This window comes from Mus caroli, unplaced genomic scaffold (assembly GCF_978045245.1).
Source record: "Mus caroli unplaced genomic scaffold, Mus_caroli_1 scaffold_2, whole genome shotgun sequence".
Lineage (NCBI taxonomy): Eukaryota > Metazoa > Chordata > Mammalia > Rodentia > Muridae > Mus > Mus caroli.
In genome coordinates, this window is record NW_028227257.1 from 141,121,414 (window position 1) to 141,265,592 (window position 144,179).

General features: G+C 37.2%; 1 long non-coding RNA gene and 1 pseudogene across 1 annotated transcript; both read right to left on the reverse strand.

Annotated features, from left to right (window-relative positions):
* Positions 1 to 8,041: 8,041 nt before the first annotated feature.
* LOC110310105 (uncharacterized) lies at positions 8,042 to 85,253 on the reverse strand. The gene is made up of 3 exons (XR_002379800.3): positions 85,189 to 85,253; positions 27,172 to 27,226; positions 8,042 to 8,154 (listed from the first exon to the last, which is right to left on the reverse strand). It is a non-coding gene; the product is annotated as an uncharacterized LOC110310105 (long non-coding RNA).
* Positions 85,254 to 86,040: 787 nt separating this feature from the next.
* Positions 86,041 to 86,107, reverse strand: LOC115030451 (U7 small nuclear RNA; annotated as a pseudogene).
* Between the last annotated feature and the right edge of the window lie 58,072 nt (positions 86,108 to 144,179).

Sequence of the window (144,179 nt, forward strand, 5' to 3'; positions counted from 1 at the left end):
CTTCGGTAGCATGAATATTTTGCTTCACCTTTGTTGTGTGGGTGTTTACATCTTTATATGTTCTTCCAGGTTTTGAAGTTGTCAACCAGAAGAATACTTGCTTTTCAGTCAGGAGGTTACTCTGAGTTTTGCAAGTTCAGACTCCATATGGTCACAGAAAGGCAAGCTGGAAAGTGGAATGCTACTAGAGGTCTTTAATTGGTCTTCTGGGTCAGTTTCCATATAATCTGCAACCCAACAGTGGATGTGGTAGCTGTCAATTCAGAGGATAGATTAATTGACTCTGGGATGGCTGACAGGGTGGTAGGAACTGGGACTGGGAGTCCATCTTAGAGGTTCAGTTCAGATTCTGGGATTAGGCTCCAAACTGTCTTGGATGAGCATGGTGGGTGGGCTGGCAGCTAAGAGAGTACCCTGTAGGGCATGGACTCCAGTTCAAAATTTTATATTCTGCTTTATGCTACTTTAATACACACAGTTTTGGCTTTTGGTGAATTGTTCAACTCTCACTCATTTAATTTTCCATTAGGATAAGCTATCTGTTTCTGCTACACATTGGACTAACTAATCACTTCATAAAAGAACCTTGACTGTACTGATATTCCATAAGATCTTCTATTTTAAGCTGCTTATCAGGTAAGTACTTAAATCTAGACAAAAGAACTATCAACCTGCTTTCCAAAATTAATACAACTACAGAATAGTTTTGTTGGTTCCACAAAGGGTAATTAAGATTTAATATCATATTATAGTTTGAACTTCTATTGACTTTCTCTGAGCAGATATTTCTTCATAGTATGAAAATATTCTGCTTCTACTAACATTTTTTTCAACTTGGACATGCATTTTGTTCTTACAGATAATGTGTCAATAATACTTATACTATTCAAATTGTTTTAATTTTATTAAGTAAATCTGTACTCTGTCACACTTTTTGCACCAAACATGAAACAGGATTTTTTCCTTTGCTTTGAATATCCTGGCAACCTTATGCTTATTTATGCAGTATTGACAGATTTCATTTCTGCTCTAAGCCATGGACATCTATAAATTATAGCAAGCATAGTTATGCTGAGAGAGGAGATCTTTAATAGAAAATTGAAAAGATTTTACTCTGAAAATCAGGCCCATCATTTATATTTCAAAAGGTAATAAACACTTTCCTAAAGCCAAAAAGGGATGAAGCTACATTTTCTCTTAAATTTTCACTCTAATGCTTTATTGTCTTAAATCAGATACTCAGAAACAAAATATGAAGACAAAAATCTATATTAAATTCTATTTTCTTTTGCTTTAAGAAGTTTCTTGTATGTGGTCAAAAAAGATCATAAATCTGCAGTGTAATTTTATAATCTTCACATCTCATAATTTATTTTCTGTGTAAGTTAAGTGAATAGCATATTCATGACAACATATATAACAGATTCTAATCCATTATAAATTCATCTCTGTTTTGTTTTGACATCAATTTTTAGGTTCCTCTTTATTATTTATTATTTTTTATTAAATAATTCTTTTTACTTACATTTCAAATGTTATCCCCTTTTCTGGTTTCCCCTCTGAGAACCCACTATCCCCTCCCCCTGCTCAACAACCCACCCACTTTTACTTCCTGGCCCTGGCATTCCCCTACACTGGGCATTGAGAATTCACAAGGCCAAGGGCCTCTTCTCCCATTGATGACTGACAAGGCCATCCTCTGCTACATATGCAACTGAAGCCTTGAGTCTCTCCACGTGTACTCTTTTGTTGGTGGTTTTCTCCCTAGGAGCTTAGGGGGTATTGGTTAGTTCATATTGTTGTTCCTCCTATGGGGCTGCAAACCCCTTCAGCTCCTTGGGTCCTTTCTCTAGCTCCTCCACTGGGATCCTGTACTCAGTCCAAAGGTTAGCTGAGAGCATCCATCTCTATATTTGTCAGACACTGGTAGAGCCTCTCCAGGAGGAGAGAGCTATATCAGACTCCTGTCAGTAAGCATTTGTTGGCATCCACAATAGTGTCTGAGTTTAGTGACTGTGTATGGAATGGATCCCCAAGTGACAATATTTGTTATGTTGAGTCCATTTTAAGTGGTGACTTTATGGTAGACAAGAAATACATAGGTAATGAGTAAGTATAAACATAAATAAATAAGTAAATAAATAAATAAATAGATCAAGGAATTTCACATAAAACCAGAGACACTGAAACTTATAGAGAGAAAGTGGGGAAAAGCCTTGAAGATATGGGCACAGGGGAAAAATTCTTGAATAGAACAGCAATGGCTTGTGCTGTAAGATCAAGAATTGACAAGTGGGACCTCATGAAACTGCAAAGCTTCTGCAAGGCAAAAGACACCATCAATAAGACAAAAAAAAACACCAACAGATTGGGAAAGGATCTTTACCTATCCTAAATCAGATAAGGGACTAATATCCAATATATATAAAGAACTCAAGAAGGTGGACTCCACAAAATCAAATAACCCCATTAAAAATGGGGCTCAGAACTGAACAAAGAATTCTCACCTGAGGAATACCGAATGGCACAGAAGCACCTGAAAAAATGTTCAACATCCTTAATCATCAGGGAAATGCAAATCAAAACAACCCTGAGATTCCACCTCACACCAGTCAGAATGGCTAAGATCAAAAATTCAGGTGACAGCAGATGCTGGCGAGGATGTGGACAAAGAGGAACACTCCTCCATTGTTGGTGGGATTGCAAACTTGTACAACCACTCTGGAAATCATTCTGGCGGTTCCTCAGAAAAGTGGACATAGTACTACCGGAGGATGCAGCAATACCTCTCCTGGGCATATATCCAGAAGATGTCCCAACCGGTAAGAAGGACACATGCTCCACTATGTTCATAGCAGCCTTATTTATAATAGCCAGAAGCTGGAAAGAACCCAGATGCCCCTCAACAGAGGAATGGATACAGAAAATATGGTACATTTACACAATGGAGTACTACTCAGCTATTCAAAAGAATGAATTTATGAAATTCCTAGCCAAATGGATGGACCTGGAGGGCATCATCTTGAGTGAGGTAACACAATCACAAAGGAACTCACACAATATGTATTCACTGATAAGTGGATATTAGCCCAAAACTTAGGATACCCAAGATATAAGATACAATTTGCTAAACGCATGAAACTCAAGAAGAATGAAGACCAAAGTGTGGACATTGTTCCCCTTCTTAGAATTGGGAACAAAACACCCATGGAAGGAGTTACAGAGACAAAGTTTGGAGCTGTGATGAAAGGATGGACCATCTAGAGACTGCCATATCCAGGGATCCATCCCATAATCAGCTTCCAAACGCTGACACCATTGCATACACCAGCAAGATTTTGCTGAAAGGACCCAGATATAGCTGTCTCTTGTGAGACTATGCTGGGTCCTAGCAAACACAGAAGTGGATGCTCACAATGAGCTATTGGATGGATCAAAGGGCTCCCAATGGAGAAGCTAGAGAAAGTACTCAAGGAGTTAAAGGGATATGCAACCCTATAGGGGGAACAACATGATGAACTAACCAGTACCCTGGAGCTCTTGTCTCTAGCTGCATATGTATCGAAAGATGGCCTAGTCGGCCATCACTGGAAAGAGAGGCCCATTGGACTTGCAAACTTTATATGCCCCAATATAGGGGAATGCCAGTGCCAAAAGAATGGGAATGGGTGGGTAGGGAAGTGGGGGAGGGAGTATGGGGTACTTTTGGGATAGCATTGGAAATGTAATTGAGGAAAATACATAATAAAAAAAATTGTGAAAAAAAATACTTAATCCTAAAGATGCCAAATACAAGCAAGCTGGACATTGTGGAATGCTTATAAGAAAATAGCTTCATTATTATAATTAGTTTTATGGTGTTAATGTTAAAATCCTTCCTATTTATTTAGACAAAAAGGAGGGATATAGGAAGAAATAAATAAATAAATAAATAAATAAATAAATAAATAAATAGTAAGATTCTAAAAGTCAATAAACCTCATACACAAAAAGTCAAAATAAAGTTTGAAAATGTTTGGAGATAGTAGCATAAATCAACCTACAAGTAGCTATTAAAAGCATCTTTATAATACAAGTAGTGTAATTTCTAAATATAAATGAAGACCATAATATACACAACCAGTGACTCTTAATTTCAAATTGTTAACAGTATAAATAAGCATTAATAATACTGTTCTGGAATTGGACAACTCAGACCATTCTTATGTGGTTACTATGAAACCATATTCATCTTACTTAAGGCCATGGATTTCACTGCACAGAAATATTCATGACTATAATAATATGCAATTAAATATATCTAAAGTTTAAAACAAGTTCAGTTTTGTAGTAATGAGAATACAGATTGCTTTTTGCTTTAAAACAACTAATATATTTGAATGAATAATGACTAATGTATTTGAACTAATTAAATGTGATTTTAGATTAATAATTCACTAGATTTACTATATTAATACTTAATTGCTACTTACTTGCTTCAGAGATTTCCATCTATCAGTAGTGTCCCTGATCAGTGCTTTCTCCAATCTTAAACCTTATTTTGCTACTGTAATATGACAGCCACCAGTGTAAAATTCTCCTTCCAAAATAAATTATGTCCAGAAATGAATCCCCATCTATGTATCAAATTATTGCAGCTTTTCTGCCTCTACTATTTTTGCCCTACTAATCTTGGAGAAATCTTTTATAATATAAATTGTTTTTACATAGTCGAATTCTTAAGTTTGAGGAGTGACTCAGACTTTAATATCATACATCAGTTTACTCAAATAATGGCAGATTCTGTACTGTGTTAAATAAAGTTGGGGTATTCAAGTGCAAATGATACAATGTCAACACTCATGAAAAAACACTTTTCTGAAAATGTGAGTTATATATTATTATATATTTATCCTTTACATTAATTTTCTAAATGCAATTTAAAAGTAATTTGTATTAAACAAATAATATTCATTATTATTAAAGAGTAAAATAAAAATATAATGTTCATATTTCAAGAAATTGAAACCTAAAAATGTAATTTCATAAGCATAAAAAAGATTGTATACAACAGTGATCAATGCCCTGTGATTATTAGTGTTGATGTTCAGCTTGACAAGACCTGAAATCACCGTCCTCAAGGAACATCTGTGAATAATTACATAGATTTGGTTAGTTTCCAGGCATGCCTATGATATGTTGTCCTAATCAAGTTAATTGAGGCAGGAAGATCCACTCTAGAACTGGACAGCATCATCTCCTGGTCTAAAGTCTTGGATTACATAAAAGGAGAAATCTATTTAAGTAGTATTCACTGCTCACTGCTTCTCAACTGCAGAGGCAATGAAACTGCTTGTTTCAATCTTCTATTGCCTTGACTTCACAACCATAGTGGCCTGTAACCTCTTAATGAGAGCCAAGGATACACCTTTTCTTCCTTGAGTTAGTTTTTTCAAGAATATCTTATCAAAGCAACAGGAAAAATATCTAAGACATGGTCATTACATGTAATAGTAAGAGACTGAAATTATACTAATTGAGAATATTGTTGGTAAGTCCAGAGAAAAGAACCTTCTGATTGCATGTGTATAATGAGAACATTAATAGAATGCTTTATAGAATAGTGCATCCTGAAGGGGCTGTTTGACAAAGTTCTGGTGCTTGGACAATCTGGACTGACCCTTCACTCCCCTTGATGGATAGTCACAGCACACCTTTTCAATATAATAAATAATTATTTTCTGTAACAATGAATGGAAACATTGATACATAATTTGTGACCCACAGTTCAAAGTATAGTATGTGAGAAGAGATACTTGGAAAAGATTCATTATGTTATCTTCCATGATGGGAATCACAGGTTTATTTCTTCATTTCCCTGTTCTGCACATCCTATGAAGAAGTAGCCTGTGAAAAAGGAAATTAGACTATATTTCAAATGGATTTAGGACTAACCTATGTGATCTGACTCTTCTGGCAATGCCAAAATTGGAGATTAACAAAAGGATTTCAGGTGGAATTTTTCTTACTGAAATATATGCAGTATTTTATAGTTTTCTTTTTGTACTTCAATCATTGTTAGAATTGTACCACATTATTGCTATATTTTTATACAATCACTGCCAAAAATAGATATTACATTTTGATTTATAATCAGATAATCTGACTCAAATTGAATTACTGGCCCAAGACCAAAGAGTTGGTGAATATTAGGCAATATTAATATTAATTCATGTTCGATTTTTGCTCACATTGTCTCATATTATATGAGAAATCTCTGGCTTCTTATGTATTTTGGAAAAAGGTGTATGTCTAAAGAAAATCTTTTAAAAGCTACTCTGAACAAAGTTTTTATCTAGCTATATTTCTTCTTTTATGAAAAAGTAAAATATCTTGGATACTGTATTAAAATAATAAAGGGAAGAAACTACCAATTGGTTGTTTAATACCAAATGCTCAGCCCTAAAAATATGTAGATAATAAAATTATAAAAAATGAGCAGGTTATATTTATGAATGTATATGTATACATACACAAACAGAGAGAGAGAGAGAGAGAGAAAGCAGTGGTGATGCCAAGCATCCTGAAGGTACTGTTTGACAATGTTCTGGTACTTGGACAATCTGGACTGACTCTTCACTCCCCTTATTGGATGTTCACAGCACACCTTTTGCTACACTTCTGTTTCTTACTGTTAAAGACCTCTATCCAAAAGGTAGAACTGGGATAACAAAAAGCTAATACAAACAAGAATGAAATTAATGAAATTTCCCTGGTAAAAACAGTTATACAGAAAATTGACTCTTTCCCTAGAAGTTATTACCTAAATAAACATTTCGATCATTAATGAGTATTGTTAGTAAGAGTGAGATAGAAGATTTTAGAAGAACTAGTTTTTCCTTTTTTCTAATTCTTTTTTAATTTAATTTTACTTGTAATTCATTTTTATACTCCATATTCCATTACTCGCCCCTCCCACCCACCCTCTGACTGCTCCACATCCCACACCTCCTTCCCACCCCAACTCATCTCCACGTGGATGCCCCACACCCACCCAACCTGACCTCAAAACTCCCTGGGGCCTCAAGTCTCTTGAGGATTAGGTGCTTCATCTCTGAATGAACACAGACCTGGAAGTCCTCTACTGTATGTGTGTTAGAGGCCCCTAACACACATACAACTGAAAAGAATTATTAAAGAAGAAAATTTAGGGAAATTCTAGAGGCTGACAAGCTGTAATTGAATTGCTAGGTTTTTAATGTTTAACTTTAGAAACAAGAAACTTGTAGGAATAGGAAGAGATTTCCATCATGCAAGTTTATGACAAGCCTTGGTAGTTTCCTGAAGGCCAAAGCAAGCAGTTTTAGGAATCCTGATGTTCTTCTATTCTTTAGAGAATTGTAATAAAGATAGGAATCATATTGAAACAAGGGTACAAGACATAGACATCAGGAAGGCATCCTAGCTCATGCCTACCTTCCTGAACAGACTTGTCAGACCCAGAACTTTACTGATTGACTGCCCTTCCTTAAACAAAGAAGCTGGACAACATTTTTGAATCAAAGGAAAGGAACAGTGGTCTTACACCAAATATGAAAGACATATAGAGGAAGGAAAGGAAGAATTAAATAAAGATTAGGGATTGAACTTTTATAAAAAGCAAAGTTTGATATAATAGGTTAGTGGGAAATAACTTTTGATCTATTAATCTTATGCCAAACTGAAACAAAATCAAATTCAAATAGAGTCATCCTGTCTAGCATTTCTGTAGCCATAAGGCTTTCCAACACCAATTTTAAGCAAGAAGATATTGAGTTTAAAGAAAATTGATTTTATCATAATGTTAAGTTTTAGTTCTCATAACATTGCTGTTTGCTCTCTTTGTTCTTCTTTCAATATTCTTATGTAGTCAGGGAAAGCTTTAGAAGAAAATGTATTTAGAAAAGCTGTGTAATCAATGAATAAAATTTCCGAGGAAATGATTCTATGTATAAATAAAGCTTGAAAGGAATAAAAGTTGTCAGAGTAGGAAAAGCCTTACTGAGCTGTGCTTCCTCTCATGAAGCAAATCACATCCAGTATCTTATCCTTGTATCCCTTCACTGCTCTGGCATGCATCCTTCTCCAGACCCTGCCCTCAGCTGAAGCTGGTGCCTGGCAAAGAAGGCCATGAATCTGAAAGAGAGCAAAGAGGGGTATTATGGGAGTCTTCATAAAAAAGGGGGAAATTATATAATTATATTACAATCTCAAAAATAATAAAATAATAAAAATACACCAAATATTCAAATGAACAAAACTATTTCTGAGGTGTTTAAAGGTCTTAAATGCTTTCTATCTTCTCCTCCATTTGCAGGCTACAATTCTTTTCTCTGTTACCCTAGGATAATAACATAAATATGAGAAAGGACCTGAGACATATAATGTAAAGGTCAAGAGTGCTGCCATAACTGATATTAAAATTCAATTTTATAGAAAACATATAGAAACTACACAATCCTTCTTTTAATTCCTAAGAGTATAATTTACCAGAATATTTATAAAACTATTCACTTTTGAGACTTTCTAATTACTTCTTCATCTGCATGTCCTATGTGAAGCCTGTTAACTAATTTAAATCATATATATATATATATAATATTTATTTATTTGTTTATTTATTTATTTGATGGGTACCCAAATAAGGCTAATTACCTGACTAATTTTTGGAACTTTATCTCTAATAATTATTATCAATTATTTCAGACAAAAGACCAACATATTACACATAGAAACAAAAATCACAGTCATTAATTGCTTTTTAAAACTTTATTGGAGTAGCAATCATTCAGGGTACAAATGGAAGGCATCATACAGAAAGCTAGTTAGAATCTCTGCATGCTTGTAGATTTTATCCAGGGTGTACCTTCTGACCCATCCTGCCATTCATTTGACTGTGATCAACACATTTTCTATTATCTTCTTACAAATCCTCTTCTACTTGCTCACTCCTTACAATCAAAGGAGGGCAGTGTTCAGGTGTCATGTTTCACAAATACAAAGTTGTTCTCCAAGCCACATTTGTGACTATATTTTTCTCTTTTTGAGTTATTTCATTATTTTCTGAAGAACACTGCTCTTGTTACTAAATGGTAATCTAACCTTTTCTTTATTGATACCTGTATTAGTCAGTTATTTAGAGTCACAGAACTTATGAAATATCTCTTCATATAAAGGGGATTTATTGTAATGATTTACAGTCTGTAGTCCAACAAACCAAAATTAGGCAGCTGTGAATGAGAAGTCCAGTAGTTGTACAGTCCCATGCGGCTAGTTGTTTCACGTTGTCTTCTGTATAAGCTGGAATCCTGAAGAAATGGGTTGCAACAGATGTGCTGGCAAGTAAATCCAAGTAGGCAAAAAGTGATTCTTCTACTTCAAATATCCTGTAGGCCTCTAACAGAAATTTACTTTGCCCTGGATGCCCTTGAACTCAAAGATCTGTTTGTCTCAGTCTCCTGGGATTAAAGGCATGTATTACCTTGCCTGGACCAAAGCTTTTCATGGTCACTGTGCCTCAAGATCTCCATGTCAAGATCCAGTCAGCAGCCTGTGTTTCTAGTCTCAAGATCGAAATCACAAGCATGCCTGCCATTTCTGAATTGTAGTTCATTCCACATGTAGTCAAGTTGATAACCAAGAATATTCATCAAAATACCTGACTCTACATCTTAGGGTCTTAGGAATCCTTTTAAATAATCTTCCTCTACCACTTCTCTCTCCTTCATTAGTGAACTTGTGAACAGCCTTATAAAAGTATCTTTACCTAGGAGGGCTCAGTTAACCATGGGCAACACCATACCTGCACAAGACATCCCAAATTGTATAAATCAGGATGAGCAAGACTTGAGGAGAAAGCCAGTAAGCAGTACTCCTCCAAAGCTTCTATATCAGTTCCTGCCTCAAGTTCCCCTGACTTCCTCGCTGATGGAATATGATCTGAGAGTTGCAAAAACAAAATAAATCTTTTCTTCTCCAAGTTGCTTTAGACCAACTATCTGTTTCATTAGAACAATAGAAACCCTAACTAAGACAGAAATTGATATCAGGTCATGGAGTATTGCTACTAGATAACAGAAACTCCTCAAGCCTTCTCTGCCATGTATCTCTGCCATTATATTCTGAATTACTATAGGCTCAAAGCAGTACTTTCAAGTGATTATGTGTTGAAATCATGAGCCATCATAAAACTTTTTGGTAACATATTTGACTAAGCACATTGTTTTTAAAAGGTGGAAAGAAACTCACTGAATTTTGTTTTCTGCTGTTTTGATAGACTATCTTAACAAAAGTACCTTAAGTGAGAGGATTTATTTGGGTTGCAGTTCACTGATGAGAGGCCCTCAAGGTAGCAAATTCTTAAAGCATCTGTCACACATGGAAGCTTGTACTAGCTTAACTTCTCCATTCTTATTCAGAAATTTCTAGGGAACAATGCCAATGGAATTAATGTAATCACAATAATCCCCCATAGACATGCTCACATGCCAAACTAATCTAGATAATTCCTCATTGATTTCCTTTTGTGGTGATTTTATATTTGTATCAATTTGACATTTAAAACTATCTCAAGCATATACTGTAAAAAGCAAAACTGGCAAAAAGACACTTCTGGAAAATGTTAACAAAACTTTTAAATATATTAAGTGATGCTCACAATTAGGAAGTGAATTAAAACCAGAACTTCAAAAATGAGGAAATTTACAACATCTTTTTTAGTCTATGAAATGACTATATATTGTAGGCACTAGACTGATTCAAATTTATACAAGATCTTTTGAAATATTTTAGTAATATCAAGGTAAACTTACCCTAGGCAAAATTAGTTCTAGTTTTCAGTCTTATAATTATATTCCTGACAGAAATATTAGCATATCTTCACAAAAGAAATATAAAATGGTGTTTGGAAAAGCACTGGTTATAAAATCAGTCTATTGCCAGCCTAACGCAGATCTAGTTTGTAAATTGTGCAGAATTCTTACAGTATATTGCTACATATCTATAGGAACAAAATAGTTGCCAAAGATAATAATGACAGGGAAACAAAGTAGTTGTTTAAAAAAAAGATATGGAGTCTGCAGAGGTGAGAGTGAGGACCACAGAGGCAGACAGCTTCTGGGACAGGCGGGAGCCACAGAGCCACTGAGGCCAAGTAACTTATAAAGGCAAGCCTATCAGAATTACACCAGATTTTTCACCAGAGACTATGAAAGCCAGAAGATCCTGGACGGATGTTATACAGACACTAAAAGAACACAAATTCCAGCCCAGGCTACTATACCCAGCCAAACTCTCAATTAACATAGATGGAGAAACAAAAGTATTCCACGACAAAACCAAATTCACACATTATCTCTCCATGAATCCAGCCCTTCAAAGGATAATAACAGGAAAAAACCAATACAAGGACGGGAACCACGCCCTAGAAACAACAAGAAGGTAATCCCTCAACAAACCTAAAAGAAGACAGCCACAAGAACAGAATGCTAACTTTAACAACAAAAATAACAGGAAACAACAATTACTTTTCCTTAATATCTCTTAATATCAATGGACTCAACTCCCCGATAAAAAGACATAGACTAACAAACTGGCTACACAAACAAGACCCAACATTTTGCTGCTTACAGGAAACTCATCTCAGAGAAAAAGATAGACACTACCTCAGAATGAAAGGCTGGAAAACAATTTTCCAAGCAAATGGCATGAAGAAACAAGCTGGAGTAGCCATTCTAATATCTGATAAGATTGACTTCCAACACAAAGTCATTAAAAAAGACAGGGAGGGACACTTCATACTCATCAAAGGTAAAATCCTCCAAGAGGAACTATCAATCCTGAATATCTATGCTCCAAATACAAAGGCAGCCACATTCATTAAAGAAACTTTAGTAAATCTCAAAGCACACATTGCACCTCATACAATAATAGTGGGAGACTTCAACACACCACTTTCAACAATGGACAGATCATGGAAACAGAAACTAAACAGGGACACAGTGAAACTAACAGAAGTTATGGATCAAATGGATCTGGCAGATATCTACAGAACATTTTACCCTAAAACAAAAGGATATACCTTCTTCTCAGCACCTCATGGTACCTTCTCCAAAATTGACCACGTAATTGGTCACAAAACAGGCCTCAACAGATACAAAAATATTGAAATTGTCCCATGCATCCTATCAGATCACCATGGACTAAGGCTGATCTTCAATAACAAAATAAATAATAGAAAGCCAACCTTCACGTGGAAACTGAACAACATGCTTCTAAATGATACCTTGGTCAAGGAAGGAATAAAGAAAGAAATTAAGGACTTTTCAGAGTTCAATGAAAATGAAGCCACAACATACCCAAACTTATGGGACGCAATGAAAGCATTTCTAAGAGGAAAACTCATAGCTCTGAGTGCCTCGAAAAAGAAACTAGAGAGAGCACACATTAGCAGCTTGACAACACACCTAAAAGCACTAGAACAAAAGGAAGCAAATTCACCCAAGAGGAGTAGACGGCAGGAAATAATCAAACTCAGGGGCGAAATCAATCAAGTGGAAACAAGAACTATTCAAAGAATCAACCAATCAAGGAGCTGGTTCTTTGAGAAAATCAACAAGATAGATAAACCCTTAGCCAGACTCACTAGAGGGCACAGGAAAAGCATTCTAATTAACAAAATCAGAAATGAAAAAGGAGACATAACAACAGATCCTGAAGACATCCAAAACACCATCAGATCCTTCTACCAAAGGCTATACTCAACAAAACTGGAGAACCTGGATGAAATGGAGAAGTTCCTAGACAGATGCCAGGTACCAAAGTTGAACCAAGATCAGGTTAATGATCTAAACAGCCCTATATCCCCCAAAGAAATAGAAGCAGTCATTAATAGTCTCCCAACCAAAAAAAGCCCAGGACCAGATGGGTTTAGTGCAGAGTTCTATCAGACCTTCAAAGAAGATCTAATCCCAGTTCTTCACAAACTATTCCACAAAATAGAAACAGAAGGTACTCTACCCAACTCATTCTATGAAGCCACAATTACTCTGATACCTAAACCACAAAAAGACCCAACAAAGATAGAAAACTTCAGGCCAATATCCCTTATGAATATTGATGCAAAAATCCTCAATAAAGTTCTTGCTAACCGAATCCAAGAACACATCAAAACAATCATCCATCCTGACCAAGTAGGTTTCATCCCAGGGATGCAGGGATGGTTCAATATACAGAAATCCATCAACGTAATCCAGTATATAAACAAACTCAAAGACAAAAACCACATGGTCATCTCGTTAGATGCGGAAAAAGCATTTGACAAGATCCAACACCCATTCATGATAAAAGTCTTGGAAAGATCAGGAATTCAAGGCCCATACCTAAACATGATAAAAGCAATATACAGCAAACCAGTAGCCAACATCAAAGTAAATGGTGAGAAGCTTGAAGCAATCCCTCTAAAATCAGGGACTAGACAAGGCTGTCCACTTTCTCCATACCTATTCAACATAGTACTTGAAGTCCTAGCCAGAGCAATTCGACAACAAAAGGAGATCAAAGGGATACAAATTGGAAAAGATGAAGTCAAAATATCACTTTTTGCAGATGATATGATAGTATATATAAGTGACCCTAAAAATTCCACCAGAGAACTCCTAAGCCTGATAAACAGCTTCGGTGAAATAGCTGGATATAAAATTAACTCAAACAAATCAATGACCTTTCTCTACACAAAGAATAAACAGGCTGAGAAAGAAATTAGGGAAACAACACCCTTCTCAATAGTCACAAATAATATAAAATATCTTGGCGTGACTCTAACTAAAGAAGTGAAAGATCTGTATAATAAAAACTTCAAGTCTCTGAAGAAAGAAATTCTAGAAGATCTCAGAAGATGGAAAGATCTCCCATGCTCATGGATTGGCAGGATCAACATTTTAAAAATGGCTATCTTGCCAAAAGCAATCTACAGATTCAATGCAATCCCCATCAAAATTCCAACTCAATTCTTCAACGAATTAGAAAGTGCAATCTGCAAATTCATCTGGAATAACAAAAAACCTAGGATAGCAAAAACTCTTCTCAAGGATAAAAGAACCTCTGGTGGAATCACCATGCTGGACCTAAAGCTTTACTACAGAGCAATTGTGATAAAAACGGCGTGGTACAGGTATAGTGACGGACAAATAGACCCATGGAATATAATTGAAGACCCAGATATGAACCCACACACCTACGGTCACTTGATCTTCGACAAGGGAGCTAAAACCATCCAGTGGAAGAAAGACAGCATTTTCAACAAATGGTGCTGGCACAACTGGTTGTTTTCATGTAGAAGAATGCGAATCGATCCATTCCTATCTCCTTGTACTAAGGTCAAGTCTAAGTTTATCAAGGAACTTCACATAAAACCAGAGACACTGAAACTTATAGAGGAGAAAGTGGGGAAAAGCCTTGAAGATATGGGCACAGGGGAAAAATTCTTGAATAGAACAGCAATGGCTTGTGCTGTAAGATCGAGAATTGACAAGTGGGACCTCATGAAACTGCAAAGCTTCTGCAAGGCAAAAGACACCATCAATAAGACAAAAAAACCACCAACAGATTGGGAAAGGATCTTCACCTATCCTAAATCAGATAAGGGTCTAATATCCAATATATATAAGGAACTCAAGAAGGTGGACTCCAGAAAGTCAAATAACCCCATTAAAAAATGGGGCTCAGAACTGAACAAAGAATTCTCACCTGAAGAATACCAAATGGCAGAGAAGCACCTGAAAAAATGTTCAACATCCTTAATCATCAGGGAAATGCAAATCAAAACAACCCTGAGATTCCACCTCACACCAGTCAGAATGGCTAAGATAAAAAATTCAGGTGACAGCAGATGCTGGTGAGAATGTGGAGAAAGAGGAACACTCCTCCATTGTTGGTGGGATTGCAAGCTTGTACAACCACTCTGGAAATCAGTCTGGTGGTTCCTCAGAAAATTGGACATAGTACTACCGGAGGATCCAGCAATACCTCTCCTGGGCATATATCCAGAAGATGTCCCAACCGGTAAGAAGGACACATGCTCCACTATGTTCATAGCAGCCCTATTTATAATAGCCAGAAGCTGGAAAGAACCCAGATGTCCCTCAACAGAGGAATGGATACAGAAATTATGGTACATTTACACAATGGAGTACTACTCAGCTATTAAAAAGAATGAATTTATGAAATTCCTAGCCAAATGGATGGACCTGGAGGGCATCATCTTGAGTGAAGTAACACAATCACAAAAGAACTCACACAATATGTATTCACTGATAAGTGGATATTAGCCCAAAACTTAGGATACCCAAGATATAAGATACAATTTGCTAAACGCATGAAACTCAAGAAGAATGAAGACCAAAATGTGGACACTGTGCCCCTTCTTAGAATTGGGAATAAAACACCCATGGAAGGAGTTACAGAGAGAAAGCTTGGAGCTGTTATGAAAGGATGGACCATCTAGAGACTGCCGTATCCAGGGATCCATCCCATAATCAGCTTCTAAACGCGGACACCATTGCATACACTAGCAAGATTTTGCTGAAAGGACCCAAAGATAGCTGTCTCTTGTGAGACTATGCAGTGGCCTAGCAAACACAGGAGTGGATGCTCACAGTCAGCTATTGGATGTATCACAGGGCTCCCAATCGAGAAGCTAGAGAAAGTACCCAAGGAGCTAAAGGGATCTGCAACCCTATAGTTGGAACAACATTATGAACTAACCAGTACCCCGGAGCTCTTGTCTCTAGCTGCATATGTATCGAAAGATGGCCTATTCGGCCATCACTGGAAAGAGAGGCCCATTGGACTTGCAAACTTTATATGCCCCAATATAGGGGAATGCCAGGACCAAAAGAATGGGAATGGGTGGGTAGGGAAGTGGGGGGCGCTATGGGGGACTTTTGGGATAGCATTGGAAATGTAATTGAGGAAAATATGTAATAAAAAATATTAAAAATTAAAAAAATAAAATAAAATAAAATAAAATATCCAAACAAAAAAAGATATGTTATAATTATGTATATTTAGCAGGCAAATCTAATCTATTGTGCTAAAGTTCAGACTAATGACTTTCTTTAAGGAGGTTATATGATAGAAAAGGGATATGGGAGTGTTCTAGAAGGCAAAAACATGTACTCAGTCTTGACCTAGGTTATATTTTGGTGATCTTGTGCAAATCTATCTTCTAGTATGATATTTTGATATGTTGTAAATTAAAATGGAAAAGATGCACCCCCTCTCTCTTTCTCCTTACCATTATTTATAATGTAAGTATGGATGTGATAGTTGCTATATAAAGCTATTTGGAGCTAACAGTGATGAAATAAAGTTCTTAGGTCGACAAAATATAGAAGACTGTTGGATACAGAAGACATGACTGTCAGTTTATGGCTTTTTTTTTTAGAAAAAAAAAAAAAACAATAGATTTCATTTTATTCCATGCCATGTAAGAAATATTTGGTGTTTTCTAAGATGAGAAGAATATGACAAAATCAGAGTTTATCCTAGAAATTTTAATTGAGTATATCAGATTATTTTTTCTGATAGCAATAACCAAAGTACAAAATTTAATGAGATTGAATATGAACTCTTGACCAACATCACTATTACCACAAGAGATGGTCTCCATGAGAAACTACAGAAAAAATGGAGATTTAATAATATTCAGATTTACATTACCAATGCTATTTTTTCTCAGAGATATTATCTAATAAAAAAATCTTGTATGTTCATGAATCCTGATGCATCCAAGATCTCAGATAGAAACTATTTCATAATTAATTATACAGGTTACCTGCATGCTTTCAGGATTATAGCCTCACTGTTCATAAGTAAAGCAAAATTTAGTTAAGAATAGAAAGCAAAAAAATTAAGTATGCTCAATATACAAGGATTATAATTATAGTTTAGTTTTCTAATGAGTTGTGAACGGTCAGTTTATTTAAACCACCTAACATTTAGTAATAAAGCCTCTGAATATATTTGATATAATTCCATACAATTCCAAACCTTTGCTAACTCTGGCAGATATATGAGTGACTTGCATATACTATAGTGATGATATTAGTATGCTTAAAATGTTTTTTGTCAGATATACTTCACATTGAAAGGTCATTGTCCTTATTACAAGATGGAACATCTTCAGGGTATATACCCAGGAGAGGTATTGCTGGATCTTCTAGTAGTACTATGTCCAATTTTCTGAGGAACCACCAGACTAATAACAAAGTCGTTATACAAGCTTGCAATCCCACCAACAATGGATGATTGTCCCTCTTTCTTCACATCCTCACCAGCATCTGCTGTCACCTGAATTTTTGATCTTGGCCATTCTGACTGGTGTGAGGTGGAATCTCAGGGTTGTTTTGATTTGCATTCCCCTGATGATTAAGGATGTTGAACATTTTTTCAGGTGCTTCTCAGTCATTCAGTATTCCTCAGGTGAGACTTCTTTGTTTAGCTCTGTACCCCATTTTTTAATAGTGTTATTTGATTTTCTAGAGTCCATCTTCTTGAGTTCTTTATATATATTGGATATTAGTCCCCTATCTGATTTAGGATTGATAAAAATCCTTTCCCAATTTGTTGGTGGCCTTTTTGTCTTATTGACAATATCGTTTGCCTTACTGAAGCTTCACAATATTATGAGGCCCCATTTGTCAATTCTCTATCTTACAGCACAAGCCATTGCTGTTCTGTTCAGGAATTTTTCCCCTGTGCCCATATTTTCGAGGATTTTCTCCCTTTCTACTCTATAAGATTCAGTGTCTCTGGTTTTATGTGAAGTTCCTTGATCCACTTAGACTTGGCCTCAGTTCAAGAAGATAAGAATGGATCAATTCGTATGCTTTTACATGCTAACTGCCAGTTGTGCCAGCACCATTTGTTGAAAATGCTGTCTTTTTTCCATGCGTGTTTTAGCACCCTTGTCAAAGATCAAGTGACCATGGGTGTGTGGGTTCATTTCTGGGACTTCATTTCTATTCCATTGACCTACCTGTCTGTCGCTGTACCAGTACCATGCAGTTTTTATCACAATTGCTTTGTAGTACAGCTTGAGGTCAGGCATGGTGATTCCAACAGAGGTTCTTTTATCCTTGAGAATAGTTTTTGCTATCCTATGTTTTTTGTTATTCCAGATGAATTTGCAAATTGCCCTTTCTACTTCAGTGAAGAATTGAGTTGGAATTTTGATGGGAATGTATAGATTGCTTACGGCGAGATAACCATTTTGACTATATTGATCCTGCAAATCCAAGAGCATGGGAGATCTTTCCATTTTCTGAGATCTTCTTTGATTTCTTTCTTCAGCGACTTGAAGTTCTTATCATACAGAAAGATGTTCCAAATTGTAATAAGGACACATACTTCACTATGTTCATAGCAGGCTTATTTATAAAGCCAGAAGCTGGAAAGAACCCAGATGTCTCTAAACAGAGGAATGGATTCAGAAAATGTGGTACATGTATACAATGGACTACTACTCAGCTATTAAAAACAATGAATTTATGAAATTCTTAGGCAAATAGATGGATCTGGAAGATATCATGCTGAGTGAGGTAACCTAATCACAAAAGAACACACATGATATGCACTCACTGATAAGTGGATATTAGCCCAGAAACTTAGAATACCCAAGATACAATTTGCAAATCACATGAAACTCAAGAAGAAGGAAGACCAAAGTGTGTATACTTTGCTCCTTCTTAGAATGGGAAACAAAATACCCATGGAAGGAGTTACAGAGACAAAGTTTGGATCTGAGATGGAAGGAAAGATCATCCATAGACTGCCCCACCCGGGGATCCTTCCCATTTACAACCACCAAACCCAGACACTATTGCAAATGCCAGAAAGATTTTGCTTACAGAACCCTGACATAGCTCTCTCTTGTGAGTCTATGCCAATGCCTGACAAATACAGAAGTGGATGTTCAAAGTCATCTATTGAATGGAACACAGGACTCCTAAGGAAGGAGCTAGAGAAAGTACCCAAGGAGCTAAAGGGGTCTGCAACCCTATAGGAGGAACAACAATATGAACTAACCTGTACCCCCCAGAGCTGTGTCTATAATTGCATATGTAGCAGAAGATGACCTAGTAGGCCATCAATGGGAGGAGAAGCCCTTGGTATTGCAAAGATCAAATGCCCCAGTACAGGGAATGTTAGGGCCAGGCAGCAGGAGTGGGTGGGTTGCAGAGAAGGGGGCTTTGGGGATAGCATTTGAAATGTAAATGAAGAAGATATCTAATTTAAAAAAAGAAAAAAAAAACAGAAAGGTCATTGTCTGGAAAAATCTATCCTTATGCCTGTTCCAATTTCTCTTTCAAATAAAAGTCTTTGAACAAAAGCTTTATTTCTATGTGAATTTTATTCATGTTTTGATCATATTGTTCCATCCAACTCTTCCCAAATCTAGCCTCCTTCCTTACCAACTCAACTCTCTTCTACTCTATCTATCTATCTATCTATCTATCTATCTATCTATCTATCTATCTATCTATCTCTATCTCTATCTCTCTCTCTCTCTCTCCTCTTTCTTTTTTTTCTGTCAAGACCAATTTGGGTTAGCAGCTATTAGTTTTGAATAGCTATTCTGCTGCAGGTTAGAATTCATGTCCAGTTCCTCTTTCTATGCTGGAATTTGGCTTGTGTTTGGACTGATCTTCAGCAAGAGCTTTGAGTTCCTATGGGCAACTGTCATAATATGCCTAGATATATACTGTTTCTTTGTAATCATCAACCACCTCTGGCATAGATTCTTTTTGACTCCTCTACTACAATGAGCACTGAGAAGTAGAAGCATTCTCTATATTTTTCATTTTCTAGTAAACATTCTGTATTCTCTTATTCTACATCCCTTAAACAAATGTGAACCTCTGTGTTAACCACCATCTACTTCAAAGAGAAGTTTCACTGTTGAGGATTGATAGGTGCATTTATCTACAGATATAATGGTAAATCACAAGGAGTTAGTTTTATACTATATCAATCTAGCAAATAATAGTGGTAAGTCCTTCCCTAAGGTCTATTTCCTGCCTAACTTCAGGTTCTTGGCCCATTATGGTGACAGATATGGGTTTTATCTTGTGGATTAGGACTTAAATATAATCAGAATATGGTTGCTTGTACCTATAATGTCCATTCCACTAATTCTTCCATTACCAGGCATGTCTTCCCAGAACAGACATCATAGTAGCTCACAGGGTTCACAGATGGGGACAGCAGATGACAGTTTTACTCCCCTGTTAGCTTTCATTTTACCTTCCATCTTTATGAATTTTAAACTAAATCCTTGAATGAAATGTATATATTTAAAATATATTGGGTGTGTACAAAACTGGCATTTGAATTACAATATGACATATATCTCTGTCACCATGGAAACTAACCTCATCACAATATTGTATACTTTCCTTATTAATAAACACAATTGGCAGTTTTCAACTTCAAAAGTATTTAACAATATGAATATTCTTTTGGTAGAATATTATTTATATGCTAGCCTCACACTCTTATTTATTTATTTATTTATTTATTTATTTATTTATTTATTTCCCTTTAAATCCTGCTCACTGTCCCTCCCAGTCACCTCTCCTATGATCCTTCCTCCTTCCCTCTCTTTTTCTCTTCTGATTGGGTGGGAACCCCCTGGGTATTCCCTCACCCTGACACATCAAGTGTCTGAGCCTCACACTATTTTAATAGACTGTCTTTCCTCAATGTTATATTGGATAATCCTTACTTGATCTGAAATTCCTGTTTTTCAAAGTTTTGTACTTAATATTTTAGTGGTGTCATTCTGTGACTACCCCTGGAAATAGTCATCCATAGTCATTGCTTCAACTATTTTCATGCCACTTATAAAATTAAGCTTTCTGTCTTGGTATCTCTTATGTTTCTATAAAAGACCACAAATTTTATAATTTATAGGGAAAAGGCCCACACTTTACATCGTTTGAGTCTGATGAGTTTAATATCAAAGATTCACTATTTGGTAATGGGATTCTTGTTTTTTCTGACATGGTAGTAAGAATCATAGAGCCAGAAAATGTACTTCCTGGTATTCCTTATGTTATCATTCTTTCATATATAATCCCTGAACATAAATTTTATGTCTCATTAATAAGTGTGTTTAACATGCTTTTTCTATCTTTGTCCATGTTCCCCTTGGCCTTAATTATTGCTCAACTCTACCATATAGTCCAACCAAATATGCACTGATACTGAATGAACACCCATTCATACCAATTAAACACTTAATGTATACTTTAGATAAGATTTTTTTCTTCCTTTAGCCTTCACTCTACCAGAAACATATTCCAAATTTGGTTTACCATAATTTTAAATGCTGCCTTTATAGTCAAAGGTTCAAAGGTTCCTGTGGGGCAGCAATGGATACACATATCTTACTGTTTAAAAAGTAGCTTGATGAGGATTCTGGCGCAAATGACTACACTTAAAACTGATGTTTTACCAACATAAAATTTAAAATAGCTTTCTACTATCTGCTAAATCTCCCCTTTCTCTCCCTTCCCCCTCTCCCTCTCCCTCTCCCTTTCCTCCTCCCCCTGCCCCTCACCCTCTCCCTCTCTTTCTCCTCCCTATTCCTCTCTCTCTCTCTTCTCCCTCTCCCCCTCTCCCCCCTCCCTTTCCCCCTCTCCCTCTCCCCCACCCCCCTCTCTGTCCCTCTCTCTGTCTCCCTCTCTCTCTGGGTGTCAGGTTGTATGTGTATGCATGTGTGTGTAAAACCACCCCAAGTTTCTTGAATTTCTAAGGTGTAACATACTTCTTAATACAAAATTGAAGAAATTTAAGGGTTTAATTCAGCTAAAATATAAATGAAATATTCTCAATTTTTTTTGTAAAACTCTTGACAAAATCATAGCATCCCATGCTCCATGTACATAGTTCATGGAGTTTTAAGTAGTATCAAGAATAATTTTTTAACAATTTATAATGGATTTGTTAAAAGCATATAACTGCTATAAAGACGTTCATATAAAAATGATAAAAGCCCACCATTAAACTCTTTAAAAATTGTAGATCACATGTAAATATAGTATTCCAAAATTTATAACTTAATTGGAGCCATTCTTAGGCAAAATTAATCAGACTTGTTCTGACAGCTGTCAGTTGGTGGAGGAGTCTTGTGGATATCATTTTCATTGCTGGGATGGTCTCTCTGATTGATAGCTCTAAATGTCAATGAGATTTATGACTTCATCACAGGAAATAGTGCACATGTCAAAATAAACATTTCCATTTTTCTTATTTTACTCCTAACCAAGAAAACTGTACAAAAGACTAAATGTTGTCTATACATGTGTTTCTGATTTGGTTGTGTATGTGTGTGTATGTGTGTGTGTGTGTGTGTGTGTGTGTGTGTGTGATTTAATTTTGACCTTACTTCTTGAGAATTAATGTTCTGTAGTCTATTGACATTCTGAGAAAGCAGAGAGGTAGGTAAGCTGAATAACACTCTGAAACTAAGGTGTTCAGCATGATCTTTCAGTAATCTTTCATTATGATCATATTACAGGGTCCCTTTATAATGTAAGATACTGAGCTTTCTTTGGACAATAAAAATGAAAGCATTTTTCTTTTAAAATATATCTAGAATCTACTTGCTTATCTTCTGTTTCTAATGTTATTCATTTGACCAATTTAATTTCCTTCTTCCATAACTGCTGAGGCTCATAAACTCCTCTTATTCTCTCACATTCATTAGACAGCAATTATTTTGTCACATTTACAGCTATCATCATTCATTTTCCCTGTTTTTTATTTAATTTTTATTTTTTTGGAGAATTTTTATATCATCTCTGCTCTTCTATCTGTAGAAACACCCTCCAACTTCTACATATCTTTCTCAATTTCATGCATTTTCTTCTTTCAGCTATTTTCAAAACACCCATACATACTTCTTACTGAGTTCATTTAGTGTTGTTCATAAGTACTGTGTTTAAGGCTGAATACGTGGGACTGGATAACCTAGTAGTACTGTCCCTAAAATGCTTTTGTATAGCAAAGTAAATAATCCAGTGAAGAAGAAATCCAAAGAGTGGGAGAATTTTGGCACCTATATATTTAACAGAGCATTAATATTTAAAAATGAAAAGAACTAAAAATAGCAATGAATTAAAAAAAAACAAGTCACATAATGGATTATTGATCTAACCAATGAGTTTTCAAAAGAAAAAGGGAAATGGCTAAGAAATTTTCTAAAAGGTATTCAACAAACATTACCAATTAGAGAAATGAAAATTAAAACTACTTTGAGATTTCATCTTGTCAATCAAAATAGATAAGTTCAAGAAAACAGCTGACAAATGCTGGTGAGGATGTGAGGAAAGAAGAATCCCCATTTGTGGTTGTTGTGATTGACAATTGGTACAATCTCTAAGGAAGTGAGAGTGAAGACTTCACAGAGAGCTTAAGATAGACCTACAACCAGTCCTTGATATATGACTAAAGGACTTGACACCTTGATCAACAAACACCTGTAGAAGCTTGTTCATTGCTGCTCTGTTCACATTAACCAAAAAATAGAAAAAACAAAAATTATTCAGTTGGTGAATAAGTGGTGAAAAGATGATAAAGCACACATTGGGATGCTATCAAATGTCAGATGCCTGCTCCAGCTGGGAAACAAACTGAGTTGCAACACAGTCAGGCAAAGGTTAAATACTAATGATCCTTGGGCTTATAATCGTAATATTTGTGCTTTAATAACATCTAGTTTCTTTCTCTGTAACTCTTTTACTATTTGTGCTTTAATAAGCACTGGTTTCTTTTCTCTCTTGCTTAAGAACATCATGCTGGCCAGGTGAGAGGCTAGGAACTCATTAACTCATTGTAAAACAGAGAGAAAAGAAAGAAAAAGAATTAAAATCTTCTACACAGGCAATATGCACAGGCATGCACACATTCTGGTTAGGACCAACTACCGACCACCTATCTTGTCAATTCCACAAGTGATCATGAATGCTTACATACACATACCTATATTTGGTAAGTAAAGAAAAAAAAAACATAAGCAAGTTCCATTGAACAAGCACGTATGCAGAAAGAATGCATTTATCCTGGATGAGCAGCCTTTATTGCTCTGAGAAAGAAAAAAATCATACATTTTTATTGCTTAAAGTAATAAAAGCCCCTAAGTAAGAAAAAAAGTCCTGTCTCTCTATTGGTGAAAGAAAGAAAGAAAAAAGTCTGTCCCTTATTCTTAGTTTTTATACATTCTCGGGATGAATGATCACACAGTTTTTGAAGCATCATTATGTTCCAACAGCTCATAGGAAGCTTAAAACATTAACTCAAGTCATAAGTAAATAAGGAGTTATAGCAGAAATATTTACAGGTTTTTCCATTAAGACTAGTACCTAACTTGACATTCATTATCCATCTTATTCATCCAGGAGTTCATTAAAAGTTCAAAACAATAATTTTTATGTCATAAGTTAGCATGATTTTGTCAGGAGGCAAATCATCTGCCTTATTTTTCATTAGTTTTGAACTTTTGTATAGATAAATCCAGTCAATATTTTATGTTCTGTCCATTCCCAGTTTATGACTTTTAGTTATCATATAATTGTTTCACAGCTAGCCTAGCAGGACAGTTTTCCCTGATTGTTAATTTGTTCCAAGCTTGCTCTTATTCTAGTGTAAATAGTCCTTGATACATGAAGGCTTCCAGAGCTCTAATTACATCTTTCCTACTATGGAGCACTCCAAATTATTTGTACACATTTCAGAATTCTATAGAATCATTATTAGGAACTATGAAATTATCAATTTGTCTACATAGGATTACTACAAGAGCTATAGAAAAATCACCCAGTAGGGTGGGCTAATGCTCAGGGATCATTATAATATATAATAATGACAGAAAAGGAATGTCAATAACAAGAATCAATCCTGAGATGAGATCTTTGAAATCCCTGCAATTCAGAGTTTACCCATGTTGGCCCTGCAAAACTATGAGTCATCCCCAGAAAAGTCACCTGCATGCCTTTAGCCTCTCTAAGATGGCTTCTGAAATACAGCTGTAAGAAAAAAAATTAATCATTACATTTTTTAGGTAAATGTACAAACTAGAAAGCATAAGTGCGGTAAGTCAGACCCCAAAAGACAAAGGCTACACATTCTCTTTCATTTGCAGATTTTATTGATGAATTTTTATATTTGAGTATATAACCTGAAATAACTGAAGGATTCAGAATCGTAGAAAATGACCATAGAGTGTGACTTTTCTAGAGAGGAGAGTAATACTACACATATACTAGACACTATAAAGTAGCAAACAGAAAGAATGAGTGATGACTCTAGCTATGGACAGGTAAGGAGAGAAATATAGATGGATTATTAAAAAAAGGAGAGATAAATAATATTAATGATATTTGAATAAAAACCACATAGAAACATCATTGTACAAGCTTACTAGATAGATAGATAGATAGATAGATAGATAGATAGATAGATAGATAGATAGATAGATAGAGATAGAGATATATGATATGTACAATATATGATATATATGCATATATATGTCATATATATGACCTATATGTCAGATAACATTTATTTTTATTATTGATAGCATATATAAATACATACTATTAATTTTAAATTGTTTAAAACTAAATATTTTTTATTACGTATTTTCCTCAATTACATTTCCAATGCTATCCCAAAAGTCCCCCATACCCTCCCCCCCACTTCCCTACCCACCCATCCCCATTTTTTGGACCTGGCGTTCCCCTGTACTGGGGCATATAAAGTTCGCAAGTCCAATGGGCCTCTCTTTCCAGTGATGGCCGACTAGGTCATCTTTTGATACATATGCAGCTAGAGTCAAGAGCTCCGGGGTACTGGTTAGTTCATAATGTTGTTGCACCTACAGGGTTGCAGATCTCTTTAGCTCCTTGGATACTAAAGAAGGGGGAACAAAATACCCATGGGAAGAGATACAGAGACAAAATGCAAAGCAGAGACTGAAGGAAAGGCCATCAGAGACTGCCCTACCTGGTAATCCATCCCATATACACTCACCAAACCCAGACACTATTGTGGATGCCAACAAGTGCTTGCTGACAGGAACCTAATACAGCTGTCTCCTGAGAGACTCTGCCAGTGCCTGACAAATACAGAAGTGGATGCCTGCACTAAACCATGGACTGAGCACAGAGTCCCCAATGGAGGAGCTAGAGAAAGGACCCAAGGAGCTGAAGGGGTTTGCAGCCCCATAGCAGGAACAACAATATGAACCAACCAGTATCCCCAGAACTCCCAGGAACTAAACCACCAACCAAAGAGTACACATGTAGCAGAGGATGGCCTTTTTGGACATCAATGGGAGGAGAAACCTTTGGTCCTGAGAAGGCTCGATGCCCCAGTGTAGTGGAATGCCCCAGGACAGGGAAGTGGGAGTGGATGGGTTAGTGATCAGGGGAATGGGGATAGGATAGGGAGTTTTTGGAGGAGAAATCAGGAAAGGTGATAACATTTGGAATACAAATAAAAAATATCTAATAAAAATTTTAAAAATTCCTTTATATACAACCCCCCCCAAAAAAAAACTAATATAAATGTCATTTCCAAGCATGGGAAACCTCCATTTGAGTTGCTGATTAAGGGATCCTAAGAGAATCCTAAAGCAACATAGACTTACCTCCAAGAACTTGAAAGAAACACTCTATTGTAACAAAATCACTCAGACAGACAATCAGACAGACAATTCATGAGAATTGAGCTGGAACTGACCTGGAATCCTGCTCCCTAGAACTAGCTGTTGGTGTTGGAAGATGCTGTGTAAGCTACCAGTGGAAAAAAAATCAAGTAATAGTCCACTACAACTGTATAAGTCCAGGAAAATACCCCCATTGATGCAGTACTGGCTTTTATTTTAGTAGCAATCAACAGTTGTTTAATTCTACATAAGAGCTACCCAATCACAGAGAATTCATGCCTGGTATTATAAATATAACCAACTATACCTGGCTATAGAGGTCATAGACCGCAGAGGAGACCTTAGTACTGCCATTTTCCCAAGAGAGTGTATCTATCTTATACATATTTATCCTTATGTTAACAGATAAGTGTAGTACTCACCCTCTGCCAAAGTGTTTCTTTTTACATCAGTGGAGGATATTGCACACATCTTCTTCTAGTCAAAACACAGAGAAAATGTGATGTAGGTTACCCAATGAAAAATGATGCTTCTACAATGTGGTTCCTATACCCAAGGCTCAAGAACTTTGTGGAAAGTGGGACAAAAAGAAGGTAAAAGCAAGAGGAACAGGACACCATGTGCTAGATAGTCTCTTCTAGACAAGGCAGGGAGCTACATCCATGAAATCTCAAGAATAACATTTGCTTAAGGAAGACATGAATAGTGAAACACTAATCAATATGTCTTTGTGGACGGTGGAAATTTCACAAGGACCCACCCTTACATTAAGTGCTATAGACAATCAATAGAGTAGATACTAACCTCATTCTTAAATGTTTTCAAGCCTAAGTTTTAGTCTCTGGTGGATTCAGCTATGCTTCCTTCTCTAGCCTCAATCTGATACCTCGTTCTCCCTTCTGAAGAAGCTCTGCCTTTTTGGTCCTGACTCAATTCTTATACTTTTCATGCCCTTGCCTAAATCAGACTTATCCCCTTTTTACAAACTTCTTCATACATTTCTTTGACTCAGCCAGTTTCTTCTTTTTAATACTTTCATTTGTGACCATGTATTGGAGAATCTTTTTTTCTTCCAGTAGATTATTTGCTTTAATATTATATTTGATAGCAATTAAAAGGTAAGAAACTACAATTAAGCAAGTTGAGAAGGTTCAATGAATTTAACTATTACTATGAAAACCCTTAATATAAAAGTCTTTTTTAAAATTATCTGCCTGCAGAAATTATTCTTTTAATACAGTCAAAGCTTTTTTAATTTCCTGAAACATACTGATTTTCATATTTTGGGCTGCAATATTTTCTGATACAAATTATAGCTCTGTGTCGTTAAAAATAGAACATTCAGAAAATAATAGGTTCTACTATGATGAACATAAAATAGGATGTATCATAAAAATTGCTACTGTATCTCTGTAATTTATGGCCTTCCCTGAGAAGGTCTTAAAGTATTGAGAGAGAAACTAAAGACATGGAAGAAAATCTCAAAATGTCAATCTAATCCAAATGTAATGATACACTTTTATGAAAATATTTCTCAACTCATAAAAGACTCTTCTTTTAATAGACTTCACAGAATAGTTAATAATAATCCTTAAGATCATTTAAGACCATGCACTTACATGCCATTCTACTGTGTTCTCAGCCCATTTTAAGTTTAATCTGCTGTGAAGAAAAGAAAGTAACCAACTTTACTCTGTCTTGGATTTCCCATATATTTAACTTTTACAACCCAAGCTTTATGGCAACCTAATTTTAATCATAAATTAAGTACTATTCCATGTCTCTGACCCAAAATAATATTTGTGTGCATTGTGGTAATTATTTGCTGAAAAGCAGTCAACAGTTTGGAACAAACTTTATACAACAAATACCTGTCACAAATCTTGGAAGTAACCTGTGGATATAGTTTGATAGTATAGGTTTACAGTACTGAGTAATTTTTAGGTCATCTGGAGGAACAATAAAGTTACTTTTAAACAGTAAAAATCTGTAAAAGATTTCTGTAAATAGCCCCAATCTCTTTGTGATTTACTAAATAAAGAAGAAAGCCCGTTGTTAGAGTCAGACACAGACAAAAGACGCACAGACAAACACAAACACACACACACACACACACACACACACACAGAGGGGGTATGACAGACAGGATATAACCACAAACACTGGAAGAGAACATGAGAACTCAAATTAGTCTGTCTCTTGGTCAAATTGCTTCATGGGGAAGAGCTTTGTTTTTGTTTCTTAATCCAACGTTGACACATTTTGCTGCCTCTGAGTTTATCTTCATTCTATGAAACCATGCATCTAATGGCAGAGAATGTTCTCCTTCCCAGTATGTACAGACTTCACTTGGGTAAATAAACTGCTTCTGTGATGACCTTTTCTTTTTGTTAAGAGAAGCTTTCATTCAGAAATATATTGGATGGAGAAACCACTGTCTGAGAAAAAACAAAAACAAAAACAAAAAAACCCTGAAGAGCTAATGCTAACCTGAGAATCTCAAGGAGGAAAAACCAAATCCTCTATTGTAGTTAAAGAAAGCTGCTATTTGGAGTACATATGTACCTGGCCAGCTTACTGCATCACCCTAAATGGGGATTTGTGATAGGAGCCCCTGCCTGCCTATTGAAGTCCCTTTGATTGGAGAGATCAAGGAAGGTGTTCACAGGGGAAAGAGAGCACTTCTAGGGGACAACACTTTTATCACTCTCATTTTAAGGAAGAAATTAAAGTTCAGAAATCTGAAAATAAATAAATAAATGTTTATTTTTCAATTATGATAAACTAATAAAATCTAACAAGATAGGCTCCTGTGTTTTGTCAACTGGAATTTTTATACATCTCCAGAAAGATACAATGAAAGGGAAGAAACAAGGTGAATGATACAAGTCATGTCAATGGGGTTGCAAGCAGTTTACATGAGATCTAAGAAACAAACTTATTCTTAATTACCAATAGGAATTTAACTTACAAGGACTTAACATATAACAAATAGGAAGTTATCTTAGCTGTGTTAACAAAACCCTTAACATGAAAGGTGTATTTTTCTGGTTTTGGTTTCCCATTAACTTGCAAGGCATATTGCTTTTCCTTTAGTCTCACACAAATTATATTTTCTGGATTTCCTAATAAATAACTGGAGAGTGTGGAAAGTGTTTTTTCACATGTCAATATAGCTTGGCCTTCTCAGGAAACATTTTAATAACAATCTAAGAGGATATGTAACTCTGTATAAACTTGAAGATAATGGCATACTTCCTTGGAAATATTTCCCTTTCTGGATACCTTTTCTCCCATTCAGGTGTTCTGTGTCAATCTTACTTTTTCATTCTCAGTCTCACTCCCAGATTCCTGTTTATATTAACCTCTTTTGACTCCTAGGATGAGTATCTTCGTAGCCACAAAACAAAACAAAACCCCAGATCCCAATGACAAGATTCATCCAGAGAGCTGTTAAACATTTTATAAAGAGGTAATACTTGGCCTTCATAATTCTGAGGTACAGGAAATTAAAGCAAAATATATTATGTAAAGGAACCTGTAATCGGTCAGGTGCTCCCTCCCAAAACACAATTATTCGCAAACTGCATCCAAACACCTATTTTCACATAGAGATCCTTTACTAAGCATTAAAGAAAAGCAAACAGGATGATTTTTTTTTTATTCAGGTGGAAAACTACAGATCTTGCAGGAGTGATTTTTAAGAGGAAAAAGGAGGAGGTCTATATTAGAATGGGCTATGATATAATAGTATGGTTTGATTAGGTATATTAATTATAATAGCCAAAGGGGGATTTTGATTTCTAGACATTAGTACTTTAATAGTTGGAACTAGATAATCAGTCTTAGGAATGAATCTAGCATAGGAAAATGTCCAAATTAAAAAAAAAAAAAAAACAGACCTTGATAGCTAGCTTTAGGGATGTAATCTCTGATTTACAAAGAAGGACTAGGAAAGGTCAAAGCCTGCTAGCACCATGTTTGCCATGCTCAGGCCTGCTAGAGCTCTTCACTTATAGCTGTTCCTTTTACTTATAAAAATGATTTCCACTGTCCAGAGGTTTTATATCCTTTTGTCTAAGTTTTGGTCTTAACAATAAATTTTTTCAATGCATAAATGTTGGAGAGAACACACACACACACACACACACAAGAATATCTTCTTGAATTGGAAATTAGAATCTGAGTAAACAAGTCTCTGTTTTGCTTTGTGTTGTTAAACAATAATGTTAATGATGAAACATACAACACAAACTGAAGAGAAATGATATTACTCAATCTTAATTAAGGTTCCATTGCTATGAAGAGACACCATTACCAAGACAACTCTTAAAAAGGCAAACATTTAATTGGGACTGGCTTACAGTCTCAGAGGTTTAGTCCATTATCATCATAGCAGGAAGCATGGCAGCATGCTGGCAGACAAAATGCTAGGGAGTTCTGAGCTCTGAGTTCTGAATCTTTTTTTTTTCTTTTCTCTTTATTGGATATTTTATGTACCTACATTTCAAATGTTATCCCCTTTCCCAGTTTCCCCTCCAGAATATCCCTCTGCCAACCCCCGTTCCCCTGCTTCTATGAGGATGTACCCCCTCTTACCCACCCACTCCCACCTGATTGCCCTTGCATCCTCCTACACTGAGGAATTGAGCTTTCACAGGACTAAGGGCTTCTCCTCCTATTGATGCCAGACAATGCCATCCACTGCTACATATGTGGCTGGAAACAAAGGTCCCTCCATGTGTACTCTTTGGTTCGTGGTTTAGTCCCTGGGAGCTCTGAGGGTTCTGGTTTGTTGATATTGTAGTTCTTCCTAAGGGGTTGCAAACCCCTTCAGAATCTTCAGTCCTTTCCCTAGCTCCTCCACTGTGGTCCCCATGCTCAGTACAATGGTTGGCTGTGAGCATCTTCATCTGTATTTGTCAGTCTCTGCCAGAGGCTATCTGGAGACAGCTATATCAGTCTCTTGTCTGATGCTTCTTGGCATCAGCAATAGTGTCTGGGTTTTGTGTCTGTATATGGGATGGATCCCCAGGTGGGGCAGTCTCTAGATGGTCTTACCTTCAGTCTCTGTCTCATAGTTTGTTCCTGTATTTCCTATAGACAGGAGCCCTTTGGAGTGAAGAATTTGGAGATGAGTAAGTAGCCCCATACCCCAAGTGGGGGCCTTGCCTAGCCTCTGGATCTGATCTCTACAGGTTCTGCCTCCCCTTTCTTGGACATAATCTCATCCCCGTTCGTCCTGGGAACCTCTTGATTTCCTGGCGTCTTAGACTTGCTGGCAGCTACACCCAGTTCTTTATCTTGATTCTGTGGCAACTAGGAAGATGCTCTCTTCCAGGAAGCTAGGAAGAGGATCTCAAAGCCTACCCCCACCCCCACAGTAACACAATGCCTACAACCAGACCTCACTTACTCCAAAAGGGCGATACATTTTAATAGGGCCACTCCCTGAGCCAAGCATATTCAAAATCCCATACCCACCTTTCCATTAAGTATTCAGCATGAGCACTTACAATTTTGCTGCTGTATTCCACTTACCCAGTAACACATCCATGGGACAAGTAATTTTATCACTCTTATTTTAGATTTAAAAAAAATTAAAGTTTAGAAAATCTAAAAAGAATAAAATAAAACTTTAGGGCACCAGCACCAGGTCACCTTGGGCACAGAGTTGGCAGACATCCCCAAGGTCCCCTAGAGGACTCTCCACACAATCTTAGGGCTACCAGTGAGTGGAACACAACTTCTGTTCCAATCCAATCACACAGGACCTGAGACAGCACTAGGGAAGCAGAAAACACAGGCTGACCAGGGTCCAAATCCCTTCTGGTCAGCACCAGCACCAGATAACCTTGAATGCTGAGTCAGCAGACACCCCCAAGGTCCCCTAGAGGACTCTCCACACAATCTTAGGGCCACTGGTGAGTGGAACACAACTTCTGTTCCAATCCAATCATACAGGACCCTCTGAGACAGCATTAAGGAAGCAGAAAGCCCAGCCTGACCAGGGTCACAAGTTCCTTCCAGTCAGCACCACCACCAGGTCACCTGGGCACAGAGTCTTCAGACACCCCTAAGGTCCATAGAGGATAGCTTCTGAGACAGACCCCATTTTGGGCTCAAGACATCTGGGCACCTTCCCTGCCAGAGGAAAGGTGTGTGCCCTGCCCATGTGGGCTTTTTCAGAACACCTTGGGGAGCCATCTTGGTTCCTGTATCCCTCTGAGACTGGTCTGCACAGGTGAGAGTGTGGATTACAGAAGCTAACAGCTTCTATGAAAGGCCAAAGTGACACAGCGTCTGGGACAGGTCCTGTTTCAGGCTTTCATCTTCCACCAGGAGGCAGGTCCAAATACCAAGTATCTGTGTACCTTCCCTGTAAGAGGAGAGCTTGCTTGCAGAGAGTGCTCTAGCCACTGAAATGAAGAGGAGAGAGCTAGTCTCCCAGGTCTGCTGATTTAGGCTAACAGAATCACAAGAGGAACAATCTCTAACCAAAGACAACTATAATAACTAACTCCAGAGATTACCAGATGGCAAAAGGCAAACGTAAGAATCTTACTAATAGAAACCATCATCATCAGAACCCAGCACTCCAACCTCACCCAGGACTGGGCACCCCAACACACCCAAAAAGATAGACCAGGATTTAAAAGCATATCTCATGATGATGGTAGAGGACATCAAGAAGGACTTTAATAACTCACTTAAAGAAATACAGGAGAACACTGCTAAAGAGTTACAAGTCCTTAAAGAAAAACAGGAAAACACAACCAAAGAGGTAGAAGTCCTTAAAGAAAAACAGGAAAACACATCCAAACAGGTGATGGAAATGAACAAAACAATACTAGACCTAAAAAGGGAAGTAGACACAATAAAGAAAACCCAAAGTGAGGCAACACTGGAGATAGAAAGCCTAGGAAAGAAATCTGGAACCATAGATGTAAGCATCAGAATACAAGAGATGGAAGAGAGAATCTCAGGTGCAGAAGATTTCGCAGAGAACTTCGGCAAAACAAGCAAAGAAAATGCAAAATGCAAAAAGGTCCTAACTCAAAACATCCAGGAAATCCAGGACACAATGAGAAGACCAAACCTACAGATAATAGGAGTAGCTGAGAATGAAGAATTTCAACTTAAAAGGCCAGTAAATATCTGAAACAAAATTATAGAAGAAAACTTCCGAAACCTAAAGAAAGAGATGCCATGAACATACAAGAAGCCTACAGAACTCCAAATAGACTGGACCAGAAAAGAAATTCCTACGGACACATAATAATCAGAACAAAAAATGCAATAAGTAAAAATAGAATATTAAAATCAGTAAGGGAAAAGGGTCAAGTAACATATAAAGGCAGGCCTATCAAAATTACACCAGACTTTTCACCAGAAACTATGAAAGCCAGAAGTCCTGGACAGATGTTTTACAGACATTAAGAGAACACAAATGCCAGCCCAGGCTACTTTACCCAGCCAAACTTTCAATTACCATACATGGAGAAACCAAAGTATTCTACAACAAAACAAAATTCAAACATTATCTTTCCACGAATCCAGACCTTTAAAGAAAATAACGGAAAAAAATAAAAATAAAAAACAATACAAGGATGGAAACCATGCCCTGGAAAAAGCAAAAAAGTAATCCTTCAACAAACCTAAAAGAAGACAGCCACAAGAACAGAATGACAACTCTAAGGACAAAAATAATAGAAAGCAACAATTACTTTTCCTTAATAGCTCTTAATATCAATGGACTCAATTACCCAATAAAAAGACATAGACTAATAGACTGGCTATAAAATATAAAAACAGCAACATTTTGCTGCTTACAGGAAACCCATCTCAGGGAAAAAGAGAGACACTACCTCAGAGTGAAAGGCTGCAAAACAATTTTCTAAGCAAATGGTCTGAAGAAACAAGCTGGAGTAGCCATTCTAATATCTAATAAAATCAAATTCCAACTCAAAGTTATCAAAAAAGACAAGGAGGGACATTTCATACTCATCAAAGGTAAAATTTTCCAAGAGAAACTCTCAATTCTGAATATCTATGCTCCAAATGCAAGGGCAGGCACATTCATTAAAGACACTTTAGTAAAGCTCAAAGCACACATTGCACCTCACACAATAATAGTGGGAGACTTCAACACACCACATTTGTCAACGGACAAATCGTGGAAGCAGAAACTAAACAGGGACACAGCGAAACTAACAGAATTTATGAAACAAGTGGATTTAACAGATATCTCCAGAACATTTTATCCTAAAACAAAAGGATATAACTTCTTCTCAGCACCTCCTGGTAGCTTCTCAAAAATTGACCATATCATTGGTCACAAAACAGGCTTCAACAGATACAAAAATATTGAAATTGTCCCATGCATCCTATCAGATCACCATAGACTAAGGCTGATCTTCAATAACAACATAAATAATACAAAACCAACATTCATGTGGAAACTGAACAAAACTCTTCTCAATGATACCTTGGTCAAGGAAGGACTAAAGAAAGAAATTAAGGACGTTTTAGAGTTTAATGAAAATGAAGCCACAAAATACCCAAATTTATGGTACACAATGAAAGCATTTCTAAGAGGAACTCTCATACCTCTGAGTGCCTCCAAAAAGAAACTAGAGAGAACACAAACTAGCAGCTTGACAACACACCTAAAAGCTCTAAAACAAAAGGAAGCAAATTCACCCAAGAGGAGTAGACGGCAGGAAATAATCAAACTCAGGGGTGAAATCAACCAAGTGGAAACAAGAAGAACTATTCAAAGAATCAACCAAATGAGTAGCTGGTACTTGGAGAAAATCAACAAGATAGATAAACACTTAGCCAGACTCACTAGAGGCCACAGGGACAGCATCCTAATTAACAAAATCAGAAATGAAAAGGGATACATAACAACAGATCCTGAAGAAATCCAATACACCATCAGATCCTTCTACAAAAGGCTATACTCAATAAAACTGGAAAACCTGGATGAAATGGACAAATTTCTAGACAGATACCAGGTTAATACCATAGTTAAACCAGGATCAGGTTAATGACCTAAACAATCCTATATCCCCTAAAGAAATAGAAGCCGTCATTAGTAGTCTCCCAACCAAAAAAAAAAAAAAAACAAACCCAGGACCAGATGGGTTTAGTGCAGAGTTCTATCAGACCTTCAAAGATCTAATTCCAGTTCTTCACAATCTATTCCACAAAATAGAAGCAGAAGGTATTCTACCCAATTCACTCAATGAAACTACAATTACTCTGATCCCTAAACCACAGAAAGACCCAACAAAGATAGAGAACTTCAGATCAATTTCCCTTATGAATATCGATGCAAACATCCTCAATAAAATTCTCACTAACTGAATCCAAGAACACATCAAAACAATCATCCATCCTGACCAAGTAGGTTTCATCCCAGGGATGCAGGGATGGTTTAATATATGGAAATCCATCAACGTAATCCACTATATAAACAAACTCAAAGACAAAAACCACATGATCATCTCCTTAGATGCTAAGAAAGCATTTGACAAAATCGAACACCCATTCATGATAAAGTCTTGGAAAGATCAGGAATTCACGGCCCATACCTAAACAAGATAAAAGCAATCTACAGCAAACTAGTTGCCAACATCAAAGTAAATGGTGAGAAGCTGGAAGCAATCCCACTAAAATCAGGGACTAGAGAAGACTACCCACTTTTTCCATACCTATTCAACATAGTATTTGAAGTCCTATCCAGAGCAATTCGACAACAAAAGGAGATCAAGGGGATACAAATTTGAAAGGAAGAAATCAAAATATCCCTTTTTGCAGATGATATGATAGTATATATAAGTGAGCCTAAAAATTCCATCAGAGATCTCCTAAACCTGATAAACAGCCTCAGTGAAGTATCTGGATATAAAATTAACTCAACCAAGCCAGTAGTGGCCTTTCTCTAGACAAAGGATAAACAGGCTGTGAAAGAATTTAGGGAAAGAACACTCTTCACAATAGTCACAAATAATATACAATGCCTTGGCGTGATTCTAACTAAGGAGGTGAAAGATCTATATGATGAGAACTTCCAGTCTCTGAAGAAAGAAATTAAAGAAGATCTCAGAAAATAGAAAGATTCCCCCATGCTCATGGATTTGCAGGATCAATGTAGTAAAAATGGCTATCTTACCAAAAGCAATTTACAGATTCAATGCAATCCCCATCAAAATTCCAACTCAATTCTTCAACGAATTAGAAAGGGCAATCTGCAAATTCATGTGGAATAACAATAAACCTAGGATAGCAAAAATTCTTCTCAAGGATAAAAGAACCTCTGGTGGAATCACCATGCCTGACCTAAAGCTGTACTACAGAGCAATTGTGATAAAAACCGCATGGTACTGGTATAGCGACTGACAAGTAGACCAATGGAATAGAATTGAAGACCCAGAAATGAACCCACAAACCTATGGTCACTTGATCTTCGACACGGGAGCTAAAACCATCCAGTGGAAAAAAAGACAGCATTTTCAACAAATGGTGCTGGCACAACTGGCAGTTATCATGTAGAAGAATGTGAACTGATCCATTCCTATCTCCTTGTACTAAGGTCAAATCTAAGTGGATCAAAGAACTCCTCATAAAGCCAGAGACAGTGAAACATATGGAGGAGAAAGTGGGGAAAAGCCTCGACGATATGGGCACAGGGAGAAAATTCCTGAATAGAACAGCAATGGCTTGTACTGTAAGATTGAGAATAGACAAATGGGACCTCATAAAATTGCAAAGCTTCTGTATGGCAAAAGACACTGTCAATAAGACAAAAAGGCCACCAACAGATTGGGAAAGGATCTTTACCTATCCTAAATCAGATAGGGGACTAATATCCAATATATATAAAGAACTCAAGAAGGTGGACTCCAGAAAATCAAATAACCCCATTAAAAAATGGGGCTCAGAGCTAAACAAAGAATTCTCACCTGAGGAATACTGAATGACTGAGAAGCACCTGAAAAAATGTTCAGCATCCTTAATCATCAGGGTAATGCAAATCAAAGCAACCCAGAGATTCCACCTCACACCAGTCAGAATGGCTAAGATCAAAAATTCAGATGACAGCAGATGCTGGAGAGGATGTGGAGAAAGAGGAACACTCCTCCATTGTTGGTGGAATGTTCAGTCTGGCGGTTCCTCAGAAAATTGGACATAGTACTACCAGAAGATCCAGCAATGCCTCTCCTGGGCATATATCTGGAAGATGTTCCACCTGGTAAGAAGGACACATGCTCCACTATGTTCATAGCAGCCTTATTTATAATAGCCAGAAGCTGGAAAGAACCCAGATGCCCCTCGACAGAGGAATGGATACAGATAATGTGGTACATTTACACAATGGAGTACTACTCAGCTATTCAAAAGAATGAATTTATGAAATTCCTAGGCAAATGGATGGACGTGGAGGCCATCATCCTGAGTGGAGTAACCCAACCACAAAAGAACTCACATGATATGTACTCACTGATGAGTGGATAATAGCTCAGCAACTTAGAATAACCAAGATACAAGATACAATCTGCAAAACATTTGAAACCCAAGAAGAACAAAGTCCAAACTGTGGACACTTTGCTCCTTCTTAGAATTGGGTACAAAACACCCATGGAAGGAGTTACAGAGACAAAGATTGGAGCTGAGATGAAAGGATGGACCATCTAGAGACTTCCATACCTGGGGATCCATCCCATAATCAGCCTCCAAATGCTGACACCATTGCATACACAAGCAAGATTTTGATGAAAGGACCCAGATATAGCTGTCTCTTGTGAGGCTATGCTGGGACCTAGCAAACACATAAGTGGATGCTCACAGTCAGCTATTGGTTGGATTATAGTGACCCCAATGGAGGAGCTAGAGAAAGTTCCCAAATAGCTAAAGGGGTCTGCAACCCTATAGGTGGAACAACAATATGAACTAACCAGTACCCTCCTCCCCACCCCACACCCCCTAGAGCTTGTGTTTCAAGCTACATATGTATCAGATGATGGCCTAGTTGTCCATCATTGGAAAGAGAGGCCCTTCGGTCTTGCAAACTTTATATGCCTCAGTACAGGGGAACTCCAGAGCCAAAAAGTGGGAGTGGGTAGGTAGGGGAGTTGAGGGAGGGTATGGGGGACTTTTGGGATAGCATTGGAAATGTAAATGAAGAAAATACCTAATTAAAAAAATGGAGGAAACAAAAGCAAATAAAAAAAAAAAAACTTTAATTCCCAGAGATCAGTTTGTTCCTGTGTTTTGTCAACTTGACATAATCTGGAGTCATTTGAGAAGAGGAAATTTTACTTAAAAAAAAATGTCCCTGTCCAATTATCCTGTAGGTAAGTCTGTGAATAAGATTCTTGGTTGGTGATGAATATGGGAGGACCCAGCCCATTATGGGTACTAGCATCCCCAGGTGGAGGTTTCTTCAAGATACATGAAACTGAGTTGAGAAATTCAGGAGAATTAAGCAGTAATTGCACTTAATCATGCTCTCTCCTTTAGTTCCTGCCTGAAGGTACCTATTTTGAGATTCTGCCCTGAGTTGTCCTCAGGATGAACAATGATCAGGATGTAAAAGCCTATCATATCATACACAGCATATAATATCATATATGATATATATTATATATGTATATATTTTTTACATATATACTTATATATGCATAAAATCAACTGATATATAGTGGTAGTGATATATATTAGGTATATATATGTATGATATATATGTATATATATATGCATGTATATATAGGTGGTTATAGATAGATGATAGATACATAGATAGTGACATATATACTGGATATATTTGTATGCTTTGGCAAGTTGGTATTTTAAACCTGTCAGCAATCAATTTGACACCAAAAAATCACTTTTACCTATGAATTTTTACATCTTCTTTGTCTAATCCCAAACTGATATATTGTAATATAACTACACTTTGATCATATTCACTATTGCTACCTTCTAATGCCCTCTGGTTTTACCGCCCTACTTCCTCTATGTTCTCATTTTTGTTATTATAAACTGCTCAGTTCCGTTAGTGCTGTTCACATGGACACAATGTGTTTGTGGCTATCTACTGAAGCAGAAACAACCTACTAATAACCATGTCTGCAAAGGAAATTAACTTAGTTCAGCAGCCATCAATTTCTGTAGGTCCCCTAATAAAGGTTAAGTCTTAGCAGGAACACCCAGCCCCATCCATATTGGAATTTTGACTGACCTGATCTTATACAGGTCTTGCTCATGTAACTCTTATTGCTATGAGTTGAGACATGCAACAGAGAAGCAATGTCATATCCAGAAGTAGGCATTTCACAGCTCTCTTGCCATCTGCTAAGTTAGAAAATACTTCATAAGAGAGAGGGCAGAAAAATGAAAATCTATGAAGATATTATGATGCTTGCCTGTTATGAATAGCTTTTCTTTCATTTTCTACTATATTCTTGGGTACTCATGGGATTATTTCTTTAAAATAGCCCAATTCTTTTAAAGTTGAAAATAAATTTTTTCATACAATATATTCTGATCACACTTTTCCCGCCTTTATCACCCCTCAGGTACTCCCCAATTCCCAGTTCTTCCAACTGAAGCTCTCATTCTCCCTTGAGAAAATAAGTAAAAACATTTTTTTAAAAAGACTAAAAACAAAGAAAAAATACAGAAATACACACACACACACACACAGGAGCAAAACTCATAAAAACACAAAAATCTGAAATGAGCGTACACAAGGAAGAGACAAGTACCTCTCTCCCTGCTGAGCCAACCTGTTGATATAACTCACAGGAGTTTTAGTTTTTAGTTTGAGTTTTGACATTGCTGAGATAAGGCTCATGACAAAATATTCTGTACTACAAGTTTCAATGACTTGGCTTGTTTGTACTTTATGTACAGAAGTTTCAGGGATCATGTTGTGTGAAATTCTCCAATGTCTAAAAAGTATACTTGCTGAATGTAAGGAATGGTTGACATAGTTGGTTCTTTTATTAACTCTTTTATCATTTTTTTCTATTCCTCAGCAAATTTTGATTCTCTTATCTAGCACCAAACAAGTTGAAGGGCTTTGTTACATTTCAATTAACCAGAATTTTTCATTCTTTATCCATTTCTTCTCTTTCATTATACATTAGTTGTGATATGAAATTAACTTCAGAGAGTCAAATAGATGGGCAGATGTTGTACCCAGTCTTGAAGTAACATTTGTTTCTAGTTCGGATCTGTGTCATTTTAGGAAAGATATTAGTTTGATTTGTATATAAAGATTACTCCAGATTGGCATAAGGCTGTTGGATGCCAGAGTATTCATTATAGTGAACTCAGTATATCCTACAATACATAATGACAGTAATAGAACCTAGAAATTGGTTGTATAGAAGAAATTGATATAAAATAAATTTACAAATGGTTTATGAAGGAGAGTTTTTTCTAAGCAGCAACAAAGCAAGATTCTTGCTTAAGCATATATGTCTTAGAACAAAAAAAATTCCACTTTCCATTTTCTCTTTTTTCTTATATAATTTTCTCTGTCTCAGATAGAAATATTTTAGAGACAGTTCCTTATAATGCTAAAAAGAATGTGCATTCTGAAAGAATGTTTAGAAAATACCTTGCAAGTCCATTTGATTTATGATGTAATTAACTTCAATTTTTCTCACTTTTTAAAAAGAGTATCTGTATATTTCTGAGGGTACAGTATAAGAATTGCCTATTTTTATTTTTTGCTAGAATTAAGTTTATGCCCAGTGGTTTTGGTTTTCTGACATTAGGTGATTCTTATGGCATATCACATCTTGAAGAATATAGTTTATTGTGGTATTCATATCCACTGGCAGGAATCAAAAACTTAGGCTCACTTCAAATTTAGATATAATGAATTTATTCTTATTGCTAGAATAAGGATGAAATACCTAAAGTGAAATACAATGCCACATGGAAGGGGGTTAATGTGGTATTTTAAAGCACATATCACAAAGGTGGCTATCACAACTATCCACTGAATCCACATCTGGGGAGGAAATTTGTTTTACTTCCCTCAGTTGTTTCTTAGTTTTCTGCTATTTAGTAATAAAGAGATCATTTCACCACTTCCTGTGGTGGTAAGTAGGTTTTGCAGAAGCAAACTCAGCTGCTAATATCTCACAGTCCATTATCCTATTCTTTATTTTTATTAGATATTTTATTTACATTTCAACTGTTATTCCCTTTCTGATTTCCCCTCTGAAAATTCCTATCCCCTTCCCCCTTCCCCTGCTCACCAAACCACCCATTCCTACTTCCTGGCCCTGGTATTCTCCTACACTGGGGAAAAAAGCCTTCATAGGACCAAGGGCTTCTCTTCCTATTGATGAGCCCATATTGATTCCTCAGCTTCATATACAGTTGGAGCCATGAGTCCCTCCATGTGTACTCTTTGGTTGGTGGTTTAGTCCTTAGGAGCTCTAGGGGTACTGGTTGGTTCATACTGTTGTTCTATCCATGGGGTGGCAAACACCTTCAGCTCCTTGGGTTCTTTCTCTAGCTCCTCCATTGGGAACCGTGTGCTCAGTACAATGGTTGGCTGAGAGCATCCACCTCTGTGTTTGTCAGGCACTGGTAGAGCCTCTCAGGAGACAGCTATATCAGGTTTCTGTCAGCAAGCAGTTGTTGGCATCCACAATAGTACCTGGGTTTGGTGCCTGTACATGGAATGGATTCCCCAGGTGGGGCAGTCTTTGGATAGCCTTTCCTTCAGTCTCTGCTCTACACATTGTCTCTGTTACTCCTCCCACAGGTATTTTGTTCCCCCCATCTAACGAGAACCAAAGTATCCACACTTTGGTTTTCCTTCTTCTTGAGCTTTGTGTGGTCTGTGAATTGTATCTTGGATATTCTGAGCTTCTGGGCTAATATCCACTTATCAGTGAGTGCATACCATGTATGTTTTTTTGTTATTGGGTTACTTCACTCAAGATGATATTTTCTAGTTCCATCCATTTGCCTAAGAATTTCATGAATTCATTGTTTTTAATAGCTGAGTAGTACTCCATTGTGTAAATGTACCACATTTTCTGTATCCATTCTTCTGTTGAGGGACATATCCAATATATACAAAGAACTCAAGAAGTTAGATTCCAAAGAACCAATAACCCTATTAAAAATGAGGTACAGAACTAAACAAAGCATTCTCAACTGAGGAATACCAAATGACTGAGAAACACCTAAAGAAATATTCAACATCCTTAGTCATCAGGGAAATATAAATCAAAACAATCCTGAGATTCCACCTCACACCAGTCAGAAAGGCTAAGATCAAAAACTCTGGTGACAGCAGATGCTAGCTAGGATATGGAGAAAGAGGAACACTCCTCCATTGCTGGTGGGATTGCAAGCTGGTACAACCACTCTGGAAATCAGTTTGGCGGTTCCTCAGAAAATTGGACATAGTACTACCTGAGGACCCAGATATACCACTCCTGGGCTTATACCGAAAAGATGCTCCAACATGTAATAAAGACGAATGTTCCTCTATCTTCATAGCAGCCTTATTTGTAATAGCCATTATCCTATTCTCATCCCACCTGCAGGCCACTAGGATGTCCTAGGCATTTCAGAGCAAAAGGTCAGTGGCTCTTAAGGGATGCTTGGCTCCATATTAAGTTTCTTTAGTCATGACAGTGGACCTGTGTAAATTATTACTCAGATATGGAATAGAGTTGTTCATTTTGTGGCAGGCAAAGACAGAATGCTATAAGGTTAGGGATGCTATCAAGTCACCACACATTTTTCCATGCGATTTCCTTGATTAATAAGAAGTGGTCCTTGTTATCCCTTCTCACTAATTTTGTTTGAAATACATATTACCAAATATGAGAAGAGTGACTCCTGGCTGCTTCTAGTTATATTTTCATGAAAGGCCATTGTGTAGCTGTTTGTATTACAAATGCTAATTATGTCTCCTAAAACGTTTTTACATGAGAGTGTCTGCACATAGCTTCTGGGAACCTGCCCCCAGTTGGTTCTGATTGGTAAATAAAGATGGCTATAGCTGAGGAGCACAGACAGTGGCAGGACTTTAGGATTTTCTGGGCTTGGTACACAGACAGGAAGGAGAAGATTGGCCATTCCTGAGATGAGTGCAGGAGAGAGAGGCAAAGTTGCAATGTGAAGGGAGAGCACAGCCCACAGGGCTACTCAATTGGATCAGGAGTGGCCAAGATGGAACATATAATTAGTAAGTAGTACCTGAATTATTGGCAAGATGGAGATTCTAACAACATGGAGGCTAGGCAGCTGCTTAGCTATTGTACTGCATAGCGGATATTAAAATATAAAAGCTACGTGCATGTCTTTCATTTCAGGAACATAAACCACTGAGGCAGATAACAGGCCCATTCTAGGATTTATTAATGAATAATTATTTCAACAAATGACATCTAATATAGGGCAAGAACTCACTTTTTAAAATTAAATGGCGATTTCCCAAGGAAAACACATACCTTTCCTTTAAAATTAGGAGGCAAGAAGAACTGGTTTCTTAGCTGAGAGCTTAAGCCATGGATGCTAACAGCTACTGCTGGGAGAAGGCAGGCTGCAGAGAGCAGGTTTGAATAAGATGGGAATGGAAAATTTGATAGAAATCTAAGAAGTCAATGCTTCACAAGCAACTTAAGTCTTTGAATGCTTGGGAACTCTGGGATAGTTTAGCATGCCATTCATCCATAAGTCTGCCTTAAAACAAACTCATACAGAAAATAGAAGTGAATTTAATTGAAGTTTAAATACATAGATAAGGATTGTGATCAAAGTTATAAAAAAAGAAAGAGGTTGTAATTATATATCCGCATGGGAGAAGGGAGGAATGAAGGAAAATTGCATTGATTTTAAGGGAAAATGGGAGAAATAGTGATAATTGCTTTACATGCTTTTAAATGTATATGGAAAAATAAAGAAATCCAGACCTTTGATATCAAATATAAGAAACAAAGCTACAGAGATAGAGAGAAACCCTATTTCAACAGATAATAATAATTGCTTTAAATTATTTTCATTGCTTTGAGTTTTCTTTAATCATCAAAATGAAGGTAGTTATAAGTTTGGAGGTATTGGTGTTATTACTAATTCTCTGGGAGAGAGGTCAGAGTAGAACAGGTCCTAAGGAAAGAGAGGTTGCTAAACTGAACCTATCTATTTCGGGTTGCCAGACCAAAGACATGCTATTTTCAGAAAGAGGCTCTGTATTTTTGTTCACAGGAGAGGAAAAAATGGCCTTGGACCCATTCCAAAGTAATATAGATCAGATATGGTAGGAGAACAACCCCAGAAAATCTTGGTTACAGACCGGAAAGAAACTTTAAGACCACCAAACAGGACAGGTAACATGAATCACTGATTCCTACACATGGGAACAGCCCTGAAACTGGATTAGACATAAAAATCTCTAGCCAGACCTTCAGATAAAATTAACCAGTAAGTCTTGCTTATGGAATCTTTAAAATTCATCATGATATCCTTTACATGGTATGAATGAAGATTTATTACAATTGGTTGTTGATCAAATCAACTCATAAAAGGACAGTTCTTTTTCATCTTCCCAAACAAGAAGTAGTAGTTCATCCTTATCTGATCTGTGCACCTTGCAAATTCATGCAAATATCTTTATAGAACTGAAAATTTGGTTTAAAGGTTCATATATTACAGAACGGAGCACCAAGATACAGCTCTGACAAGATTCAACCTCACCAATGTTGAGATAACCTCCCTACCTGAATCTGATGCTGTTTCCAGAGACTTGCTTCCAGAACTGCTTAAGGGAGTTAAAAGGGGGCTAAAGGGGGGTTAAAACTCTTTTAAAAATAGAAGACTTAGACCCAGTCCTTCTAATTCCTGCTGTTACAAACTGTTTAGGATGATTAAGTATTACAAGTTAAGGTTCAGGCAGTAACTTAATAGTTATATTAGCTTCTGATTTAATTACAATAAATTATTTTCAAAATTATTCAAATAGTAAAAACCTAAGGGTAATCAATGTTCAACAACTCAGTTACACTGCATATAGAGAGTTGGTCTTTAAAAGCATGTGAAATCCAAAGAATATGGCATTTAAAATCATTTCACTATGAATAGATCTTTTGACTAGGAGATGTGTCAGCTCTTGACAGTATTCCTATCCCACTTGAAAGAAGATATTGAGCATCACTACCTCCAACTGGAGTCACTTCAATTGTTGCAAGCTAGCCACTTGGTAAGAAGTACCCAAATTTCATCTACAGACAAAGTACTGTCCAAAAGAGAACAAACAGATACAGGATAAACAATTGCTAACCTCTGCCAATACAGAGTAAACTAGTCCTTCTTAATTCCTGCTTCATTTAAGGTCTGTCAGATGTTTCTGGGCCAGACGGCTGAAGACAGATGCTCCAATGTTGTAAGTAATAATGAGGACTGCCCAAGAATTCACCTGTCTCTACAAATTGTGTAAAATTTGGAAGCTATGTGTTTGTGCTTTCTATGTATTCAGGTAATATTTATTTCCTTCTCAGATCTCTGATGGGAATGAAGATGAGTTATAATCCCATAATCAAACTTAAGTTGCTAAGAATTAAAGAAGATGATCTAGATTGAAAGGGTGGTTTTCAGATAGTAATGCAAGTTGAAATCAAACATAATTGAGGTGCAGAATTATAAACTCTTTAAGTTAGGATAGATGATAGAATCTCTTTATCTTAACTGTCAAATATGATGGACTGGATTTTGTACATGTATATCATACCTTTCATAATTGTTATAATTATTTTCCATGTATATCTGAGAGGAAAAAATCCTTTTTAATTGGACAGAAAGGGGGAGCTGTTGCTGCTAGTATTACTAATGCTAATTATGTTCCCCCAAAAACCTGTTTACAAAAAAGGATCTGCACAAAGCTTCTGGGAACCTCCCCCAAGTTGGTCCTGATTGGTAAATAAAGATGCCAACAGCCAATAATTGGGGAGGACAGACAGTGGTAGGATTTTTGGATGTCCTAGGCTAGAGACCTGTCGAGGAAGGAGGAGATTGTCCATGCCTGAGAAGAGTGCAGAAGAGAGAGGCAGAGTTGCCATGTAAAGGGGCCAGGATAGCACAGCCCACAGGGCTGATCAATTGGGTCAGGAGTAGCCAAGATGGAACATATAAACCAGTAAGTAGTAACTCTGAATTACTGACAGGAGGTAGATTCTAACAACATGGAGCCTAGGCAGCTACCCGGCTATTGTGCTGCATAAAGCATATTAAAATATAAAGACTCTGTGTTTGTGTCGTTCATCCAAGAACATAAACCACTGAGGCAGATGACTTCACACAGGAATGTAGTATGCTAAAATTGTCTTTGATACAAAGGTACATTTCCTCTAACAAATTCTGTCATCTAATCTAATCTGCTAGTCTGTCCCTTGTAATGAGGAAGGGGATAAGTCCAAACTCTCATTGAAAGGTACATGTTAGTCTTATGATTTTGCCGATATTTACAGTGCTTAGTGAACTATCATTCCTGCTTCTTAACTACTCTTCTCGCTCCAGAGGGCTTGATTGTTCTCTTCCTGAGTCTATCGGATTTATCTTTCTATTTCATTAAAACGATTCTTTCAAATATTTTATTTATTATTACTTTAATAGTGGTAACTTCTTCTGCTTTATTTTAATTTCATGCCATTCTTACTCTTCAGGTATTAGGATAGTTACTTAAAATAGTAACCTTTGTGGGTAGTTATTGTTTCTCAGCACTTAAAATACAACTGTATCAGTCACTGTTCTATTGATATGACAAAAATACCATAACAAAGTCAGCTGTCATGAAAGAAAGCATTTCGTTAAGCACCTGCTTACAATTTCAGAGGTTTAGCCCACTATCAACAAGGCAGGGAACAGGATGGCAAGTAGGCAGATACTGAAGCAGTACCTGAGAACTATATCCTCATCCTTAAACAGAGAAAGACTCTGGGCTTGGCGTGATCTTCTGAAACCTCAGAGCTGATTACCAGTGTTATACTTCCTCTAATAAGGTCATTCCTCCTAATCCTTCTAATTATTTTTCAAATAGGGCTACCCGACAACTGAGCATTCAAATATATGAATTTATGTGGAGCATTCCTACCATGCCACAATATTCCATTCCCCATAGCTTATAGCCTTATAAAAGGCAAAATGCATTTAGTCCAACTTCAAAATCCCCATAGTCTACCAAAGCCTCAAAACTTTTAAAACTCCAAACTTTAAAGTCTCTGAGACTCATAGTAATATCTTATCTGCAAATCCCCGTAAAATCAAAATAAAGAAGCTGATAACATACTTCCAACATGCAACTCCACTGAATATACATTATAATTCCAAAGGGAAGGACAGGGAGCATAGTGAGAAAATGCTGGACAAAAGCAAGACCGAAACCCAGCAGGGACATTTTACATCTTCATATCCAAAGTCAAAAATTCTTTCCCAGTGTGCTGTTCCTATAACCAGCTCTTTCTAGCTTTGATGACTACACACACTTTTCTTTCTTGATCTGGCTGTATACCCCGTGTCCAGTTTTCCTTGGCAGGCATCCCATGACTCTGGCACCTTCAACATTCACAGATTTATGCAATCATTTCTCTGAGCCTCCATGCGAGGACATCCCTGACACACACATGGTCCTAGAAACTTTCTTTAGCTTTGAAGGGAGATTCTACAACCTCTCTCTGATCCATGACTCTAAAGCCAAAACCATCACAGTGGCCTAAACTGCCGAATCTGCAGCTTGTTGAGGCTCAAACCTAGCCCTCTCTTTCAATTACATTTGCATAAGCTATTTCTTGTTGATGGTTAACCTCTCACTACTTAACCTTTCTTTAGCTATTTTTCGCAATTTAGAAGCTAAACTGGGTGGGGTCTGGTCCCAAGGTCTCCACTCCCTTTATTCCATTTACCATCAGGCTTTTCTTAAAACTATTTTCTTGAGCACTGGATTTGGTTCAAGTAATACATGTCCTAGTGTTCATTTTCTCCTCAAACTTAATGTTTTATATTTTTCCTTACCTAGCTTGTTCCTTTTTATGTATAGAATATATAAAAATGATGAGTGAAAAATCATACAATACAGTCAGTACAATGACCTTTCTAGGCCTCCCTGCAGGGACACCCCTGACACATGCCTAGCCTAAGTGGTTTTCATTACTTAAGGAGGAATTTTCTGTAACCTCATTCTTCTATCCTTGACTTTAAATCTAAAACCACATGGTTAAAGGTGTCAAGTTCTGCTGCTTGTTGAGGCTAGAACATGGCCCTTTGTTGAATTACATCCTCATTAACTTTCTGTTTTCATGGGATTCCTTCACTGTCTATGCTTACCAGTTCTGGACCCTGCAGACCAGGATGACCTTAAACTCAGAGATCTGTCTGCCTCCAGAGTGCTGAGATTAAAGTTGTACACCACCATACCTGTCTCTGAGCTTTTCTTTAATTCTTTTTCACAAGTTGAAAGCTTAGCTGGGTGTGGTCTTATGCTGAAATCATCACTCCCTTTATTCCATTTAGCATCAGAATTTTCTTTAACCTGTTTATGTCCATGAACACAGGATTTAGCTCTAGTCTACTTCCTGGTGCCAGTTTTCTCCTCAAACTTTGCATTTTATACTTTCTCTTGCTCAGATACTTCCTTTTCATTATAGATCTCCATGCAAATGAATACTATTACACAAATGAAAGATTCATTACCAGGCTATTTTGAAATTTCCTTTGCCAACATGTCTAAATCTGAACTCCAATTTAGCCTCTGGCACATTTTTAGACAAGTGCAGAAAGCAGCCACATTCTTTCCCAAAAACCACACAGGAACAGTCTCCAGTCCACATATTAATATTCTTCTCTGAAAGCTCTTGAGTTGGGTACCCATAGTTCAAATCATCCTAAACACCACTGTCTTCGAATCCCTACTTGGATGACCCTTTAAGTGCTGCTTAAACTATTGAACTCCATTTCTAACCCAAAACCTCAAAGTTCACATTCCTCCATACAAAAGTATGGTCAGGATTATCACAGCACCATTGCACTCCTTGTACCAGCTTCTTTCTTAGTTAGTATTTCTATTGCTGTGAAGAGACCATGACTGTGGCAACTCTTATAAAGGAAAACATTTAACTAGAGATGGCTTACAATTCAGTTTAATGCATTGTTTTCAATGGAGGGAAGCCTGGTGGCATTGGACAGACATGGTGCTAGAAAAGGATCTGTGAGTTCTATGTCTTACTCCACAGGCAGAAGGGTAAATATTGTGTGTCACTGAGACTGGGTTTCAGCTTCTAAGACCTAACAGACTATGACCTTAGTGACATACTACCTCCAACAGGGCTTGCTATGCATACTCCAACAAAGCCAAACCTTCCAATAGTTCCACTCCCTATGTGCCAAACATTCAAACACATGAGTCTATGGTGGTTATTCCTGTTGAAATCACTACATAACTTCTGTCATAGTGAGGGTTTTATTGTTGTGAAGAGACGCCATGACCATGGGAATTCTTATAAAGAAAACCATTTAATTAGGGCTGACTTATATTTCAAAAGCTTAGTCCATTCTTGTCAGGACAGTAAGCTTTGTGCCATGCAGACTGACAGGTAGATTTTAGGATAAGGGTAAAAAGCAGCAAAATTCATTCCAAAAATATCACAGGAATGGTCTCTAGGCCACTTACTAATATTCTTTTCCTCTGAAATTTCTTGATCTGGGACCCCACAGTTCAAGTCATCCTTAGTGTTGTCTTTGAAATTCCTACAAGGATACCCATTAATCCCCCAAATGGAGTACTACTCAGCTATTAAAAGGAATGAATTTATGAAATTCCTAGGCAAATGGTGGGTCCTGGAGGGCATCATCCTGAGTGAGGTAACACAATCACAAAAGAACTCAAATGATATGTACTCACTGATAAGTGGATATTAGCCCAGAAACTTAGTATACCTGAGATATAAGATACAATTTGCAAAACACACGAAACTGAAGAAGAATGAAGACCAAAGTGTGGACACTTTGGCCCTTCTTAGAATTGGAAACAATCACCCATGGAAGGAGTTACAGAGACAAAGTTTGGAGCTGAGACAAAAGGATGGACCATCTAGAGACTGCCATATCCAGGGATCCATCCCATAATTAGCCTCCAAACAATGACACCATTGCATACACTAGCAAGCGTTTGCTGAAAGGACCCTGATATAGCTGTCTCTTGTGAGACTAGGCCGGGGCCTAGCAAACACAGAAGTGGATGCTCACAGTCAGCTATTGGATGGATCACAGGGCCCCCAATGGAGGAGCTAGAGAAAGTACCCAAAGAGCTAAAGAGATCTGCAACCCTGTAGGTGCAACATTATGAACTAACCAGTATCCCAGAGCTCTTGACTCTAGCTGCATATGTATCAAAAGATGGCCTAGTTGGCCATCACTGGAAAGAGAGGCCCATTGGACTTGCAAACTTTATATGCCCCAGTACAGAGGAACGCCAGGGCCAAAAAGTGGGATATAGGCTGATAGTGGGTAGGGGAGTGGGGGGGTATGGGGGACTTTGGGGATAGCATTGGAAATGTAATTGAGGAAAATATGTAATAAAAAATATTTTAAAAAAATAAATAAATAAAATATCTAAACTACCAAATCTCAGACAAATGCAAAATCAATCAAACAAAACAAATAAACAAAAACAAGTTACATCAGGACTATTAGAGAAGTACTTCAGTCCCCAGTACCAACCTCTGTCTTCATCATTGTTCTATGGCTATGAAGAAATGCCATAACCAAATCACCTCTTATAAAAGACATCAATTAGTTGGAGGCTTGCTGCAGTTTCAGAGGTTTAGTCCATTGCCATCATGGCAGGACTCAGAGTGGTATATAGGCTGATAGTGATGCATTAACTGAGAACTGCATCCTGGTTCATAGGAAGAGAGACTCACTCTGAGCGTGACATGTGCTTTTGAAACCTCAACACCCAGTCCCAGTGATATCCCAGTCCAATAAGGCCATGAATCCTAATCCTTTAACTCCTTTCAAATAGTCCCACTACCTGGTAACTAAGCATTCAAACATATGGGCCTCTGGAGCCATTTTCTTTCAAACCTCCATGTTAAACTACCATAGGCTTGTAGTCATATAATAACCAATACTGAATTCAGTCCAACTTTAAAAGTCACTATAGTCTTTCATAGTCTCACACTTGTTTAAAAGTTCAAAGTCTCTTTGGAGATCCATGCAATCTCTTAATAATAATCTCCTCTAAAATCAAAACAAAAAGCAGATCCTGTATGTTTGACATATAATGGAAGAAGATATACAGTGCCATTCAAAAATTGAAGAAAGGGAGCTTTTTTTACTGCAACACATTTTTTTCTCTTAAACTCATTCCACTCCCTTTTAGCAGCTGTCCTTAGCAGATATCCCACAGTCCTATTACCTAGAACGTTTATGGTATAGTTTTATTCCCACTACTGTAATAAAAGACTGACAAAAAAGCAACTGTTGAATATGTTTTGTTTTGTTTATTTGGTTTTTTTTGTTTGGTTGGTTTTTGTTCTTGTTGTTCTTGTTGTTCTTGTTAACAATTCCAGGATCGACCTCAAAATTGAATAGAAATGCAGACAGAAACTTGGAGTGCTTAGTCACATTATATCAACAGATAGGAAACAGAGAAGTAAACTGATACATGTTGAGTTCTTTCTTTGCTTTCTCTACTTTTATACAGTCCAGGCTCCTAGCTTTCAGGATGTATCTTCCCATGTCATTTAACAAGATGAGTTTTCACAGATACGGCCATAGGCCAACCTGATCTGGACAACCTCTGATTGAAAATACATTCTGACATAATTGTACGATTTACAAAGTTAACAATTAAAACTAATAACCACAGTTTTCTATTATATTCAACTGCTATATATGTCTCTTTTTTTTTTACAATTATCTTGCTGATTTTTGACTTTAACTGCCTCAAATTAAGCAAGACAATGCTGATTGTGTTATTCTCTTTGGTTAAAATTATTTTTGTTACCTAGATTCTTTTGTGTTTCCGTATTAATTTTAGTGTTGCCTTTTCTATCTCTGTGAAAAATAATACCAAGACTTCATTGAATTAGTAAATTGCTTTTGGAAATATGTTCACTTTTATGTTAATTTGGAAAGTTCAATTCATGAACGTGGAAGTCATTTCTGTTTTTTAGTAACATCTGTTATTTCATTCTTTATAATTGTAAATTTCTTTTTAGAGATTTTTTTTCAACCCCTTGGTGTGTTTTCTCTGAGGCAGTTTTGATTGTTTTTATTTAGAAGCAAATTGTGAATAGTGATTTTCTTTCTTTCCTTTTTAGTATGTTTGTCTTCAATGTGTAAAAAAGGCTACTGAATTTTGCATGCTAATGTTGTGTTCTGCCACTTGGTTGAATGTGTTAATTAGTTCTAGGAGCTTTTTGATAGAGTTTTATGACTTTTCATAAACAGTTTTATATATTTGGTAAACAGGGTAACCTTTATTTCCTTCTTTGTCTAGTTCTTATTTGTGTGGACTTTGTAAAGACACTGATAGTCCTATCTTAATCTTGATTTTAATAGAAAGGTTTCAACATTCTTTGTCCATTTAGGATAACACTGATTGATTTTGTGAGTCCTTTGCTGCGTCTATTCTCCGTACTGATATTTTGTGGCTATCAATTGTCTGAGGCTATCTTATCACAAAATGTTCTTTTCTTCTTCTTTTTTTTTTCTTTTTTTGTGGTTTATACATTTTAAAATTTTATTTAATTTTTAATTTATTTTTTACACTCCATATTCCACCCTTCAACTGCTCCCATACCTCTTTCCCACCCTACCCAGTCTCCATGTGAATACCCCCATCCCCACACCACCTGACCTCTAAATTCTCTGGAGTCTCCAGTCTCTTGAGGATTAGGTGCATCATCTCTGAATAAACACATACCCAGAAGTCCTTTACTGTATTGTGTTGGGGACCTCATATCAGCTAATGTATGCTGTCTGTTTGGTGTTCCAGTGTTTGAGAGATCTCGGGGGTCCAGATTAATTCACACTGCTGGTCCTCCTATAGGATTGCCCTTCTCCTCAGCTTCTTTCAGTCTTCCCTAACTCAACAACAGGGGTCAGCTGCTTCGATCCATTGTTTGAGTGCAAATATCTGCATCTGACTCTTTCAGCTGCTTGTTGGGTCTTTCAGAGAGCAATCATGATAGATCCCTTTTTGTGAATGCTCTATAGCCTAAGTAATAGTGTCAGGCCTTGGGATGTCTCTTTGAACTGGATCTCACTTTTTTTTCCTTTTTTCAACTTTGATGGATAATTTGAATGTTAAAGTAGTCTGGTTTTTCAAACAATGTTGTTCTAATCACATCTGGCTATTGAAGTCTCCAAGCATAAATTAATTTTTATTCTGATGATTTGTACCTTCTCACAGTATTTTACTACCCAATACACTTTCTTTAGTCTAGAAAAATCTAAAAGAAATGGATTAATTTCTAGATACACATTACCTATCAATATTAAGTCAAGATTAAGTAAATAATTTTAGTAGATTCATAATGCCAAATGACATAGAAGAAGTGATTAAAAATAAATGCTCAAAGACTCCAGGACTAGATATACTCAGCACTGCATTCTACCAGATCTTCAAAGAGGAATTAAAAACAACATTCGTAAAATTATTTTATATAATCAGAATGGCAGAAACATTTTAGAATAATACTTTTTATGAAGCCAGTATTACCCTGATAACAAAATTAGACAATAGGCCATAAAATAAAGATAAAATTATGGAACAATATCTCTGATAAACATAAATACAAAAATATGTGATTCAATAAATGTAATCTACTATATAAATAGACTCAAAGGCTAAACCACATGATCATCTCATTCAATACAGAAAATGCCTTTTACAAAAATCTAACATACTTTCATGATAAAAGTCCCAGAGAGTCTAGCCACAAAGAACATATCTCACCATAATAAAAGCAAAATAAGCAACTCCAAAATCAATATCATACTAAACAGACGAAAGATAAAATGTTTCCAATGAAACCAAGAACAAGGCAATGATGTCATTCTCTTTTCTCTCATTCAATATAGTGCTTGAAGTCGTAGCCAGAGCAATAAGACAAGTGAAATAGATAAAGGGGATAAAATAATAGAGGAAGAAGTTATTTCCAAACAATATTACTGTATTAATCAGGGTTCTCCAGAGTCACAGAACTTATGGAATGTCTCTGTATATTAAGGGAATTTATTGTAATGGCTTACAGTCTGTAGTCCAACTAATTCAACAATGGGCAACTGTGTATGGGAATTCCAAGAATATAGTAGTGCTCAATTCCACAAGGCTAGTTGTTTAAGCTGGTTTTCTATAGAAGGCTCCAACATATCTGCTGGCAAGTTCAAGCAGTCAAAAAAGAAAAAGAGTGGATCTTCCTTCTTCCAGTGTCCTACCATGATATAACTACTCATCACCACACAATCACAAATGCGTTTGTGTATTTAGAAGAGGTCAATGTCCCTTGGGAACATTTTTTTTTAGTATCTCAACTTAAATACAGATTGATGTTAAAGAAATTTGAAGAAAGCGCAAATATCTATCCAAATATGTTTACAAAATAAAACAGAAGCATTCATACTATTTTATAAGGCAAATTCATAGGTATCTACTCCAGTAAGAACAAAATATTATCCTTTCCACGGAGGAAGAGTCCAATGTAGTCAACCTGCCACAAGGTTGCTGGCTAGTTACCTTGAGAAATGGTACCACATTTGGGGCTCAGTGTTAGTCTCTGGTGTTGCCAGGTCTGTGTTAGTCTCTGCTGTTGCCAGATTCAGCAGCAGCTGTAGCCAGGTCATCCTTGGTGAATGGAAGTCCATGTTGTTGAGCCCAAGCATAATGCCCATCTTGGCCACCATGGCCACTTTGTTCTTGGGCCTATTGAGCAATGATAGGGATGACTGCGGAAAGGGACTGACTGTCCACACAATGGATCATTTTACTCACTTGATTATTGAACTCCTCTTCAACTGAAGTCACCTTTTGGTGAGAATTTACATGGGACACAAATATCTTCACATCTTTTGTCCATTTGGAGAGATCTATTCACATACTTCTCCAGATGTCTTTCTCACCAATTTTCCAATTATGATCTTTCCAAGTTCCTTGCCATCCAACCAACCCACTGGCTACAGCCCATTATGAGTGAACAATCATACATCTTGCCATTTCTTCTTCCAAATAAACTGTAATACCATGTGTGCACCCGAAGTTCTAACCACTGTGAAAATTTTCCTTCACCTGTATCTTCTAGGGCTGTCCTAGAAAGGGGTTGTAATGCTACAGTACTCCACTTCTGGGTAGTACATGCATAACGTGCAGAACCATCATTAAATCAGGTTCTAATCTTCTCTTCTTCAATGAGCCTATCATAGGGAACATCCTGTGAGGCTATAGGTGCATGTTTGGCAGGAGATGGCATTGTAGCAGGAGTAGAAACCATAGGCATTTGAGTAACTTCTTCATGTAATTTGCTTGTGCCTTCAGGACCTGCTCAGCCTAATTGTATATATACCACTTCCATTTGATAATAGACTGCTGCTGTGCATATCCTACTTTATGACTTGGAAAGTCTGATAACACTCAGATCATCCTGGGCAGTTCATTTTGCATGGTAACTTGGTGTCCTATTGTCAGATGTTCAGTTTCTGCCTAGGCCCAATAGTAGGCCAAGAGCAGTTTTTCAAAGGGAAAATAGTTGCCTGCAGATGATGGTTGAGGTTTGCTCCAAAATCCTGAAGGACTCTTTTGTGACTCACCTATGTGAGCCTTCCACAGGCTCCAAATAGCATCTCTATCTGCAGATTTTATCTGGTAGGGACTCTGACTCAGAACTCCACAATCTCCCTACCCAGCTTGCTAGGTTCCTACTGGTGGGTGGGTAACTACCATTCCAGCCCTGTGCTTCAAATCCTCCACAGCCTTTGTGGTGCAAACTCACACTTTGTGGCTGTACCTTTCTCTCTTGAACCCAGATGAGCCACTATGTTAGGGAAAATGCAACACAAACTTAGTTCAGAAGCAATAATAACTCAGTCTCTGGGTGCAACAACTAAAACCTAATCTTGTAAGCCTTATTAAAATATGATCCCTCCAATGGCAAATCCTTAAGGATCCACCATGATACCTCGAAACTCTGACAGCTACATCTTACCCATATGCTGTCCCCATTCCAAAAGGACCTAACTCTCCTGCTTCCTCTCTTCCTCTGTCCAACCAGGAAGTCCTGCCTACGAGCCCAGTGATTGGCTCCATTATTCACTAGGGGATTAGTTTACAAGAAGCCATGTGCGTACATGACTCATTCCTCATTCCAGACAACCCCTCCTAGGAGAACAGAATTAACATAAAAATACAAGCAGCACAGAGTTATCCACAACACTGGTGTCCCTCTTAACAGTTTGCATCTTATAGGATTTGTGAAGAGCATATCTTCTGGGCCTTCTGAATGAGGAGGACTAGGTTTTACAGGACATATCCACTCTAGCATTGCAATTCCTCTGAGCTTTAAAATATCCTCATCAACACTAAGCCAAGGGATATCAGCGATCTCCAATTCTTTTTCAGTAGGTCATCTTTTGATAAACACTTCAACCATTCAACAAACTTCTAACACCTTTTTTTTAACTGTGTGAGCTTCCATATTAAACCTAGAATCTCTGCTCACAGAGCCCATGTCAATAAACTTAGCCTGATCTAGTTTTATGTTCCTTCCACCATTAATTATCCCACTCCCTTAAAATCTATTCCCATACATATTCCCCAGAGTTCTGTGCGGATAAATTAGCAAACTCAATAAGTTCCTTAGTAGTGCAGTGCATTTCCTCATTGACTACACTTTTCACCTCCCCTCTAAGGGCCTGCTTTGCCTTGAGTCTGGTTATAGGTTAAAAAACAAAAACAAAAACAAAAAACATTGGTGGACCTTGAGGGACATCAGTATTGTCTTGCCTGCCATTTTCTTCAGAGAAACTCACTGCTAATTTATCAGACTCTGAAGGATTAATTTCCTTATGTGAAAGAGGCATTATTATTTTTTTTTTCGAGACAGGGTTTCTCTGTATAGCCCTGGCTGTCCTGGAACTCACTTTGTAGACCAGGCTAGCCTCAAACTCAGAAATCTGCCTGCCTCTGCCTCCCGAGTGCAGGGATTAAAGGCGTGTGCCACCACAACCTGCTGAAAAGAGGCATTATTTCAAGGGGGTGGGACTGAGAGTACTACTTCCTCAGGTTAGGTAAACCCTTGAGAATCTGAGGATTTAAAGTTCTCAGATACAATATGGTCCTACCACACATCCCCATAGCAAGTTATAGGACCCTGTTTTTGCCAATTAATGCCCTTATTTTAACTGTTGATGACACCCTCTAAAGCTTAGACTTGAATTTTTGCTGTAATTCACCTAACCTTATAATGTAGACTTCAGTCTGGTTTTCTGCAAATTGAGCTCTATGGCTGCTGAAGAAAAGATTCTCTTCAAGGGTACACTTAGAAACCTTTAGATTGTTTATTTGCATCTGGAGCCTTTCAATTTTATCATACAGCTCATTCTTTTTCTTCATCAGTTTGTCCAGAGATACTAAGAGCAACAATCAAGCAAAAACATTTTTCTCGTAGTAAATTTTGTATACCAGGTCACCTAATTCATAGCCAGTTACAATTGATGGATCAAGATAATCAAAGGCATTAGTTTCTTTAAGTTTGAAATATAGTTTTCACCTTGGACCTTCAATATTCTCCAAGCTCCCAGGAAAGAGTATCTGGAGAGGTTCCAGTAGTTGAAGGTACTGGTGAATTAGAAGATGCTGGCAAATTATTAAGTCAATTCCAGATTATTAAGAGTCATCCTTATACTTCTGTTCCTCTAGAAACATTCTTGGTACCAACTTCTGTCTTAGTTAGGATTTTACTACTGTGAACAGACACCATGACCAAGGCAAGTCTTATAAGGACAACAATTAATTGGGGCTGGCTTACAGGTTCAAGGGATCAGACCATTATCATCAAGGCAGCAGTATAGCAGCATCCAGGCAGGCATGATACAAGACATGCTGAGAGTTCTACATCTTCATCTGCAGGCCACTAGGAGACAACTGACTTCCAGCCAGCTAGGACAAGGGTATTAAGGCCTACACCCACAACAACATACCTACCCCAACAAGGTTATACCTCCTAATAGTGCCAATCCCTGGGCCAATCTTATACACACAATCACAATAACTCTATACATAAAATTCCCAATGACCCCATCAAAAACCTCCTACAATTAACAAACACATTCAACAAATGTAGCTGGATACAAAATTAAATAAATGAATCAAAAAATACAGTCTTCAGTGACAGACATTTCAGGAAAGAGATCAGGGACACAGTTCTATTAATAACAGCTTTAAAGGAATCTTGAAATAAGTTCTAACAAGAAAGTTAACAATGAAAACTTTAGAACACCAAACCAAAAAAATAGATGCCAAAACAAAAGAAGACACTATCAGATAGAAATTCTTAGGCTCATGGATTTTGAGAATGGTTTTGTACATGACATATTCAGATGTTGATGTTTATGCCTAGATATCTAATTGCAATCTGGACAATGGAATGGTCAAGCATCTCTAGCCTCTTATGTTATGTAAAAATTGTGTCTATTACCTCTGGTTGGTTAATAAAAAAACTGGTCAATTATCTGGGTAGAGATAATAGGGTAGCACTTCTGATCCAGTTAGGGGGTCTGAGGGAGGGGGAGGAGGAGGGGGAGGGGAGAGGGAGAGGGAGAGGGAGAGGGAGAGGGAGAGGGAGAGGGAGAGGGAGAGGGAGAGGGAGAGGGAGAGGGAGAGGGAGAGGGAGAGGGAGAGGGAGAGGGAGAGGGAGAGGGAGAGGGAGAGGGAGAGGGAGAGGGAGAGGGAGAGGGAGAGGGAGAGGGAGGGAGAGACTGAAGAAGGACCACAAGCGGGAGAAAGTATGGAGAATCCATGTGGAGAAAGCAGAAGGATCTGCCCTGAGGTTGGGATGAGAAACTAGGCATAAGAACACACATGGACCAGAACCAAGGCAAGTCTCAGATTTACCTGAGGATCATTTCACTATGTAGGAGCTGCTGAGACAGGTTAGAGTAAACCAGAATCTGCCCAATTATTATTGCATGGAGCTTTTTTATAAAAATACCAAATTTCTGTGGAAATTATTTAGGAACTAAAATTGGGCAAGAGCTGGTAGAGAAATGCCCTGTCATTATTTGGGAGCAAATGGGGTGCAGAAATTTACATTTACAGAATACATTTACACATGGACTCATAAGATTAGTACTGTGAAAATAGCAATCCTACTAAAATCAGTCTACAGATTCAATGCAGTATGCATCAAAATTTCAATACAATTTTATTTACAGAAATTGAAAAAAAACAGTGTTAAAAATCATATTAAAGCACAAAAAAAGAAAAGGGAAAGGCAAAACAATCATGAACAATGAAGAAAGAAGATCTTAACTGATTTTGTTGTTTCCTTGGTAATTCATTTGTACCTTAAAAATGTGGTATTTAAAATTCTGACAGTGATTTGTCTGATAGTGATCAGTTCTCTACCATACAAGATAAATCAGTAATGACCGATACCTGTATATCTCTGAGAGTGTGAGATTTGGATTTTGTTTTGTTTCATTTTGTTTTGATTTTTAGGGTTTTAGGTCAGGGATGATGATTCTCCCAGATATTCCATATTCTTTTATTATTAAAATTGTTTTCACTATTCTGGTTTTTTTTTGTTGTTGTTGTTATTCCAGGTGAATTTGAGAATTACTCTTCCTAACTCTATGAAGAATTGAGTTGAAATTTTTATGGGGATTGCATTGAATCTCTAGATTCAATGCCTTTGGTGGAATGGCCATTTATACTATATTAATTCTGCCAATCCATAAGCATGTGAGATCTCTCCATTTTCTGAGATCTTTGATTTCTTTCTTGACAGACTTGAAGTTATTGTTGTATGGATTTTTTCACTTGTTTGGTTAGAGTTACCCCAAGATATTTTATGTTATTTATGGCTTCTGTGAAGGGAGTTACTTCCCTAATTTCTTTCTCAGCCTGTTTATCATTTATGTAAAGGAAGGCTACAGATTTGAGTTAATTTTAGATCCAGTCACTTTCCTGAAGTTGTTTATCAGCTGGAAAAGTTCTCTGGCAGAATTTTTGAGGTTGTTTATGTATACTATCATATCAACTGCAAATAGTAATATCTTTATTTCTTGCCAATTTTTATTCCCTTCATCTCTTTTTGTTATCTTAGCAAGCACTTTGAGTACTATATTCAATAGGTATGGGGAGAGTGGCCGTCCTTGTCCCCGATTTTAGTTGGATTGCTTCAAGTATCTCTCCATTTAATTTGATATTGGCCTCTTGTTTACAGCAAATTGCTTTTATTATGTTTAGATATTGGCTTTGAATCCCTGATCTCTCCATTATTTGTAACATTAAGTGGTGTTGTATTTTGTCAAATGCTTTTTCAGCATCTAAGGAAATGATATGTGTTTTTTTTTCCTTTGAGTTTTTTTTCCATTGAGTTCTAGTAGAGAACATCAATGGATTTTTGTATATTGAACTAACCCTACATCCCTCAGATGAAGCCTACTTGCGAGTGATAAATGATAGTTTTGATGTGTTCTTGGATTCAGTTTTCATGAATTTTATTGAGTATTTTTGCATCGATATTCATAAGCAAAATTGGTCTGAAGTTCTGGGTGTGTATGTATGTGTTTGTGTGTGTGTGTGTGTGTGTGTGTGTGTGTGTGTGTGTGTGCCTTTGTATGGTTTAGGTATCAGAGTAATTGAGGCTTCATAGAATCAGTTAGGTAGTGTTCTTTCTGTTTCTATTTTTTGGAATAGTTTGAGGAATATTGGTATTAGGTCTTCCTTGAAGGTCAAATAGAATTCTGCACTAAAGTCATCTGGACCTGGGCTTTTTTTGGTTGGGAGGTTTTTAATGACTTCATCTATTTCCTTAGGGGATATGGGCCTGTTTAGAAAGTTTACCTGCTCTTGATTAACTTTGGTATGTGGTATCTGTCTAGAGAAACCATCCATTTCATCTAGATTTTCCAGTTTTGATGAGTATAAGCTTTTATTGTAGGATCTGATGATTTTTTTAATATTTTCTCCATTTCTGCTATTATATCTCCCTTTTCATTTCTGATTTTGTTAATTGGGATACTGTCTCTTTACCCTTTAGTTAGTTTGGCTAGGGATTTATCTATCTTGTTGATTCTCTCAAAGAACCAGATTTTGGTTTTGTTTATTCTTTGTATGGTTCTCTTTGTTTCTATTTAGATAATTTCAGCCCTGAGTTTGACTACTTCCTGCCTTCTACTCCTCTTGGGTGTGTTTGCTTCTTTTTGTTCTAGAGCTCTCTGGTGTGATGTTAAGTTGCTAGGGTAGGATCTCTCCAACTTCTTCACCAGGGCACTTAGTGCTATGAACTTTCCTCTTAGCACTGCTTTCATAGTGTTCCATAAGTTTGGGTATGATGTGTCAAGATTTTCATTAAGTTTCAGGAAGTCTTTAATTTTTTCTTTATTTCTTCCCTGATAAAGTTATCACTGAATAGAGAGTTATTCAGTTTCCATGTGTATAAGGGTTTTCTAGTGTTTATTCTATCCATTGGTAAGAGTACAGTGTTGAAGTCTCCCACTATTGTTGTGTGAGATGCTTCTTTCTTGGAAGCATTTAATTGAAAAGCGTTTTTCCTGCCTTTTACTCTGAGGTAGTATCTGTCTTTGTCATTGAGGTGTGTTACTTAAATGCAGCAAAATGCTGGGTCCTGCTTGAGTATCTAGTCTGTTAACTTATATCTTTTTACTGGGGAATTGAATCCTTTGATGTTGAGAGATGTTAAAAGATATGATCATTACTTCCTGTTATGTGTGTTGTTGGAAATGGAACTATCTGTGTGTGTGATTCTCTCCATTTCATTTTGTTGTGTGAATAACAATTTCTTCTTTTTTTCTTTGGTGTAAATACTCTCCTTGTACTGGAGTTTTCTTTCTAGAATCCTTTGTGGGGCTGGATTAGTAGATACATATTGTTTAAATTTGGTTTTGTCATGGAATATTTTGGTTTCTCCATATTTGATGATTGATAGTTATGCTGGGTATAGTAGTATAGGCTGGCATTTGTGTTCTCTTATCATCTGCATGATCTCTGACCAGGCCCTGGCTTTTAGTGTCTATGTTGAGAAGTCTAGTGTAATTCTGATAGATCTACATTTGTATGCTACTGGGCACTTTTGCCTTGCAGTTTTTAATATTCTTTCTTTGTTCTGTTCATTTAGTGTTTTGATTATATGTGATGAGAGGATTTTCTTTCTGGTACAATCTTTTTGGTGTTTGGTAGGCTTCTTGTACATTTATGGCCTTCTCTTTCTTTAGGTTAAGGTAGTTTCCTTCTATAATTCAGTTGAAGATGTTTTCTGACCCTTTGAGCTGGGAATTTTATCTCTCTTATATTCCTATTATTCTTAGGTTTAGTCTATTCATTGTCTCCTGGATTTCCTGGATGTTTTGGGTCAGGTGTTTTTTGAGCTTTGTATTTTCTTTGACAGTATCTTCTATGCCTGAGATTGTCTCTTGTATCTCTTCTATTCTGTTGGTAATGCTTGCATCTGTAGCTACTGACATCATTTCTAGGTTTTCCATTTCCAGGGTTGCCTCTATTCATGATTTCTTCATCGTTTTTACTACAATTTTTATGTCATGGCCCTGTTTGTTCAATTCTGTCACCTGTTTGATTGTTTTCTTATATTTCATTGAAGAATTTATTTGTTCCTTTTTTAAGGGTTTCTGCCTATTTAACTGTCTTTTTCTATATTTCTTGAAATAAGCTATTTACATTCTTCTTAAAGTCCTCCCTCATAATCATGAGATGTGATTTTAGATTACAATCTTGTTTTTCAAGTATGTTGGGGTATATGGGGCTTACTGTGGTGGGAGAACTAGGTTCTAATAATAGCAAGTAGCATTGCTTTCTATTGCTTATGGTCTTGCACTTGCCTTACACCATCTGATTATCTCTGTATTAGCTGTCCTGAGTGACTCTGTGTGGAGCCTACCTTGGGTGTCCCTGGGATGCCATAGATATCCTGGGAAATTTGTGTCTCTAGCTATAGCAAATCTCCTAAAAGAATTGCATACTATTGCATTGACTGCAGCTGATCTCCTGGGAGCCCTGAAAACAGGTGCCCTCACTGCAGCAATCTCCTGGAAGCCCTGCAGACTGTTGCCCTGGTTGCAGCAGATCTCCTGGGTTCTGTGGGGACTGTGCAGTGTTGAGAAAAAGACAGAGACAGATAACTAAGAATATATTTCACACAGAGAAAAATCGAGGTGAGGAAGATGGTAGAAGATCTATATGGATCACAGAATTAATATTGAGAAAATGGCCATTATACAAAAGCAGTCTGAGACGTAATTCAATCCCCATTAAAATTCAAATGAACTTCTCCATAGTACTTGAAAAAACAATCTTAAATTTAATATGGGAATATAAAATACCCAAGAACAACAGAACAATTCTGAAGTATAAATGAAATCATGGAGATATCACTCTTTCAGATTTCAAGTTATACTACAGAACTATAAAAACAAGATGGTGCTGATATAAAAACACCCTTGAATAGAATTGAGGTCCTATATATAAGCCCATATTTCTACCTTCACCTGATGTTTGAGAAAGTGGCCAAGAATATACTCTGAAAAAAAGGACAGCATCATCAACAAATGGTGTAGTTCAAACTGGATAGTCATTCATTTTTATTATCATCCCATGTAGTGGTGCTTCAACTGTAAAGCAATGGTTATAATTAGCAATAGAAAAACCTGTTCTAACCTGTTCAGAATTATCAATAGACCCCATCAACAGAGGTTGTTTAATAGTACTTGCTAAGAATTTCTGAACTCTGAAATGTTTATCCATTTATTCATTTGATAGAGAAACTTTGCAAGAAGTACAAAATTTAATTAAGAATTACTTATTTAATATGTCAAAACATACCACTGTAAAATGAAACAAAAATACTCTGTTCTTGATGTTACACATAATGCTATTCAGTGTTTATAGCAGAAAGATCATAAAAGAGAGCTTTAAAAGATTTTTTTATAAAAACTGTTTATATATAGTAGCACTCACATCTTAGAGGTAATCATCTGATGAATAACTTGACTCAATGACTATTATACATGAGAGAAATTATTCCTGGTACTGGGAAATAAGCCAACTACCCAAGGGCTAGTAAAGTTATGGATCTTAGGGAAGCAACTACTACCATTTTTCTAAACAAGTAGAATTTCTGAGCACATTCTAAATATTTACCTTTATGCCTATAGATAAATGTATCTTCTAGCCGTCATCAAAGAAAACGCTCTTTACCATCAAAGAGACTTACAGAGATCATAACTGGTCAAAATACACAGAGTAGTTTATCATGGAGTGCCCAATACCAAGCCCCAGTGCTTACATCTTCTATACTACTCTTGTGCCTCAGGATCAGGAGACATTGTGAAAGGATGGACAGAAAGGTTGAAAGAGGAAGATGAAGATGAAGATGAAAGATTGTATGGGAAAGGGAATCAGAGAGGTTGTAAGAACTAAAGGACTAGGAAATCTGTGAGATTATGTGTCCTTGAAATTACAGAGAAGCTTCACTTATGATAACTCAACAACAGGAGTGCCTAAACAAGACTGTATGAAGTACCACACCAATAATCATACTAACATAAAAGGATAAAAATCCCACCTCAAGTCCTAGAGAAATAAGTACAAACTACAAAGAGATTCTGAGAACAAGAGAAATAGGAGTCCCATTACTGATTATCCAAACCAATCAACTATCCCTGAAATCATGTACCTGCAACACTGAATCATCAGATTATGGTTATTTACTTATTTATACAGACAAACACATACATAAACACACATAAACACACACACACACACCACATATCAGTAACAATTAATGAAAAGAACTGGAGTTTAAGAGGAAAGGCGAGGGTTGTACTAAAGGAGAAACAGGGAATGGAGGGAATAATTTAATATTTTAATTAAAATATTTATTAAAACTGATTGTATATGTCTAGATAGGTAACTATTTAGTTAAAGAAACTTTGTAGTCAATTTTACATTATTCTTCACATCATGGGGAAAAATTTATATTCTGCAATATTGAATAAGCAAATGTGATGGTTTGCAAATGTGTCACCCAGGAAATGGCACTATTAGAATGTGTGGTATTGTTGGAGTAGGTGTGTGAGTGTGGGAATGGGTTTAATACACTATTCCTAACTGCATGGAAGTAAGTATTCTTCTAACAGACTTCAGAAGATGTAGAATTCTCAGCTTCTGCATCTGGATAATGCCATGTTCCTGCCTTGAGGATAATGGACTGAACCTCTGAACTTGTAAGCTAGCCCCAATTAAATGTTGTCCTTATAAGCATTGCCTTGGTCATGGTGTCTCTTCACAATAGTAAAACCCTAACTAAGACAGAATTTGGTACCAGGAGTGGTATATTGTTCTGATAGGTCTTGCCATGTTTTTTGTTTGAAAGAATGAGGATTTGGGGTCTTTGGATTTGGAAAGCATGGAATTTTTTACGTGGGGTTTAATGAGCCATCCTAGTAGGAATATGGAAGACTTTGGTGATGAGAGTGATTTGAACTGTGTAGACCTAGCCCAAGAGGCTTCAGTGGAGAAGAACTTCAGTGTGTGGCCTAAAGACTGTTTTTCTGATATTTTGGTGAATAATGGGGCTACTTTTCCCCTCATATGAAAAGTTTTCCTGAGGCTAAAGTGAAGAGATTTAGATTAATTGCTTTGAAAACGGAAGTCTGAAAACAGCCTAGTATCAATTCCATTGTGTGGTTACAAAATTTCACTCTTATCAACAACAATTTAATGAAAAGTACAACAGAGAAAGGAAAAGTACAAAAATATATGGTTTAAGTATCAAAGGGGCACCAGGGAATAGAATACAGCTGTATCCTATGTTCTAAAGATAACAGATTAATGGAGTGCAAATTTGGGGCAAGATCCCACCCAGATAAGCATAGGTCCAGGCATAGTGTTATACACCTTTTAATCCCAGGAAATAAAGCCAAGCAGATCTCTAAATTCAAGGCCAGGCTAAGACAGAGTAAATTCTAGGTGAAGAAAAGCTTAACTCCAGGCATGGTGGTACATACCTTTAATCCTAGGAGACAGGCATGCACATTTCTGAGTTCAGATCCAGGACAGCCAAATTTGAGCAGTGAAAGAGTTGGAAAAGAGAAAAGTGATAATGTAGTAGAACAAGGGTGCCATGATCCTGTTCCTGCAAGAGTTGCTTTGGTCATGGTGTCTGTTCACAGAAGTAAAACTCTAACTAAGTCAGTAATTTATTAAAACAAAATAATAAAGTTCCAACTTTATTAAAGAAATATAGATAATTTTATGGTTTCTGGTGTCCAGAGTGTTTATGTGCATAGAGAAAATATGAGAATCTTTACATATTTTCCACATAAATCATGACACATTATTTAAGTTTTCTCTAATGCTTAGTGAAACAATAGTAATGACTTATTTTTCTGAAGGGTGACTTGCTAGAAACTTTATATATATACATTTCTTTTTCTACACTTTCATTTTCATAATGTATTTTAAGCATGCTAGTAGCACATTAGGTCACAGTTAACTAACTGAACTTTGCTTAGAAACATTTAAGGTTATATATGGGGATGCAGAGTCATAAAAGTATACTATTGCTATATTACCCTGTGCTGTCTCCTGGTACACATCAGCTTCTCACATGAAGAAATAACACTCTACGATATGTCAAACACTAAAGGTGCAATTTTATCTTAAAAGAAATTTTGATGCATTTTCTTTTTATACAAAATATAGTATACTGAGATGGGCAAACTACAGATATATATATATATATATATATAAAATCAATGTCAGCCTTTGAGACTGGTTTTTTGTGTGTTGTATGGCTGAAAAAGCATTAAATGTAGATGAAACTTAAAATATGATTGCTCTCTGAAAGTAAATGCAGCCTATGACACTAACTGGGAGAGAACAACAAAAGCAAGATGTCTTAGATTGCATTCTCATTAGGCTTTTCCTTAAAGGAGGATACAGTTTGAGACATTCTGACTAGGCTGTGATACCCTAGAGCTGATCTGAAAATATCCATGTTTGATGGACAGTTAATATTCAGCATCAGCATCAATTTTATGGATGAGTGGTTCTAGAAGTTAACTCTGGTTCTTCCTCCCAGCCTCATGCTCCCAAATATATAAGTTAGAGTCAAAATATATTTAAAGATACCTTAGCTACCTTTATAGCTAGGTTCTTCTCTGACTAGATCCTAACTTAAAATAGCCTATGTATTTTAACCTATATTCGATCATATGGCTGGTTACTTGTGCTCAGTTATCATACATTTATCTCATTATATCTCCCAGGGCATATTTTCTGTGCCTCACTATATCCCAGAATCCTTTCTGCCTCCTGTATGTTCTATCTCCCATTCCCTGCCTAAGCCATAGGTTATCAGATGTTTCATTGAAACATCCATAAATGAGATAGTCTCTCTACAACGCCCCGTTTTAGTCCAATAAAAAGGTCTTTTCCTTTCTAATATAAAATTGACATCATAATAAAAATTATAAAAATCTCTCAGATAAGATTTACATTGATACACAAACATAAAAATAACAAAAAAAAAAAAAAAACAAAAAAAAACAGGAAGCAACAATCACAATTCCTTAACATCAATGGACTCAATTCCCCAATAAAAACACATAAACTAACAGACTGGATACGAAAACAGGACCCAGCATTTTCTTGCATACAGAAAACACACCTCTGTGTCAAAGACAAACAATACCTCAGAGTAAAGGGCTAAAAAACAAGTTTCCAAGCAAATGGTCCCATGAGACCAACTGGAGTAGCCATTCTAATATTGGACAAAATTGACATTCAACTAAAACTCATTAAAAAAGATAAGGAAGGACACTTCATATCCATCAAAGGAAAAGTCCACAAAGAAGAACTCTCAATTCTGAACATCTATGCTGGAAATGGAAGGGCATCCACATTCATAAAAAAATTATTAAAGCTCAAAGCACACATTGAATAGTAGTGTAGTGTATGAAGTCCCCTCATACAATAGTAGTATAGGACTTCAGCACCCCACATTCATCAATGGACAGATCAGGGAAACACAAACTAAACAGAGATACAGTGAAACTAACAGAAGTTATGGACCAAAGGGATTTAACAGATATCTATAGAGTATTTTATCCTAAAACAAAAGAATATACCTTCTTCTTCTTAGCATCTCATAGTACCTTCTCTAAAACTGACCACATAATCAGTCACAAAGCAAACCTTAACAGATATAGGAAGATTGAAATAATCCTATGCATTCTATAAGATCACTACAGATTAAGGCTGGTCTTCAACAAAAACAAAAACAACAGAAAGCCAAAATACACATGGGAGCTGAACAACGCTCTACTCAATGATAACTTGGTCAAGGAAGAAATAAAGAATGAAATAAAAGACTTTTTAGATTTTAATGAAAATGAAAATACAACATACCCAAACTTATGGGGCACAATGAACACAGTCCTAAGAGGAAAACTCATAGCTAGGAGTGCCTCAAAAAAGAAACTGGAGATAGCATGCACTAGCAGCTTGACAGCACACTTAAAAGCTCTAGAACAAAAGAAAGCAAATTCACCCAAGAGGAGTAGATGGCAGGAAATAATCAAACTCAGGGCTGAAATCAACCATGTAGAAATAAAAAGAACTATACAAAGAATCAACCAAACCAGGAGCTGTTTTTTTTTGAGAAAATCAACAAGATAAATAAACCCTTAGCCAGACTAACCAGAGGACAAGAGACAGTATCCAAATTAACAAAATCCAAAAGAAAAAGGGATATATAACAACAGAAACTGAAAAAATTTCAAAAAGCATCAGATCCTATTAGAAAAGCAAATACTCAGCACAACTGGAAAATCAGGAAGAAATGGACAATTTTCTAGACAAATATTAAATACCAAAGTAAAATCAGAGTCAGATAAACCATCTAAACAGTGCCATAACCCCTAAAGAAATAGAAACAGTCACCAAAGTCTACCAACCAAAAAAAAAAGGCCAGGACCAGACGGTTTAGTGCAAATTTCTAACTGTCCTTCAAAGAAGAACTAATACCAATACTCTTTAAACTATTCCACAAAATAGAAACAGGAGGAACACTACCTGAGTCCTCCTATGAAGCCAAGATTATGCTGATTCCTCAACAACACAAAAACCCAACAAAGAAAGAGAACTTCAGACCAATTTCCCTTATGAATATAGATGCAAAAATACTCAGTAAAATGCTTGACAACCAAATCCAAAAACACATAAAAATGATCATTCACCATGATCAAGTAGGATTCAACCCAGGGATGCAGGGATGATTCAATATATGGAAATCCATTAATGTAACCCACTACATAAACAAAGTCAAAAAAAAAAATAAAACACTTGATCATTTCATTAGATATTGAGCAAGCATTTGACAAAATTTATCATGCCTTGATGTTAAAAGTTTTGGAACAATCAGAAATTCAAGGCACATACCAAAACATAATAAGCGTAATATACAACAAACCAGTAGCCAACATGAACCTAAATGGAGGGAAACTTGAATCTATCCCTCTAAAATCAGGGGCTAGACTCCCTATCTATTCAGTATAGTACTTGAAGTTCTAGCTAGAGCAATTAGACAACAAAAGGATGTCTAAGAGATAGAAATGGGAAAGGAAGAAGTCAAACTATCACTATTTGTAGATGATATGATGGTATATTTAAGTGACCCCAAAAACTCCAGCAGAGAACTCCTAGAGCTAATAACTTCAGCAAAGTGGCTAGATATAAAATATATATATTTGAGATATATAAAATTATCTCAAAGAAATCAGTTGCCTTCCTATACTCAAAGGATAAACAGGCTGAGGATAAAATTAGTGAAACGACACCCTTCAGAATAGTCACAAACAATATAAAGTATCTTGATGTGACTCAACCAAACAAGTGTAAGATCTATATGACAAGAAGTTCAAGTCTCTTAAGAAAGAAACTGAAGAAGACCTCAGAAGATGGAACAATCTCTTTTTTTTTTTTTTTTTTTTTTTTTTGGTTTTTCGAGACAGGGTTTCTCTGTGTAGCCCTGGCTGTCCTGGCACTCACGTTGTAGACCAGGCTGGCCTCGAACTCAGAAATCCACCTGCCTCTGCCTCCCAAGTGCTGGGACTAAAGGCGTGCGCCACCACGCCTGGAACAATCTCCCATGCTTGTGGATTGGCATAATTAATATATTAAAAATGGCCATCCTGCTGAAATCAATCTACAGACTCAATGCAATCCCCATCAAAATTCCAACTCAATTCTTCATAGACTTAGAAAGAGAAATTCTCAATTTTATCTAGAATAACAAAAACCCCAGTATAGTGAAAACTGTTCTCAACAATAAAATAACTTCTTCGGGAAATAGCTTCCTAGACCTCAAGCTGTACTTCAGAGCCATAATCACTAAAAACTGGATTTTATTGGTAAAGTGACAGGGAAGTAGATCAATGGAATAGAACTGAAGACCCAGAAATGAACCCACACACTTACAGTCAGTTGATCTTTGACAAAGGAGCTAAAACCATCCAGTGAGAAAAAAGATATTTCCTTTTATTTTCCAAGATAGGGTTTCTCTGTTTAGTCCCTTGGCTGTCCTGGAACTCACTCTGTAGACCAGGCTGGCCTTGAACTCAGAAATCTGCCTGCCTCTGCTGGGATTAAAGGCATGTGCCACCACACCCGGCAACATTTTCCACAAATGGTACTGGTTCAACTGGTGGTCAATATGTAGAAGCATGCAAATTGATCCATTCAGATCTCCCTGTACAAAGCTCAAGTCCAAGTTGATCAACGACCTCCATATAAAAGCAGATACACTGAATCTAATAGAAGAGAAAATGAGAAAAACCTTGAAAACATGAGCACAAGGAAAAAGTTCCTGAACAGAACTCCAATGGCTAATGCTCTAAGAATAAGAGTTGACAAATGGGACCTCATAAAATTGCAAAGCTTCTGTAAGGCACTCTCAATAGGACAAAATTGCAACCAACAGATTGGGAAAAGATCTTTACTAATCCAACATCCTATGGAGGGCTGTACTGGCTGGTTTTGTGTGTCAACTTGACACAGCTAGAGTTATCACAGAGAAGGGAGCTTCAGTTGAGGAAATGCCTCCATGATATCCAACTGTAAGGCATTTTCTCAATTAGTGATCAAGGGGGAAAGGCCCCTTGTGGGTGGGACCATCTCTGGGCTGATAGTCTTGGTTCTATAAGAGAGCAGGCTGAGCAAGCCAAGGGAAGCAAGCCAGTAAAGAACATCCCTCCATGGCCTCTGCATCAGCTCCTGCTTTCTGACCTGCTTGAGTTCCAGTCCTGACTTCCTTTGGTGATGAACAGCAGTATGGAAGTGTAAGCCCAAATAAACCCTTTCCTCCCCAATTTGCTTCTTGGTCATGAAGTTTGTGCAGGAATAGAAACCCTGACTAAGGCAAGGGCTAATATCCAATATATACAAATAACTCAAGAAGTTAGACTTCTGAAAACCAAATTTCCCGAAGAAGTTATTTTATTGTTGAGAACAGTTTTCACTATACTGGGGTTTTTGTTATTCTAGATAAAATTGAGAATTTCTCTTTCTAAAAAAAGGGAAACAGAGATAAACAGAGAATTCTCAACTGAGGAAACTCAAAGGGCTCAGAAACACCTAAAGAAATGTTCGATATCCTTAGTCAACAGGGAAATGCAAATCAACATGACCCTGAGATTCTACCTCACACTGTCAGAATGGCTATGATTGAAAACTTGGGTGACAGCAGATGTGGCAAGGATGTGGAGAAAGAGGAACACTCCTCCATTGCTGGTGGGATTGCAAGCTGGTACAACCATTCTGGAAATCAGTCTGGCTGTTCCTTAGAAAATTAGATGTAGTACTACCTGAGGACACACAGTTATACCCAGAAGATGCTCCAACATGTAATAAGGACACATACTCCACTATGTTCATAGAAGCCGTATTTATAATAGCCAGAAGCTAGAAACAACCCAGATATCTCTTAACAGACGAATGGATACAGAAAATGTGGTACATTTACACAATTAAGTATTACTCAGCCATTAAAAACAATGACTTATGAAATTTATAGGCAAATGGATGGAACTCGAGAATATCATCCTGAGTGAGGTGACTCAGTCACAAGGGAAGAAACATGATATGTACTCACTGATGAGTGGATGGATATTAACCCAAAGGTTCGGAATACCCAAGATACAATTCACAGACCATGTGAAGCCTAAGAAGGAAGATCAAAATGTGGATGCTTCAGTACTATTTAGAAGAGTGAACAAAATACTCACAGGAGGAAAATATGGAGACAAAGTGTGGAGCAAAGACTGAAGGAAAGGCCATCCAGAGACTTTCCTACATGGGGATCCATCTCATATTTAGCCACTAAACCTGGACATTATTTGGGATGGCGGGAAGTACTTGCTAATATGTCTGTCTCCTGAGAGGTTCCGCCAGAGCCTGACAAATACAGAGGAGAAAGCTTGCCACCAGCCATTTGGATGAGCTCTGGGGTCCCTTAAGGAGGAGTTGGAGAAGGAACTGAAGGAGCTGAGGGGGTTTGCAGCCCCATGGAGTGAGCAACAGTGTCAACAGGCCAGACACACACCCCCACCCAGAGCTCCCAGGGACTGGATCACCTTTAGAATCTAAAGGACATTTGTAATGAAAGATTTAATGATGATGTATAGCTGAATTTCTGGAGAGAGGCACTTTTTAATTATATATTTTATTTACATTTCAAATGTTAGCCCCTTTCCTAATTTCCCCTCCAAAATCCCCTATCCCATTCCCGCCCCAGTTACTCCCCAACCCAACCACTCCTACTTCTTGAACCTGTCATTCCCCTATACTGGGACATAGAACCTTCACAGGATCAAGGGCCTCTCCTGCCATTAATAACCAACTAGGCCATACTCTGCTACTTAAGCACCTAGAGCCACAAGTCCTACCATGTGTTTCCCTGGGTGATTTAATCCCAGGTAGATCTGGGGTTACTGGTTAGTTCATATTGTTGTTTCGCCTAGGGGACTGCAAACCCCTTGAGCCCCTTGGATACTTTTTCTAGCTCCTTCATTGGGAACCCTGTGCTCTATCCAATGGATAACTGTGAGCAACCACTTCTGTATGTGTCAGGCACTGGCAGAGTCTCTCAGGAGACAGCTTTATTGGGCACCTGTCAGCATCCAAAATAGTGTCTGAGTTTGGTGGTACTTTGTAGGATGGATCCCAAGGTGGGGCAGTCTCTGGATGGTCATCCCTTTAGTCTCGGCTCTGAACTTTGTCTCAGTAACTCCTTCCATGGGTATTTTGTTTCCCCTCCTAAGAAGGATCAAAGTATTGGGTTACCTCATTCAAGATGATATCCTCCAGATGCATCCATTTGCCTAAGAATTTCATAAATTCATTGTTTTTAATAGCTGCATAATACTCCATAATATAAATGTACCACATTTTCTGTATCCATTCCTCTGTTGAGAGGCTTCTAAGTACTATCCAGCTTCTGGCTATTATAAATAAGGCTGCTATGAACATAGTAGAGCATGTGTCCTTGTTACAAGTTGGAGCATCTTCTGAGTATGTGCCCAGAAGTGGCATTGCTGGATCTTCCAGTAGAACTATGTCCAGTTTTCTGAGGAACCGCCAAACTGATTTCCAGAGTGGTTGTACCAGCTTGCAATCCCACCAGCAATGGAGCAGTGTTTCTCTTTCTCCACATTCTTGCCAGCATCTTCTGTCACCCGAATTTTTGATCTCAGCCATTCTGACTGCTGTGAGGTGGAATCTTCTGGTTGATTTATAAGGACAACATTTAATTGGGACTGGCTTACAGGTTCAGAGTTTCAGTCAATTATCATCAAGGCGGTAACATAGAGGAGCCAGGCAACCATGGTGCAGGAGGAGCTGAGAGTTCTACATCTTCATCTGAAGGCGGCTAGAAGAATACTGACCTCCAGAAAGTTAGGATGAGGGTCTTAATGCCCACACCCACAGTGACAAACCTATTCCAATGGGTCCACACCTCCTCCTCCTCCTCCTCCTCCTCCTCCTCCTCCTCCTCCTCCTCCTCCTCCTCCTTCTCCTTCTCCTTCTCCTCCTCTTTTTTGTAAAAGAAACAAAATTTTTTTATGTTATTACAATTTTTATTAGATATTTTCTTCATTTACATTTCAAGTGCTATCCTGAAAGTCCCCTAGACCCTCCCCCCCCACCCTGCTCCCCAACCCACCTACTCCTGCTTCCTGACCCTGGCATTCCTCTATAGGGAGGCATACTAAGTTTGCATGTTCTCTCTTCCCAATGATAGCTGACTAGGCCATATTCTGCTACATATGCAGCTAGAGACATGAGCTCTGGGGTACTGGTTAGTTCATATTGTTATTCGTCCTATAGGGTTGCAAACCCCTTCAGCTCCTTGGGTACTTTCTACCTTCTAATGATGCCATTTTCTGTGCTGAGCATATACAAACCATTACAGGCAGTGGCTTCAGGTTCAACTCTCTCTAGTTTGCTTTTAACTGTGCTGCACTTGGGAGAAGTCACAGCTATTGTGCCCCCAGGTTTTGATCTGTTTTCACTGTTTCTTAAATACACTAGACTTCTTCTCCAGTAGCCTATTCCCCCACCATTTCCTTTCACATGTGCAATTCAGGTCAAAAGCCTGGGTTCTAACTGCCCTAAGTTGGATGACATTTGTAGAAGTTAAGTTGGGTTCTTCATCCCTGCCCCATGCTCCCAGAAATAATACTCAGTTTCAAGATATATTTATACATACCTTGGCCACATAGCTAGACTTTGACTACAGCAAATAACTAACTTAAAATAACCCATTTATTTTAACCTACATTCTGACATGGCTGGTTGCCTGTGCTCAGGTAACTCTTGTTAAATCTTCCTTGGTAAATCTCTCCCACTTGGCTCTATCCCAGAATTCTTTCTGCCTCCCAGATATCTCACCTCCTGCTTCCTGCCTAAGTCATAGGCCATCAAATTTATTATTGACAGGTGCCACATTCATATAGACATAAGATATATTGTTACATAACAGCATGATGCCTCCTGGTATACATCAGCTTCTCACATGAGGAATTATGTCTAAGAATATGTCAAACTCTAAAGGTGCAATTTTATTTTAAAAGGAATTTTAATGCATTTTTACCCAGAAATACAGAATACTGAGATGGGCAAACTAAAGCCCTTTCCTTGCTATGTATACATCATTAATGTCAACTGTTTAAAAATAGATGCCTCTGAGGTAGTTTACTGTGTGTTTTATGGTTGAGAAGTCTTAAATATAGATATAAGTCAGAGTATGATTTCTACATGACAGTAAATGCAGCCTATGACACTAACTGGGAAAGAATAACAAATGAAAGTTGCCTTAGATTGTACTCATTAGGCTTTTTCTTTTAATTAGGTTACAGTTCAAGATATTCTGACTAGGTTGTGATACCCTAGAACTAATCCAAAGATTTCCATGTTTGATGGACAGTTAATATTTATTCTCTCTATTATTTGTATAGATGAGTGGTTTGCCGTTTGCCATTGCAGAATTTGTGTTTATATTAGAGCATGAAAATGTTAGATGAATTTACAGATTAATTTGATTTTTGTTCAGAACAAGAGCATAGGTCACTTGTCAACTTGTCAACAAACAAAACTGAAGAATTGATGTGTTTAAAAGTGAAAATTTCAACTTCTTTATTTTGAAGATTTTTTTTATTAAAACTGCTGTTAAAATTGAGGTCAGAAAATATCCAATTTGAATAAACATGATGAAAGGTCAGAAGGTGAAAGCAAGCACAAAGGCTGCTGTGGATCAGGTAGCAGAAGATTACAAATAGAAATTAGTCAGCAGTGAAACTTGTATTTATTTCTAACAGACAAGAGTCAACTGCCCACAAGTATTTTAATATTTGGAAATTTTCTGAGGGAATTCAATCCTGATGTTCAGGAAGCATTGGTTGTTCTCTGTTATTTTTCTTGGGTAGGAAATCGAACTATTCTAATCACCTTGAAGCCACTTTGGATCCCACTCAGTTATGGTCTTATATTGTAAGAAGCTCACCACACTACTTATCAAATATGAGTTCATGCATTCTCTTTTTGCTTCATTTATTTATGCAATTGCTGTAGGTACTATAATGGTGTCAGGAACATATTCTCTTAGACTTAATTAGTAAACTCTATTTAAAAGATGTTTACTTCAAAAACTAAACCAAAATTTTAATAATGTCATAATGAAAGTTAAAACAATAAAACTTATAGTAAATGATAGATCTTTATTGTAATGGACTTTACAATAATTTCTTAGACATGACACCAAAATAATTTTTGAAAAGGGGAAAATTAGATCATCAAAATGTAAACTTTGTTAGTATATGAATCATGAATTACAATGAGGAGGCTCCTCAAAAAATTCAAAATATAATTATTTGTATTTCAATAATCAATCAAAGGGTATATGGTGGTTTGCTTGAAAAATGGCCTCCATAGGCCAATAGGAAATGGCATTATTAGGAGGTATGGGCTTGTTGAAGTAGGTGTAGCCTTATTCTAAGAAGTACTTCACTTAGAGTGGGCTTTGTGATTTCAAAAGCCCAAATCAGTGCCAGAAGGGCTCTCTCTTCTCTTCTCTTCTCTTCTCTTCTCTTCTCTTCTCTTCTCTTCTCTTCTCTTCTCTTCTCTTCTCTTCTCTTCCTCTCTCTCCTTCCACTTCTTCAGCACTAAGTCTGTCTGCATATCACCATGTTCCCTGACATGATAACTGTTAATGGATTAACCTCTGAACCTATAAGCTAGCCCCAACTAAATAAAATTTCCTTTATAAAAGTTGCCTTGGTCATGGTGTCTCTTCAAGGCAATAGAATCTCTAATAAAGACAGGGCATAAAATATACAAGTTGATGTGAAGTAGAAGTTTCAGGATATGTCAGGTGATATAGACATAAGTGGTGTTTTGCTAAGACAAACTCACATGGTGTTCTGTTTACAGAAGACCCATGGGAGGACACTTGATGTTTGAGGAAAGTATGAATAGGACTCAATGGACAATGATGGTCTACTTGTGTAGTTATCTTTGCAACAATTCATTGGTCTAGCATCTTCATCTTCATTGATCTTCACTTCATTGAGAAAGGCATGGAAGAAACCTCCTAGTGTCCCAGATGGTCCTGGTTACTCCTGATGACTTGTGCCAATTTGGTGGAGGCTTGGTGGTTTCTGACAGATCATGCCACCACTGCTGATTTGAGTTTACTATCCTGAGACTACTGAACTAAACTTTGGTATCCTAACAGAGATTGGAATCTCCCCAAGGAACTATTTCTAAACATATCAACATCCCCTTGTCCTATCTTTTCTTCCCTATCCTTAAACACTGGGTTAGAAGGGGGCTTGACATATTTGAGTACCAATATTAAAAGTAACTTTTAAAAAATCTTAGTCTACATTGATGGGATATTAGTTTTCTCTCTCTCTCTGTCTCCCTCTGTATTAATCATATTATCCAAGGTATACAATCAACTTATATTCATCAGTAGATAAATAGATGAAGACAATGCTATGTATGAACAGAATGTTCAACCTTAAAATAAAGATAATACATTTTTATATGTGATGATATTGATGAATTTGAATGGCAAATATTAAGTCAAATATATTGTCCATGTTTACTTTAGTATGTAGAATGTGAAAGAATTAAATTTAGAGAATTAGTGAATGAATGGTATAGAGGATGCTGTGTAGAGAGATACAAGATATGCTATATAGAGAGCATCAAGTTTTAGTTAAAAAGAAAAAAATGAGTTCAAGAGATTATTTTGCATTTCTTGATGACTAGAGTTAGTTAATAGTACACTTGAAAGTTGCTAATGGAATACGGTTTAAGTGTTCTCATAGCAACATAAAGGCTGTATATTTGAGGTGATACATATTTTAAGTAATTTGATTTAAAATATTAAAATACCACATTTCATACAACAAACATAATTACATTTACTTATCCACTAACATACTTTAAAAGTCTTTGCTGAAACTGACTTTATCCAGAAAATGAACTCCAGAATGTTAGAATTAATTCACAAGGCTCAACATTGAAAGATAAATGAGTCACTGGGAAAAATATCAACTACATATCTAAATGGCCATTTCTCCAAAGGCAGAAAAATGAACAGAACAACAACAAAAAACAAATAAATAAATACTATGTGAAAAGTAGATTATTATTGTCTGGTTGGCTTACAAGTATGTCTTTGATGGTAAGAGGTGCTCTCTAGATTGCTTACAGATGTAGAGAGAATCTCTCTAAATGTTGGTGGCTACATTTTATGAGCAGAGCCTTGAGCATAGCTAAATCTAAAAATATACAAAGTGAAGGCACTCATAATATACTATAAATTATAGAATTACATTCATATGCCATGTATAGAAGGAAAAAAATGGACAGAGAGACAGAAACTTAAGTAGTCATTATCTAAGCTTAACATCAAAGTAAGATTGAGATAGGAAGTACAAAATGATTTGGAATTTTGGTGTAGGATGGTGAAATTTTGTACTTTGTTATATTAGAACACTAATAATCAATATATTTTCTAAAATACATCCTTGAACTATTGAATTTGCATTCCTAATGGATAGAGTTGAGAGAATGTAAATTATATCTCAGCAAGCTTTTCAAAATGTATGCTAACCACAAAAGATTGATTCTTAATTACTTTTTTAATTTACTAAAAGTATATGTGTGTACAGTGTATGGTTGTAATATATCATTGGCTCACAATATTGACTTGTTTAATACTTCTATTATATTTTTATAAAGTCATGGAATGGTAGGGAAAAAAGGAATGGTACTATAAAGGATAGAACAGAATTAGGCACAAGAAGTCGCTAATTGAAGATGTGAACAAGATTGGTAGGCTTATTTTATAACAAGTATATTTTACTTGGTGGGTAATCAAAAATGTAAACAATACTGCTCAATATATATATATATATATATATATATATATATATATATATATATATATATATATCAGTCCTTCTCTATAGCCACTGTACTGCTTTTTCAAGGAAATAGATAAAGATGTCTACATCTTTAAATAAAATGTCCTCTGACTGCATTTTCATTCATAATTTACTCTTTGTTATCAGTGACTAGGATCCCACCGTTGGATAAATAAATAAATATATAAATAAATAAGATAGGATTTACATGGAAAGTGAATGTTTATCCATCACAATTCCAAGAGAATATATGCTGAACCTTAGCTCCTGTTCATATGAATTACAAAATTGGCATTCTTTGAACAAATATCTATTCCTTATTCTCTGCCAGAACATTTCACAACAGCCAAAAAATAGCAACAACTTCAAACAACTCAGCAGAGGAATATATAAGGACACCAAAGGCTATTTACACAAGAGAAGGAAATCTTGTGATTTGTGATATGAATGAATTTAGATGGCATTATAGTAAGTGAAATAAGCCAAACAAAGACAAAAAATATATTCATTTAAACATGACATTCATGACAGGAGCCCAGCATAGCAGCCCTCTGAAAGGTTCAACCCAGAAGCTAACTGAGACAGATACAGATACCCACAGACAAACATTGAACAGAAGTAAGAGACCCCTGTGGAAGAGTTAGGGGAAGAATTGAAGGCCCTCAAGGATATGGCAACTTCACAGGAAGACCAACAGTATGAACTAACCTGGACCCCTGGGAGCTACCAGAGACCAAACCACCAACCAGAGAGTATACATGGGCTACACAGAGACCCCCAAAACATGTGTAGCAGAAGGTTGCCACATTTGGCCTCAATGAGAGAGGATGTGCCTAATACTGCAGAGACTTGATGCTCCAGATTGGGGAGATGCTGGAGGAGTGGCCTGCCCCTTTAGAGATGAAGGAGGGATGGGGAGAAATTCAGTAAAGAAATTTTGTAAAGAGGGACTGCAAATAGAGTTAACTTTTGGGATGGAAATTAAGTAGCTAGTTAATAATTAAAAATAAAAAATAAAAATGCAAATTGTTTACATTCATAGATAAACACAATAAAGTTTAACTCTCTTTGGTTTGTTTTGCCTTTTTTATTAATTTGGCTGTAGTATTTCTAAAATGTGACACTTTTTACCAAAATAAAATCTCATACTTGGCTGTCATGCACACTGTTGTTTTCTGCATAGAAGCTATGAAATTGTCAAATCAAAGTTTAACTTGTATGAGAAAGTTTTATTTGAATAAGAAAATTTCTTCCATCTAAAGAAACAACTAACTTTTGGAGCTCCATCTTCCTTCTGGTCCACACCTCTACCTGCACACCAACTCCCCAGCATAAAGCTGTGCCTGTTTCCCAGGAGGCCTGATCCCACCCAGGAAAATGAACTCCATTTCTGGTTCACACCTCTAACTGCAATGGAGCAACTGCCTGCACTCCACACCCTACTCCACAGCTCTGTTGGCTTTTTGGGAGGCCTGCTGCTACATGGGTCAACCAGCCCCAGAGGATTGCTATGCCCATGGGTTATCAGGCCAGCCAACACCAGAGAAAACTAGATGACTAAAGGCAAGTGGAAGAACACAATCAACAGAAGCCAACGTAGTGTGGCACCATCAGAATGCAGTTCTCCTACTACATAATACCCTGAATATCATAACACACATGAGGAGAAAAACTATGACTTTAAATCTCATCTTACGAAAATGATGCAGGCATTTTGAAGAGGAAAGAAATAAATCCTTTAAAGAAATACAGGCAAATACAATCAAACAGGTAAAAGAAATGAATAAAAGTATTCAATACCTAAAATTGGAAACAGAAACAAAAAAGGAAAAAATAAAGAAAGACAGAAAAAAAAGAGAAAGAGAAAATAAAGAAAAAACCACATCACACAAATGGAAACAACCTTGGAGATGGAAAACCTATGAAAGACACAAGCATCACCAACAGAATACAAAAGATAGAGGAGAGAATCTAAGGCATAGAAGATTCAATAGAAGAAAATAATATTCTGGTCAAAGAAAATGCCAAATCTAAAAAGTTTCTAACACAAAACATTCAGGAAGTTTGGGGAACCATCAAAGACCGAAGCTAAGACTAATAGGAAAAGAAGAAGGTGAAGATTTCCAATTCAAAGGGACAGAAAATATCTTCAACAAAATCATAGAAGAAAACCTCTGTGAGCTAAAGAAATTGATGGCTTTAAGCATAAAAGCATACAGAACACAAAAAGAATTCAAACATATAAGGCCAGACTTATCAGAATTACACCTGACCTTGCAACAGAGACAGAAGATCCTAGACAGATCTCTATCAGACCCTATGAGACCAAAGATAACAGCCAAGGTTACTATACCCAGCAAAATTTTCAATCACCATAGATGGAGAAACCAAGATATTCTATGACAATGCCATATTTAAGCAATATATTTCTACTAATCTAGCCCTACAGAGAATACTAGAAGGAGAACTTCAACACAAGGAGGGTAAAATACACCAAGGAATACACAAGAAATTAATCATCTCACAGCAAAAGCAAGAGGATCAAACACACACAATACCACCAACAGCAACAAAATAACAGAAAATAACAATCATTGGTTATGAATATATCTCAACATCAATGGACTCAATTTGCAAATGAAAAGACTGGCTAACAGATTGGATATGTAAACAGGAGCTATCATTCTGCTATATACAAGAAACACACCTCAGAAACAAAGGAAACCTCATAGTAAAGGGCTAGTAAAAGGTTTTCCAGCAAACAGTCCCAAGAAACAAGCAGGAATGGCCATTCTAATATCACTGAAAATATATACTCAATCAAAAGTAATCAAAAGAGATGGGGAAAAAACACTCATACTCATCATAGAGAAAAAGAAATCCATGAAGACGACCCATCAATTTTGGACATCTATGTCCCAAATACAAAGGCAGCTACATTCATAAAAGAAACATTACTAGAGCTCAGGTCATACATTGAACTTAACATAATAACAGCGGGAGACTTCATTACCCACTCTCAGCAATGGACTTGTCTTGAAAACAAGTTAAACTAGAAACAAAGAAACTAACAGATGTTATGAATCAAATGTTTCTAACAGATATCTACAAAAGGTTTCATCCCAAAATGAAAGAATATACTTTCTTCTCAGCACCTCATGAAATCTTCTCCAAACTGACCATATAATTGGGCACAAAACAATCCTTGACAGAAACAAAAAATTGAAATAATCCCTTGCATCTCATCAGATCACCATGAATTAAGACTGGATGTAAGCAACAATTGAAACAACAGAAACACCAACAGAGTCAACTACCCTGAACCCTTGGGAGCTCTCAGAGACTGAGCCACCAACCAAAGAACATACAGTGGCTAGTCCAAGAACCCCAGCTCATATGTAGCAGATGTACAGCTCAGTCTGATTGTGAGTCACCCAAAAACTGGAGCAGGGGCTGACACTAAAGCTGTTGCCTGTCTGTGGATTCCACTCCCCAGTAGAGCTGTCTTGTCTGGTATCAATGGGAAAAGATATATATTGTCTAATCCTAACCATGCAGAGACTTGATGCACCAGGGTTTGGGAATGCCCAGGATGTTCCCAACCTCTCAGAGGAGAAGGAGGGAGGAGGGCTTCTGTGAAGGGCGTGCCAGAGGGAGACAGCAATTGGAATTAAAAAATTGAATAAAAATTTAAAAATAAAATGAAAGAAATTTTTAAATTAAAAAAAAAGAAGCAAATAAAACCTTTTCCTTTTTAAACCACATACCACAATGAGCACTCAGTCAGCAAAAGTCAAGGTCACGTTTTATAGATCTCAAATTAGAAACAGATATCTAGAATTGCAACCTTATACATATTTTCTCCATAACTTGTAAATGTAGAAATGTACTATCACAGAATATTCAAAGGGAAAGAAAATATTAACCACATATCTTTCAATTACCAGGGCTTACATGAAACTTACCTAAACATAAATATGTAAGTACATCATAGTTGTTCTCTTGCATTGGCAAAATTTTCTCAGCATAGGAGTAAAAAGAACATGCTACTCATGAAAAGGCAAAGGGTTTAGTTCCAAGCACCCACATCTTAGCCCACAACTGCTGGCAACCTTAGCTTCAAGGGAAGTTGATACTTTCATCTGTCCTTCAAAATCCCAGTACTACACATGATATTCAGACTTTATTTGCTGGCAAAATACCTGTACGCATAAAATTTGAAGAACAAATAAACCTAAACCAACCAAACAAACAGTAACAACTACAACACAAACCTACAAGTTTTAGGCATAGCCTAAAATGCAATGAACCTGAAATACATTAAAATACATCCAGAGAATTGTAAGATGCACAGAGAATTGGTTTGATATGGCTCTCTAGATAGCTCTATGCTCAAAACAGCACTCTGCTTGATATAGCTTTCAGGTTTTCTGCCATAGTAAAAATACATACATACATACATACATACATACATACATACATACATACATACATACATAATTTTAAAGCAGACAAATTCAAAGCAAAAGTATAGGTTCTTTTATATTTATTTCAGCTAGTTGCCTTAAGGTTTTAAATAATCATCAAAGTTTCACTAACAAGAACTCAATCACTGTCAATTTATTTAATTCTTTTATGCATGAGAAACCCATAAAATGAGGAACAAAAGCCAGGCGGTGGTGGCACACACCTTTAATCCCAGCACTTGGGAGGCAGAGGCAGGCCGATTTCTGAGTTCAAGGCCAGCCTGGTCTACAAAGTGAGTTCCAGGATAGCAGGGCTACACAGAGAAACCCTGTCTCAAAACACACACACACACACACACACACACATACACACAAAAGAGGAACAAAGATCCTTCACTGATAACTTAGTAGAGATTAGTGATCCAGATTATTTGTCAATAAAAATATACATCTAAAACGTCAAATAGTGATATCCTCAGTTTTAAAAGTAACTCCAATGAAGTTTGCTTCTACTCAGATTTTATACACAAAATTTTGAGATAGCTTGGAGCAAAGAATACTCTGTGGCCTGTTTTGGTAGCCAGTGCATATGGCCCTATGTTTCCCAGGTCAGAACATAGTTCAACCAGACACTAAAAATCTTAATTGCTGAAGAAGAAAATAAGTGTTTTTACTTACATGCTTGTTTCTTCACCTTTGACTGTCTAATTTTTACGTGGGAACAAATACTGGAAGGTTTAGGAGTTAAGTAGTACTGAAAGAGGAAAAACTGAACTCTCCATGAACTCTTCAACTCAAAGTCCTCTTACCCCTCCCATCTGGGGATTGTTCCCGGAACACTCCTGAACTCTTCACCCCAGAGTACATTCCTGAACTCTTCAACTCAGAGTTCGATCCCCTCCCAACTGAGGACTGTTCCAGGAACATTTTTGAGATAAGGGTTTCCTGGAACAGCCTCAAGAACATTTTTGAGATAAGAACAACCTCAGAGTGTTCCAATAAATCAAGTACATTGCCAAAATATAGGACACGACCCCTTGGTTACGAAAAGCCCCTTGGAAAGTCCCTTGGAATAACCCTTGGCAGAACCCCTTAGTGACGCAAATTTGTATTTTCCCCACCCTGCCTTTCTCCTATAAAAGCTTGTGAAAAATTTGGGCCGGTCGTCGATTCTCCTCTGCACCTTGCTTGGTGTATGAGTTTCGACCCCAGAGCTCTGGTTCATGTATTTGCTTGCCGTTGCTTTATAAAATCTTACTCTCTACATCTTGAGTTCGGTCTCAGTGTCTTCTTGGGTGCGCGGCTGTCCCGAGGCTTGAGTGAGTGTCTCCCTTTGGGAGTCTTAGAGTCTTTCAGTACTAAGGACCATCTTTGGCTTGAACAGGGGGTTCTGAGAAAGGAGTATTTGGAAGCAGTGGAATAAGCGATTTGAAGTCAATGATTGGGTACAAACTGACAGCTCTGTAATTGGTTCAACATGGCTCTCTAAATAGCTCTCTGCTCAAAACAACTGTCTGCTTGATATAGCTTTCAGGTTTTCCAGACAAAGGCAGAAAACCTGCTAGAAAAAAAAAATCTAAAAAAGCTGTGTTCACTGTCTAACTTGCTTGTTTGATTTTTCTAACCAAAATCAGAAAACCCATCAGAAAATTCCTAAAATACCTGTTAACTCTCCAAGCAGTTCTCTCTAGGTAGCTCCCTTTTGCAGACTAAACCCCAGTTTTATATTTATATATCAAATCAGTCATATACCCCAGATTCCCTTTTGATTATTCCATGAATCAGTATTTTATGACTTCTGCCCTTAACTTTTAGAAAAAGAAAGCAAGTACATTTTTTTAAAAAATTATAGTAAGTCCTAAGCAGTTCTCTGGACACAGTACTTGTGGTTTACAAATGTAGACATAGACACTTTTTATGTGAGAAATTAAGGTTTCTGATTTCTTACTCCTTCACTGCCTAAGCTTGACTATCCTGGAACTTACTTTGTAAGTTCAGAGATCTGCCTGCCTTCACAGACACAAACAATAAGCTTAGCTGGATAGGATCCCACCCTGAAGTCACCATTCCCACCATACCTGGACCTAAACTTGCTTTGTCCCAGGCTGACTATGAATTCAGAAATCTACCTGCCTTTGTAAATACAAACAATAGACTTATCTGGATGGAACCTTACCCTGAGATCACCACTCCCTAGATTTTTTTGTCTCCTTCCTTAATATCTTTCTGACAACCTGACTTATTGGTACAGCTGTCTCTGTTCTTCTAGGTGTGTGAAGCCCCTCCTATAATTCATATTGTATCCTTATATTTTACATTATTGAGAAATCTTGTAAAGGATAGCTCTTAGACTGATTTATACATTCTTGAACTCCTGTTTTTACAGTTCTTTCCTACAGTCTTAAGAGCTGTCCTAAAGGCTTCAGTGTCACAGAGACATGCTTTTGCTTCCTAGAATTGTGCTGTTTCTAATTATTATGGTGTCATTAAACCAGAGAGGACATTCCTCTAAAAGAGGAACATAAGTAAGCCTTATGCCTACAGCAACTGTCAACACTTGTGGAAGACCATGCCCGGCTGGCCCAGCTCCAGTGATGGAAATCATGTCACACTGCCCCTTCCAAGGTCATGAAGAACTCAGTATTCTAATTCCAGCTCTGTCTTTATCACCCCTACTTCATTCAGAGATGCTGCTATCTTCTCTTCCCTTCTGTATAACAGCAACAATAGTCTATGGTGTGGTTTGAAAAATCACTGGAAAATGTTGGAATTTTAATCATTCAGAGAAGTTCACCATATTGAAGATACCAGTTGCATATATTACTTGAGAGTAATAATAATCAAAAACTTTAACAATTTCCCTGTATTGCTATTGTTTTCCATTTTCTCCCATTATTATGGTTTCTCCTCAAATCTTAAATTAATGTTTAGCCAGTTATGAGCAGAAAAGTACTCATAAAATTTAGTCCCTGGATATATTATGTAATATGTAACAATTAAAACCTATTATAGACCATTCTGAGAACCTAAATAAAGATAAATAAATGGAAAATGAGAATAATCCTGGACCTTACACAATCTGTTATACATGTGTATTACTAAGTCCTTTTCTAAACTGTTCCTGTTAGCAGTTATGGATGAAGCATTGTTGTCAGGCTGTGTTCCATAAAAAAAATTATCAATGCTCCCCTTTTTGCCCAGTAGAATAAAGGAGCTTCTTCTTGTACAATGATAATCAGCTTCCAGAAGCTCTACACTACAGAAAAATGAGGGGAATACAAATAGGATGCACTGAGCCAAAATGGATCTATGGTTCTGCTCTGTCTGGAGCATCTAACATGTTTAGATAATAAAATCAGAGAAGAGAGATACTTTGCATAACTGCAGAATGCAAAGAAACCTCTAAATTAAATCTGGGAGTTCACAGATTACTAAGAAATACCTTAGAGAAAGCCAAGCAAAGAGAAGATGGATAATAGAGAAATGTATTACTCACTTTTATGCAAATCAATGATAGAGAACAAATTCTGTCATACAAAGGCCACAAAATTTGAAAATGGAAGTGTAGAAAGCAACACAGAACAGTAAGTATCTAGAACGGTATCAGAAGCAAGGAATTTAAGATACAATTTGAAGACTACACAACCTGATAATTAAGTTGCAGTGAATCCAGAAAAAGTTAGACATTTACTCTATTCTAACTTCAGAGTTAGATGTATGTTTCTCTGTTGTGGAAATCAATGAATAAACTGATGGACTAGTAGGCATCATCAAATGTATGCAGACCATCTTACATGGGAAACACAATTGAGTCAGAATTAGTTAATGATGATATAAAAGGCTTTTGTAGTTTGCATATTTATGGAATGATGAATATTAAAAGACTTAAACAAGCTATTACATACTTCTCTTGTCATCATTCATGCAACTCAATTGTATAAAAATCTGAGATGTTTGACTTCTTTTCATGGACCTGGTACTGTATTTTGCTATCTTGTTGAGTTGCAAAACCATTTATATCCATGTCTTGTACATTCATCTATTTCCCTTAAGGTCAGTATTTCACCTTGTCATTTTCTATGTTAACCAGAAAACTGCTGATCATTCAGAAATTTCTACTGTGGCAAAAAAACAAAAAAACAAAAAACCTAAAGAATACAATTTTATGTTTTAAAATTGCAACATGGATATTTTTAAACATAACAAAAGTATATTCTTTTGGGGAGAGAAGGTTGAGACAGAGTTTCTCTGTGTAGTCCTGGCTGTCCTAGAATTCACTCTGTAGACCAGGCTGGCCTCGAACTAGGAAATCCACCTGCCTCTGCCTCCCAAGTGCTGGGATTAAAGGCATGTGCCACCACTGCCTAACCAACAGAAGTATATTCTTTAACCAGAAACCATTATAGTTGTTATAGCTTCTTAAGGGTAACACATTAATCAGAGACAAAGTTCACCATGGTCTCTTACAGCAGAGCAAAATATTTATTTCAAATTTCCCCATAAATATATTTATGAGATAACCCCGAACACCAAAGAATGTAACTACTAAGTGTCCCATGGTTAATATTATAAGTTCTGTCACTTGAGCTTCTCAGTTTATTATGTACATTATTACACTGACAAAGACTTTAAAGGAGCACTTTGTTATACAGCAAAATAGCTTTTAATTAAAACAATTTTAATAAAAGTAATCTGAGGAAAAATATGCCTCATCGTCGCTCTTGGGTATTTTGTAGATTAAAGCTTCTTATATCATAAATTGTATGTTCTTATAAAATAATTATCTTTGAGATAAATGCTAAAATAATATTATTTTATAGCAATATATTTGAAAGCAATGCAAATATAACTATACCTTCAGATATATTACTAGAGTTACATTTTTAGAATCTTAAACCTTTTATATGTTTTAATACTTTTTCATAAGCCTAGTTTCATATTTGGCTATAGTAGCTTGCAATCTAAAAGTTAATAACACCCTACTTTTTGTAAAATAAAATCTCATCAAAATTCAAATAGAGAACACCCAGACCCTAAGAGAACACAAATGCCAGACCAGGCTACTATACCCAAGAAAATTCTCAATTAACATAGACAAAGATACCAAGATATTCCATGATAAAACCAAACTTACACAATATCTTTCCATAATTCCAGCCCTACAAAGGATAATAGAAGTAAAATTCCAACACAACTAGAGATACTACAACCTAGAAAAAGCAAGAAAATAATCTTCTTTCAATAAATCCAAAGGATCATAGCCACACAAACATAATTCCACCTCTAACAACAAAAACAACAGGAAATAACAATAACTTTTCCTTAATGACTCTCAAAATCAATGAACTCAATTCCCCACTAAAAAGACAATGTTATGAGATCCCATTTATCGATTGTTGAACTTCGAGCATGAGCCATTGGTGTTTTGTTCAGGAAATTTTCCCTGTGTCCCTATGTTCCAGGCTCTTCCCCCACTTTCTCTACTATTAGATTCATTGTATCTGGTTTTACATGTAGGTCCTTGATCCACTTGGACTTGAGCTTTGTACAAGGAGATAAGAATGGATCTATTTGCATTCTTCTACATGCTGATCCAGCATCATTTGTTGAAAATGCTGTCATTTTTTTCCCCTGGATGGTTTTAACTCCTTTGTCAAAGATCAAGTAAACACAAGTGTGTGGGTTCATTTCTGGGTCTTCAATTCTATTCCATTGATCTACCTGCCTGTTTTTGTACCAATACCATGCAGTTTTTATTACTGTTGCTCTGTAATACACCACCTCTAACAACATGGTTTTCAGTTATGCCAAAGGAATTTTAAAAATTGCTGTTTTTAACTCTATGAAGAGTTGAGTGAGAAGTTTAATGGAGATTGCAGTGAATCTGTATATTGCTTTCAGCGAGATGGACTATTTTTACTATATTTACCCTCCCAATCATAGCATGGAAGATTTTTTTCACCTTCTGAGATCTTCGATTTCTTTCTTAAGGGACTTGAAGTTCTTGTCATAGAGATCTTTCAGTACCTTGGTTAGAGTCACACCAAAGTATTTTTTTTATATTATTTGTGACTACTGTGAAGGGTGTCATATCCCTAGTTTCTTTCTCAGCCTGTTTATCCTTTGAGTAGAGGAAGGTTGATGATTTGTTTAAGTTAATTTTATATCTGACCACTTTGCTGAAGTTGTTTATCAGGTTTTGGAGCTCTCTGGTGGAATTTTTAGGGTCATCTAAGTATACTATTATATCATCTGCAAATAGTAAAATTTTGACTTCTTCCTTTCCAATTTGTATCCCTTTGATCTCCTTTTGTTGTCTAATTGCTCTGGCTAGGACTTCAAGTACTACATTGAGTAGGTAGGGAGAAAGTGGGCAGCCTGTCTAGTCCCTGACTTTAGTAGAATTTTTTTTCAAGTTTCTCTCCGTTTAGTTTGATGTTGGCTACTGGTTTATTGTATATTGCTTTTACTATGTTTAGGTATGGGCCTTGAATTCTTAGTCTTTCCAAGACTTTTATCATGAAGGGATGTTGAATGTTGTCAAATGTTTTTTCAGCATCTAATGAAATGATCATGTAGTTTTACTTCTTTGAGTTTGTTTATGCAGTGAATTAAGTTGATACATTTCCATATATTGAACCATTACTACATGCCTGGGATGAAGCCTAATGATCGTTTTGATGTGTTCTTGGATTCTGTTTGCAAGAATTTTATTGAGTATTTTTGCATCAATATTTATAAGGGAAATTGGTCTGAAGTTCTCTTTCATTGTTGGGTCTTTCTGTGGTTTTGGTGTCCAAGTGGATCAAGAATCTCCACATAAAACTAGATATACTAAATTGAAAAGAAGAGAAAGTGGGGAAGACCATGGAACACATGGGCACAGAGAAAACCTTCCTTCCTGAACAGAGCACCAATTGCTTATTTTCTAAGAACAAGAGATGACAAATGGGACCTCATACAACTGCAAAGCTTCTGTAAAGCAAAGGTCACTGTCAGTAGGCCAAAACAGCAACCAACAGATTGGGGAAAGATCTTTACCAATCCTACATCCAATAGAGGGCTACTATCCAATATATGCAACTAACTTCAAAAGTTAGATTTCAGAGAAACAAATAACTCTGTTAAAACTGGGATACAAAAACAAAGAATTCTTGACTGAAGAATATCAAATGGCCAAGAGTCACTTAAAGAAGTGTTCAACATCCTTAGTTATCAGGGAAATGCAAATCAAAATGACCCTGGGATTCTACCTCACACCAGTCAGAATTGCTAAGATGAAAAACTCAGGTGACAGCAAATGCTGGCCAGGAAATGTTGAAAGAGGAACACTCCTCCATTGTTGGTGGGATTGCATGCTGGTGCAACCACTCAAAAAATCAGTCTGGAGGTTTCTCAGAAATTTGGACATAGTACTACCTGAGGAACCAGCTACGACACTCCTGGGCATATACCCAAAAGATGCTCCAAGATGTAATAAGGACATATGCTCCACTATGCTCATGACACCCTTATTTACAATAACCAGAAGCTGGGAAAAAAACAGATGTCCTTCAACAGAGTGGTGGGTACAGAAAATTCATACATTTACACAGTGGATTACTTCTTAGCTATTAAAAATAATGGCTTCATGAAATTCTTAGGAAAATAGATTGAACTGGAAAGTACCATCCTGAATGAGATAACGCAGTCAGAAAAGAACACACATGGTATGCACTCACTGGTAAGTAGATAGTAGCCCAAAAGCTTGGAATACCCAAGATATAATTCACAGACCACGTGAAGTTCAAGAAGAAATAAGAACAAAGTGTGGATGGTTCAGTCTTTCTTAGAAGGGAGAAAAAATACTCATGGAAGGAAATACCAAGACAAAGTACGAAGCAAAGACTGAAGGAGGGGCCATCCAGAGTCTGCCCCACCTGGGTATCTACCCCATATACAGACAACAAACCCAGACACTATTGCAAGTGCCAAGAAGTACTTGCTTAGAGAAACCTGATATAGATGTCTCCTCAGAAGCTTTGCCAGTGCCTGACAAACACAGAGGCAGATGCTCATAGCCAACCACTGAACTGTGCACAGGGTCCCCAATGAAGGAGTTAGAGAAAGGACTGAAGAAGATGAAGGGGTTTGCAACTCCATATGAAGAACAACAATATCAACCAACCAGAACCACCCCCCAGAGCTCCAGGAACTAAACCATAAACAAAGAGTACACATGGAGGGACCCATGGCTCCGGCCACATATGTAGCAGATGGCCTTGTAGGACATCAATGGGAGGAGAGGCCCTTGCTCCTGGGAAGGCTCTATGTCCCAATATAGGGGAATGCCAGGGTAGGGAGGCAGGAGTGATTGGATGTATAGGAGATCACCCTCATAGAAGTAGTGAGAGGGGAAATGGGATAGGAGGTTTCTACAGGGGAAACTGGGAATGGGAATAACATTTGAAATGTAAATAAATAAAATATCCAAAAGCAGTCAAATAGAAAATCTATCATAAATACTGTATCTACTAAAAAGCTAACATTCATTTAGTATAAACAGTTATAATATGGAAAATTAAATAGGTCTAGTATTATATATGATATTTGATATTAATTATATTAATAATTATACTACTATATAAAATATTAGTTCTGTGTAATTTTCCATGTTAGAGCTTTTTCTAATCAATGAATGTTAGCCTTTTAATAGATATATATTTATGTTTCTAATTCTGGCATTGTGGACTTGCTTCCTTACAAAACCCAGGACCACCAGCACCACCCACAATGTACAGAGCCCTCCTCCACTGATCAATAATTATGAAATGCCTTACAGCTGGATCTGTATCTCATGGAGGTATGTAATATCTTACTGATGATTTCACATTGCATTTCAAAAGTATAGAACTTGCAGACCATCCAGAGCTGTCTAACTCTGAGTCATGACACTATATTTTGAATTATTTTAGACTTATCAATTAGAGTTCAATAAACACAAATTGATGGTTTCAACTACTGTATCTTCCTATACGAAATACCACATTTCAGCATCTGTCTTCATGAAGTCCCAAATCAAACACATACCAGTTAACCTATCCATGTGTGATTCTATATTACTTATTTCTACTATAAAGTATATCATAGCACACATTTAACATATGTGATATTTCCACAATATTATTAGTTGCTTAAATCCACCACCCCTTATTTTAGACAGGAAATACAAAACATAAGTTTATATATAATTTTTAATATGTATAGTTACATATAAACTTAATAAAGTAAGGGAAATAGTTCCTAAATATTTACATTTAAGGGCATAAGTAAAGTGATATTTTAAGAACTATAAATAGCATGCAAATAGAATTTAAAGTTCTGCAAGCATGATTTGAGAAAATATGTATGTAATCTCTGTAATTATCTGCTGATTTTTGCCATAGAGCAAGATGTACTGTCTTGTTTGCACAGCATAACTCTGATTTATTTTGACTCATATACCTAGAAAGATGTCTGCACTTTTCTAAGAATTAATAGATGCATATTTTTCTAACTTAACTCATAAAAATTAATTTCATTCAAGTCCAATAATTTTGGAAATTATAAGATAGAATATTGAGTAAAAATTTCATTCCCACATCTCTTTTCTTTTTTAATATCATCTATTAATCTGTCATATTTTATTTAGCTATATAAAATGTAAGATTCAAAAATTAGAGAAAAACATGTGACATTTGTTTTTCTAATGGTTTATTAATGATAATCTTGTTACATTCATTTTCCTGCAAATGATATGATGTACCTTTTTGAGACTGAATAAAACTTTCTAGGTACACATGGCAGATTTTCTTTGCTCAGTAATCTATTAAAGATAGTTAGACTGAAGAAGGAAATGAGAGTTAACTACAGAGAAATTGAATCTATTCATAGTATATGCTATGCTTGAAATACTTTATATAAAAGCAGTACTATGTATAATGGAAGTATATAATAAAATATTTAGACAACTGTAACAGTTATCACAATTGTCAATGGATTATTACCCTTCTACAATTACAAAATTGTACCGATACATTTTTTTAACTTTAAGTTTTTAATTTTGTTTTCTTTGTAACTTTTATCCTTTGAGAATTTCATACATGAGTACCATATTTACATAATTTCTCCTTTTCCTCTACACCCTTCAAAACCTCCTGTTTCTTCCTACAACTAATTTTCAACTCTTGACCTCTTTTTCTTTAATTATCATTATTATGTATAAATATATATGTAATCATACACATAACACACACATAAATATGTAAACAGTTAGTATATTGCTTGTATGTATAGATGTTTCATACTGACTATGATGTTTCATACTGACAATTTCAGATTGGATAACCTATTGGGGTTATATTCATGGGAAAGAGGATTTCTCATTTTCTCTTCAAAATAGACACAAACAATATAAAAATATCTTGGTGTAACTTACAGAATTTCTTAACAGTGAGCACCTAGAATATTTTTTTAAATACATGTTATATTGCCAATGTACAAAAGCATACAATAAAAATTTCTAACCCCTAAAAGAAGAATGGAGGCCCATCAAGAAGCTAGCAGACCAAAAGGAAATGGAAACACATTAGTAAAAAATAAATCACACCCTAGAGATCTATGTCTTGACACTTGATTATCAGCTTCTGGCTCCCATACCCTTGAATAAAGGCAGAACTTCCACCAGAGAGGACTACTAAGACTTGACACCATAACTCCTTAATTTGCTAGCTCATAGCTCCAAATATTCTCTCCATAAAATAATCTTAAAAGCCCTTACAACCACATGGCCATATTTTTTAAAAACATAATCTCATTCTTTATTATCAATATTTTATATTAGTTATTTTTCTTATGATAAAACAAATGATACAAACTGATGCAGTGTTTCTTTTGGCTGGAATATTGAAAGTGCATTTTATTATGATAAGGAAGGCATGAATCCAGGAATGTGCAGTGACAGCTACATGATGTCCAAAATCAGGAATCACAGAGAGCAGAATGCTGCCATTTGGCTGGTTTTCTCCTTTTTATTACTATACATTCCACCCATGAAATGCTGCCTTATATATTCTTTTCACTTCATTTAGAGCCATCTGGGAATTCCTTCACAGTCACAGAATTTTTCACCTCGGTAATTATAAATTTGATCCTGTCCTGAAGTTTCCTTTTAATATTTTCTCAGGCAGTGACTCTTATTCAGCTTCTTGACTATAACTTGCCACTGTGCATTCAGAACTGAACTCAGTTCTATCTTTTCCCCCAGAATTAATTATCCTGAATAGATTTAACTGATTTAAAATCTTCAAGTCTGATTAAGTTGGTATCATTTGGAGCTAGCACTGATGTTATAGTTTACCTGATCTAATTCTGGAGATTCTGGTTCCCTTTGCTCATGTGAATTGTATTTACAGTGTTCTCTTGAGCAGACCATTTGCTTCATTACCTCATGCACATATGTAACTAATTCCTGCTGCTATAGCTTTGCTGGTGTGATTATTTGCAGTTAACACTCCTGTACTACCACTTAGCAATGAGTCTGACCTTATTATAAAGCCAAATAAAAGTCACCTATTACTCAAATATGCTTTCAATAACCACCCTAGTTTACGAATAATGCTGTTTTTAAGCAAACTGTCTCTCAATTAAGTATATGTGTTCTTCAATCATTTATTTTCATTTGTCTTCTAATGCATGCTTTTTCTTTGCTGCCTAGAAACAATATTTATAATTTTTTTATATTATTTACCAGTCATGATGGTTATTCTTTGTTGTCATGTTGACTACACCTGGAATTAGCTAAAATCCAAAAATGTAGGGCACACCAAGAAAAACTTTTGCTTAATTTGAAGTAGGAAGTATGGAAAGCTGTGGCATGAAGTCAGCTCCAGGGCACAGACAGAAACCAGAAGGATCCTGTCCCTGGCTATTCCTTGGTTCTGATGGTTCTATGTGGGTTCCTCTTGGGCCAGAAATTTGAGCAGATGTGGTGGTCTCACCTGTGTCCTCAGGTGTGTCAGCACCTGCTTTCTCCTGGCAACACCTGGGTATGGAGAGCTATGCTATCAGGTATGTCATCACTTCCAGCTCTTTCCAGGAAGGATCTGGGTAAGAAGACCTTGGAATGGAGTCAGCTCCAGGCACAGATGGAAACCTGAAGGATCCTATCCCAGGCTGCTCATTGGTTCTTATGTCCTGATGACTCTGTGCAGGTACCTCTTGGGCCAGGTAGTGGTGGTCTCACCTGTGCTCTCAGGTGTGTCAGCACTCTTGGGAGACCAGTTCACTCCTGGTGAAACCTGGGTATGGAGAGCTGTAGCACAGGGTCAGCTCTGGGGCACAGTTGGAAACCAGAAGGATCCTGTGGTATAGGCTTTTTCATTCACCAACACCTAATATTTTTAAGCCTCTCCAGTTACTGAAGGCTCTCCTGGAGCTTAAAAAGTACTGTTGGCCCATGATAGGAATTATATAACAAATTTAAGGAGATACATGCATTTGATTATTCTGGTTTAGCAGTTCTGAGCAGCAATGGATTTGGTAACTGTATATATTAAACCTTTGACAGTTTGTAGAAAAATAAGGAACATTATGATACTTATTTGTTCCTTTTAGCATCTATGATTGAACTGACAAAGAATAGGAAATTACCCTGCGATAAACTTTTTAAAACTTCTAGTATCTCAGAATATGGTGAATGACAACAGTGAACTTAAGTGAAATCACTGACTGGCTCCAGGTGTACATAAACAGTTTGAAGGTTACTAAGAGTGCACCACAACCAGCTCTAACAGGCAAGAGCATATAGCAACCGTAGGTTCAAGCAAACCAATTATGACACTGAAATTTTTTTTCCTTCACTTCTCTCTTTCTCTTACTAAAAACTGTTAGATTATATTCCTAAAGTTAGCCCCTAAGATCCATACCTTTATTTGGCCACTGACTCATTCCTAGGACAAAACACCAAGGTCCAAAAATCAAAATTCATTATTTGGCTAATATTGTCAGAATTTACTAATAAAACTCCACATTTTTTCTTCTTGAAAACCCACTCCTTCAAATATCATCTGCTTGCTTGCTGCTTGCTTCTTGCTGCTTGCTTGCTGCTTGCTGCTTGCTGCTTGCTGCTTGCTTGCTGCTTGCTGCTTGCTGCTTGCTGCTTGCTGCTTGCTGCTTGCTGCTTGCTGCTTGCTGCTTGCTGCTTGCTTGCTGTTTACTGCTTGCTGCTTGCTTGTTGCTTGATGCTTGATGGTTGATGCTTGATGCTTGTTCTCTGCCTTTGCAGCCCCCCTCCACCAAAACCTTCTTACTTCTTCAGGTTAATAAATCTTCTTTCTGTTAAGAATTTGGTATCTGGATATCTCCTGCACCCCTTGCTTACACTGAACAATATCTTTTCCCAGAAGCCACAGAGTTCAAGTTGCTAAAAATCAAACGGAGGCCCTCACTACACAGTTGGTTAAATTACAGCAAAAACTCAACCCCCTGCATTTAGGGTTAATGCGTTTACTGGTTAATGTAAGGGCATTAATTGATAAGAATAGAATCTTGTAACTAGGGGTGGGGGTGTGTCAAAGGACCCTATTTAAACTGAGAACTTTGAACCCTCAGATTTCCATGTGTTTATCTTACACAAGGAAGCAGAACCCTCAGCAACACCCAATGAAACTTAAAATGAAATAATGAAAGACTACCTTTTTCACCTTTGACTGAGAAAACTAATCCTTCATTATCTGCTAAAATAGCAATATGTCTTTACAGTTTTACCCAAGAATATATTAATTTTACAGCCCAATGTCATAACTTGGTTAGAAGGAATCTGATCCTCTCTCTCCCACAAACTAAACCATTGGTATCCTATATTGATGTCATTATACTGATTGGACCAAGTGAGGAGGAGGCAGCAATGACCAACTACTTTGAAATCATTGATAACACACATGCACATCATAGTATTGGAGTTGCACCTTGCAGCTTGAGATTGAAGTCTACCATGTCTGGATAGTTCCTCTGAACTTGGAACAAAATTGATGACTCCCTTTTCTTATCAGGACGTCCTCTTTGCCTGAACTGGGATTCCTGATATTCAATCTTTTACCTAAGGAATGTCACATAGTCCTTGGCAAACCTCCAAGTTCAACTTCCTTCTTCTCTGACAAAAACCTTCCCAACAAGTACCTGAGATTCCTGAAATACTTTTCTGTGCAAATGAGGCATGCACAGTATTTTAAATTCCATCCAATGATTTTACATTTGCAGAAAACTCCTTCTCATGCTCCAAGGTTCATTTATAGCACTTGGTCACCCCAAATAAAATGTATGGTACAAGCACACCCAGAATAAAGGTACGTGCACCCTCTGTTTCACTGAAGATTGCCTAAGACAGCTGTTTCATTGAATATTATCTTTAAAAAGCTGTAACACAAAATTTCTCAGAAAAGGACTTCTCCTTCTCCCCACTGCTGCCAATCACTCTCAGCTGTACTGGTTTCCTGAAGACCTGAACCATTCTAGACTCTGCTTCATCCCTCCAGCCTTGTGTGTAGCAGTGGCTGGACACCCTAAGGGAGGAAACAGAAGACTTGGAACCACACCTAGTCCTCAACACACATACAGATGGGAAATAAATCCATCCAAATTTAAAGGGCCTCAGCAAAATTCTTAGGAAACCAGTAACGCATACAGAGATACTCCTAAGGAAAGGGGTAAATTATTTTCCCTGGATATTCACCACCAAGAAAAAAAAGCACAGAGTTTAGTTGGCGTATTTGAGTTCTAGAAGCAGGATATTCTTCACTTGAGTTAATTCTGCACACATACCAAGTGACTTAGAAAGCTGCTAGGTTTGTCCAGGGTTTGCAACAGAAGAAATCCCTTCTACAAGCCTAGGCTGCTGTGCAAGCTGTTCTACCTCTTGGACCATATGATCAAGCAGATCTGATGGTACTTGAGGTGTGAGTGGCAGGTAGGGATATACTCTGGAGGCTTTGGCCAGCCTCTATAGGTGAATCACAGAGGAGACCTTTGGAATTTTGGAGCAAGCTTTTACCATCATCTTCAGAAAATTTCTTTTGAAGGAGAGCTCTTGGCCTGCTATTGGACCTTAGTGGAAACTGAACATTTGACAATTGGTCACCAACTTACCATTGATATGAGTGGCCTATCATGAGCTGGGTGTTATCTGACTTACCAAGCCATAAAGTAGGACATGCACAATAGCTATCAATTATCAAATGGAAATATATATACATATATATTTATATATGTATATATATTTCCACATATATATATATATGTATATATATAAAATATATATATATATTTTAGTATATATATATATATATGTATATATATAAAATATATATATATATTTTTTAGTATATATATATATATATATATATGTGTGTATATATATAAAAAATCAGAACCAAGAAAGTTCCGAAGGCACAAGCAAATTACATTAAGAGGTTACACAAAGGTCTATATTTTCTATCCATGTTATAATGCTGTATGCTATCAGGTAAGGAGTACTAGCTTCATCAGATATTACTATGATCTGTTGACTGAGGAAGGGAAGACTAGATCCTGGATTACTAATGGTTCCACCATTATGCAGGCATCACTCAGAAGTGGAAAGTTACAGCATTATAACCTCTTCCTGGGAAAACCAGGAAAGAAAACAACTAAGGAATATCTTTACAGTAGGAAGAACTTCTGGCAGTACCTATGGTCAATTATTTTGTTTGGCAAGAGAGGTGGCCAGATTTTCAGTTGTTCACTGATTCATGGAATTTAGTCAATGGTCAGAGACTTGAAAAGAGCATCATTGGAAATTTGATGAGAAAGACTTCTGTGGAATAAGTATATGGATATATCTCTCCCAATGGTCAAAGGATAAGATACTGTATCACAAATAAATGCTCATTAAAGGTTACTTCAGCTGAGGAGGAGTTTAATAACAAACAAATAAAATAAATAAAAGTAACAAATAAAATAGACTGCTTATTGTCAGCCTCTTTCCTAGCCATTTCTGCCATTGCCCAATGGGCCTGTGAACAAAGTGTCCATGGTGGCAGAGATGAGAGTTTGACAACAAGGGCTTCCACTTTTCAAGGCTGATCTAGATACAGCTGCTGCTTAGCAACAGATCTGCCAATATCAGTGATTATATTGAGCCACATATATAGCACCATTCCCTTAGGTGATCAGCAAGTAACCTAGTGGCAGTTAAACTACATTGGACTACTTCTTCCTTGGAAAGAACAACACTTTATACTTATTGGAGTAGATTTGGTTATAGATTTGCCCTTCTTATATGTAGTGTTTCTGCCAAACCATCTTTATGTAGACTAACAGAATGCCTTATCACCATCATGATATTCCACACAGTATTGCTTCTGACCAAGAAACTTACATCAAAGTCAGAGGAGTAAGACAGTGGGACCTCAATTATGGAAACCAATCATCTTACCATGTTCCCCACCATCCTAAATCAAATGACATTAATATCAAGTCATAGCCTTTTGAAGATGTAGTACAAAACCAATTAGGAGGCAACTACTTAGAATGCTGGGACAATGGTTCTCCAGAAAGAAGAATATGCTTTGAGTCAGCATCCATATATGGTAAGGCCAGTTACCCAAAAAAATGCAATATTCAAGGGGTAGAAAAGGAAATATTTCCACTTGCTTCATTCTTAGGGACCCATTAGGAAAGCTTTTACTCTCTGTTCCCATGCCCTTAAATTCTGCTGTCCTATAAGCTAGCTCCAGAGTGTGGGGTGCTCATTCCAGAAACCACAACAAAAACGTCATTGAACTGGAAGCTCAGATCTATGCCTGGAAACTCTGGGCTTCTGACACCCTTAAACAAACAGGATAAGAAAGGAATAACAGTGTTAGGCAGGGTGATTGATCCAGGTTACCAGGATGAATTCTGATTGCTTCTTCACAAAGGAAGTAAGAAAGATTATGTCTGAAGTAGAAGAGATCCTTTAGGGCATCTCTTTGTGCTACCATGTCTTATGATTAAAGTTAATGGGAAACTACAACAGCCTAATCCAAACAGGAAAACGAGCATAGATCTGCCAGGAATGAAGGTAAGAGTCACTCCTTCTGGAAAAGAACCAAGACTTGTTGAGATACTTGCTGACAGTAGAGAAAATACAGAATGGGTGGCAGAGAAAGGTAGCTATAAATGGCAGCTGAGGCAAAATGACCAGTTGCAGAAAAGAAGATTATAGCTGGCATGAGTGTGTTGGCCCAATTTTATTAAGAATGTATTTGCACAGATGATTGGGGTCCAGGAGTTTCCCCACAAGCCACACAAACACTGATCTCAGTGAAATAAGGATGGTTTGTTGAACATACACCTAAAGACTGATCAACCAGGGCAACAGCTGATAGCTGGACATTTCTCAACTTATAAAGGATAAAACTGAAAGAAAAAAACAAAACAAAACAAAACCACAATGAACTCATATGCAGGTGCTGGAAGTGCCACCCAGTGGTCAGCCCTAACTCAAGCCATTTTAGATATAACAATTCCTATTTGCCTTTAATTTGATGGGTCCTAAGTGAAGCTTATGGTTGTGGAATTTAATAGGATTAACAAGCCTCATACATAACATATAATATGTGCTCAGCATGACCCTGCTCTGAGTCAAGTTATTTTTCTGCATCAGTGAAATATGAAGGCATATTTCAGCAACAATATGAAATAGCTGGCAGACATGGAGCAAATGCTAGCAATGCTAAGGGAAACCATATGCAGTGATATTAATAATTAGATTCTCATTTGTAGTTTTAATCAAAGCCCATATGTGTTGTGCTGGAGCATAGAACTCAGCAGCTCACACAAAATATAGTCTCCAGTCTTTCACCAGTCTGAATTTTATGTGTCCTACAGGTGTTGTCTGACAACCCATGGATGGTCTGAGTCCTTATGGTCCAGGGAACAAACTTCAGATGAAAGGGAAGAATCCAGGACTGAATAGAGTCTACTTTCACAGCCATCAAGGTGGGCAGGATCACAAAGTGGGCTCCTTTTTAATGTGGGTCTGGCGGGGGGGGGGGGGGGGTGGTGCTCCATTTCACTCTGTTATGTGGGACAATAGACAGCATATTCTCTTCTGGAACTACTTCCAGCTCACATTAGGACATTGTCATGGGGGCCCAAGAAGACTGAAATGCTAGTCAAAGGGTATGCAAATGGGGGCATTTATCAGAAGCATGTGATTGGCTGATGCAGCTGAAAGATAGAGAGTAATTGCATCAGCTGGACTCATTAACATCAGCTATCACGTGCAGAGCTCAGCACTTACAGTTCACAGATGATCCCTGAATAGAGTTGGTCAGCCAGGTAACAATCTGATGAGATGAGAACAGACTAAGGACAGAAGTTAAAAGTGTCTAGTAATTGGGGAAGGTAAGAAATCAGAAGACTAAGGAAAAAGTCTCATTTCCAAGAACAGGTGGCTGTACATATATGGTGTCCATTTAACCTATGGCAAGTAGATCCAAATCTTATAACTATTTGATTCCCTGAAGCTTATGTAAATTTTAGTCTACAAAAGGATGTACATTAGTATTACCATTGTATTAAAATCCATATTTTAGAAAAAGTAGTAAATGGATGTCTATAAGACAACAGGAGTAGACTCATGCCTTTGAGACCTAGTAAAAGCTATAGCTCTGGGCTAAAAAGCATGACTATTGTTTTCTCCTTCCAAAAGGCTAGATTTGCATGATAGGAAGCATTGTTAAGTCTATAATCAGAAGGAGAGCAGAGAGAGTTTAGAATCTTGAGGTTGTGACTGAATTGAAAGCAGCAGTGCTTCACTAGCTAATCAAAACTCCATTAGTCAGGGTTAAAATTCTGAGCTTTGAAATATTAGTATAACGATAACCTGGGGGGACTATGAAACATTTCCCATTTTTATACATTTTAAATCTTTCTTATACCTCTATACCTTGCATTGATATATTCTAAAACATCTTAGACCTTTCAATCTTAAACACCATCTTAGACTTTCCCACATTTATAACTTACAATTATCAACTTCAAACATCTATCTGAAGCATTTTAATCATAAATCATTTTATTATCAATATTTAAGTTTCTTTTATGTCCTCTAACCTTCATCACTTATATTTATCAATCTCCAACATTTTAGTGAACCCTCAAACAGGTTTTAGATCCCTGTTAGGAACAAAATAAAAAAAGGGGGGAGGGGATCCAGGGGCCCTGGGGAAGAACGTAAGGAAAAAGGTGCCCACGCCCCGCCAGAGTTTCCCTGTTCTCTGGTCAGTCAGGTGTGGGAGGGCTGCTATCTACCCTATCCACTCATCCCTGGGTGGGCATTCCTCTACCCCACTCTTCAGGGGGTGGTCAAGGGGCAGCCCTGCCTGGGGAACCCCCGGAGCTACTTTGCTAAAGCCACCAGGGTTGTGGGAGAGAGGGAAGAGGGAAGAAGCTCCTAACACTGACCAGAGTGCGCAGCAGAACTTGAAGGAACAGAGCAGAACCTCTGGTTTTAGAGCTTTATTATAGCAATTCAGGGGAAAGAGAGAAGGTAGAAAGGAGGAAAAAAGAGAGAGGGGGGGAGAAGAAGATAAAGAGAAAGGGAAGAGGAGAGAGAAGTGAGAGAAGAGAGAGATGAGAGGACAAAGGAATAAAAGAGCGAGGTGCGGGCTGAGCACCCCTTTTTATGGTCTTCACTGTTGCTAGGTAACTGGGAAGGAGTTTAGCCTGAAGGTCAGAAGCTTGGGCCATTGCTTATGTGACTACTGACCATGCTTCTCTTGTGGGGGCTGTGGGAGGTGGTACCTTAGGCAGGGGCTGGGGTTCTAGGAGCATGAGGGAACGCCTACCATGTCATGTAGGTGAATTATGACCATCGGGGTTCAGACCTCAGCTCCACTGGAGACCAGCCTGCAATTCCCCACAGATCCCCAGACCTTAAATAATTTTTATATTTTACATTTTTCTATCGGATTATTTACTATGAAATGCAGTCAATTGATTATTGAGGGCAGCCGTTTAATATGAAGCCTGTAAGCAAGGCAAACCTGTTTGCCCTTTTAGATAAAAGACCTAGTAGTTTAAGTAATGAATTGACTAACGAACTAACAAAGTGGTAGACTACCTTAGATATGGAGCTAGTTGTTTGTTCTCTTGTTTTCAAGCTACAATAAGCTCAACCATCAATGTGATCAAAGATCTGAGAAGAATAAGTTGTAATCTAGATGGCCTATGTGTCAACTAAAATGACAAAGACTAATCCATATTTTATTACCTAGACAGTTGTTGTCTCAGGCTCCTGTGGTCTCCATGGCACCCAGGGCAGAGGAGATCTTTGGCCATCAAGCCCAAAGATGAAAAGGCTTTTTCTGTGGTAGATGAAAAGAGAAGAGACTAACCTTACCTTGTCTAAGGATCATGAGGCAATCAATTCTCCAGTTGTCCTCTATTTGTCCACAGTTCAAGTCAGGCCCTGACAGCAGGTGAGGCACTGGGAAAGTTATGCCCAGTAGTGGTCATACCACAATTCACGGGGTAATCTTTGTGGTTGTGCCCATATCTTTTTGGAGACCTTGGGGGTCACTGTTAGGATTTGGGAGTCTCTGTCTGTAATGAAAAGTTTAAACATATTAAATTCCATATCAGGAGATCTCTGACAGGTGTGAGAGCTGCTACCTACCTAACATGTCTGAGTTAAACAATCTCAGTCTGTTTTTAGTTATCTGTTCTACACTGTACCTTATACACATAAAACCAGAGACTAAATAAAGCTTAATTTTATAATTAACTGCATCAGTACTGAGCATGACTTCAAATACATTTCTGAACACATTAAAGGATTTGATTACTTTTAAATTTGCTATCAATCCCTGTTAGGTTTGAGCCTTATACCACCCAGTTTTGAACTGAAACTTTTCTAGCATTAAAATAAACCTTTTTAACCCATAAGCATGCTCCATAAAGAGACTAGGAACATGTTTGATATTTATATGCTATATCATTATAGAACATAGCAGTTTCTCATAAGCTTGGGTTTAAGCTAAAGGCAGTGTCAGGAAAGGGTTAACAAGTTCAGGAAAATGGCAAGGACCTTTGCTGAGGGCTGATATTACAAAGTAGCTTTAAGAAGGGAGAGGAAGCAGACCATTTGGCTGAAAGGACTGAACTGCTCAAGCAAACTGAAAAGAAGGAGAATGGATTTAAAAGAACCATATTTTTAAACTTTTTAATATTGTAAAAATTCATTAATTTTTATTCCTGGTATCAGTATCATAATTTACAGAGCAATATAACTGATGTAATGAAAAGAAAAGCCTATAACAGATAAAAAATAAATACCTCAGGGATGTATATCTAATAGTCATCACATTGCATATATCAATAACTAATTTTTTATGAAAAGTTTCTGTTATCATATTCATTATTTCCAAAATCAGATGCATAGCTATCATAATAACAAGTGCCTGAGCTTTTCCTATCATCATTGTCCCCCTTCATGGTTCAATAATTTGATTGCTGTTGTCCATTATAATTCTAAAGTCATTATACTTTTATATCATTAGAATTTCTTCTTCATTATAACCATCATATATTAACAAAGACATTATAGTAAAATTTAAAATTTTTTAAAATGCCCCATAGGTTCATATTAAGTAATTTTTAAAAGTTGCCTTCACAATGTCAAAATAAATTACCTCCTTTAAGAGTGAAGTCAATAGACCATAACCATAATTTTTAGAAAACAAAACCAAGTTATAATAGTGTAACCATAATTTTTAGAAGACAAAGCCAATATTAACAGTTTAAACTGTCCAGCGTCTCTAAAGTCAATACCAAGTGCATTATTTTCATGTTACAAAATTTGGCTGCCAGCAAGGAAAATTCTTATATGTGAATACATGAAGGTGCAGCTTTAATAGCTCATTAAATAAATATTCTCTTAAATCCTATCTTTTACATGTATGATTTTTTAGAACAGAAATAATATAAAAATATTATCCCACACCAAGTGTTGTTGCCTAGAATGACTCTAACAGATTTTTAACTATACACAATAATTCGTAAACTAATAATCTATAACCAAGACATGCAGAACATAGTAAACTTAAACATTTAAGACCAGTCAGAAGCAAAGATGTAGTGACCACATATATTTATATATTAAAAGCAGACAGATAAAACTCTCCTTACTTCTTCTAGCTGTGATTTCAAGGGAAGAGTACCTTATCGTCTGCCAAATCCAATTCTCACGGGCATACAGGTTATGTAGAAGCACTAGCCATCAGATTCTGTACCTGAGAAGCTAAGGAGCTGCTGGTGCTCACTTAAGAGTAGTTTATACATATCAAGCTGCCTCAGAGGGCTTCTCTAGCAGTGCTAGACTTCTAGCTGCAGGTGCAGGGCTTCAAGGGCAGCACCAGTTTATCAGTTTTTGTTATCCCATTTCAGCTGTTGGTTTTTGGTTTTTGGTTTTTTCTAAAAATCCTTGAATTGAGTTAAAGCTATGTCAAGGGGTAAATGGCCAGCAGATGAAGTTTTAATTATTTTTCCCTTGAATATGGAACACAGAGCAACAATCAAGCAACTAAACAAAACTATAGGCATACACTGACTGACTGGACAGACTGTCACACTAAAGACAACCAATAGAGATGAGAAAGAGAGGGAAGAGACCCAGACGCCCCACCAAAGGGACACAGATATCCCAAAGTGAAAGAGTTAAAGTTTAGATACAGGAGAGAAATGTCAAAAAAAAGTAGAAAACAAACACAAAGATAGTGCTACATTTTGGGGTTCTTAGATGAGAGTCTTGACAAAATTCAAGTCCAAAGGGGTGGACTGTACTCTGACCACCTAGCCAAGAGGTAATAGGTCTGTCTCCTGTCTTTCTGAACCAAAAACATTCTGCATCTGGCTGCCTTCTCTTGAGTCATCAAAATGTACAAGAAACAAGACAAAACTATGAAAAATCAAACCAAATAAGAGAGCTACACAGGTACAAGAAAATTCTTACTTCCTCACAGTGGGCCCAGCAGGCTTGATAAAATTCACTGCCAATGGCTAATTGGTGCTCAAGGGTTGGAGACTTCTTTTCCAATGAACCAACTTTTGGGGTTCAGGAATCACACCACAAACCACACAAACACTAATCTCAATCAGACAGCGATAGTTTACTGAACATACAGTTGAAAGCTGAGTGCTGGACGTTTCTCGGGTCTAGCTTATAAAGACTAAAACTAAAAACAAAACAAGACCAAAAACCACAATACAGGTGCTGAAAATGCTGCCCAGTGGTCAGGCCTGATTCAAGTCATTTTAGACATAACAATTCATATTGACCTTAATTTGATGGGTCCTAAATGAAGCTTATGGTTGCAAAATTTAATAGGATTAACAAACCTTGTGGTGAACATAATGTGGTATATGGTCAGCATGACCCTGCTCTGAGTAAAGTTATTTTTCTTCATCAATGACTGGAAGGTATATTTCAGCAACAACATGAAAGAGCTAACAGGCATAGAACAAAATAGTTACAACTATGCTGGGGGCGGGGGTGTAAGACCTCAACACAGATATTTGTGTTTTGTTTTCTCCCTTTCTTTATCATGTGATATAACATCAATTAAGAGAATATCAATAGTTATCATATTTAAGGTTGTAATGCTAAGAATGTCTCCCAAGAGACATTGTCATCTATTCTAAATTCATAATTTATTTGTGATTGTATATGGAATGTGTATATTATGCTTAGACAATAAGACCTGATTATTATTTTCATTTGGAATTTAATTACAAAATGAGGAGATATGATTATGATCAAAGGTAACAAAGGGTATATTTGTGATGGTTACTCTTGATTATCAACTTGACTACATCTAGAACTACCTAAAGTCCAAAAATAGGGAGTAACTGTGAGAAAGTTTTGCTTAATTTGAAATAGAAAAATTAATTGAGTATCTTTTGAGCTGGGGAAAAAAATCTCCCTTTAATCTGGATTATTTGAGTTGGGAAAACCACCACTAACCTGGGCCATACCTTCATTTGGAAGCCTATATAACACCATGGAAGAAGAAAGTTTTGCTTTTTGCTCTTTGTCTACTTGATATCACCTTGCGATCAGGTCTATTATTTCACTGGCATTAGGTTCTTCTCTTCAGGATTCCAACATATACTGAAAATCAGCTAAGACACCCAGTCTTGTTCACTGAGAAACTACTGGATACTTGCACTTTCTGTTCATAATTATCTAGACTGCAACTTGTAAATTATTCTTATAAGTCCCATACACACATATATATACATGCACATACATATAGATTCATTTTGTAAGTTGTGTTACTCTGGAGAACCCTAATACATTAATCATTCTGTGTTATCTCTACTCTTTACCACTGTCCATATAATGCTCACCAAATCTCCATTACAGTGAATAAAATTTTAAATATACACATTAAAAGCAAGATTATTTACTATGAGAAATTCACTCTAGTAGAGACTTTAATATTTCTCTGAAATATTCACTACCTTCCACTTTTCATTAGCAGTAAAAATCATACATTGCCCCAAAGGACACATTGCGTTCCAACCTCAGAAAACAGCTATTAACCATGTGCAGGTAGCTGAGCAATACATGGGATAGCTAGCTAATTGCATTCATGACTTTTCTTCCTATGGTAAACAGTCTGAAATTGGTCTATGGTTGACTGGTCACCCTATAGCCCTTGAAGATAGGCCAGATGTGATAAGCTCTCATGTTGATAGGCAAGTGTTTACATAACAGTAGCACCTTTGTGATTATTTTGGGGGACATCAGAGACCCTGGCTCCAGGAAGGAGCCCATCTCAAGTTATATTGTCTGCTATGCATAATGACTGCAGCATTCCCAAACTATACCATATATGCTATTAAGTGGACAGTAACAAATAGCATATTGGAAATGACATGATGAATTTTAAAGTACTAAAGTCAGTTCCAACATAAACCCACTGATTTTTTTTAATGAAATAGCTAGTTTTCTATTTATATGAGCCATTTTAGGAAGACTTAAGACACTCTGTTTAATTTCCCTATTTGACTCTGTAGAGCAAATGTATAGATGGTTATATGGAGTAATTTTTTTAAACTTGAAAACCACAAAAGAAAAAAGGAAGACTCAGGTGTTTGATGCCTTCATTAACCACAACAGCTTCTAGAAAAGTCTTAAAATTTTGTTTTGCTAGTAAAACTAACCTAATAAATAGACATGAAATTAGTGCATAAATATTATCATATTCTTTTTTAAAATATGTGTTGGATACCAATGATTTCTAATACACATTTCTGCTTTCAAACACTGTCTGCAAATGCTCAAAGGGAAACTCCCTGCAGTATCAAAGTATAATTATACATATTGATATCTTAAATGCATCTCTTGGAGTTAGGGTCATTTACAAGCAAAGTCTTGTGCCTCTTGCTATTTTCTTACAAACTGAGAACGCTTCTTTCAAAAAAAACAAAGTTATGAGGTGTCTATTCATTATACAGACTGGAAAGAAGCATTTCATAATTGTATCTCCTGTTCTCCATAACAAGCTTGTGACGAGATGGTATAAAATAGTCATAACTTAAGATACATTTGGATTAGAAATGAAGCTTCTAGGGACAAACTACACTTTTGGAGAATTATATGATCAAAATATAGTATGTCTGGAAAGAAGATTTCAGCCATTTCCAACACCCAAAATGCTTGATTGCTTAAAAGTAAAAGACTATTTGAGTAGCACGAAAACTTAGCAACTAAAGCCATGAAACTAAAGATTCCTTGAACTTACCATAATATATTAGAGTACACCTGGCTTATTTTCTCATCCTTCCTGCCAACTTAGTTGAATTGCACTGGAAAAGAGAAATTATAACAAATTGCTTCTCCTACTGATTAGATATATTGTACGGGTCAAGAATAAGCCAGACAAGATGACAACAAAATTAGTTTTTACTTGGCTATATTATAGCTGAACACAATCAGAAAGCTATCAAATATATTATGCATATCAATGTAGATCCCCAAAAGATACATAAAATCTAGTTTGAATAAAATAAACATTAAGAAAGAAAAAAATTTTGTGTATATATTACCTATATTCTAATTTAACAGACCTATATGAAGAGAGAAAACATAGACATGGATTAGAAAACTTTCAGTGAATGCATGTGGACCCATAGCAAGCTAGAAGTCCTTAGAAATGAAGACCTTGCATTCATTCACATAGCTTTGACAGGGCCTCTCAAAACTTAGCAGGCTTAAATTGAATCATGTAGAGAAATTTACAAGGCATATAGGTTTTGTCCCACCCAAAACCTTTACATAGTAAATAAGGAGTGAGTCACAAATTCTACATATTTAATAAGCTCTTGTTAAAAAAAAAAAGTAAAGGCAAGAGCCACAGAGCCTCTGAGGCGGCGCCATTTTAGGCTCCAGACAACCGGCCACCTTCCTGGTCCGAGCACAGGTGTCCGCCCGGCCTGAGAGGCTTCTGTCTCATGTTCCGCGGGAGCCAGCTTGGTTCCAGGTCTCCGCAGAGGACAGTCTGCACAGGCCAAAGCAACACAGCTTCTGGGAAAGATCCTGTTTTGGGCCTTCATCTTCGGCCAGGAGGAGGTCCAAACACCAGATAACTGTGCACCTTCCCTGAAAGAGGAGACCTTGCCTGCAGAGACTGCTCTGACCACTGAAACTCAGAGGAGAGAGCTAGTCTCCCAGGTCTGCTCATAGAGGGTAACAAAATCACCAGAGGAACAATCTCTAAACAGAGACAACTATAACAACCTACTCAAGAGATTACCAGATGGCGAAAGGTAAACGTAAGAATCTTACTAACAGAAACCAGGACCACTCACCATCATCAGAACCCAGCACTCCCACTTCACCCAGTCCAGGGCATCCCAACACACCTGAAAAGCTAGACCTAGATTTAAAAGCATATCTCATGATGATAGTAGAGGACATCAAGAAGGACTTAAATAACTCACTTAAAGAAATACAGGAGAACACTGCCCCCAATGGAGGAGCTAGAGAAATTACCCAAGGAGCTAAAGGGAACTGTAACCCTATAGGTGGAACAACAATATGAACTAACCAGTACCCCGGAGCTTTTGTCTCTAGCTGCATATGTATCAAAAGATGGCCTAGTCGGCCATCACTGCAAAGAGAGGCCCATTGGACTTGCAAACTTTATATGCCCCAGTACAGGGGAACCCCATGGTCAAAAAGGGGGAGTGGGTGGGTAGGGGATTGGGGGGGTGGGTATGGGGGACTTTTGGGATAGCATTGAAAATGTAAACGAGGAAAATACCTAATAAAAAAATAAATTAAAAAAAAAAAGGAAAAACATAGTTATCTACATTTTGACTTTTCAGAAACTAAGAGTTATGAAAAAGAACCAGGTAGTAGTGGTGGTGCAACCATTTAGTACCAGAACTTGGGAGGCAGACGCAGACACGTGTGAATCTCTCCATTTAAGATAAACCTTGACTAGGGCTACATAGAAAAACCCTACCTCAGGGAGAAAACAAAAGACAAGGAGTTATTAAAATGAAAGGGAGGTAGAAAAGTTGTTATTTTTACTTCCAATTGTCAACCTCCTGTAATGTACAGCAAAGGCTTATTTTTATTTATTTATTTTTTGTAGAGTGATGTCTAATCAATTGTAAAGACAAACAAACAAGGCCAAGCACATAGTAGAAGCCCTATCCCCTATTTCTTTACTGCTTTTCAGCATGTTTTGTTTGTGTATTGCATATTTTCTAGTATTTTTTGCTGCAATAGTCCATTATTTTGATGCCTTTAATTGGATATGTTTTCATCACACCTCTCTACTTTTTTTTTGAGATAAAAAAAAGACATATGACTGAGAAATATCAAATAGAACTTAAAATATACTGCGTAAAAATTAGCTGCATAATTTCAAAACTCACATTTTTTACTGTTTTTGAAAATATGAAACTCACAAACATTTGTCACTAGAATAATAGAATGAAAATAAATCATAAATAATCCTCCTACGCCTACATTAAGGAACTGCAACACCCACAAGAAAGCAACTGCTACTTTCTTTTTTGTGGGAAGAAATGTTCAAAGACACTCTTTGATCAGAAGTTTTGTGAGGTATCTGAGATAAAAGTTAAAATAGAAAATTGCAATGAGCTTATGTTTGTTACTACATTCTTAGCTGAGATTCTCCTTTGGGGTTAACTAATGCTGCTCTGTTCTCAGCATGGAAGCAACAGCACTTGAGGGTTGGCAAGCATCCTAAAAGTTTGTCTCAGCTTTCTCATTTCCCAAAGCAATCATTACAACTAACTATAACTGGAAATTTCACCATTCTATGGTTTGAATATTTTTCAATAAAATTCATAGATGAGTATACTAATCAAAACCACAAACCATTAATAAAACAATGATTACAAATAGAGTGCTTGCTTTATGGCAGAAATCAGAGAATTAAAAATAAAAGGAGAACAGTATGCCCCATGATTTAAGTTCTTTGCGGAACATAATGGACACCTTGTATTATAGAAACATTCTTGATTTTCGAAAAATGTTAAGTTAGGCCTAAATGTATTAGAGCAAATATTCCTATTTGTTTGTGATACTATTATTGATGGTGCTATTCTTGTGCTGCTTGAGACCTTTGAATCTTTCATAAATGTTTACTGTTTGTGTTACATCTGTTGCCCCTAGTCACCCTTTTCTGGAAAAATTATTCATCACTAAATTAGATAAGTCAGAGAAGACACAATAACTACATGTTTTCCTCATTTTTGGATACAAGATTAGTACTGAGTTAACGATGTTCAAGCATCTCAAGGCAACTTTTCAACAAACGTCCCACAGAGCAACTGAAAAATAAGGTATACTCCCACCATTGCTGCTCCATTGCACCCTCCATCCCATCGGAAATCACACCTACTAGACCAAACATTCCCTGACCAGTGGTCCTTCCCTACCCTCTAGGCTTCCTTAAGAAAACACCCTTGCTCAATCACAAGCCTGTCTCCCAAAAGAACAGGTTTCCTCTAGCAAAAAATCCCTACCTAACCACAGTCCACATCTTCCAGAAGACCAAATAGGCATGCTGCCCACAGACACCTAATTTTCTGTTCCCTTGGGCAGACACCCCTTACTCAACTACAGGTAATACCAGCTAGAAGACCAGGTAAGCCATTCACCCTATTCCCCCATTCCCCCTTATCTACTTATCAACATATCTTAGTCCCAAACTCAGAAGGATACTCCTTGCTGGATCAGAGGCCATAAAGTTCACCAAAACTCCTGCCTCTAAACCCATACAGAGACTTCCTGATGATTCAAAAACCAAGCAGCCAACACAACTCAGGCAGAGATCTCATTGCTTGACAAGAGAATTTGAGTGCTAATTGAGTTCAGAACTCAATTTTGGTGGAGACTATATACTCAACCACAGACCACACATGCAAGAAGATTAGTGGAAACAAAAATAAATAAATAAATGAATGAATAAATAAATAAACAAACAAACAAATAAATAACAAAGATCATCTAAGAAATCAGCACCTAGATGTATAATTAGCACAAACCCAGATGCCTAAATTACAGCATAAGAACATAGTCAACATCTAGGAAAATGTATCACTACCAGAGCCCAGTGATCATACTTCAGCAAGTCCTAAATTTTCCAACATATCTGAAGCATAAGTAAAAGATCTGAAGACAAGATAATAAAGGTCATTCAAGAAGAAGAGAATGCACCCTTTTTTAAAAGACCTAGGAAAAGATCAAAAAACAAAACAAAACAAAACAAAACAAAAAAACAAAAACAAAAAAAACACGAGAAAAGGCTAAAGGAAACAAACAAGAGTGTTCAAGACCTAAAAATAATAATAGAAGAAAAAGAAAACACAAACTGAGGAAATTCTAGAAATGAAAAATCTAGGTAAGCAAACAGGAACTACAGACCTAATAGAATACAAGAGATAAGAAAACGAATCTCAGGCATTGATGATATGGGAGAAAAATAAATAAATATATTGGTCAAATAAAATGCTAAATCTAAAATGTTCCTCACACAAAACATAGAGAACATATGGACACTATGAAAAGACCAAACTTAATAAAAAATAGAAAGAAAGGAAAGAAAAGAATCCCAGTTTAAATGCCCAGAAAACAAAAATCATAGATAAAAATTTTACTAACCTAAAGAAAGAAATGTCTATAAAGATATAAAAAGCACACAAAACACTAAATAGATTGGACCAGAAAAAAAAGTGCCCTAACCATATAATAATCAAAATACTAAACATACATAAGAAAGAAAATTAAAAGCTGCAAGGAAAAATGGCCAAGTAACATGTAAGGGGAAATCTATTACAATTACTCAACCCCAACTCCATAAGTCTCAACAGAGACTCTAAAACTCAGGAGGGCTTGGACAGAAGTTCTGTAGACTATAAAAGACTACAGATGCTAGCTCAGACTACTATACCCAGAAAAAGTTTTAATCATCATAGATAAAGTGAACATTATATTCCTTGATGAATTCGAATTTAAACAATACTCATCTATAAATGCAGCCTTACAGAATATATTATAAAACAAAAAAAACAAAAAACAAAAGAAAAATTACCCCTCCAAGACAAGGAGGTTAACTATATCCATAGAAACACAGGAAATACATAATATTCACACTAGGAAAACCAAAACAATAAAAGCATGGAAGCACACACATACAGCCTTACCACCACCACCACCAAAAACAACAAAATAACAGAAATTAAAAATTGCTGGTCGTTAATATCTTTCAAAATCAATTGCTGGTCGTTAATATCTTTCAAAATCAACAAACACGATTCCTCAATAAAAAGACAAAGTCTAAAAGAATGGATGCAAAAACAGGATCAATCCTTCTGGTGCATACAAGAAACACACCCAACATGAAAAATAGACATTACCTCAAAGCAAAGAGTTGGACAAAGATTTCCCAAGCAAATGGACATAAGAAGCAAACTGATGGGGCTGAAGAGATGGCTCAGCAGTTAAGAGCACTGGCTGCTCTTCCAGAGGTCCTCAGTTCAATTCCCGGCAACCACATGGTGGCTTACAACCATCTGTAATGGGATCTGATGCCCTCTTCTGGTGTGTCTGAAGAGAGCAATAGTGTTCTCATATACATAAAATAAATAAATAAATCTTTTTTTAAAAAAAAGGAAGCAAACTGATTTATCTATTCTAATATCTAACAAAATAGACTTCAAAATTAATCAAAAGAGACATGGGAGGACAATTCATACTTATCAAACAAAATATCCACCAAGGTGACTTATCAATTCTTAACATCTATACTGTAAATGCTAGCGTACTCTCATTTGTAAAAGAAACACCACTAAACCTTACAGCACACATTAACCCCCACCCATACACTCACAGCAGGAGATTTAAATGGCAAACTTTCATCAATGTCATCAAGACAAAAACTAAACAGAGAAACATGGGAGCTAACAGGCAACATAAAGCAAATAGACATAACAGATATCTACAAATCATTTCACTCAAATGTACAGAGGGAAGGAAGGAGGGAGGGGGGAGGGAGGGAGGGAGGGAGGGAGAGAGGGAGAGAGGGAGGGAGAGAGGGAGAGAGAGGGAGACAGGGAGACAGAGAAACCTTTTCAGCACCTCATGGAACTTTCTCCAAAGTTGACCCCATAATCAATCCCAAAGCAAAATCTCAACAGATCTAGGAAAATTAAAATTATCCCCTGCATCCTATCAGACCACCACAGAACAAAGCCATACTTCAACAACAACAACAACAACAACAAACAGAAAGACTACAAACTCAGGAAAACTGAACAACTCTCTACTGAATAACTACTAGGTCAAGGAAGAAATAAAAGACTTCCTAGAATTCAATAAAACGATTGTGTCACATACCCAAATATGTAAGACACGATGAAAGCTGTATTAAAGTCCATAGCACTAAGACTGGAAACAGTCTCACATTAGCAACTTACATCATGCATGAGAGCTCAAGAACAAAAATAAGTAAGCATACCCAAGAGAAGTAGCCTGCAGGGAATAATCAAATTGAAAGCTGAAATCAATAAAACAGAAAAAAAAAAAGAGAACAATACAAAGTCATGAAAGAAAGAAAGAAAGAGAGAGAGAGAGAGAGAGAGAGAGAGAGAGAGAGAGAGAGAGAGAGAGAGAGAGAAGGGAGGGAGGAAGGAAGAGTTCTTTTAGAAAATCACCAAGGCAGGCAAACCCTCATTCAAACTAGCTAAAAGGCAGAAAAAGGATATCCAAATAAACAAAATCAGAAACAAAACAGGCAGCATAACAACAGAAACTGAAGAAATCCAAAGAATCATTGTATCATACATCAAAAACTTGTACTCCACAAAATTAGAAATCTAAAAGAAATGGGTAATTTTCTCAATAGACATCCCTCAACAAAGTAAAATCAAGACCAAAAAACAACTTAAATAGACCTAGAATGCTCACAGAAATAGAAGAATGCACTAAAAGTCTCCCTTCTAAAAGAAGCCCAGAGCCAGATGGTTTTACTGAAAAATTCTATCCAAGTTTCAAAAAAAAGGGTTAATGCCTAAACCCTCAAATTATTTCTCAAAATAGAATCGGAAGGAACTTTGCCAAAATCATTTTATGAGGCCAAAACCACACAAAGACACAACAGTAAAAGAGAATTACAGACCACTCTCACTTACAAACTAAAATATTGGCAAATATAGATAGATATAAAATTATTCACTAAAATATTGGCAAACCAAATTCAAGAACTCAAAAAAAATCATGCATCATAATCAAGTAGGCTTTATACCAAAGATGCATGGATGCTTCAATATATAAAAAGTAGTTAATAGAAAACACTATGTAAACAATCTGAAAGAGAAAACACATGATCATCTCATTAAATGCTAAAATAAAACTTAGATAATACCCAACATGCTTTCATGATAAAAGTCTTGGAGAAATTAGGGATTAGATTAACATTTCTAAATATAATAAACAGAATTTACAGCAAGCCTATGGCCAACATCAAATTAAATGGGGAGAAACTCCAAAGCAATTCCTCTAAAAGAAAGGACAAGACAAGATTGTCTGCCGGTCTGTGGCACTGGGCCTGGTCAGTGGGAATACCTGATGGTATCTGCTCTCTGTGGTGCTCTAGCATGGCTAGATTGGCCAAAGAATTACAGCTCAACCTGGGGAGAGGGAAGAGGAGCCGGAGCAAAGCTGCCACTGCTCTGGGGATGCAGGGTGCAGTGGGCAGCTAGGAGCTAAGGTCAGGGTACTGAGTGAGAAACGTCTGTAGTAGGCTCAAGCCGATTCCAGGGGTTGGGGGGGAACTTCAGGAGAAAATTCTCTTCCCCAAAGTGTTACAGCTCTATAAGAAAGACATTCCCAGGTGGTCTTTGGTGAAATAACTCATGTATTTTTTCCCTTGTGGATACGGTCTTATACACATTTGGGAGGATAGGGGTCTAAAGGCAATGTTTTCTATTGACTTGGTCTGAGATATTAAGGATGCCTTATCTGCATGTGGAAGAGTTTTGGGTGACATGACATGTCCTGTCACAGTCCTCTCCATGGGGTCTTGTGGTCATGTGTTCCAGGACAGGAACCTGGTCATAAGTAGATTTAAATGTCCATCATTCTCAGTTATGAGAATTTCTGGGGTTTCTGAATCTGCTTGACTTTGCCAAGTTTTCTGTCTGGTGGTCCTGTCTTCTGCCCCACAGTTGTCCACTTTCTCCATATCTATTCAATATAGCACCTAAAGTTCTAGGTAAAACAATAAAACAACTAAAGATCAATGAGATTTAAATTGGAAAGGAAGGAATTTGGTATTAGTATTTGTAGATGACATGATAATACACATAAGTGACCACCAAAATTCTGTCAGGGAACTACTACAGCTAAAAAATTCTTTCAGTAATATGGCAGGATACATGCTCAACTTAAAAAAAAAAAATCAGTAGCTTCCTATATACAAATGACAAACAGACTGAGGGAAAAAAAAAACAAACAAAAAACCCTCAAAAGCAAGGAAATACCATGCTTTTCAATAGCAACAAATAATATAAAATTTCTTTGGGTAACCCTAACCAAACAGGTAAAATACTTGTATGACAAAATTTTAAGTCCTTGGAAAAAGAAACTGAAGAAGATATTGAAAGAGGAAAATTACTGAACTCTTCCTGAACTCTTCAACTCAAAGTCCTCTTACCCCTCCCATCTGGAGATTGTTCCCAGAACACTCCTGAACTTCTCACCCCAGAGTACATTCCTGAACTCTTCACCCCAGAGTCCGACCCCCTCCCAAATGAAAACTGTTCCAAGAACATTTTTTAGATAAGGGTCTCCTGGAACAAACCCAGTCCAACCCCTCCCAACTGAGGACTGTGCCAGGAACATTTTTGAGATAAGGGTTTGAACAAACCTCAGAATGTTCCAATAAATCAAGTACATTGCCAAAATATAGGACACGACCCCTTGGTTACGTAAAGCCCCTTGGAAAGTCCCTTGGAATAACCCTTGGCAGAACCCCTTAGTGACGCAAATTTGTACTTTCCCTGCCCTGCTTCCCCCTTGCCTTTCTCCTATATAAGCCTGTAAAAAATTTGGGCCGGCCGTCGATTCTCCTCTGCACCTTGCTTGGTGTATGAGTTTCAGCCCCAGAGCTCTGGTTCATGTGCTTGCTTGTTGCTGCTTTATAAAGTCTTACTCTCTACATCTTAAGTTCGGTCTCAGTGTCTTCTTGGGTTCGCAGCTATCCCGAGACTTGAGTGAGGGTCTCCCTCCGGGGGTCTTTCAATATCAGAAGATGGAAAGAACTCTCATGCTCAAGAGTTAGTAGAATTTACATTGTAAAACTGGCCAGCCTACCAAAAGCAATCTACAGAATCAGTGCAATGATTATTACAAGCCCAACACAATGCTTTTCAGACTTTGAAAGGGCAGTCCTCAAATTATTTGGAAAAAAAAATCCAGGATAGCTAAAGAAATCTTGAAGAATAAAGGAACTCCCAGAGATATCACCATCTCTGATTTTCAATGACACTACAGAGTGATAGTATGGTGCTCCATAAAAGTAGATGTGTCAATTAATGAAATAATATCGAAATCCTAGCCATAAATTTATGTGTCTATTGACACCTGACTTTTTATAAAGAAGCCAGAAATATACAGTGTGTATGTGTGTTTGAGGAAGGGATGTTGGAGGGAGTCTTGAAAGGGAGACAATCTTTGAAATGTAAATAAGTAAAATAATTAATAAAATAAATTTTAAAATGTTCAACATCCTTAGCCATCAGGGAAATAAAAATCAAAACTACTTTGAGATTCTATCTCAACACCTGACAAAATGGCTAATATCAACGACACAAATGACAGCTCATGCTGGTGAGGATGTAGAACAAGGGTAATACTCCTCCCTTGGTGATGGGAATGCAAATTTGTACAGTCATTATAGGAATCATTATAGCTGTTCCTTAGAAAATTGGGGACTCAATCTACCTCAAGATCCAGCTATATATCACTCTGTGCAGATCTGAGCAGATTTTTGTAGTAGATGTGGGGGTGGGAAAAGGGGGTTATCAGGTGCTGGATGAAGGGATGAACAAGACAGTACAGAGAGAGACAAGTGAAATAGGTGGGTATTTAAGGGAAAATATGGAAGCCTAGTGCAGTGGAAATGTCCTGGAACTCATGAGGTTGGCCCTATTGAATATTCCTCATAATGGAGGATATGGAGTCTGAACCATGTCTTCTGTAACCAAGCTTGGTCAGATGCTAACTCTTCTGCACCTGAACCACCAGGGCAAGCTCTCCAGCACTGCCAGGCTAGCTGACCCAACACTACAGTTGACAAGGGGTAGAGTCGGCTCTCTTGTTATCACACCCTCCAGGCTGGCTTACCCATATCTTCACCAGCTCTATCGTGCTGCCCTGGTGAGGTACAGGGCCCTCTTTCTAGAACACTACAACTGGCAAGTGTTTGGGCCAGCTCTTCCATTGTCATAACTTAAGCTTGTTAGATTCTAACTCATTCATCACAAAAATAGAAAAATTGTATATTTTTGGCATCTTTGTCAAATATCAAGTGACCATAGGTGTGTGGTTTTATTCCTGGGTCTTCAGTTCTATTCCATTGATCAACATGTCTGTCTCTGTTACAATACCATGCAGTATTAATCACTATTGCTCTGTAGTAAAGCTTGAGGTCAGGGATGGTGATTCCCCCAGCTGTTCTTTTATCGTTAAGAATTGTTTTCACTATTCTGGGTTTTTTGTCTTTCCAGATGAATTTGTGAATTGCTCTTTCCATGTCTTAGAAGAATTGTGTTGGGATTTTAATGGGGATTGCATTGAATCTATAGATTATCTTTGGTAGGATGGCCTGTTTTACTATGTTAATTCTGCCAATCCATGAGAATGGGGGATCTCTATATTTTTTGAGATCTTCTTCGATTTCTTTCTTGTGAAAGCATCTTCAATAAATGGTGCTGGTCTAACTGGCTGTTTGTATGTAGAAGAATGAAAATAGACCCATATTTGCCACCTTGTACAAAGCTCAAGACCAAGTGGATCAAGGACATCAACATAAAACCTGATACACTGAATCTAATAGAAGAGAAAGAGGAAAAGAGCCTTGAACTCATAAGCACAGGGGGAAATTTTCTAAACAGAATTCCAATGGCTCATGCTCTAAGATCAACAACTGATAAATGGGACCACATGAAACTAGGCAGTTTCTGTAAGACAAAGGACATAGTCGATAAGACAAATCAGCAACCTACAAATTGGAAAAAAAATTCACCAACCCCACATCTGATAGAGGGCTAATATCCAAAATATATAAAGAACTCAAGAAGTTAATCACCAAAAAAACCAAACAAACCAATTTTTTAAAAATAGGGTATAGAACTAAACCAAGAATTCACAACTGAATAATCGAATGGCTGAGAAGCACCTAAAGAAATGTTCAAAGTCCTTAGGGATCAGACAAATGCAAGTCAAAATGACCCTAAGGTTCCACCTTACACCCATCAGAATGGCTATGATCAAAACCTCAGGTAACAACATATGTTGGAGAAGATGTGGAGAAAGAGGAACACTCCTCCATTCCTGGTGGGATTGCAAATTGGTGCAACCACTCTGGAAATCAATCTGGATGTTCCTCAGAAAATTGGAAATAGATCTACCTGATTACCCAGATATACTACTCTTGGGAATATACCCATAAGATGCCCCACCATGCCAAGGGGCATGTGTTCCACTATGTTGATGGTGGCCTTGTTTTTGATAGCCAGAAGCTGGAAACAACCTAGATGCCCCACAATACAAGAATGGATACAGAAGATGTGGTTCATTTACACAACGGAATACTACTCAGCTATTAAGAATTAGTATATCCTGAGTTTTGCAGGTAAATGGATGGAACTAGAAAATACCATCCTGAGTGAGGTAGCTCAGACCCAAAAGGACATGCACGTTATGTATTCACTAATAAATGGATATTAGTCAAAAAAAAAAGTACAGAATACCCAAGATACAGTCCACAGAACTCAAAAAGCTCAACAAGCTGAAGTGCCCAAGTGACAATGCCTCAGTCCCACTTAGGAGAGAGAAGAAAGCAATCACAAGTGGGGAGGAAGGAAGGAACCTGAGAGGGAAAGTGGATGGAGCAGGTAGTGTGGGGGGAGGGGGAATCTGATCTGGTATTGGGTGACAGAAAAGTACTGACGCTCTGAGGGCAGCAGAAAGAATGGAAACAGGAAACCTCAAGAAATAGGAGGTTCGAGGGACCACCCCCCCACCCCCCAGAGTGAACCAGAGACCTGGGAGGTGAGAGACTCCTAGTATTCAAAGGGAGGGACCTTAGATGAAATGTCAGACAGCAGAGAGAGGAAACTTATAGAGCCCATTTCCAGCAGGAAGACAGGACATCAAATGAGGGATGGGGTTGCCATTCCACAGTCACATCTCTGACCCATAATCGTTTCTGTCTTAAAGAATTACAGGGATGGAAATGAAGAGGAGCATAAGGAAAATAAGGTCCAGAGACAGGCCCAAAGTGGAATCCAGCTCAAGGGGAGGTTTCACGGTCTGATACTATTACTGAAGCTATGGAGTGCTCACAAAAAGGGATCTAACATGACGCCCCTTTGAAAGACCCAACAAACAGCTGAAAGAATCAGATGCAAATATTTGCACCCAACCAATGGACAGAAGCAGCTAACCCCTGTTGTTGAATTATGGAAGGCTGTAAGAAGCTGAGGAGAAGGGTGATCCAGTAGAAGGACCAGAAGTCTCAATTAATCTGGGCTCCTGAGATCTCTCAAACACTGGACCACTAAATAGGCAGCATACACCAGCTGATATGAGGCCCCCAACACACATACAGTAGAGGACTTCCTGGTCTGTGTTCATTCAGAGATGATGCACGTAACCCTCAAGAAGCTAGAGGCCCCAGGAAGTTTAGAGTTCAGGTGGGGTGTGGGCATCCATGCGGAGATGGGGTGGGGTGAGAGGAGGTATGGGATGTGAAGCAGTCAGAGGGTGGATGGAGGATGAGGAATGGAATATGGAGTGTAAAAAATAAATTAAAAATAAAATAAATTTTTTTAAAAAAATAGAAAAATTAACATAAAATTCACATGAAACAACAAAAGTCCCCACGGGGCAAAAACAACCCTGAGGAAAAAAACAATACTGGAGTAACAGCCATTCCAGTTCTCCAGATATACTACAGAGTCACAGTAATAAGCTCAGCATGGTACTAGTACTAAAACAGACACGTAGGCCAGTGGAGCAAAACTGAAACCCAAACATGAGTACACATATCCTCAGACATTTAGAAATTGAAAAAAAAATAGCAAAAAAATATATTGGCAAAAAGAAAGTATCTTTAACAAATGATACTGAGAAAACCAGATTTCCACATACAGAAGAATATTAGACACGTTTATATCAATTTGCAGAAAACTGATACAAATATATCAAAGACCTAGACATGAAACTAGAAATATTAAAATTGCTAGAATGAAACTTAAGCATACCCTACATAATAAAGATATATGAAAGGACTTTCTGCCTAGTACTCTATTTGTCAAAGCATTAAGTCCAGTAACTGACAAGTGGGACCTCAGAAACTAAAATACTAGAAAAAATATCAACCTGTGAAGGAAAAAATCACAGGGTGAGAAACAATTTTTCCTGCTATCTCAGAAGATTAATAGTTAAAATATATTAATATCTAAAATATTTTTTTAAACTCAGAAATAAAGAGGCAAAATGAAATGACTCATTCAGCAATAGGACGTTGGATATAAACAGAGAGCTCACAACAGAAAATAAAAAGGATAATAAATATTTTTTAAAGGATTCATCAGTCCAAGTCATTAGGAAAATGAAAGACAAAATGATATTGGGATTTCATCTTACCTAGACCAGAGTGGCAAAGATTAAATGATAACTAACAACAAATACTGGAGAAAATGTAGAAAATAGGAACTATTGCGAGGAATATTAAAAAAAAAAAAAGTAAATAACTGGCACTTTCCTGTGCCTGTGCCTCTGTCCTTGTGGCCTGGCTGGCGATGCAGTGGTGGGCAATTGTGGGAAGCCACATGTGCTGTTGCAGAGTGGCACAGGCTTCTGCTGGCCACCACGCATACATAGGCAGGAAAGTTTTTTGCCAAGATGAGGTTTTGAGAATTGACCAAAATTGACCAATCAGAAGAGAGAGAAAGTAACCAATCAGATATATTGAGTATCTCTTTGACAAGCACACCCTGGGACACAGTGATGAGAGCTAAGCTGACTTCCCCAAAGCCACGTGACTTTACTGGTCACTGAGGCAGTGCATGCATGTCAGGCTGCCTTTATCTTTTCTATAAGTTGCACCAAAACATCTGCTTAAGTTCTTTAATTTGTACCATTTCTTCAAATAAAAGAATTTTGGTACCCAAAAAAAAAAAAAAAAAAAAAAAAAAAAAAAAAAAAAAAAATTCTCCCCCTTTCTGTTTTAATAAAATGAGGCTGGACTAGGCCTGTGCAATTATGTCCATCTGCTGTGGCTCCTGTTTTAGGTCATTCCTCCAATGTCACAGTCTTTTCCCGTCGTAGGGTAACCCTATCGCCACCGGGCCCCGTGTCTTAGGTTGGCCTGTGCATGAGGAAAGTTGCCCGTCTCTGGATACCCCAGTGCTGTGTGACAGTAACTGCTAAGTGACCTAGGGCGAACTCTGCAAAAGAGGCCAGCCAAAAAATGAATTAGTGGGGAAATCATGATCACCCTGTCGTATGCATCAATGTGCAAGGGCTGATCAATGATTGTTGAGCAGAGAACTCAGATGCCGACTAATTCTTGAGCATAGATAACCAAACTTTGGGGGAGGCGCCGTTTTCAATAGCCAATAGTGCCTGAGTTATAATCACCTTGTCACGTTTTTGTTGTGTTCTAAATTTGCATACCAACCAGAGCATGAACGCCAGTCCACAGCATATGGCAGCACCAAACAAAATCACTCCCACCCATTCCTTAAAGTAAGAGAAAGCAGAGGAAAGCCAAGAGGTAATGTCTCCAAAGGTCACAGGTTCCACTCTGGTTCCATTAAGGTTCAGGATCTGTATCTGCAGCCTCTTCTGCAGCCTGTCCAGCTCCTGCGACCAGTTTCCCTTCAGATAATTCGATAGGTCTGTACTTTTAATAAAAGAATTATTAATATACCTATTGGGAGTAATGCATACATGCGGAGTGGATGCCACACAACTCATTTGAATGACATCCATCATCTGTTCCATGTTATGCTGTAAAATATCCACTCTCTGATTCACTAACATTAATCCTGAGGCGAGATGAGAATCCACCCTTTGCAGAGTGAGCAATGCCTCAGACGTTTTTTCTGCTATCTGACTTATGGTATCAGCACTATTAACTTGATTGGCCATAGCAATTCCTGCGGTAACCGCTGATGCTGCAGACACTACAATGGCAGTGACAATGGCAGCTGTGATTCCAAAATCTCTCTTCTGTCTAATTAGACTCATTATTGGGAACTTCTCTGGATCTGCCTCAACAGGTACAGGGACCAAGATTGGTAGCTGTACCACTAAGGCTAAGGATTTGGTTCCATTCCAGCATTGCGTCAAAAAACAAGTGATATTTGTATAATCTAACCATTCTGTATCATTTTGAAATTCAGCCAATATAAAGAAAAATGGAGGACTAACACAAACTTCTACTGGAGAGGTAGTCATATTTCTGATAACTCTATTAGTTGTCACATTATCTAAATGAGCAGAGGTATTGGAAAGTGTGGCAGAAACATTCAGTATCTCATGAAAGGTGCCAGTCAGCAGTGCAAAGGCTGACAGACTGGTACTAGCACCTGCCTCATTACTTAAAATCCATTGGTAATATGGCCAAATATTTTCTTTTCCTGTAGCATCTTCCTTATCATTCATTACAGAAAAATCTAAAGGAGGTGACAAAGCAAAACCCTTTGCTATTTCTTTTCAAGGAAAAATTTTTGATTGACAAGGTGAAAAAACTATAGGAAATGTGAGGTCTGGATGACACCAGGGCACGCTGCGTTTAGCAGTAGCATTGCCAACAGGCCATCGTGATCTTTTGGGAATAGTCACCTTTCCCTTTATCATAATAGTGGTGATGTATATAGGTGAAGTTATACTATTTCCAACATCACCTGAGCCTAATTGCTCTCCTTGGATGACTTGCGTTAAAGCATTAAGTAACACTTCAGAGCTCACTTTATTTTGGATAATGGGGTCTGCCCAATTAGAGATAACCTTTTTCTTTAAAAATATACAGGGTGTAAAAGGTCTATCCACATCATGCACAAAGCATAGTGTATAATTTAAATGAAAACTCGTACTATTATACACCCGTGGCTCTTGAGGAGTTTGTCGTGCACAAGGCGCATCCAGAAAAACATTCTGTTGCATAAAACAAAGGCAAGGTGGAAGAATTGGAATGTACCGGTAAAGGTACTGGCCATGATCTTACTATGGCCCACAAAGGTATACTTATCCCGGTCTCAATCATCAGGAGCAGGAATAGCAGGATCATCTTGGGATTCATCTTGCTCTTTTACGGTCCTTGTCAGTCGCGTCGGGACCCAAAGTGGATTTTCTTCACCCTGTGGAAAAACACAAATAGCTCCCCGGGATCTGATTAAGATAGGATCCGGGCCATACCATTTATTATCAAGGACATTTTTCCATTTGACCATTTCATTGGGCGATTGAGGCCATTGTCCGTGCCTTTCGGCTGGTGATCTTCCAGCATCATCCAATTTTAAAAAATTAAGAGTAAATATTGTAAGGGATAGAGCCATCTTTGGCGTCATAGCCTCTATTTCCCCCTTTCTGTTTTTGCAAATATTGTTTCAAAGTACGATGAGCTCTCTCAATGATGCCTTGGCCCTGTGGATTATAGGGCAGTCCAGTAATATGTTTCACTTGCATTTGTTTGCAAAATTGGCTAAATTTAGAAGAAGTATATGCAGGACCATTATCTGTCTTTAGCACTAGGGGCTTACCCCATGCAGCCCAAGCCTCTAAGCAGTGAGATATGACATGAACTGCTTTTTCCCCTGACAAGGGAGAGGCATGTAGGACACCAGAACTGGTATCGATGGACACATGTACATATTGTAATTTCCCAAAAGCTGGGATATGCGTGACGTCCATTTGCCAAACATCTAGGGGTCGCACTCCGCGAGGATTAACGCCCACGGAAGGTGCATTAATGAATTCTACACACCTACCACACTGGAGGACAATATCTCGAGCTTCTGTTCGTGTGAGCTTAAACTTTTGTCGTAATGTAGAAGCAGGGACATGATAAAGTTGATGAAAATTTTTTGCACTTTCTATAGAATTTTGTGATAGGAAAACCGTATCTCTGGTGGCTGAATCAGCAATTGCATTACCCTTAACCATAGGTCCAGGTAATGATGTATGTGCTCTAATATGTTGAATATAAAAGGGATGCTCACGCATCAAAATACAATTTTGTATTTTCCTCAAAGTTTCAGTTACTGGACTAGACTGCTTAAAATTTCCAACAGTCTCTAACATTAGTACAGCATTAACCACATAAACAGAATCAGAGATAATATTTATGGGCATAAGAAATCTTTTAAAGACTTCTAAAACCACCAAACATTCTACCAATTGAGGGGCTCCTGGTGTAAATTGCAACCTTACAGCCTTTTCATTAATCACATAACTTCCAATTCCTGTTTTGGATCCATCTGTATAAATATCAATGGCTCCCTTTATAGGAGTGTTAGCCGTTACCTTTGGAAATATAACTGGATGTAATAACAGAAAATGTAATAAAGGATGTTTAGGATAATGATTATCAATTAAACCAGAATAACTGCATCTAAGAATAGCCCATTCATCTATAGTCGCACACAATGTTTGCATTTGTGCAGCAGTATAGGGGACAATTATGCTATCCGGCATTTTTCCAAAGTGAGTAATTGAACTTTTTATGCCTTTATGGGCCATATTTGCCACCATGGTGGGATAATGCTCTATAGTCTTATTAGAGGATATGTGTGGATGTATCCATACTAGAGGACCATCTTGCCATAATACAGCAGTTGGCAAGTTTATGGTTCGTAATATGCATAGGCAAAAAGGTTTTTGCTCATTTATATGATTTAGCTGTGCTGTTTGGATTGCTTCTTCTACCTTCCTAAGAACATCAGAAGCCTCAGGTGTTAATTGTCTCAATGAGGTAATATGTGATTCACCTTCTAAAATTTGAAATAGAGGTTTTAATTCCTAAGTAGGGATCCTTAAATAAGGTCGAATCCAATTTATATCTCCTAATAATTTTTGAAAATCATTTAATGTCTTTAGATGATCTTTTCTTATACTAATCTTTTGTGGGATAACACACTGTAAAGTAATAGTGGCTCCTAAAAATTGACTAACATTAGACTGCTGCACCTTTTCGGGTGCAATAATCAAGCCATTATTTTTTAAAGTTTCATTAAGAAAGCCATATGCTCGCTGTATACTTTCTTCTTCAGGTCCACAAATCACAATGTCGTCCATATAATGACAAATTTTTAAGGAGGGGAAACCATCTCTAACTGGTTGTAAAGCTTTTCCTACATATAATTGACATATGGTAGGGCTATTTGCCATTCCTTGGGGTAACACTCGCCATTGATACCTTTTATTAGGCTCCATATGATTAACAGAAGGTAGGGTAAATGCAAATCTAGGTTTATCTTTCTCATTTAACGGAATGGAAAAGAAACAATCCTTAATATCTACTACTATAATTTTCCAATCCTTAGGTAGAGCTGAAAGTAGGGGGAGTCCTCTTTGTACGGGACCCATAACTTGCATTTGTGCATTAATGGCTCTGAGGTCATGTAACAATCTCCATTTACCTGACTTTTTCTTTACAACAAAAATAGGGGTGTTCCAGGGTGATTGTGTGGGTTCTACATATCCCAAGTCTAATTGTTCTTGTACTAATTCTTTAGCTGCTTTTAATTTCTCAGAGGATAAAGACCACTGAGGCACCCACACCGTGTCCTCTGTACACCATGGAATGGGCAAAGGCTCCTCAGCGGCCCCTAGAAAAAACCCAGCCCTTTCTTATCTGCTTTTACTGTGGCTTTAACTGGTGAAATTCTACCTTGTAAACTTTTTCCTAGACCTAGTCCAGGTATATATTCCATTCCTTTCATCATTTCCTTGCTTTTCTGAGAATAATCATTTGTCAGTATAAAGTTCATGGCTGACATCACATCTCTTCCCCATAAGTTTACAGGTAAAGGGAGTACATAAGGTTGAAAAAGCCCTGTCCTTCCTTCTTTATCTTTCCATTGTAAGGATTTTGCACTTATAGTTGGGGTAGCCTCATATCCTAATCCTTGTAAGCCATGTGACGATTGATTAACAGGCCAAGAAGCAGGCCACCAATTACTAGATATAATGCTTTTATCTGCTCCTGTATCCATTATACCTTGAAAGGTTTTTCCTTCTATTTGTAAAGATGTGTACTCTCTTTTCAAACCTACTCTTTCCACCCTTTGTACACTACTTTTGCATATCACCTGTTTTCTTATGTTGTTTAGAATAACTCTAAACTTGAATTTCCAATTTTAAGCTAACTTTCTGTTACAAGCAAAAGGCTGCCTGCCCCTTTAAAAGCTCCATTTGCAATCGGCCCTCAACAGGGCTTTTTCAGCTGTACTTGACTCCCAGCCACCATGCAGCTAACTTGTCAATTTTTGCTGTGCAGACTGAGACTGCTTTTTATTTTTTTTTTTCAACATGAAACACAGAACAATAATCATTCAATCATCCAAACATGAATTGACAAACATATAGACAATTTGGTGCACCAAAAACAGACAATAGACAGCTCAAAGGGACACAGATATCCTAACCAGAACTAAGAATCTCTCCATAGGAGTCAGAGAGGAAGCAGGACGTCTCCCGTTTTCCTTCTGTCCCTAGGAGGGCTCTGAAATAGCTTATTTTCTTTTTTTCTCTTTCTTCTGGGAATTCTGCACAGTGGCTACTTCTAATAGTTACTCCTCTTTCCCTGAGAGCTATCATTAAGCCTTTGATGAAGGCTGCCTCTTTAGTCAAAGTCCTCGAGGAGGGTAAATTGACTTAATTTTTTGTTCTTCATTTTTTATATTATCCTTTATATCTTTATATTATCCTTTGTATCTTTATATTATCCTTTGTATCTTTATTTTTAGCTTCCTTTCTTTTTCTCTTTTTTTTTTTTTTTTCTTAAGTTACTTATTTTTCTGCGCACGTCTTCTTTTTCCTTTCTCTCTGTTTCTGATATGCCTTCCTGGTACTCCTACACCTACTGCGTAAGAAAGCATACCTCTCAGAGACTTAACTTAATTTCTTTATACTTACCGGTACCACCGTTCCTCAGCTGAAGAGTTCTGAATCCACGCAGTTGAATCCTTCTCAGCAGTCTGTTTTGCAGGAACACTTTATTAACACCGCTCCCCAGCTGAAGAGTTCTGAATCCACGCCGGATCCTTCTCAGCAGCCTGTTTTATGGGAACCTTTATTAACCACTCCTTCCCCGCGATGCAGTTCTGAATCCTCCCTGTAGCAGGGGGTCTTCGCTCGTGCCTGAAGATGTTTCGTCCCGGGTTTCGGCACCACTTCTTGTGCGCGTCCGACTCGACCAGCAAGAACAACGCTGCAACAGGATCCTTCTGCACACGTTTATTGGGAGAGCTTGATTGCAGAGGCGAAAAGACCCTTAGCCCAGCCCTGGTGCTGCTTTATATAGGCCTAGGAGAGGCGTGTCTCACACCCGGATTGTGTTGTGTTTGGTTGATATTTACAACCTCATTTGCATTCTTACATCTGATTGGTTACTTTCTCTCTTATCTGATTGGTTACTTTCTCTCTCTTCTGATTGGTCAATTTTGGTCAATTCTCAAAACCTCATCTTGGCAAAAAACTTTCCTGCCTATGTATGCGTGGTGGCCAGCAGAAGCCTGTGCCACTCTGCAACAGCACATGTGGCTTCCCACAGGCAATGGCCAACCTGTTTTTATCTCGTGGATCTCCACAATCTCTCCACCCAGCCTGCTAGGTTCCCACCGGTGAGTCACTACCACACCAACCCCATGCTTCAAAACTCCCATGGCCTTTGTGGTGCACATTTGGCAAACCCATGCTTTGCCACTATACCTTACTCTCTTGAACCGAGATGAGACACCACGTGAAGGAAAACTCAACACAAACTTAGTTCAGAAACAATGGTAACTCAATCACTGGGCGCAACAATTGAAATCCTAATCTTGTAAAGCTTATTGAAACTAAATCCTCCAGTGGCGAGTCCTGATGGATCTGCCATTGAAACTGGGAGAAACTAGTAATTAGCTCTTGTCCTCACTCTATCCCCCTTCAAAAGAACCTAACTCTCTCCTGCTTCCTCTCTTCCTCTGTCCAACCGGGAAGTCCCTTCTACTCGCCCAGTGATTGGCTCCTTTATTTATTAGGGGATTGGTTCACATGAAGTCACCTGAGAACAGGTGACTCACTCCTTGTCCACAGCCCCTCAAAGGAGAGGAAAACTAGCATCAAAATACAAACAGCACCAGGCCCATCCACAACAGGGAAATTCATTCAAGATCCATGAGGTTGCAGACTAGTAGCCGTTATAGAAATCATTGCGGTGAATCTTTATAAAGCTGCATATAACTCTACCATATGACCCAGCTATGCCACTCCTTGGCATATGCCCAAAGTACTTGACATCCTACTCTACAGATAATTTCTCAGCCATACTCATTATTGCTCTTTTCACAATTGCTAGAAAATGGAAACAATGTAATGTCCTACAACTGACTAATGCATAATAAAATGAAGCACATACCTACAATGGACTGAATACATTCTAGTAAAAAAAAAAATGAAATTTTGCTGACAAATTGATGGAACTAGGAAATATATCCAGTGATGCTATCTTGACCCCAAAAGACAAGCATTCCATGTTCTCTTTCTTAACCCAAAAGTTTTCTGGTAGATATTAAAATATGGGCCATTCAGAAAGACACAGAGCACTTGAAATGCTTTACCTAGATCAGAAATTATTGAAACCTGAAAGAAGAAAAACAATTCTATTTTAATTGTCACAATAGCTGGAGGATGAGTATATATCTGAGAGTCAAACTCCTATTAATAGTTGTTTTAGTTTCCTTTCTTATTGCTGTGATTAAAATTATGGCCAAAATAAACATGTGGACAAATGGATTTATTTGCTACACATGCTGATTATAAATCCATTATTCAAAGAGGCTAAGACAGGAATTCAAGGTGGGCAAGAACCTGGAAGTAGGAAGTGAAGTAGAAATCATGAGTGATGATGCTTTCTTGCTTTCTTCCCATGGTTTGTTCAGCTTCTTTTTTATACAACCCAGGAAAAACTCTCCAGGGTTGACCTCAAACACAGTAGGTTGGACTTTTTACATCAATCATTAGTCACAACAATTCCCCTCAGCCTTGGCTGTATGCCATAATGGTGTATCTAATTCCTCAGTTTATTGCCCTCTTTTAAGATTACCCTAGCTTTTATGTCAAGTTCGTCGAAATACCAAGCATCACAATAGGGTAAGAATCTGGAAATAACCTTGTATGTCCCTGAGAAAAGGAAGGGAACAGGACTGAGCAATTAAACAGTAAGTGGAAACAATAAAATAGAAAAGAAGTGTATTTCAAATGAAATCAATTAAAAATTTTAGTTAATATATATTAAAAAGTGCAATTTACCAAGAAAATACATAGAAAATAAGACTGATTCAATTATTTAAAAGAATGAATAAGCACTTTAAAAAATGTAGTACTTTTTTGTCTTTATTTATTTATTTATTTATTTATTTATTTTACACTCCGGATTCCCTCCCCCAGTCCACCCTCCGACTGTTCCACATCCCATACCTCCTCCCACCCCCTGTTTCCACGAGGATTTCCCCACCACCCACTCCCTTCTCAACCAGACTTCTAAACTCCCTGGTGCGCCCAGACCCTTGAGGTTAGGTGCATCTTCTCTGACTGAACACAGAGCCGGCAGTCCTCTGCTGTATATGTGTTGGGGGCCTCATATCAGCTGGTGTATGCTGTTTTGCGGTACAGTGTTTGAGAGATCTCCAGGGGTCTAGGTTAATTGAGACTGCTGGTCCTCCTACAGAGTCATCCTCAGCTTCTTCCACTCTTTCCCTAATTCAACCACAGGTAAGCAGCTTCTGTCCATTGGTTGAGTGCAAATATCTGCATCTGACTCTTTCAGTTGTTTGTTGGGTCTTCTGGAGTACAGTCATGATAGATCCCTTTTTGTGAGTGGGCTCCATAGCCTCAGTAATAGTGTCAGGCCTTGGGACCCCCCCCCCCCCTTGAGCTGGATCCCACTTTGGGTCTGTTGCTGGGCCTTCTTTTCCTCAGGCTCCTCTCCATTTCAGTCCCTGCAGTTCTTTCAGAGAGGAACAACACTTAAAACTTATTTATTTAAGAGAGGGGGGAAGAGAGAGAGAGAGAGAGAGAGAGAGAGAGAGAGAGAGAGAGAGAGAATGGCAATGCTGCACTGGTCAGAGAACTTCGTAGAATCTCTCCCCCAAACTTTATGTGGATTCTGAGGATCAAAGACAGGTCTTATGTGAAAATCATGTTTACTCACTGGACTGTGGGCCTCACTTTAAATGTTTATATAAAAGTAATGTTCTACAAGTCCCAAAGTTTCCATTGACACATTCTGTAAGCTGCTTAAGGCACATGAGTGACCAGACCCAGCCTGTGAGGATCTGTAACCACTGGAACATTCTAACTGCCACTAACAGCCATAACCAGCCTGAAGCACACAGGAACAAATACAGAGACCAACAGCCAGATGTTATACAGAGAATGAAAGACCTTGGAACACTTGATCCTAAATGGAATACATCTATCAAATCTCCCACTTCAAGGCACAGGGAATCCTATGGAAGAAGAGACAGAGTGTAAAAACCAGAGGTGGTGATGTTACAGCACAATTACTGGGTAGAAAATGCTGTGAATTTGAAAGAAATCACAGAAGGGTATATGGGAAGGTTTGGATTAAGCAAGAAGGGGAAAATATATATATATAATCTTAATATAATGTTATCATATATCTATATATTATAGATAATTCATATATAAAGTTATATTTATTTATATATCATATATAATATATTGTATATTTATGTATGTATTTATATTCATTATATTATATATTATAAAATGCATATAAACACACACATACCATTCACATATATTTTCCTAAATATAACCTGCTCTATGTAATGTTAAGTAAATCTGTATAATGTTACTTATAGGTTTTCAAGATGGGCCATTTGATATACTCTTCCCTGGGAAAAATTATTCCTCCTGCTGGAAGAATTTCTTAGTTGTCGGTAGTTCTTTGCATACTTTTGGAGCCTTATAGTCTTTCCCCTTATCCTTGTTAACAATGCCTTCTCTTGTTGTCATCAATGGTCAGCTCATGTCTAGGCAGTCAGTGAGAATTTGTAGGTGTAGCTTCTGGCAATACAAGGAGGCACAGTGTTGTGTATTTGGTTTGACACTGGAATTATGTTAATTGGGTTCCCAGAATCGCAAGAAAATCCCACAGTTAAGACACTGAGGGTCCCTGCCCCCAGTTGGTTCTAATTGATAAAAATAAGTTGCCTCAAAAATAAGTTTACAGTCAGATAAATGAAGGATAGAGATGAAAGAAAATTGATTTAATTGTTTTTAAAGAGAAAAGGGAAGTTGAAGGGCAGAAATCTGGGTTCTTTGAACATAGGCTCTATGGGAATTGGGAATTGCTCAGCCTATGACAAATTAATAGCCTAGAAATAGTCTTATACAGTAAGTAGAAGGGACTTTAATTGAAGTTAAATACATAGAAAAGGATGTCAATTCAAGTTATATAAAGAGAATATATATACATATACCTATACCTATACCTATACCTATACCTATACCTATACCTATACCTATACCTATACATATACCTATACATATACATATACATCTCAGGGGAATATATATATATATATATATATATATATAATTTACAAAGAGATATTGATCTCCATAAAAGGGAGAATTTAAGTACACATAGATGAATAAATAAATGTAGGGTTTGACCTCATTTTAAAAGTTAAACGTGTAAGAACAAGGCAGGGAATAGTGAAGGAGCACTGTCTCAGGGGATAATAATAATTGTTTTGATTGCTTTAATTGCTTTGAATTGTTTTAATTATCAAAATGTGTGTAGTTATAAGTTTGGTGGTTATGGTACTAAAAGTCCTCTGTGTGAGAAGTCAAAATAGAGCAGGCCTGAAGAGAAAGGAGGCTGCTAAATTAAATCAATCTATACTTTTGATGATTTTGGGTTGCTGGACCAAGGGTGTGCTATTTTGGGAGAGAGAATCTCTATTTGTGTTAATGGGAAGGAAAAAATGCTTTGGACCCCTTCCAAAGTGATGTGGATCAGATATGATAGGGGAAGACCCCCTAATGATCTTGGCCAAAGACACAAAAGAAGAATTTCAGAAAATTAAACAGGACAGGTTAACATGGGTTGCTGATTCTTCCATATGGGGACAGCCCTGTAACTGACTTAGACATAAAAGTGTTTCTAACCAAAATGTCAGTTAAATTTTGACAAAAAATCTTGTTGGTTGTGAAATCCTTAAGATTCATCATGCCATCCTTCACATGCTATGAACAACTATTTCTCACAACTGGTTAGTGATCAAATTAACTCATAAAAAGTAGCTCAAGCAAGGAGTCAAAATTCATCCTTAAAACTGATCTGTGTGCTTGTACAATCTATATGAATACCTTAACAGTACTAAAATTTTGGTTTTAAGATACATATATTACAGAATGTACATCTCTGAGAAGATTAATTTGCGAGAACATGGAAATGACAGGTTCCTGCCTTCTAATTCTATATCTAGAAACTTGTTTCTAGACTAGTTTCAGGAACAGCTGCTGATTCCCAGTGAACTCATTCAGGCTTTTAGACAAAAGTAGTCAGAATTTCAGTCAAGCCCTAAGCCTTCTACTACAGAGACTAGATAGCAGATTCTGAAGCTAGCTTTCTTTTTATTAGTAAGTTTTAAAAAAATTATTGATTATTTTATTTTTTTACATTTCAAATAGTATCCCCTTCCAGGTACTTCATCTCAAAGAGGGTGCTCCCTGACCCCCCCACTCACTTCTGCCTAATCACCCTAGTATTCCTCTATGCTGGGGCATCTAGCCTCCACAGGGTCAATGGTCTCCCCTCCTACTGATGCCAGATAAGGCAATCCTGTGTTACATATGCAGCTGGAGCCATGGGTTCATCCATATGTAACTCTTTGATTGGTGGTTTAGTCCCTGGGAGCTCTAGGAGGTCTGGTTGGTTGATATTGTTGATCTTCAAATGGGGTTGCAAACCCCTTCAGCTCCTTCAGTCCTTTCTCTAATTCCTCCGCTGGGGTCCCCCTGCTCAGTCCAATGGATAGTTGGCTACAAGCAGCTACATCTGTGTTAGTCTTGCTCTGGTAGAGCCTCTCAGGGGACAGCTATAACAGGCTCCTACTAGCAAGCACTTCTTGGCATTCACAATAGTGTCTGGGTTTGGTGTTTTCAGAAGGGATGAATCACTAGGTAGGGCAGTCTCTGGATTGCTTTTCCTTCAGCCTCTGATCCACTCTGTCCCTGCATTTCATTTAGGCAAGAGCAATTCTGGCTTTATATTTTTGAGACAGGTGAGTAGCCCCAGCCCTCAACTGGGGCCCATGCCTAACCAATGGATATGGTCTCTACAGGTTCTATCTCCCCTTTGTTGGGAATTTTGGTTAATGTCCTCCTTGTCCTAGGACCCTCTTTCTTCCCTGGAATCTGGGGCTTTCTAGTGGCTACCCCTGGCTCCCCAACCCCTCTGGTACATACCCCCTTTCAATTTCCTGACCCTCTGTACTTCTACCCTGTCTCCTCCAACACCTGACCCTGCCCTCTTTTATCCCTCTACCTCCTCTCTCACTCGTAGGCCATCCCTCCCTCCCTCTACTTCCTGTGATTATTTTGTTCCCCTTTCTAAGTAGAAAATAAGCATCCAAACTTTGTTTGGTCTTCTTTCAAGCTTTATATGGTCTGTGGGTTGTATCATGGGTATTCCGAGCTTTTTGCCTAATGTCCACTTATCAGTGAGTACAAATCATGTGTGTTCTTTTGTGACTGAGTTACCTCACTCTGGATGATGTTTTCTAGTTCCATCCATTTGACTGTGAATTTCATGAAGTAATTGTTTTTAATAGCTGAGTAGGACTCCATTTTGAAAATGTACATTTTCTGTATCCATTCTTTTGTTGAGGGACATCTGGGTTGTTTTCAGCTACAGGCTATTATAAAGAAGGCTACTATGAATACTGGAGCATGTGTCCTTGTTATTTGTTGGAGCATCTTTTGGGTATATGCTCAGGAGTGGTACATCTGAGTCTTCAGGTAGAACTATTTTCAATTTTCTGAGGAACCTCCAGATTGATTTCCAGAGTGGTTGTACCAGCTTGCAAGCCCATCAGCAATGGAGGAATGTTCCTCTTTCTCTACATCCTCCACAGCATCTGCTGTCACCTGAGTTTTTTTACCTTAGCCATTCTGATTGGTATGAGGTGAAATCTCAGGGTCATTTTGATTTGAATTTCTCTAATCACTAAGGATGTTGAACATTTCTTTTTGGTGCTTCCTGGCCTTTTGAGATTCCTCAGCTGAGAATTCTTGTTTAGCTCTGTACTCCATTTTTAATAGAATTATTTGGTTCTCTGGAATCTAATTTCTTGAATTCTTTGTTTGTTTTGGATATTAGCCCTCTATCTGATGTAGAGTTAGGAGAGAACTTTTCACCATGGATAGATTGCCATTTTGTCCTATTGTCAGTGTCTTTTGCTAAACATGCTTATGCTTTTTGATTTTATGAGATCGTATTTGTCTAATGTTGATCCTAGAGCCTAAAACATTGATGTTCTGTTCAGGAAATTTCCCCCTGTACCAATGAATTTGAGGTTCTCTCCCACATTCTTTTCTACTAGGTATATGGGATAAATTATTAAATTTATTCTTAAACAAAGCATTGTATAGCCATAATTTTACATTTGTAGACATCTTTATAATTGCTGAAAAAGTGAAGTTATAATGCCTTACATTGGTACAAAACTTATATATTGATACAGATTTAAGATTTTCATTGGTATAAATTTTTTATATTGATACAAAATTTGAAATTAATACTGTTACTCTTAGATAGAAATTGTGCCTATGCAACTCAATTACAAATACAAGGCTTAGACCCAGTCCTTCTACTATCTGCTATTATGAACTCTTTAGGATGATTAAATAATATAAGTTAGGGGTCAGACAGTAAACTCACAGTTATATTAGATTTTGATTCAATTATAACAAGGTGTTTTCAATACTATTAAAATAGAAATAGATAAGGGTAGTCAAGGCTTAACAGTTCAGATATACTTTATATAGATAGATACCCTTCAAAAGCATCAGAAATCCACAGAATATGGCATTTATAATCATTTTGTTGTTGTTAGAGCTTAACTAAGAGACATATCTGCTCCTGACAGTACCCTCTACATGACTGAAAGAAGATATCGAGCATCATAACCTCCATATGGGGTTGTTCCAGTTGTGGAGAGATAGCCACTGGACAAGAATTGCCCTAATTCATCTACAGACCAAAAATACTGTCCAGCAAAGGACACAGATGCAGGATAGTCAACACCTTAGCTCTGCCAATACAGAGTAAGCAAGTTCTTCATAATTTCCCCTTCACTTAACATCTGTCAGATGGGTCTGGGCCAAAAGGCTGAAGACAGATGCTCCAACAATTTGAAGAATAGAGGACTGTCCAGGTTGTCAATTGTCTCTACAAATTGTTTAAATTTTGGAAGCTATGCTTTTGTGCTTTATAATTCAGGTACTATTTAATTTGTTCCCAGATCTCTGTCAGGGTTGAAGACCAATTATAGTCTTATAATTAAATGTAAGTTGTTTAGCATTGAAGAAAATGATGAAGATTTGAAAGGATGCTTTTCAGATAGTAATGCAAGTTAAAAATCAAAACAATTCAGGTATAGAATTGGAAACTCTTTAAGTTAGGATGGATGTTAGAGTAATGTACCTAAATTGACAGAATTGTTGGACTGGACTACCATACCTTATAGTTTACATAAACGTTATAACTATGCTCAGTATATATCTGAGAGAAAATACCTTTTTAATGAATGAAAGGGGGAAATGTGGATTTGATTTAATGCTTGTATTATGTTAACTGGGTTCCCAAAAATGCACAATAATGTTGAATTTAAGACACTGAGAGTCCCTGACTCCAGTTGTTTCTGATTGGTAGGTGAAGTTGCCAGTATGCAATGGCTGGACAGGGAGACAGAGGTGGGACTTTAGGATTCAAGGGCAAGGGGACAGAGAGAAGAAAGAGAATCACCATGCCTGGAAAGGAATAAGATCCAGGCTAGAGAGCTGCAGAAGAGAAAACATACCAATCATGGAAGAGACAGGGAAAGGCAGCTCCAGGATGCCCACCCAATTGGATCTAAGGGAGTAAAGATGGAATGTAGATTTTTAATGCATAATAACTAAGGAGTGCCATGGAAGTTTGGGAGTGGCCCAGTCACTGTACTGTCTAAGGCATATTTAAATATAATGCTCTGTATCTATGTGGCTTTCATTCAGAACATTGGGGTGGGTAGCAAGAAATGTGTGTTGCTACCACCAGGGCGATCAGAACCATTTTAATCTCCTGCTGCTATACACAGTCTTAGAGCAAACTCTGTGTTCCTCTGACTCTAAGAAACTTTCTATCTCCTCTTCTACACAGTTCCCTGAACCTTAGGTATGGGAGTTACTTTGCAGATGTATTACTTGGGATTAAGCTCTGCAATTGTACATTTTGGTTGCTTTTGGTCAGCTGTAATAATTTCTATTGTAAATAAAAATTTCTGTTATGCGTGGTTAGGGCTATGCTTACTTGTAGATATAAGAACACATATTTAGAATATAGTTAGAGTTTATGCTGATTTGAAAAGTTGCCGTTGTAGGTTCTCCTCCAAAAACTATGACTTCAATAGCCCAGAGTACATGGCTAGGTTTCCAATATCTAGAAAGGTTTCTATCTTGCTAAGCAGGTTTTAAGTCTAATTAGAGAACAGTTTGATTACTACCACGGTGTGTGTGTCACTACTGTGTTATTAGTGCTTTGATGCCATGCTGGTTGTTGTAGTGCTTTGTACGCACCACAGCTAGTTAGATCTGCTTGTTGCTTCCCTTCTTTAGAAGCTTGCACACCACCTTTTTGTACCGTGAAAGAGAGTCTTCATAGAAAGGCATTCAGCTCATTTCCAGCTGGGTAGCCTCTGAGTTCTATGGCTGAAGTCCATGGAGTCTTATGTAATAAGGACTAAACTTCCACTTCTAGAAGGTGAGGGGCACATCAACCAAGGGTAATAGCTCTGTCCTATAATGCCTTGTAAAATTTCTGGACAGCCTGGACCACCAACTCAGTAGAGGCCTTCTCATGGCAAGTATTGGAGTTTTTGTTAAGTAGTCTATAGATCTTTGGAGAAGAATTATCAAAACAGACATGAACATTTTATTTAAACTATATAAGTATATTTATACAGTCTTACATGTCTTTATAGACATTCATATGTTATAAGGATATTTTGTTAGGTATATAGTTGATAGTATGATTTTTTTATGACATTCGCAAGCATCTTACTATTATGTTACCCTCCTTCTTTCATAATTTTATCCATCCCCTCCAATTTTTCATTCCCACAATCAGATCACTTGGACACTTAGTCCCCTGTCAATTGTTCCCTCAACTTCCTACACTAGCAATAGTCCCTCTTTTCTTTCCTGATTCTTGAAGTTACTCCAGAATATATATTCACATCTGAAGCTTTGGAGCTGGGAATCTCTGATAAGAGAATATGAACTATTTGCCCTTTTCGTCCTGGGCACCTCACCCACTGTGACCTCCTTTAGTGCTATTTATTTATCTGCATAAGTTATGTTTTTAATTTTTTTACAGCAAGACAGTATATCATGGTGTGTAGGTACCACAGTTTCATTATGCTTTGTACAATTATACATTAGATGGTTTCCATTTCCTAGCTGTTGTGAATAGAGTAGCAATGAGTCTGGCTGAGCAAGTTATCTGTGCTGTAGTATATCAAATGCTATAGGCTTTTGCTAAGAAGTGGTGCATCTGAGTCATATAGTAGGTTTATTTCCAGCTTTTTGGGAGTTCTTCACACTGATTCCCAGAGTGACTGAAAGACTTTGCAATATCTCCAAAAATAAATAAAGGTTCCCTGTTCCCCAGCTCCATCCACTATTTTGTTGGTGGTTGTTTTATTTATTTTTGCCATTGTAACTGGGATAAGATGAATTCTTAAATTTGTTTAGATTTGTATTTCCCTAACTGGTAGGCATAATGAATATTTTTGAGATATTTATTATCCATTCAATTTTCTCATTTTAATGGCTGTTTGGGTCCCTGAACTATTTTTTGAATGGGATAATTTGTTTTCTTCTCTTTCTTCCTCTATTCTTTGTTGGATGAGTTCTTTATATTTTGTGAACATTAGTTCTTTGTCAAATACATGGCTGGCAAAGATTCTTCCCATTCCATTGACCTCCTTTTCACAGTGTTGATTGTTTCTATGGCTGTGTAAAATTGTTCTAGTTTTATAAAGTTCCACTTATTAATTGCTGGGTTCTTTCTTATATCTATGTTATGTAGGATAGTGCCCAAGTTGTTTTCTAGTGTTATCAGTGTTTCAGGTTTCATGTTTAAGTCTTTGATTTTTTTGTAATTAGTTTTGGCACAATAGTTGTGTGTCTAATTTTATTCTTTTGCATATGGACATCCAGGTTTCCTAGCAACAGCTATTGAAGATTATTTCTTTTCTCCAGCCATTTGGTATCTTTATCAAATACTAAGTGGTTAAAGTTATGTGTATTTATATTTGGGCCTTAGATTTTGTTTCATTGGTCTACATGTCTGTTTTTGTGTTGGCATCATATTAGTTTTTATATGACTCTGTAATATCTGAACACTTAGAATTGTAAACTTTCCAGCATTTCTCCTTTTGGCTCAGGGTTATTTTTGACTATCTGGTTCTCTCATGCTTCCATATGAATTTTAGGGTTAGTTTGTTTTCTATTTCTATGAAGAATAGTATGGAGATTTGTATTGCAATTGCATCTGTAGATACATTCCATATCTTATTCTATCTACTACTTCCTATACCATAACCAATGTCTAGGCTTTTGCCAGGATCCACCCTGCCTGTTACAGGAAATAAAAAAAAAAAAAGGAACCCGCCAACTCTCTACACTCCTGCTTCTCTCAACCCCCCTCCCCCAATAGGCCACATTCTCTCTCTAGCATCAACACTATGTTCCGCCGGGGTCCCGCTGGCTCTGTCCCACATTCCAATAACCAAATAGATCCATCATCCTGGCAGTTTGATAATACAATATCCAGTAACCCAGTCAAATCAAGACTCAGTGCTTCCAGTTAACCAATCAGATTTATATATTAATAAATTCTCAATACACAAGATGCCAATACAATAATTTCAGAATCAATTGATAATGATAAAAGCTACCCACCTAGATTAGACAAATTATCCCCATGTTCTAACCTTTATGATATCATAACAACCTATGGCTAGTCATAGCCACACTGATTCATGTCCACTGCCATCTTCCTTTTTCTCCACTACCCCAAGACACTCCCTGTATCTGCAACTCTTAGCTCTGACTCCTTTTCTCTGTCCAATCCCAGGCCTCCAACTGTCCTAAAGTAATTGAATTCACAGTTCAATCCCTCTGCCCTAAAAAGTAGGCAACTTCATTCTTCTCCTAACTCAGAGCAGCTTGCAGTTCCCCACAGCAGGGGACCTCAGGGCTGCTTTCTTTGTTTCAAGGTTCCCATGCTTGAAACTTTAACTCTCAGGCTACTAATCTTAAATTTCTAGTGGACTCTTGCCCAACACGTTGGTTCCCCACCTGTTTTCAGGTAATATTTTGGGATGAATAGAGTAATAACCATAGTCAAGAGACTGTAAAAAGAAATACAAAGTCATAATTATTAAAACATAAAATACCATTGAGAACACACCACTACAAAAAATTAACAACACAATGACTATAATTAATTCACACATTACAATAATAACTTTAAAGGTTAATGTCTTCAATTTTACAATCAAAAGACATAGGCTGACCTAATGGATCAAGAAAAAAAGAACATCTGTTGTCCTCAAGAAATTACCTTAATTTTAAAGATAGGAATTACCTTAGAGTAAAAATGTGGACAAAACACTACAATCAAATGAAGCTAGGGAGAGAGCAGGCATAGCGCTCTCTCTCTCTCTCTCTCTCTCTCTCTCTCTCTCTCTCTCTCTCTGTGTGTGTGTGTATGTGTGTGTCTGTGTGGTGTGTCTGTGTGTACTATGTTACAATTAAAAACTTTAGAAGTATTTTTTGCAAAAAAAATAATACCCCTCTTCTCCCTTGAGTTTAAGTCCATTAGGTCCAGTTTTTTGGTTTTGTTTGTTTGTTTGGTTGGTTGGTTTGGTTTGTGTTTTGTTTTATTTTGTTTTATTTTGTTTTGTTTTGTTTTGTTTTTTGTTTGTTTGGGGTTTTGGTTTTTTTTTTTTTTTTGAAACTGGGTTTAAACTTCCAATATTAAATTTAAAACAATTACTTAAATACCTGTAATATGTGGATGATTCCATGGCACCATGAAATTAACACACAAAAATATGATCTATTTGGTTGAGGCAAGAAAATAAACTGGGAAGAAGAAAGTTTATAGTGTAGATTTATGAAGATGTTTGCAGAGTTTGCTTCTAGAATGAAGCTAAATTTTTAATAGTATATAGCACTATCTTTTTCAGGTAGAGAGTCCCCAAGGGTGTGCTGTGTGTAG